The sequence below is a fragment of the Suncus etruscus genome, chromosome 11 (assembly GCF_024139225.1).
Source record: "Suncus etruscus isolate mSunEtr1 chromosome 11, mSunEtr1.pri.cur, whole genome shotgun sequence".
NCBI classification, from domain to species: Eukaryota; Metazoa; Chordata; class Mammalia; order Eulipotyphla; family Soricidae; genus Suncus; species Suncus etruscus.
In genome coordinates, this window is record NC_064858.1 from 10,502,159 (window position 1) to 10,638,299 (window position 136,141).

Here is a 136,141-nt window from a genome sequence, read left to right on the forward strand (position 1 = left end):
CTAGAGATAATACTGATTACCAGGATGAGGACTAGTTACTAGGATGAGGACTAAGATGAGAAATGGTTACTAGGATGAAGACCTGGAACAGGGTTTGTTCTAGAGCCCTGAGAGTAAAGACTTTTGTCACACTTCATATGGGGCCTGACTTCGGGCAGAGTCCAGGTCTTGTGCTGTTCAGCCACAGCCCTTCCTCCTGGCCCTCAAGTGTTGTTACAACCCCCATCTTCTCTGTCTGATATTCATGCCTCCCAGCATCCTCCCCCTTGAGAATGTGTGTATGCATGGAAGGCAGAGAGTTTAAGGAGGAAGGTGGATCTGCACGAAAATGAGGAATGGAGGGTTGGACCAGCCAGGAAAGACACCTGATTTTCTTCCCACAGAGATCCAGGCACCTTCATTGGCCCTATCAGGCTTTCCCAAATGCTGCAAGTGCGATTTCTATCACTCATCATACCCGCTTCATGATGGCAGTTTTTTTTGGGGTATCACTGCACCTTTACTACCCTCTGCAGGAAATCACAGCTCAGAGGTGCTTGTCCAGGTTCCCTGCATTTGACACTTATCAGGAGATGTGTTCATAGAGATCAAAAGGGAGATCATGAGAGTGGAGGAATGTCTCCAGACAGAGGAAAGGGGGCAGGCACCTTTGGGCAGCGAGAGGGCTGTAGGATACTACACAAGACCCCATGGAGCTCCACTCTTTTCAGGATTTTATGGATTGTGCCCGAGGGAGTTGAGAGAGGGGAGGATGAGGAGCCAGGGCAGTGGGGGCCTGCCATGACAGGCATAAACTTAAGGGGAACTCAGCCCAGCCCACCAGATGTATCCCCGATTTCCCTAGTGTGGAGAACTGAAATAACCTCCACAGGGTTCCTCAAAAGGCCCGTTGAGGATGCTTTTTCCCCTGCGTGAATAGTTGAGGAATTCCCGAAGAGATAAATCCATGCTTGGTATTATATTTTCCGTCACTTTGTAAAATCTGAGGTAAAAATATGGCCTCCATCAAATTCTTTTCAGAAATCCCAGCATCAAAGATTACTAAGAGATGGGCCCTGAGAGATAGCACAGTGATGTTTGCCTTGCAAGCAGCCGATTCAGGACCAAAGGTGGTTGGTTCGAATCTCGGTGTCCCATATGGTCCCCCGTGCCTGCCAGGAGCTATTTCTGAGCAGACAGCCAGGAGTAACCCCTGAGCACCGCCGGGTGTGGCCCCAAAACCAAAGATTACTAAGAGAAACTCTTTTCTGTATCATATTTAGCACCAAAATCAAAGAATCTTTTTTCTCTTTTTCAAATAGTTTTCGCAGCCTCAGTGTCTGATAATCAAGGGCATCACCTGTATACAGATCCGGGGCTAGGGGCTATAGACACTTCTCAGGAAAGGTCACTTTCCTAGATGTTTTCTACTTCTTAAAAATCCATTATTTTGCATTTGAAGTTAGTTGTTAAAAACTGCCCTGTGTTGGGGCCAGCGAGGTGGGGCTAGAGGTAAGGTGTCTGCCTTGCAAGTGCTAGCCAAGGAAGGATGGTGGTTCTATCTCCCCCGCCCTCCCATATGGTCCCCCCAAGCCAGGGACGATTTCTGAGCGCTTAGCCAGGAGTAACCCCTGAGCATCAAATGGGTGGTGGCTCAAATAACGAAAACCAAAAAAAAACAAAACAAAACAAAAAACTGCCCTGAGTTATGACCTTCTCCTTTGTAACTCAGAAGTCTCACAGCTCACGCCCATAGCTTACTGTTGTCTACTGTTAAACTTCGCTTTGTGATTGTAAACATTCTTCCTATACCTATGACTGACTTTGCCCCTTATAAGACCCCTGCTTAAAGATTAAACTTATCACACTCCTGCCAGAAGATGTGTTGACCCCACATACTTGTGTGTGATTTCATTATTTCATATTTCATATTTTGCCACCCGTGCAACCCACTCTTCCTGAAGTGGATTCATTGAAATCCCACGAGTGCTGTAGGACATAAGCCGCCTACAGCAGGGACCCATCTCCTCAATTTGGTGGGCATAATCTGGAAAGGTGAGAGAAGATGAGATAACTGTGTCCACAAGTATCCAGAGACCAAGAATTGAGCACGAGTTCGGGAACCCCGTTCTCTGAATTTCTAGCGTCCCCTGATTCCAGAGTCTGTGCCTATTCTGACCTTTTCTGGACATCTGGAGCCATGACCCGTCCAGATTGCTGTGCTGGGGTCTAAGTCTTGTCCATTGTCGCACAGGCCCCCGGCTCTTTTCCCTTCCCCTCTCCTGCTCGCTAATTGTGCCAACCTGGGATTTGCATATGTGCGAGGTGGTGTCAGCTGGTACAGGTACACTGCAGTCCAGAGGCTATTCACATTTCAGTCTTGGCTCAAACACACCTGGTTTGGCAGGCCAGCAATAACACATTCCTGGAGCTTCCAAATAGCAGAGCTGCCAGAGCTCAGCCAGGGCTCAGCCTCGTGACCTCTCACTTGTAAGCAGGAGTTTTATGCCCTGAGCCAACCCCAGACCTGTCCCTGAGCTTGTTAAATCTACAAGTTTATGTGTTTCAGTTCTAAGGAGACTCATCTCACTTCTCTGACCTCTGTTTTCTCCTACTCTTTCAGATGAACACAGGGGGAGGGTTCTGGAGACCCTGGGGGTGCAGGGGTAAGAAGCTTGGAGAGGGGGGCTTGGGAATCTGGGTGACCTTGGAAACAGGCAGAGTTCTGGGGACCCAGTTATAGATGGGGACTTTGGGGTACAGGGCAGAGTTCTGAGGGAACCTGGGGACACAGGTTGAGTTCTGAGGGGCCCTTGGGCACAGGGGGAGAATTTTGGGGTAACCTTGGGGCACAGGGGAGAGTTCTAGGGCCCTTTGGGACACAAGGGTCCCCAAATAGGGTATAGAGTAGCTCTGCTCCCCTTGGCCAAAAGCTAGGGGCATGAAACATGACCATGGGCGAGGGTTTTCCTTGCCACTGAGGCACAGACCTTGGAGGGACTGGGCAGTCTACATTGGGTCCCAGTTCTCTGCTGGACACAGTCCCTCCGTGGCCTCTAAGTACCGCAAGGTCGCTAGGCCACCGGATGGCGAACAGACTGAGTTCCATTAGTCCCAGGGGTGCCTAATTCGGTTTAGGAGATTCCAAGAACCTCCAATTCTTGGAACCAGAATGAAGAGGCAGCCATCGCTTGAGGGCGCCCCGGGCACGCCTGGGGGTGGTGGTGGGGCGTGGGCAGCTGTCTCTCTGTCTGCCCCATCCCGGGGCCCTTTAATGCGTGCACGAGCCCTGCCTGCGCACGGTTTTCCGAGGCGCTTCCAAGGCCTTCCCCGTGCATGGGGTCCCGGGGTCGAGGGCCGGGAAGCCGGGAGGGCGTGACCGGGCGCCAAAGAGGGCGTGGCTCGGTTGTGGGCGTGGTCAAGAGAGCGTGGTCTGGGTGTGTGGGCGTGGCTTGGATCGGAATGAGGGCGTGGCCAGGCGTGGTCTGATGGTGGGCGTGGCGTGGAAGGGTGTGATGTTGTTGAGTGGGCGTGGTCTTGTTGGCGATGGGCGGGTCTATCTCAGAAAATAGGCGTGGTCTGTCAGCCCAGGGGCGGGGCGATCCGCCTCCTTTTCTCTGCGCTCCGGGCGCTCGGTGTGGCCAGTGCCAAGCAGCCGGGCTCGGGGGCGGGCCCTGCAGCCTTTGTTGCCCGCGGAGCCCGAGCGGTGTCCGGTCCGGAGTGCCCACCGGGGCCAGTCGCATCCTGAGCCGGACCTAGGCGGGCCGAGATCGGAGCACCGACGGGCAGAAGGAGCGGCGTGCACCCTCGGGGTCGCCGCCCGCCACTGCCATGCCGCTGCTCCTCCCGCTGCTAGCCTGTGCCCTGGCGATCGGCGCCCTCGGATCCACTCCAGGTGTGTGGCCCCCGGCTCACGGCTCCTCAAGACCCCGGGGGAGGGAGAACCAGGACCCTCCTGCATTCTGCAGCGGCTGGCCAGGCACCTCGCTCCCGGGACCGGGGTGGGGCGCGGGACCCTCCGCGCGGGGCGATCGAGGGGAGAGCGGAGAGCCAAGGTCCCCCCCCCGACACCCACTTCCTCCTGGCTCCCTTCCCCTCCCCCGATCGGAGGCGCCGGGAGCGGAGCACGGAGCCGGAGTGTCTCCGCCCGCCCGCCCCGGGTCGAGCTCGGCCTCGGATGAGCCGCTGGCCGACGTCCAGGTTCCCAGCGGAGCTCCCGGCGCATCCGGAGCGGCGGTGGGAATCTGGGCAAAGGGTGTGGGCGCTCTTGTCCCGTCCGAAGGGTGTGGTGGGCGCCTTGTCTTGTCTCAAGGGCAGGGCCGGGCCTGAGCGATGGATGATGGATGGATCGGACTGAATGGAGGGAGGGGTGCAGGAGTGCTCCCCCTTGTCCCATTGGGACAGATTCTGGAGGTTAGGCTGTGATGTCCCAAGTTCCATCTCCTGAGAGCTAGGAGGTTGAGGAAGGCAGAGTATACTGGGTTCCTTTACCCTAGTGGTGACAGTTATGGACCAGCCAGCAGGATAGAGGGGATGCACCTAGGTGGGCCTGTGCTCACTACCCAGAGCCTGCCTAAAGGGGAGACAGACTGGGGGTACTGGGGATGCTGGAGGAAGAGCCAAGCCACCACCCTGGCTCTAGTCTGCCCTGGTTGGATGGGGGTATTGTGGTTTGCCTGCCAGGGTTTCCACAGGGTGAGTGAATGAGGGGTTGGTGGTGGGTGCAGCCCAGGAGTGTCTTCCCAAACTGTCAATCTTTTTTGGGGGGAGGCTACACCCTATGACGCTCAGAGGTTACGTCTGGCTCTGTGCTCAGAAATTGCTCCTGCTTTGGGGACCATATGGGACGCCTGGGGGTCTAACCGCGGTCAGTTCTAGGTTAGTGTGTGGAAGGCAAATGCACTACCGCTTGCACCAAGGCTCCAGCCCCTCAAGCTGTCAATCTTGGCCTACCAGGCGGCCCTGGGAATATCAGGGAATCCTGGAGCCTCTACACCAAGGGTCTCAAACTCAATTTACCTGGGGGCTGCAGGAGGCAAAGTCGGGTTGAGGCAGGGCCGCATAAGGGATTTCGCTTACCGAATATTCGCAATAAAAAATCTCATTAAACATTTGCATACCCCTAACGGAACTGCTCGGGGTATGCGAATGTTTAATGCGATTTTTTTTCTTACTAATGCGATTTTTATTGCGATTATTCGGTAAGTGAATAATTGTGAATACTGCGATATTTGAAGGCCGGCCGCAGGCCACAAAATGTTGTACGGAGGGCCACAAACGGCCTTTGAGACCCCTGCTCTACACTGACCTGGAGTTTGGGATAGACACAGGCATGCCACTTCCTGCAATCTGGGCCCCTTCTGGGTGTCTCCTAACCCCGTGGGCAGGGGTTCACTGATGCTGGGCCACTGAGCTCATTTGTGCAGGGAGGGGGAGTGCCCAGGCAGTTGAGGCAAGAATCAGATCTGGGATTCTTTTTTTTTTTTTTTTTTTTTGGTTTTTGGGCCACACCCGTTTGACGCTCAGGGGTTACTCCTGGCTATGTGCTCAGAAATCGCCCCTGGCTTGGGGGGACCATATGGGACGCCGGGGGATCGAACCGAGGTCCATTCCTTGGCTAGCGCTTGTAAAGCAGACACCTTACCTCTAGCGCCACCTTCCCGGCCCAGATCTGGGATTCTTGCATGCACAGCCCTGGAGCCGTCACTGGGCCCTGAGATGGTGTTTAAATCAACAGCGATGGGAAGTTTAGATCCTCAGCCTCACCATTTGCTGTGCACAGCCCTCCTGCGTTCAGGTTCCCTCGAAGAGCAGGTGCACCTGTCAGAGGGAGATGCTGAGCCTGGAGGCTCACCTGTCTCCCAGCCACAGGTGGGTCCCAGCCCAGCCCTGTGATCTCCCCCTGCAGCCTTTCTACAGAGACTCAGACTGTACAGGCTCCTGCTTAATGGTGCACCATGACTATCTTTCCTGCTATATGGTTCCCAGAGCCGGTGACAGCACCATGGGGATGGGTGTTGGTTCTATCTGACAGGGTGGTAGGAGCTGCAGGTGCATTTGGGGGCACTTTCTGTTTTTTGTTAGGTCCAAGAAGATGGGTTTCCAGGGGTGCTCTGAAGGGTGTTTTATCTATAAGAGGGTCCGGAGGCCTGTACATTTGAAAATGGAGACGCTCCACATTTGGAGATGGAGACTCCACATGGGTGTCTCCCTCAGGGGAGACATAGCTGGGCACAAGATTAGCACCTATTTACCTTGCAAAGCCCCGGGGTGGGACCCCTGACAGCTGCAGAAAACAGACTATGCTGGAAACTGCTTCTCCATCTCCATGGGGTCCCTTTTCCCACTTCCTATCCTGTATTCTCTGAGAAGATTGAAACCTCAGGCTCAGGAAGATAAAGGGCCACTGAGGCAGGTCTGTGCAGTCTCGATGCTGGTAGCTGTGTTCCAAGCATCTGCTCTCCTAGGGGTATTCTCTTTCTCCAGAGCACATGCTAGGGGAAGCTTTTCCCCTGCCTCTAGGGTCCTTCCATGGCTTTCCCATGCCCTATTCCCTCCACTGTTTGCACTGACATTGTCCTCTTGGCACGGCTCTCAATTTCGTGCACAAATTTCAGTTGTTGGCCAAGCGAGTAAGACAGTGGCAGGGCATCAGGAAGTGGCTCTGAAGGGCAGCTGCCTCTTAGCTCCCTTTTGTACAGAATCATGGAATTTGCCTATGCTGACATCTGATCTGTGAGTCCCCCAGTGACATCTTGAGTGTCACCAAAATGAGAATGGAGTGAGTGTAGTCCATGACCTCAGGCCAATAGAGAAGGCAGGGTTCGATAAAGACATCGATGGGCTAGGAAGGAAATGAGTACTGCCAGGATGGCATTGCAGGCACCAGGTGTGTGTGTGTGTGGGTGGGTGAACCGAGGTTGAAGAGGGAGCAGCGTGGGGTGCGGAGAGTGACATGCTGTCTGGTCTCCTTGCAGGGCACCCAGATGACTGGAGGCAGCTGGACATCGTGCACCCTGTGCGGGTGGACGCAAGCGGCTCCTTCCTGTCCTTCGAGCTGTGGCCACGGGTGCTGAACAGGCGAGAGATGTCTGCACGACCCCGTGCCGCACCCACATTCTACGAGCTGCAGTTCCAAGGGCGTGCAGTGCGCTTCAACCTTTCTGCCAACACGCAGCTGCTGGCGCCTAGCTTCGTGGTGGAGACTCGCAGGCGCGGTGGCCTGGGCCAAGTGGCGATCCGGGCAGGCGCATGGGCACCCGCCTGCCACCTGCTGGGTCACGTGCAGGACTCAGGGGCTCAGGGTCCCCAGGACCTGCCCGGACACGCAGCCATCAGTGCCTGTGATGGGCTGGTGAGTGTGGGTGGAAAGGGTGAACATTGGGGGTGCATGTGGAGTACATGGGTCTGAGGGCTGGAGGGCTCTGAGGGGAGACCTGAGAATATATGTGAGGCATGTTGGGGTACTAGGTTGGGTGTGTACCTAGGGTTCATAGAAGGTACCATATTTGCTGGCGTATAAGACGACTGGACGTATAAGACGACCTCCTACTTTTGCAGTTAAAACATAGGTTTAGGTCTATATTCGCTGTATCAGACAGAACATTCCTGTGCTGCAACTGTATGGACCACAGTGAGCCAATCACAACAAGCAAAGTTCAAAGGTTATACTGTCATAGACTTCCTCTCTGACTCTGGCCAATCTCTGAGCAGGCTTTTGACAGTGTAGATTCGGGTCCAGAACACTGTATAATTTGCATGCATCAAAAGCCTGCTTGGATTGGCTGAGTTAGAGAGGCAGTCCGAGCAGCCTGACAGTGATTGGTTCAGAACATTGTCTCATTTGCATGCATCAAAAGCCTGCTTGGATTGGCTGAGTCAGAGAGGCGGTCCGAGCAGCCTGGCAGTGATTGGTGCAGGATCAAGTTGGAAAATTTGTTTTGTGGCAATATTCAGACAATTTTCATTTAGCGGCATATTGAAACATTTTTTTGGGGGATATACTCGGCGTATAAGACGACCCCTGATTTTCGGTTGACTTTTTTTTGTTTCAAAAGTCGTCTTTTACGCCGGAAAATACGGTACCTGAGGGTGCATGTGCGTGTGTATAGGGGTACATGAGGGTATAGAGGTTCATGTGGGTCACCTGGGGTATGTGTGTGAGTAGGGATATGGAGGAAAATAGGACTATCTTGGGGCACTGAGTGGATCTGGGGGTACCTGGGTGTGTGTAGGGGATGCATGTATGGATACTTGCAGTTGTACATGTGGGTACCTGCCTCCCAAGTGGCAGTGCTCAGGGGACAGCAGAGTGCTGGATCTCAACAGGGTCTCACATACTAGATGTGTGATGCACCCCTTTTGCCTTTTCACCACCCGTTGGAGGAGATGCTGTTCATAGCATTTGCCTGCATGAAGTTTTCACTCAGACTGGGGCTCCCCCTGGAACTGTTAGGCCCATTGACATGCAGACCTTGTAGCCCCAGGGACAAGCTTGTGTCCACAAGGGGTTTAAAACCTTTCTGCTGGAAACCAGGGCATCCTCAGAAAGGGATGCCTCCAGTGCTGGCCCCTGAAGGTGACAGATGCCCCTGTCTACCTTCTTGTTTGGGGCCACAGGGCTAGAAACCAGTGTGTCTCAGTAGCCGTGACACGCTGGCTTGGATATTGGTTGAGCTGCTTTGGAACCCATCATTATTCCTTCTGCAGGATGAGGGCAGCCAGGAGGGATGGTGGTGTTGTGGGTGGTGCCAGGCTAAGGGACACAGCACAGCTTGGCCCACATGGAAGATGCCCTTTCATTTCTGGACGTATGGGTATAAGTGGTGGCTTCTGAAAACCTTGTTGGGAGGTGGCAGGAACAGCATCCTGGAGAAAGATCCTGATGGCCCCCACCCCAGGGTCATCAGCTTAGCCCTCCTTGCAACCCTGCTTCCATCCCTATAGAAAGGCATGTTCCAGCTGGCCAGCAAGGACTACTTCATCGAGCCCCTATCCGGTGTCCTGGCCCAGCCTGACCAAGCCCAGCCCCACGTACTGTACCAGCGTGAAGCCCCAGATGAACGAGGGAACTCTACCGCTGCAGCCACCTGCTGGGTTCAAGGTATCTCTGGGGCCTGGGGCCTGGACACAGGACTCGCTCCCAGGTGCACTCAGCATTCTCTGCCCAGTGTCTTGGACAAAGAGCACAGGAGAGCAACAGACTTCCAGTACCCAGTGCCCTCTAGACATGGGACATGAGAGGCCTCTCAGATCCACACCACTGTACTCTTCTCCCACCTTTCTCCACATAGCACCTGCTCCCTGCCACTCACTACCAGTTGGCCCAGCTTCAGAATGAGCAGTACGGGTGGTTCACCCACATCTCTGCCAAACCATCATAGAACCGCCAGCCCAGGGCCAACTGTGGGGCCACACTCCTGTCCCAGAGGCTCCACTCAGATCTGCTGGTTTTGGCATTTCAGCCACACCCAGAGGCACTCAGGACTGACTCTTGGCTCTGTGCTCAGGAGTGACAGTGCTCATAGGGACCATGTGTGGTGTGAGGGATTCAAGCAGGGTAGTAGCAATTGCCTGTGAGATCCAGCATCCTCCCTCCTGTGCTGTCTCAGCTCAGCTTACATCTGCTAGGCAGACACTCACAACAAGTGTTGTTTTTTTTGTGTGTGTTTTTTTTTTGTTTTGTTTTGTTTTTTGGGCCACACCCAATGTTGCTCAGGGGTTACTCCTGGCTGTCTGCTCAGAAATAGCTCCTGGCAGACACGGGGGACCATATGGGACACCGGGATTCGAACCGACCACCTTAGGTCCTGGATCGGCTGCTTGCAAGGCAAATGCCGCTGTGCTATCTCTCCGGGCCCACAACAAGTGTTTTGCTCTTGCTTTTCCCAGATTTTCTGCCCTTTCTTATCTGGGGTGGCTGGCCCAGTTCCCAGTTCCCAGCTTGTATTCCTGTTCTGGGAGAGATAGAGCCAACTCCTAGGAGCCCAGGAGCCCCCCCCCCCATAACCCATAACATGTGCTCTGCTCTGCTCTGCACACACACACACACACACACACACACACACACACACACACACACACACCTTCTTCTAGATCACATCTATTCCTTCCTGTCCATGTCAGAGACCATAGGACAGGAAAAGCAGGTACCCCCCACGGTCACCTTCACTTTCAGAGGTCAGCCTGCTGTCTGCATATCCCCAAGCAGCTCCAAGGCCCCAGTACAGGTTCACCGTGTTCTGACCTAGTTCCTGTGGCAGCCCACTCTCCCCCGTATGACTCCCCGACTTAGAGTCCCCTGACGTGGAGCCAAAGCGGGAGCGTTGGCAGTCTCGACATCGGCGACACCAGCCAAGGCGTCTGCACCTGGGCTCAGTCAGCAAAGAGAAGTGGGTGGAGACTCTGGTGGTCGCCGACGCCAAAATGGTGGAGTTCCACGGACACCCCCAGGTGGAGAGCTATGTGCTGACTGTCATGAACATGGTGAGAGCCACTGGAGCGTGTGGAGGAAAGGGTGTGTCCAGCTCGCACAGCTGAGTCCAGGGGTACCGAGAAGAGCCAGGGAGCCTTGGGGATCCTGCGTTTCTCTATGACCCTGTTGGGGCAGAGACCTACAGGCAGACTGTAGTGGCAGGCACCAGGCTCAGCTCCTTATCTGCAAGAAGCACATGTGCTTCCACAGAATCACTACAGGTCTTCAGTGCCCTTCACATAGTGCATTTATCATATGCAGGGGGAGGTCTTCCCCGGCAGTGCTCATGGTTGCTCGCAACAATAATCCGCAAGACTCAGTGCTTGGGCTTGAGGATGTGCTGCTTGGGGACCACACTTGAGGCTTCATGCCTGCCAGGCCTGCGCCCAACTTCTCTTCCAGGTTGGGCGTTTCAGTAGGAGCCACACTGGGGCTGCTGGGGTGATGGAACTCAGTCCTTGAGCACATTCCAGGTCCCTGAGCTACTTGATTTTAGGCTATTTAAGTTTTGTTTTTCACGAATCGTTAAGAGGCAGCTCACCCTGACCCTCACCCTCACTTGTACCTGTGAGGACAGTGACTGGCTCAGTGTGGAATGTCCCTTTCTCTACTGAACTCTAAAGACACAAGTCTGTTTCCTGTACATTTGAGTGGGGGTCACCCATTGCATCATGGGGGCCTCTGTCCATGAGCCCGTAGGCCTTGGCCCCACAGCTCTTGGCTCTGGAAAGAGAAGTCAGTCCCTTTCAGGGATGTTCACAGGCCTGCACCTGCCTCTCCATGCTGGCTTCCCCAGGTCTCCAATCCTGGGGTGCAGCTCAGCTGATGACACTTTGTCCGGATGAAGCTGCACCCACCTAGAGCAGAGTTCGCCCTGTTTGGAGACATAAGCTCGGTTTGGTCCATGGCTCAGGACCGGCCTGACCAGGATTAGGAGGTCCTGCTGCTGCAGGTGTGGGGTACAGCCGTGCATTTGGGCACACGTGGCTGTGAGACACCATGAGAGCCCAATGAGTCCTGTGTAGCCATATAGGTCTGCATCCCAGGGTTGGGGATGAGCAGGCCCTCCCTTGTCCTTTGTCTGGTCTGTGATGGATCCTATCTCTTGAGCAGGTAGCCGGCCTATACCATGACCCCAGCATTGGGAACCCCATTCATATCACCATTGTGCGCCTGATTCTTCTGGAAGAGGAGGAGGTGAGAGATGCCTGCCCCACACCCTGGGATGGGAGTTGGCTGCCCGAGGCCCCCTGCCTGGCATTCTGTGGAAGCTGTCTGAGGCCAGACCTGGGACTGTGGCCTGACTGCATGTCACCTGAACCCCCTGCCCATGTGAGGGCCCAGTCCTGAGTGCTGCATCCTCACCACCAGGAAAACCTGAAGATCACGCACCACGCAGACAACACCCTGTGGAGCTTCTGCAAGTGGCAGAAGATGATCAACCCTAAGGGTGACTCTCATCCGCAGCACCATGACATGGCCATCCTGCTCACAAGGTGCTCCTGCATGTGTCTAGCTGTCCAGCTGACTTCCCCAAGGGTTCTTGGGGCACCACAGCCCCAAGTTCTCATGGTAGCTAGGCCAGGTGGGCAGGGCACCAAAGAGAGTGGTGTGGCCTAGGCCCGTCTTGATGGCTGCTGTTGTGTGTGGCAGGAAGGATCTGTGTGCAGCTAGGAACCAGCCCTGTGAGACGCTGGGCATGTCGCATGTGGCGGGCATGTGCCAGCCTCATCGCAGTTGCAGCATCTGTGAAGACACAGGCCTGCCCTTGGCCTTCACTGTGGCTCACGAACTCGGACACAGGTATCTGCCCTTACCTCCTGTCCACGCTGACACTGTTCCCCTCCCAACCAGGATGATGCCTTGTGCAAATGAGGGGAGCTCTTGGTTGCCCTGAATGCGATTTTCTGTTTGTTTTGGGGCCACACCTGGCAATGCTCTGGGGACCATATACAATGCCCAAGATCTAACCTGGGTTGGCATTATGCAAGGCAAACACCCTACCTATTGTACTATTAGGGCCTGGGATGCATGTTTTTGACTGTGAGTTCCATCAAAAGCCTAATTCTGAGTGGACCCCAAGCCAGTGCCCTCCTATCTCTAGGCCCATGTGAATTCAGAAGGTGAGGGGGGGGGTGTCTCTTTCCCGCTGATGATGTGACTGGTGCTATGTTGATGTGTAGTCTAGAAATGGACCTGGGTGTCTCTGACATCTCAGGTCCAGGACAGGCATGGGGCAGTCAGGTTGGGGACTTCAGCAGCACTTCTTGCAGTCTCTGAGGGTGGCCCCTTTGCCCCTTGTTTTTTGTGGTCACCAGGTAAAGTCTGGGGCAGGACCACTTTGGTTTCCTGATCCCTCTGTGGCAAAATCCATGCCAGGTAGCTACCCACATTTTAGGTAGAGAAGCGGGCTCAAGGGGCCTTGCTGGCAGACTGGGAGGCTCAGAAAGGGGGTGACTGGCAGGCTCTTTGTCCACCACCCTTAATCTGTACTCATTCCCTAGGTCTCTTCCCACCACTCCAGGTTATTTGCTCATTGGCCCCTGGGGTCTCCACTCACCACTCGTGTCTATTTCTCCACAGCTTTGGTGTCCAACACGATGGCCTTGGAAACCAGTGCTTGTCTCAAGGGAAAAGTTCTTTCATAATGTCTCCACAGCTCCTGTATAGCACGACACCCCTCACCTGGTCCCCCTGCAGCCGCCAGTACATTACCAGGTTCCTCGAGTAAGGCCCAATGTGGTGGAAAGCAATGGAGGGGGGCACCACAAAAAAGCAGGGAGGGCCTGGCAGTGTATCAGGAGTCAGTTTACTGCATCCAGCTGGGGGCATAGCGGGAGAAGGAGCATGAGCTGGATACGTGGATCCCATGTCAAGTGACCTCTGAGTCTCTGGGCTGTTCCTACAGATCCACATTCAGCATTGCTGTGTTATGAAAATGTACAGAACTGAGACACATGATGAACTTTTCTTGCCTATTTTAAAACTCAGGTTTCTTTTGTGGCACATTAGAATTGAACTCAGGGCCTCACACAGACAAGGCATGTGTCCCAGCCTTCATGCCATTAATAGACCCAACATTTTTGCATTAGGGGTGGTATAGCCATATCCATCATAGTATCCACCATATTCACCACCATATCTACCATCATGTCCACTGGAGGCTCAGTGCTTACTCCTGGTGTTATGATCAGAGATCACTCATGGCACTTTTTGAGGGACCGTATCTGTTCCCTGGAGATTGAACTGGGGTCAGCCACATTTCACTGAGCCAGAGACTTCAGTCCACCCATATGGGTGCAGAATTTCACCTCCTCTTCCTGAGGGGTGCACCACTGTGTCTGAGCAGCGTCTCGATCCATCATCTGTGATGGGCACTTGGGGGCTTTCCAGGCCCTGGCCATTGTGAAGTGCTGCAGTCAGCATTGGGGGTGGTGGTGGTGGTGTGTGCAGCTGTCTGAATTCTCTCTGTGTTTTCCCATTCTCCGGGAAAATTCCCGGAAATGTGGGTTCTATGGAATTTCTATTTTTAACTTTTCAGGCCTCTGAATGGCCTTCCTCAGGGGCTCCCCTGGTTCCTTCCAAGCCACGCACTCACACACATCTTTCCGTCCATCCGTCCTGCCTCAGCACATGCTGGTTTTTCCCAAGTGGATAAGGGCCTCATTTTGTTTTTGATCTGCATTTCCCTGGCTGTAAGTGATAAACTTCCTCTTGGGGCCTGTGGCCATCTATGTCCTGCTTTGGAGACATGATGCTCATATTCTTGATGGTGTTGTCCTGGGTGTTGGGGGGCTTTGAGTGGCAACTTCTTTCAGGCAGCATCTCTGTTCTGCTGCTGAGTCTTTCCAGGACTTTTTAGGGTGACCCTCCCCCTTGCTTATGTTTCTTGGGCTTCCCTTGTGGTTGGAGTTCCATAACTTATGAACCATCATTTCTTCATCTGTCTTATTTGTGATGACTTCTTTTTTAGCTGAACCCTATTTCCTGAACCGGGAGCTCCCTTTCCTGTGATGGTTTCGGCCTATGTGGATCTCAGTCTTTTCTGGCTTCCCCAGTGGTGCTCATCCCCTCCCCACCCCCAGATCCCTATCAAACTTTCCTCCTGGGAATGTAGTTCTCAGACAACTTGGATGGAGGCACAAGGGTGGCAACTGCAAGGTCTGGGTGGGTCAAGCCTTGGCTCCTCCCTTTTCTTCTGTGCCCTGCTTTGTGCCATCGGCTCTGGTGCTCACCCATGTTTGTGCTCCTCCAGCTGTGATGCATACTCACAAGGGGAGGGGAGTGCTTACTTAGCTGAAGTCCTGAGGGTGGTTCCCCTTTTCTGTGGAGCTCTTCCATGCCCGGCTGTGAAAGAGCCAAGTGTGTTGAGCATGGGGCCTCCCCTCTAGTTCTGGAGTCAGTAGCCTATTGTCCATCTTCTTTAGCTCTGGGCCTGGTTCATTCTCACAGAGACAATCTACTCAGGCCCTCATACTGGAGATCGGGGCCCACTCCTGGCCAGGGCTCTTGTCTTCTGTCCCTCACTGCATGCCCTCTCAGATTCTGCTGTGCCGCATCTTCCTGCATGACTTGGCAGCTGTAGCCCCTTCCAGGACATGGCTTCCCCCCACATCTGCCTTTCCAGCCCTGCTGCTTGTGTGGGCTGGAAGGAGGGAGCAAACAGGAGCCTCTGCTCATGTGGGTTTGGTTGTCTGGAAGCTCTTCACAGAGGGGTTTCAGAAAAGCTGGGCCTCGTCTTTTGGGCTGTGAGAACCAGTTCTGGGCTCATTGGGCTGGCAACATGGGGAAGAAAACTGCAAGTGGCTGGGGCTGGCCAGTGCCTGCTATACTTTGCAGGCGAACAAGCTACAGAGCCGCAGGCCAGCACCCAGCAGTGCTGAGGCTGTGAGAGTCCTCAGCCCTGGGCCTCTGTGGCCCTGACCCTGTGAGTCCCACTCCTGCACAGAAACATACCCACAAAGGGTCAAGTCACACCCCTATCTTTAGCCAGGCCGGTACTGGTGAGCAGTGAGGCTGACAGTGGGTGGAACACTTGCAAGGCTTCAGCCTGGCACTGTAACCCTGGTTTCAGCCTTCAGATCACTGCACACTGTGATTGTGGTGACTTCAATTCTGAACCCCCTCCTGGCTCCCACAGAGTGCTTTGGGGACCAGGGCCTACCCTGTGGGTGGGAAGGAATACAGTGGGTGGGCGGGGTGAGGGGGAGAGGCAAGAGGGATGTCATGAGCCTGGCCTATCAGGAGATGTTTCCTGCAAGCTCAGAACCTGGTGTTCCTCCTCCAGCTTGCCAAAGCCCCGCTCAGACAGCCCCTTGTCCCCTGTTCCCCCACCCTCTCTGTCCCCACTCTTTAGCCGGGGCTGGGGTGTGTGCCTGGATGACCTACCAGCAAAGGATGCCATCGACTTTCCCTCCGTGCCACCTGGAATCCTCTATGATGTGGGTCACCAGTGTCGCCTGCAGTATGGGGGCTCCTCTGTCTTTTGCCAGGACATGGACGTGAGTGTGGGTGCTGGTCTGGTGGGGGTCTGGATTTGAGTGTGGTTTGGGCTGAGCATGGGTACAGGGTGGGTTCCCCTCAGCAGCCAGCTGAGCCCTGAGTCCTATGGGAGAGGCTTTGATTTGTGCTGCAGATCCAGATCTGAATCTAGATCAGAAGTTCCCAGCTCCCTCTTTGCTGAGTGGCCAGTATAGGAGAAGACTGGACATCAGGGCCTGGGTCCAGTCCCGATGGGTGTGTTACAGAGATCTTGCAACATTTTTTGTTTTGTTTTGGGGTCACACCTGACATGGTGCTTAGGGCTTACCCCTGGCTCTGCATTTATGGATCATTCCTGGCAGGTTCAGGGGATCCCATAGGATACCAGGAATGAAATCCCAGGTCAACTGCACTCAAGACAAATGCTTTGCCCTCCATCCCTTTACTCTGGCCCCACCTTGTGACTTCTGAGGGACTTCTCCAGTCGGGCAATGATGGAGGTGGGGGGAGACTGCACTGAGCAGCACCTGCTACCCCCAGATCTGAGAGGAAAGGATTGCCTCTCACACCCCAGGTACCTGCCTTGAGGAGGCGCCTGGAGCTGGGAGGAACATGGGAAGTGAGTGACTTGGCCTTGCCTCTCTCTGCAGAATGTCTGCCACACGCTGTGGTGCTCAGTGGGGACAACCTGCCACTCCAAGCTAGACGCCGCAGTGGATGGCACCCGATGTGGGGAGAACAAGGTGGGCAGGTGCAGGGAGGCGGGCCTGGCCCTGGACCACCTGCCCCCTCTCTATTCCCCTGGTCTCACCTGGGAATGCCCTTTGCCCTGCCAGTGGTGTCTGAATGGGGACTGCGTATCTGTGGGCTTCCGACCCAAGGCTGTGGATGGGCAGTGGTCAGCGTGGAGCTCCTGGTCAGAATGCACGCGGAGCTGCGGTGTGGGCGTGCAGAGCATTGAGAGGCAGTGCACCCAGCCTGCGTGAGTGAACTGGCCGATCGACGGGGACCACACACGTGACTCATGCAGGGCCTCAGAGTCTCATTTGTGTCCTTTGCCCCCAGACCTAGGTTCAAGGGCAAGTACTGCGTGGGTGAGAGGAAGCGCTACAAGCTCTGCAATCTCCAAGCCTGCCCCCGAGGCCAGCCTTCCTTCCGTGAGGTGCAGTGCAGCAAATTCGACTCGGTGTTGTTGGACAAAAAGCTATACACATGGGTGCCCGTGGCCAATGACGGTGAGCACCTGCACCCAGGCCCGGCTTCCCTTTCAGCCTGCTCACCCCCACTCATGTTTCCCCTGTTTGGGCCCCAGCGAACCCCTGTGAGCTGCACTGTCGGCCCATCAATGAGCATTTTGTGGAGAAACTGCTGGATGCCGTGGCTGACGGCACCCCCTGCTACCAGGGCCGGCCCAGCCGGGACCTGTGCATCAATGGGATCTGCAAGGTAACCTGGGATGAGACAGTGCTGCTTATCTGTCCTTTCCCTTGCCCAGCTTAGCACCAGCATCTTCCCTTGTCCCCACCCGTCTAACCTCCCGATGGCCAAGTGAACCCAAGTGGCCACAGAAGAGACGGGAGCGGTGTGTGTGGGGGGAGAGGTTTCCACATGCCCTGGCCCTGACAGGTCCATGCAGGACGGGACCCTCCCTGCAGGGAGCTCTCCTTGGACCTCAAGTCCATTTCCAGAAGCCTCTGTCCATGCTGGCCAGGGGCTGCAGTGCCAGACACTATCCCCTTAAATGAGCTGAGCCCCCATATCTGGTCAGGGCCGCGGTGCCAGCTCCCCCCATCTATAAGTAAGCTCTGCAAGTTAGAGACAGTCCCTGGGAGTGGGTTGTTTAGTGGACAGGCCCGAGCACTGGGCCCCCATGGTCCATATGTGCAGAATGTGGGCTGTGACTTCATCATCAACTCAGAGGCCATGGAGGATCGCTGCGGAGTGTGCCAGGGAAATGGCTCCACCTGTCGCACCATGAACATCACCTTTGATGAGTCTGAGGGCTCAGGTGTGTGTGGTGAGACTGTGGAGGGGTGTGGCTGGGAAGACACTTCAGGGAGCTTTCGGCGAGGGTTCAGAGATGGGACACTGTGGGGGCAAACTGTGAGAAAAGGGTTTCGATGTGAGGGGCTGCCCTAACCTGAGGACCTGAGGTCCTTGCCTAGGCAGGCATTTCGTGCCCAGTTACTTTCTTTTTTTTTTTTTTTTTTTTTGGTTTTTGGGGTCACACCGGCAGTGCTCAGGGGTTACTCCTGGCTGTCTGCTCAGAAATAGCTCCTGGCAGGCACGGGGGACCATATGGGACACTGGGATTCGAACCAACCACCTTAGGTTCTGGATCGGCTGCTTGCAAGGCAAACACCGCTGTGCTATCTCTCCGGGCCCGCCCAGTTACTTTCTACCCAGGATTCTGACTAGGCCCCTCAGACTGAAGCTCACACTTCGCAGGAGTCTCAGACTACTCATGTGGGCAGATGCCAGGTTGGTGGGTGTGGACTGGAGTGGGCTACTGAGGCAGGAGCACTCCCTTCTAGGCTATGTGGACATGTTGCTGATCCCAGCTGGTGCCCGTGAGATCCACATTAAGGAGATGGCCTCCTCCACCAACTTCCTGGCCCTGCGGGGTGAAGACCCAGATAGATACTTCCTCAATGGGAACTGGACCATCCAGTGGAATGGGAACTACCAGGTGGCCGGAACCATCTTCACCTACACACGCGATGGGGACCAGGAGAACCTCACATCCCCAGGACCTCTCCAGGAGCCCGTCTGGATCCAGGTGTTGCTCTCAGTTCTCGGGGGACATGAGTGGAGCCTCATCCCTAGGTGGCTCCTGAGAAAGGTGGTGCCCTAGACAGATGCCAAGATCCTCTGTACTCCCCCACAGCTCCTGTTCCAGACGAGCAACCCAGGAGTGCACATCCAGTACACCATCTCGCAGACAGTGGCAGCTGGTGGCCAGGGACAGCTGCCTAAGTTCTCCTGGAGCTTTGGGCCCTGGACCCAGTGCTCGGTGACCTGTGGCTCAGGTAAGGCAAGAGCGGCCCCTGCAGATACTAAGACGTAAAATCACCCTATGCGCCGTATTTCCAACCCCGGGTGAATGAGTCTGAATCACGATAGTGCATGAAATAATCTATATGACGGTGAAATATGTATAGTCTGGCCGTCTTCTTCATATGGAGATCAAGCTGCCTGTCATAACTGTTGTTTTTATTGAGTACAGACCCAGGTGGGGAGTAAGGTTACCAGAATAAGGGCAAATAGCTCAAGCTATCCTGATCCTGTCCTTTCTAGGTTTACATAGAAGACAATCTTTGTTTTGGGTGAAACCAAATTGTAATAAATAAAAAGAATCCAGGGATGGTCTTTATTTTGGGTAAAACAAGGTATAACCTGAGCCCGGAGAGATAGCACAGCGGTGCTTGCCTTGCAAGCAGCCGATCCAGAACCTAAGGTGGTTGGTTCAAATCCCGGTGTCCCATATGGCCCCCTGTGCCTGCCAGGAGCTATTTTGAGCAGACAGCCAGGAGTAACCCCTGAGCACCGTCGGGTGTGACCCAAAAACCAAAAAAAAAAAAAAAAAACAAAACAAAACAAAAAAAACAAACAAGGTATAATCTAACAACTGCCCTTTTTGTTCAAAAAATTATTGAAAGATGGGGCCAGAGCGGTGGCTCAGCGTAGGGTGTTTGCCTTACAAGCAGTTGACCTAAGATGGACCACGGTTTGATCCCCCGGTGTCCCAAATGGTCCCCCAAGCCAGGAGCGATTTCTGAGCGCATAGTCAGGAATAACACCTGAGTGTCAATGGGGGTGGCCAAAAAAACAAAACAAAACAAAATTATTGAGAGGGGGTACTTAAGCCATGTTCTATTGTTCCCTGCAAGAGGCAGGAACCCCAGATCAGAACTTATAAAAGTGGTTATTTTGCATAGGCACAGTAAAAGTTGATTGTAATAGCATCAACGTTTAAATTGTATATATTGTTCTCAAAACAATCAACTTTTTCCATATCTTATACATATCATAAAATTTTATAGACTCCTCTGAAAATAAACATTAGAAACTTTCTGCAGATACACTTAATTTGAAAATTCTGAAATATTCTTACACTTAAGAGCACTGCAATACAAGTTTAGAACATCCGAGTTCCTTTTTATAAACTTCTCTAAACAAAATCATAAGATCATTTCTGCATACATATATATATATATATATATAGTTTGAAAATAAGTTTGCTAAACATTCTTTTAATGAGCACTATAATGAGTCTGCAGTATTCCAAGTTCATTTTCCATCTACTTCTGTGGACAAAGACCAAACATTTTTGCAGATATAATTTGAGAATAAGTTGCTACATATTATACACAATCAAACATCATAGCTATTGGAAAACATTCACTAGGATAGCTGAGAACTTTTTTTGTTTTTGTTTTTGGGTCACACCCAGCAGTGCTCAGGGGTTACTCCTGGCTCTATGCTCAGAAGTCGCCCCTGGCAGGCTCAGGGGACCATATGGGATGCCGGGATTCGAACCCCTGTCCTTCTGCATGAAAGGCAAACACCTTACTTCCATGCTATCTCTCCGGCCCCAGATACAAAATTTTCTGTTTGCAGTGGGGCATAGAACAAAATAGTAGCTATTAAGATCCACACAGATAAAACACAGTTTAACCATCAATATAAAGACCGATGCAAATAGGGTCAAGAGATTAACCTAGAAGAAAGTTAATTTTTTGGAGGTAACCCAGGTGCAGGAGGTTCTGAAAGCAGCTTCTCCTAGGTTGGGCTTCGGTTGGGCTTGGATTCTCCATCTCCACCTTCTGTGGTGGCTGCTGGGGTCTCTTCAGTAAGCTGCTGCAGGTTGGGGGTTCAAGGTCCTTGCAAAAGGCACCTCTGGTAGAAGAAAGATGGTAGACGTCGGCATCTGACAGATGCCCAGAGTCTTCAGCTCACTCCCCTTCACTGCCTGCTTCTGTCCCACCTGAGGGGGTCTTCGCCACATAGGTGGGGAGGGGATGAATCGACAGAACCTATGTCGATTAGAAGCAGATCTGCTACCTTTCACTGGCATGCCATTAGATTTGGATACATTAGCAGTTTTTGGACCCATCTCTCCTTTCATGACATCAACCTCCACAGTCTCCCCATCTCCAACACTACAGAAAATTCTGGGGATTGTTTCTGTTAATAGCTGCCCAATGAACAAAGACATCTTCTTGGTGTCATTTCTGTTGAGCAATCCATAACCATTCTAGGCATTGGACCACTTGACAGTGTCCAGGAATTGGATTGCCAGCACTAGCTTGTCCACCGGACTCAGTGCTTGGGATGAGGGGCTATCTTGAGTTGAGTCATTTTCAGACTGAGTCTGCAGACATGGTAGTCAGCTCATCATCCTTGGGAGATGGGGTCTCTCTGGTTTAGTGCCAGTAGTCAAGGATAAATTATCAGACCAGGGAAGGCCTTAGGTTGAGAAATCATTATCAGCCTTCCCCTCTTGGGGCATGTGTGCAGGAGAATCTCTAGGGAGTCAGACACGTACAGTCTAGAGTGAGAAATGCAGGTAGATGACCAGAGCAACATGAAGCCATTCAGAAAGTGGAAGGGGGGGGGACTATGTGCACCAATGTGAAAGGCAAGGTACATTCAGTCCAGCTCAAGAGGGCTCTCATGGTGATTATCCACCAGAGGGTCAAGTCACTCACCATTTTAGGGACCTTCTAGGTTTCTTGATTTGCTGTTTGAACACCAATTGTAAAATCACCCCATGTGCTGTATTTTTTCAATTCCAGGAGAATGAGTCTGAATCGGGGTCATGCATGAACTTATCCAAACTAGGCTGAGGGTTGTTAGGTCATACCTTACTTATTTTATCTAAAACAAAGATCATCCCTATTTCTTTGTATCTGTTTGTTTTTACCACTTGGTTTCACCCAAACAAAGATTCTCTTCTATGTAAATCTGGGCAGGACAGGCTCAGAATAGCCTGAGCTATGTACCCTTACTTATGTACTCTTATGTACCCTTACTACCCAACCTGGGGTTGGTCTCTGTACTCAATAAAAAACAGTTCTGGGGCCGGAGAGATAGCATGGAGGTAAGGCGTTTGCCTTTCATACAGAAGGTCATTGGTTTGAATCCCAGCATCCCATATGGTCACCCGAGCCTGCCAGAAGCAATTTCTGAGCACAGAGCCAGGAGTAACCCCCTGAGCACTGCCAAGTGTGACATCCCCCCCCAAAAAAAAAAAACCCAGATACAAAGAATGCAAGGATGATCTTTGTTTTGGGTAAAACCAAGTATAATCTAACATTCAAATACCCTGCAGATACCCCTACCTGCTTAATATTTGGTTGCTGGGCCATGAGCTGACTTGAGTCTCAGCTTCTCCCTCTGGAAGGGGCTCATAAGGCCCATCTCCAAGCAGTGGGAGACCCTCCTTCATGGAGGGAGGTTGGCAGGCCCATGAGCCTGAGGCCTTGGTGGTCAATGGTTCTTGCTACTTTTGCTGAATGTTTCTTCTCACCACCCCCACCTTGCTCTTCTCCCCATGCCTTAACCCCCATTTTCCTGAGTCTGGTCTGGGCAAACATGGAACATTCCCCCAGATAGAAGGTTGGAGGATGCTCACAGGCTGGGTGTGGGTGACCCTCCCTGGGCTGGGTCACCCACAGGTTTCCAGAAGCAGAATGTGTATTGCACCGAGCTGCACACGGGGCTGGTGGATGAGCGGCACTGTGACCCTAAGGAGCGGCCTGAAGACCACCAGAGACCCTGTAGGGAGGATCCCTGTCCAGCCCGGTGAGACCCTCTCTTTCCCAGAATCCCCCACTCCACCCTTGTGACCAGGCATCCTTCTCAAAGAGTCACTTGCCCTTGCAACCACCCAATCTGGTGAGGCCCTGCCCAGACCCCCATCATTTTGTGAGGCCAGGCCCCAACCTTCTCTCTCAACCTGCTTTGGGGAGATCCACCCTGCAGACACAGCCCCATCTGGTGAAACTCCACTCTCATCTGATGAGGCCAAGCCTCAGCTCCCACCCACATAGCCAGGCCATGCCCCAGGCTCCACTCCCAACCTGCCCAGTGAAACTCCTCTATCAGACCTTGTTCCTACAAGGTGAGGTCCATGGATATCTGCTCCCTGGGGCTCTGGGTTTTCAGGATGGACTCAGATCCTGGCTAGACCATTGTGTCCTCTGCAGGTGGTGGACTGGAGAGTGGCATCCCTGTTCACACTCCTGTGGGCCTAGTGGCCTGGCCCTGCGCTCGGTGCTCTGCATCCGCAGCTTGCGGCTAGACGAACAGATCGCCCTGGAGCCATCTGCCTGCCAGCACCTGATCCAGCCGGCCTCTGAGATCCCTTGCAACCAGCATGTGCCCTGTCCGCCCACCTGGGCTGTGGGGAACTGGTCCCAGGTGTGTCCATCAGGAGGGGTGTCTGGGGTTCGGGTGCTGGGAAGCAAGAACAGCTTGCTTGTGGGACCCTCTGGGCACTGTGTGGAGAAAGGGACATGATTTTCCTGGGCCCTTCTGGTCTGGTTGGGGTTGGGAGTTGGGTGCCATGAATACTTGCCCCTGCCTGAGGCCCTGTCCTCCTCAGTGCTCTGTGACGTGTGGGACAGGCATCCAGCACCGGTTGGTTGAGTGCACACACAGCCCTGCCTGTGATGAGGCCCAGCGGCCAGCCAGTGAAGTTCCTTGCTCCCGGCCGCCCTGTGAGGGCCCCGACAGCTCAGGCAGTGGCTCCTCTAGCCATGAGGACTTCAACGAAGTGGATGTGGTGCCTGGTGGCAGGGTCCCCAGGCCCCCGACCTCCATGCCTGCCATCGTGAGCAATGCCATCGAGGACCCCATTGAAAGACTGGAGCCAGTGATCGTGGACGACTTCTACTATGACTACAACTTTATCAACTTCCACGAGAACCTGGACTCCTGGCCCTTGGCCGAGCAGGGCTCTGATCAGGGGGACCTCTGGGGCTGGACGTCCCCAATAGAAACCCCCACGCCGGCTGCAGAGTCTCTTCCAGACTGGACTCCTCCTCCCACCCCTGGCCAGGCTGGCCACATCCCCTCACTCCCCCCTGAGCAGACCCTGGAGTACCCCTGGGCCAGAATTTCAACTGAGGCTCCAGATCTCAGGCTTCCCCACTGGGACTGGCCACTGCCTCCGGGGGACAGTGTGGAGTCACCCCCTGCCCCTGGGAGTGAGGACGGATCACACTGGAGTCCCCCAGGTTGGGAAAGGAACGAGGAGTTTGCAGGCCACAGTGAGTCACCCCTGCTGCCCAGTGCCAGCACGCGGCGGCTGTGGACTGATAGTCCTGTCGGCCCTGAACTGTGGCCTGCCCCCACAGACACCCCACTGGTAACCTGGGACAGGGAAGGACCCGGGGGCTTGGAGCCGCCCACCCTCTCCCCTGCTGGGCCAACCCTAGTGGGGGTGAGGAGCTTCCTCCTGACAGCCCCCAGCCCCCACCCTCCCCCAAGGGCCCCGCAGCACAGACCTGCCAACAGTAGCGGAACCCCTGAGGCCCACCCGGATGCCAGCCTGGATCGGGAGGGGCTCCCCAGCCTTGTGCCACCTGCCAGGAATGCCAGCTGGGAAGTGGGGGACTGGAGTGAGGCAAGTATGGGTCGGGGGACTGCTCGGTTGATTCCTTTTCCAAGCAGACAAGCTGGGGGCAGCCTGGAAGCTTATCTCACCTGCAGGGCTTGGGCAGGGCAGGGTTCACCCCCACTTTGGGCCTCTGTGGCCCTCGACTTGGCAGAATGGTGCTGCTCATTTCCAAGCACTGGGGGAAAGGTGCTGGTAGGGGATGGGCCATGTAGGCGCTGGGAGACCCACTGGCCAGCGATGGGGTGGGTCTGTGCTTGGCCCTCACACCCATGTCTCCTCAGTGCTCCACCACCTGTGGCCTTGGTGCTGTGTGGAGGCCCGTGTTCTGCAGCTCTGGCCGGGATGAGGACTGTGCCCCTTCTGCCCGACCCCAGCCCGCCCGCCACTGCCACCTGCGGCCCTGCGCCATGTGGCATGCCAGCAACTGGAGCAAAGTGTGTGAGAAATCCCCGCTGAGTAACATTGTCGGGTCCCCCAGACCAGTGCACCCTTTGCCCCAACTCCTCACCTGCATCCATCTTACCCCGCCTCTCCCTGCCCTGTGCCCCATGCTTGCACTGGAGGCATCCACACATATCGCTTGGCCCCTAGTGCTCCCGCAGCTGCGGCGGCGGCGGGTTCTCTGTGCGGGAAGTGCAGTGTGTGGACCCCTGGGACTTCCGGCCTCTTCGGCCTTTCCACTGCCAGCTGGGGCCAGCACAGCCACCCACCCGGCAGCCCTGTGGGGCCCGGCCCTGCCTCAACTGGTCCACGTCATCCTGGAGGGAGGTGAGCTTGGGATCTAGGCAGGGGACAGGGCTGCAAGTCCTAACCCTGGCATGCCCTGAGTCTTCCTTGCCCGCTGACAGTGCTCAGAGGCCTGTGGCGGGGGCGAGCAGCAGCGCCTAGTGACCTGCCCCGAGCCTGGCCTCTGTGATGAGGAGCAGAGACCTGACAGCTCACAGCTTTGCAACACGCAGCCCTGCACCCAGTGGGTGGTGGGGCCTTGGGGCCAGGTGAGGGGTCTACACCGAGAGTGGGGGCTGGGCGAGGGCCCCCAGCTCTGCATCAGGGCTCACTGGATGCTCCCTCCCCCCAGTGCTCAGCTTACTGTGGTGGTGGAGTCCAGCGGCGCTTGGTCAGCTGTGTCAACATGCAGACTGGGCTGCCCGAGGACAGTGATAAGTGCAGCCACAAACCCTGGCCCGAGAGCTCGCAGCCATGTGGCAACCAGGACTGTGTACCCCTTAAGCCACTCAGTGAGTACCCATCTAGGCTGGAGCAGAGGGACTCAGTCCCCCACGAACCCGCTTAAGCCGCTGTCCCTTGACCTCGGGGGTCACTTCATCTAGGCCAGTTCTGGCCCCGCCCTGGCCCACCCACCTCTAGGCTAGGGGTTCAGTGGGAGTCGTTCCTGCAGAACTTCTGATCCCCTCCCCATGCACACTCTTACTAGCTTCCTAACTGGGCTGGGGAGAGTATGAGGAAGGAGGCTGGGAGAGGCTGGTGGTTCTCTTCTGTCCCATCTCCCCCTAACTGGGGCCAGCTGCCCTGGCTGATTTGAGGCCTCGGGCAGTCACTGGTTCCTGGGCTGTAGCCACAGCCCAACCCTGCCCACTAGGCTCTGTCTGGCTTTGGAACCAGAGCGTCCTTGTGGGTCTGGCCAGAACCAGGAGGTGTTGAGCCCGGGATGCCTAGGGAGGGGCTGCAATGGACTTACTGATGGCGACACGAGCTGTGGGTGTGGGAGGTGAAAAAGGCAGTTGGCGGCCTCAGGCCCTGGATGCTCCGGATGTTTGCACGGCTTGTGGCAAGACATCTGGAAACTCCAGGGTGTGTGGTCACAGGGAGGCCATGATGTAGTGAGGCCATGACCCTGTGCCCCGGTGTTGGCATGGGACAGGGGCCACAGCAAGGGGACCACTAGAGGGTGCTTGCTCCTGGGGTGGGGCAGGCAGCCCTGACTGTGACTGAGGCGTGGACAGCAGGCAGCCAAACCACATCCCAAAACAGTCCAGTCACAGGACAGGCCCCTCCTGCCAGCACAGCCCTTTGCCACAGTAGCCCTCAGCACCTCCTGTAACACCTAAAATCCCAGTGCTGGGTCTCCAGGGGCAGGTGGCCCTTTAGATGGGGCTATTTGGGAGAACTGCTCTCCAGGGCCCTGATCTGCCCATCCCCACGCAGGCTGTGAGCGGGATCGCCTGGCCTTCAGTGCTTGTGAAACCCTGCGCCTGCTTGGACGCTGCCAGCTGCCCACTGTGATCACCCAGTGCTGCCGTACCTGCCACCTGGACGACCTCAGGGACTCAGCCCATGGCCATCATCGGGCTGCCCGCCGCTAACTGCCACTGGACTCTAGACCAGCCAGACCTCAGCCCCCTCCCCTCCTGTGGGGGCCCTCGCCTGATGGTGCTGACCGGCCCCTCCCCAAGAAAAGGTATTTTATTTTTTAGCGTGCACATTCTCATCCATAAAGGCCTCTGCCTCTCGGGAGACACAGCTCCACTTCCTGGGTGTGGGCACTCCAGCACCCAAGGACATGCCAAACCAACTCCTGTCCCTACTGGTTCATCTCTGGGAGGACATTTGTTCTGTTTCTATGCTGTTCCAATGGGAGAGAAGGGCAGTGACCTACTGGTGGTTGGTCTGCTCCAGACAAACCATGAGCCCCTACCCCAGACATGCCCCCAGAGACCCTCCCCAGCCATAAGTCCATTTTCAGCCATAAGGTTACACAAATTAGCTTATTTGTCTTTTACTATGACAACTCTGACTTTAGCTCGAAGGCAGCTTACATAGAACATACAATGACAGGGATATGGTCCCGAATCACATGTGGGGTCAGGGTCTGAGCTCCAAGTTGGGGTAGTGTCCCTTTGGGCCAGCACTGGGTACAGCCCCCAGGGAAGAGCTGCCACACTGCACTGCAGCACAGCGGGGAAGGGTCTGAAGGCATACACTGTGCAGACAGCACCCTAGGGCATTAGCCACCACGAGCACGTCAATGTAGGTAAACCTGGGTGTAAAAAAAGCCTATAAAAATAGAAACTGTAGTGAAAATGTACAAAACATAGGCACGCTGTGCCAATCGCCTGCCCTTCCCCCGCCCCCAACTTCTGGAGCTTGGCTGGGCTGCAGGGGTCCTTGAGTGGGTTGATCTGGAGGAGCCAGCTCCGTCCTGTCCCCACTGCCCTCACACTCCCAGAGAGGAGCCCCCCCAGAATATCCTCCCCACTTCCACCTGTTCATGAATCACGGCTGTTGCTCAGAGCAACGACAGCTGTCCCAGCTCCTCTGAGGCAGTGTCCCAGCGCCTTGAGAAGTTTGTGCCATCTGGCAGAGACTCTGGCTGAAGACCTCCCCATCTACATGGGAAATCCCGTGTGGGACCCCAGGAGCTGGGTCCAGCAGTGCTTTGGACCTACCTGCTCCGAACTGACATCCTCAGATTAACATTGAGTTCTTGACACCCCTGGTGGGGCCTGCATGACCATCAGCCCTTCTTGGGGGCTGCCTCTATAGGACCCATGGGAGCTGCTGACCCCAGGCCCTCACCAGGACCAGCTGGGGGGCTGCTGCTGGGCGCCCCACATGTAGGGAACACACCATGGCATGCAACATGGGGACAATGCTTTTGAATCCAGCAGCCATTTTGAAGAGGATAGTTGGCCTTCCTGAGGGGGCCTGCCCTCTGCCCTGGAAGCCACGTGCTGAGTAGTGCTGGGGTGCAGGGTACCCGCTACCGGCAAGCCCCCTGGTCTAAATGCACAGTACTCCGCCTGGATGCCTGTGGACAGGCTGTGGCAGCTGTGACCAGATCAGAGTCTTGCAACATGGGCTGTGCTAGTTTCTGTGGCAGCGAGGCAGGCTCAGGTGTCTTCCTCGTCACTGACCAGCTCCCCCTTGTTGGGGCTGGCGTCCCGCTCCCGCACGAAGTCTTCTCGGATGGCTTCCAGCTCCGTCAGCTCCAGCCGTACCTTCTCCAGGTGGTAGGCACGTCGGTTTCGGATCTGTCGCAGTGGGAAGGGGTTCAGATCCCCAAAGGAGATGCTGATCAGCTTCCTGTGGGGGGAAATGGGCTTCAGCACAGCTCCTGCACACACCACCGCCACTTGTCACCTGCGAGTGGCCCAGGGAGGATGCCCATTCACACCAGTGTCAGCTGTGCTGACCCCGACCACGTTCACACGAGGGCAGACGCATGCCCTCAGGACTGTTGTTTGGCCGGTTGGTGGATACAGAAGAGCAACTGACTCTGTCTACCAGGTGATGCTGAGGATGGAACTGAGGGAGCCTGAGGACACGGCACTATCCCTCCTTGGGCTGCCTGCAGGAATCTTTCCTCTGGACCTTAGGAGATGGGGGTGGAGGCGGCTCCCACAGATTCACCATTTGGACCCAGAGGCTCAGGCTGCACCAACACATCTTGACTCTGGCCAACGTGGAAGTAGTGACCAGAGCTGCCCACCAGGTGGCACTGCAGGGCACGTGGGCCTGAGCAGGGGGTCTGAGCCCTGATAACTGCACAGGATGGGTAGGTGGAGGTGTCCCACACACCACCAGGAGCAGCCCCAAAGCAAAATACAAATAAAAAGTGCACTTTTTTTTTTCCTTTTTTTTTGGGGGGGGGGGGAGTTTATACCCAGCGGTGCTTAGGAGTTAATCCTGGCAGGCATAGAGGACCATATGGGATGCCGGGATTCGAATCACTGCCTGTCCTATCGCTGTGTCCAATCTCTCCGGCCCCTGCACTCTCCTTTAAAAAGGGCAAAATACGGGCCCGGAGAGATAGCACAGCGGCGTTTGCCTCGCAAGCAGCCGATCCAGGACCAAAGGTGGTTGGTTCGAATCCCGGTGTCCCATATGGTCCCTCATGCCTGCCAGGAGCTATTTCTGAGCAGACAGCCAGGAGTAACCCCTGAGCACCGCCGGGTGTGGCCCAAAAACCAAAAAAAAAAAAAAAAGGGCAAAATACTGCTCACATTTCAATAGATGCCCTCAACCACACACAATCTGGAAATGAGTCTGAGCTGTTCTGGACACATGGGCCCCGAAAGATAGGACAGCAGGGAGGGCGCTTGTCTTACCCACAGTCAACTCAGGTTTGATGCTTGGCATACCATATGGTCTTCCAAGCTCCACTACCAAGTGTGGCCCCAAAATTGGAGGAAATAAATTCCGAAGTGCACTGGTCACAGGACAGAGGGTCACCAAGGGTCCCATGCTCACTGCCCAGGTTGAGTGCCCCCTCCCTTGTGGGCACTTCTCTTGTGGATACTCTATCCTGGGGTCAGTCCTGCTCGAAGGGGACAATATCACCCCACACTGTCAGAGCAGGCCCCTGTCTGTCCACCTCCTCCCTGCAAGTCCCTAATGCTGCCCCCAGCCTCCTGGACTGTCTCCTGGACTCTGACAAGCAACCCCAATAGCTGGCCTGTCATGTGGCCCCAAACATCAAATCCCCAGACTGTGTGCCTCCCCTCATCATCACCTTAAGCTTTTCACACTCAGCTGAGAATAGCCATCATCTGTAGTGTCCCTCTCTTGAGCTGGGGGGTCCCAAGCATGTTCCTCACTGCCAGAAACCCAAGTGCACTGGCACACAGGGAAGGCCTAGGACTCACCGGGCGTCCAGGATGGTGCGTGTGAAGTAACGGAGGTACTTAAAGATGGCCATGGGCTCCTGCAGCCTCAGCACCTCCTCCTCCTTGTACTTGAAGAGTGCCAGGGCGAAGCGGAAGATCACCTGTAGGTGGGGAGGGCCTGATATGAACCTGGCAGGTGGGCAGCCCCCAGGGTTGAGACCCTTTCTGCAGTCAACCCCATGGGACCCTCCAGCTCCACCAGCTGTGCTACTCAAAGGTAAGGAGAACCCAAAGATTTGGAGAAAGTTTGAAAATTTGATTGGAAGATGGAAGCTCTGAGCAGTGTGCCCAGACCCCGAAGCAAATTCTGCAGTAGACCCAGCTCTGGCAGAGGGCCGTGGCTCAGCCTCCTCACTCCTAAACAGGGTCCAGAGCAGCAGCAAATCCTGAGGGCCTGGTGATGACCAAGTGGGTCAGGAATGAGCCAGACGGGCCCAGGTCCAACACAGGAGAGGCTACAGCATATTGGGAAAGTGGGTGCTCCCTGGACCTGGGGGCCATTGGACACCAGCATAGGCTCCCCACCCAAGAGGGCTTTTCAGGTAGATGCTACAGGGGGTTCGAAGGGTGCAACCATGCTTTGCACATGGGGTACCCAGGTTTGACCTCCAAGATTACAAGTCCTTCTAGCAACAAAAGGAGGTGGTACAGAGGCTCTGCTGATCACAGGCTGGGGGTGTTTTGGCATCTGCATGATGGGATGTGTCTTTTGTGGTCTTCTAGGAAGTGTTCAGGAGGCCTGGGGCCTCTTCCTAGTGGTCTGGGCCAAGTAGGATGCAAGGATGCAGTGACGCTCAGTGTCAGTCATGGCCCACAGTGCTGGGGGCCACACACGGTACAGGGGGTGGAGTTCGAAGTCTGGCATATAATGACCAACTGTGTTCCAGGCAGAGTCCCAGCCTCCAAATGCTCAGGAGATATGAGCCTGAGCCCCTAGCCTGCTCACAGGAAGCTGGCCACGTGCCCAATCATACACCACCCCGTGAGCCACCAACCTTGGGCCCCTCATAGAGGAACGAGTCCCAGATCTTGAAGAGCACATCACTGACAACGCTGTCCACGAACACCACCAGGAACCAGTTGAAGGTGATGAGCGTGTAGTCGACCTTGTGCTGCTCGAGGTGGGCATGGAGGCGGGGCAGCTTCTCGCTCATGAGGTCCCTGAACACCCGCTGGTCCACCTGCAGTCAGCACTGGCTCAGAGTGGATCAGGCGTATGTGTACACAGGGCACACACATGCCATACACACGGAACATGCATGGGATATACGTAGGACATGCGCCAGGCACACACAGCTACTGGCTTGTCCCACTCTGACAAGTTCCCTGCAGGGTCTCCCAGGCCTTCCACCCCAAAGAGAAAGAGTGTAGCCCCAAAGAGAAAACACACACTTACAAACATGCTTAGAAACACACAGATGGGGCAGCTGACCCAGGACGGACCTGGGTTCGATTCCTGGCGCTCCATATTGTTCCCCAAAGCCAGGAGCAATTGATTTCTGAGCACATAGCCAGGAGTAATCCCTGAGCGTCACCGGGTGTGGCCCAAAAACAAAATCACAAAAAACAAAAAGAGGGAATGGAGAGATAGCACAGAGGTAGGGTGTTTGCCTTGCACGCAGCCAACCCAGGATGAACAGTGGTTTGAAGCCCGGCATTCCATATGGTCCCCCGAGCCAGGAGTGATTTCTGAGTTCAGAGCCAGGAGGAACCCCTGAGCGCCGCTGGGTGTGATCCAAAAACAAAAACAAAACAAAAAGTATTTAAAAAAAACACAGATATACAAGACACATTGACACATGCGGAAAAACACACAAAGATAAGATAGACACACACACAGAGACACAGAGACTGATGGCGCTACACACACACAGACACACACATGTATACCCTCTGGTGAAACCTCCCAGCCCACACTGTGGCTTGGCTGGGCCTCGGGTCTTTGATCATACCTGCGACCCTAAGAGTGTCTTTGTGTAGTAGTCTCGGGGCATGAACACCTCCACAATGGTGACCAGGCACCAGAAAGCATCTTCCTGTTCCAGGTAAAGGAGAGCCACTGCCACCAATCTGTAGGCAGGACAGGCGCAGGGTGAGCAAAGTGCATGCCATCCCCCAGGACACCACAGGAGGGAGCAGACTAAGGAAAAGACAGGAACCTGCCTAGACCTGCCGCCAGGGCCCCGTATATCACTCCTTCCCTCAGCCCTTCTCAGAATGTGCTGATTCTTTTTCCCTCCTGAAATCTAGTGAACTTATCTCAAAAACAGAAGAAAAAAAAAGAAAAAGCCTAGGGTTGGTGCAAGTGGAATGCGGAACAGAAAGAGGGAGAAATCAAAGGACAGTGAGAGGCAGGCAGAGACCAGTCCCTGGAGCGGAATCAGTCTGAGGACACAAGACACAGGTGGAGCCACCTGCCCGAGGCCCTGGACCTCGCCTGCTTGCAAGAGAAAAAAGGGTCAAATCCAGCTTAAGGGTTGAGCCCGTGAGCCCGAGCCCAGGTCTGTGGGAACAAAGCAAGATCAGATCCCAACTGCAGGGCTCAGTGTTGGCAGTGGCCCACACGCAAAAGGCATGAAGGAGTTGATGGACCACTAAGAGGACCCCACCTCAGGCCTGCAGACCAGGGGCCGCTCCATCCTCTAGGGCAGGGGTCTCAAACTCAATTTACCTGGGGGCCGCAAGAGGCAAAGTCGGGGTGATCCTTGAGTGCAAAGTCAGTAGTAAGCCTTGAACATTGGGGGGTGTGACCCAAACAACTAAAACAAAACAAAACAATAAAAGATTCCTCTAGGGCAGATCATTTGCGGCCCTCAGGAGTTTGAGACCCCTGTTCTAGGGGGTGTGGGACTGGCATGTGAGGAGACTGTCTGAGTCAGTGAGGAGACTCTGGTGAGGGAGAGAGTCTGGTTTGGTGCTCAGAGCCTGAGCCCCACTCACCAGCTGAGGAATGAGCAGATGTGAGACCCGCCAGTCCATGTGAGGAGATGCAAGGTGAGGGCAGAGGAACTGGATTCTGGCATGCAGGACCCTACACCTCCCCTCTCTGTGTCCCCTCTGGATATATGGGACTTTGCTGTGTACCCCTCACAACCTGGCAGCAGGACCAGCTGAGCACATGCAAGCCCGTACACTGCGGCCAGGGTAGGGGTTGGGGAGGCAATAGTGGCTAGGGTTGGGGTGCGCACCGGTTGAGGCCCTGGCAGTAGCCGATGTCCGGGTTGCGCCAGGAGAAAGCCAGCAGGACGTTGCGCAGCTTCTGGATGCCGTCGGAGGTGGGGCCAGCGTAGTGCTTGTTGTTAGGCAGCGTGCGCAGCAGGTCCAGCTCAATCTGCTTGGAAGCTGGGTTCTGCCGCGCCAACGCCTTCTCCAGCAGCGACTGAAAGTAGCCAGGCTCGGCACTGTCCTTGAACTTGCGGGTGTGCAGGTCCACACACCACTTCCACACCTTGGAGCGGTGCTCATGTGGGATGCCTGTGCGGATCAGGCCCTTGAGCTCGGGGCAGCAGGCCATCTCCCGGTTGACGGTGCTAGCCAGGAAGTTCTCCCACTTCACCCCTGTGGACACTTCCTGGGTCTCTGTCAGGTGCAGTGTCTTCAGGTCCAAGGCACGAACCCTGGCCACCAGCTTCTCCTCCTCGTCATCCTCAGGGACAGTCCGGAACCCGTAGATGTCGTATTCACTGTGGAGAGAAGTGATGGGCTCTGAGTAACCGACTCACAGAGTTAAGGACATGGGCCCTTCAGTGTGGGAGGAGCCAACAGCTTCCCCAGCAGACTCCAGGACCACCCCTCAGAAACAGCAGGGACCCTGCCTGGCATGCACACGTGCAGCTGTCACAGGGTGTGAGCACTTGCGAGGACAAGACTAGCATAGTGTCCCAAAACATGTGGGGGGGGGGGATGAGTGGAGACATGAAGCCTCATCCCTCCTTTCTTCCTAGGTAACTTGACCTTACCTGCAAGACCCGGCACATTCCTGGGAGGGGTCTTGGAAAAGGTAGATAAGGCCTTTGACCCAGGGGATTAGCTCGCCTTTTGCCTTTTGGTCTTTGGCCAGCATGGAGGTCAAAGGGAAGATGGCTGAAAGGAGTTAAGATGCAGGGCTAGCTAAGAATGACTGAATGCTTGAAAGGTTATGATATAGGCCACACACATGTGGTGAATAGGGCATGAATAAAGTTGATGCTTCCTGATGCCTGTCTCTGGATGAGTCTGATTCCGCCGTTCACCTAAACCTGGGACCCGCCAGCTGAATGGGGATCTCGGAGCCACGTGGCCTGGGATGGCAGAGAAAAATCCCTCCATCCAGATCCATCCTTCACCATCCAGCATCATCTTTAACTATTTAATGCTACAGAGACACATTTCCAATGGGGATGGGGTGGGGTGGGGTAGTGCTCTGCTGGCCCCAGCTCCTTCAAGAGCTGGTGCCAAGAGAAAGCTTCTATGCTTGAGGGCTGAGTACGTGAAAGTACGGCAGTCCCCAAACACTTACTGAGAGCTAAGAGGTGAGAGGACATGAAACCTGCTAAGAAATCTTTGCACAACACTGGGAAAGCTGCCCAGGTCCTTGCTAGGCCTAGTGCTTCAGGGCCGCTCACTGAACACTCACCTGACCAGGTGAGGCTTGAGGAGGGCTTGCTCTGGCTGCTCAGGCCCATCCACTTGCAGGGCGTCCTCCAGCAGCTGGGCGATGACCTCACGGGCGGGCCCGGGCGCCTCGGAGCAAACAGGCGTCTTCACTTCCTGGAGCAGGATGAGGTACTTGCTCTCTATCTGGCAGAGCTTGGCCTCCAGGCTGGAGTACTGTGAAGAGTTGGGGGGGGGGGGGGGTTAGCGATCAGCCCCAAGCTCCGGTCCCATGTGAGACAGGCAGCCTGTGCTGAGGTTTGGGCTGCCCTGACAAATGCCGGAGACCCACCATTACGTGGGAGATGCTGTGCTAGTTCACAGGGACAGGGCAGCTGAGAGCTGCAGACAAGCGCCGCTGTCTCAGGGGCCGTGAGCAGTCTGCAAAGCCCTGACAGCCACACTCATGTCACTGCCCCCAAACCACAGACACTTCCCCAGGGAGGCTGCAACGTGCTCAGAGGCTTCCTATGAATGACTCGGCTTGGGGCAGATGAGTGGGGCTGGTGTTTCTGAGCGGGACAAGCAGACAGACCCACCTTGGCCATCAGCTCCCTCTCTCTCCTTTCCGCATTTCTTCGCAGAGTTGAGAGCTCGAGAATTTCCTTATTCAGAAATTTGTTTTGCGTTTTATAACCCTGCAGACTGTCCTGGGGACAGGAAACAAAACGTACTGGTTGGCTGTGCTGGCCATAACACTGGGTAGCTCAGCAAGTCAGTTCTGCAGCTTCTGAGGGGCGTCTGGAAACCTAGGGGGCCAGGAGTATAAGTCCCCCCTCCCTGGTGCCATCTGGTAACTAGGTCTTTGGGTCATTCATGGAGAGAGACAAGCAGAATACACAGGTTCCTAGGTCCAGACACAGCCGAGTGCAGGTTCTAGTACCAGGCAAAGAGAAGGGGATGCCCAGGATGTCCGTGGGTACCATTGTTAAGGGCTGGCCTCCCCTGGGCTTCTAGCTGTCTCTGGGGACCTCTCACCTAGTCCCACCTGCTCGTCACTGTCTTCTGAGATCTGACAGTGGAGTCACCACCATAACCCTTCCCTGGGTGGGTGGGAGCAAGAGCTCTGCTTGGAAGGGTGGAGGAGGCAAGGTACAAGGCAGGCTAACAGAGGGGGTGGATAGTGCGAGGATGAAGTTAGCCCTGCAGGCAGTCACTTCTGTGCTTAGACAGGCCAGCCCAGGAACCCACTCAGACACCGGGTATGCTCATTGCTGGGAGGCTGGTCTGAGGGAGCAAGGGAATGTGCACACGAGGTGCAGCAGGTGCTATAGCAGGAACTGTGGGGAGCAGTGGGGATGTGGAGGCCAGGCTCCAGCTAACCTTCAGCCGGTCCAGCTCCAGCAGGTCCTTGCTGGGGCCCAAGGGTGAGCCAGGGCCCGAGCTGGAGGTGACGCTGTCCTCGCTGAGCTGCCGGGACAGCTTGATGATGACCTCGTCCTTGGCCTGGATGGTCTCCAGCAGCATCCCCAGTTGTTCACTGAGCTCGCCCACCTTTTGCTTCAGTGTGCGCACTTCCTGCTGCTGGCTCTCCTTCTCAGTGCCCAGCCGCTCCAACTGCCCAGCCAGGCCCAGGATCTGTGCGTCCTTCTGGTGCAGGAGCTCCAGAGAGCCCTGCGGGACCCCGTCACACAGCCGGCTGCTCGTGAAATACTTGTCGTACTGGGAGGACCGCAGCGTCTGCTGCAGCAACCGTACCAGCTCCTGGGGAGGGGGGAAACGACAGGAGGGGATGCAGTGGGGGAGGGGAGCGGAAACCAACTGTCCAGGCTCCACGGGAGGAAGCAGCAGGAATCCATGGAAATGCAGAGACCAGTCTGGAAAAGCTTGCACTCAACTTCCTCTTGGTGGGGAGAAGCGGGTGTGGGACTGCGCAGGGAACAGGAAGCTGGGTTGGTCGTGTCGAGGGCTCAGCGCTGGAGCACTTGCCCCATGATTGCATGCAGTCCCACTCTCCTCCCGGCACCAGGCAAGGAAAAGCAGAGACAGCTGGTCAGAGTAGCAATGGGCAGGCAGACTAAGAACGTTTGGGTGGCCAGTGGCAGGGCTGGGCCTGGAGGTACCTTCTGGCTGGAGAGCTCCTCCCTCAGCTGCACCAGCTCGTCCTGCTGGCTCTGCGCCTCCGACACCGCCACTGGCTGCGGCTGCTCGGCACTGCCTGTCAGCCCTTCACCCGCCGGGTAGCCACTGCTGCTACTCTGCCGGTTTCTGTACAGTCCGATCATGTCCTTCATGGGGCGCTTTGCTTTGTAGGGAAGACGCCCCAAATCAAAGGGGAAGCTAGTGACTCCTATGTGAAAACAGAACAAAACAGGCTCTTCCCTTTGCCCTGACCAACACCAGCATGCAAGGAGTTGTGCCACCCTAAAGCCGGAATGGGGGTGGGGTGGGGCAGGGTTGGCCCGGCGTCCCACTTGAGAATCCGAGGCCCTCTGCCTGCTCTGATCTCAGGCATGCAAGACAGGAGAGGATGAGCCAGGAGAGGGGCTGAGGCTCCACTGGTCACTCCCCAGTCCTCATAGGACATTCCTACAGCACAGGGACTCTGCTGGCCCCTTACTCTGTGGATCAGCCTGGGGACAGGACTAGGACCCCAGGGCTCAATCGTGAACCATGGGAATAGAAAGGATCGGAGAGGCTCGAATGCAGGCATTAAGACTCTTCTCTGCTGGGGCCAGAGAGATAGCATGGAGGTAAGGTGTTTGCCTTTCATGCAGAAGGTCATCGGTTCGAATCCCGGCGTCCCATATGGTCCCCCGAGCCTGCCAGGAGCAATTTCTGAGCATGAAGCCAGGAGTAACCCCTGAGTGCTGCCGGGTGTGACCCAAAAACAAAAAACAAACAAACAAAAAAAGACTCTTCTCTGCTAAGGGGACAGAGGGCAATATGGTCCATCTAGGGTTTCTCTGTCTTTGGGGTGACGAGGTTGTCTCCTCGAGTGAATAGAGAGGCAGGGACCCGCTAATTCTGGGAGGTTAACGAGACCCAGCAGCCCATATTAACTTTGCTTTCCTGCCCCTGCCAGCCCCGGTGCTGATCTCTGGGGGGACCATCTGGCGAAGTCACACCAGGGCCTCCTCAGGACTGACTCACCCATATATGGCACAGCACAGCACAGGCCACTGTATGGGACACCCCAGATATGGTACAGGTTTTAGGTATGATCGCACCGTGGGGATCAGCAAAGCCCAGAGTCCTGAAACTAGTCCCCTGCTTCCAGCATGGTTCACAGTTCTGAAAATAAGGAACACTGGCTTTTTGTTTGTTTTGGGGTCGCAATTGGCTGAGCTCAGGGCTAACTCCTGGCTCTGCTCAGAAATCACTCCTGACAGGCTCAGGAGACCTGAGCTAGGAATTGGATGCTAGGAATTGAACCTGGGTTGGATGCATGCAAGACACATGCCCTACCCGCTGTGCTATTGTTCCAGTCCCTGAGCACTGGCTATTATTATTATTATTATTATTATTATTATTTTGTTTGTTTGTTTTTGGGCTACACCCAATGGCACTCAGGGGTTACTCTGAGCTCTGTGCTTAGAAATTGCTCCTGGCAGACTCGGGGGACCATGTGGGATGCCAGGAATCAAACCTAGGTCCATCCAGGGTTGGCCATGTGCAAGGCAAATGCTCTATCATAGGCTATCTCTCTGTCCCCTGTGTACATTGTTTAAAAAAATCCAAGAGTTCGAGCTGCACAGTTTTTGCCTCCAACTGTCCAAGTTTCTTTTCTTTTCTTTTCTTTTTTTTTGGTTTTTGGGCCACACCTGGCGGTGCTCAGGGGTTACTCCTGGCTATCTGCTCAGAAATAGCTCCTGGCAGGCACGGGAGACCATATGGGACACCGGGATTCTAATCAACCACCAGGACCTTAGGTCCTGGATCGGCTGCTTGCAAGGCAAACGCCGCTGTGCTATCTCTCTGGGCCCCAACTGTCCAAGTTTCTATTTCAACTGCCACGAAGAGCACCCAGCCCCCAGCCAGAGCCTTTTGCTTCACAAGCCTCCTTTCCCCATGGGTGCTAATGGAGCTGGTTGGGCCCTCAGTGTTCCTACCTTTGTTCCCTTCAGGTCCCTGGCGTTTCCGCTCCTCCGGGACTACCAGGGACTCCTCCAGTTCCTTGGGGCTGGGATCCAGAATCTCCCACTCCTCATTGGTATAAAATACGCTCTTGCGCCCTTCACTGTGGCCTCTCCCAGGCCGGAGTGAAGACATGGAATTTCTGTGGGGGAAAAGGCGCCACATGTTGACACACGCTGTGCACACGTGGTGTCCATGTGAGCCATACAACCCATATGTGCTGCTTGTGGTATGTCTGTGGGAGCAATGACATTCATATGAGTCAGAGTGAAAAGAAAAGCCGGGTGGGGGTGCGTCTTGGGCACTTTTTGCTGAGGGATAGGCCAGGTACTGTGTGATGCCTTTTAGAAAAGCACCAAAAGAAAGAGAAACAGATTCATGGCTGGTGGGGAGAAGAGGGGAAGGTGTTTGCCTTGCACAGGACCAACCTAGATTCGAAACCCGATATCCCATAGGGTCCCCCAAGCCCACCAAGAATGATTCCTGAGTGCAGAGCCAGGTGTGCCACCCCCCAAAAGAAAAATAAAAAACCTGAAATGGGAGGCTTACTAATCACTATTGGGAGAATCTACTGGAGTAAGAATGCTCTACCAGTGGTCGGCAACCTTTTTTTTCAACTGAGCCAAATCTCACCAAAACCACAATTGAAATTTATTTTGAGAGCCACATAGGACATGCACTGACAGAGGCTAGGAGCAGAGTCCTGACTCCTGGAGCGGCCGCCCAGCACATAGAAGAGCCACATTAAAAGTGTAAAGAGCCGGGACCGTAGAGATAGCACAGCGGTGTTTGCCTTGCAAGCAGCCGACCCAGGACCTAAGGTGGTTGGTTAGAATCCCGGTGTTGCGGGCCTGGAGAGATAGCACAGCGGCGTTTGCCTTGCAAGCAGCCGATCCAGGACCAAAGGTGGTTGGTTCAAATCCCGGTGTCCCATATGGTCCCCCGTGCCTGCCAGGAGCTATTTCTGAGCAGACAGCCAGGAGTAACCCCTGAGCACCACCGGGTGTGGCCCAAAAACCAAAAACCAAAAAAAAAAAAAAAAAAAAGTGTAAAGAGCCACATGTGGCTCTCGAGCCGCAGGTTGCCGACCACTGCTCTAGACCACCATGGTCCCCTGCACACATGGCTGAGTATGTATTTCAACTGGCGCACAGCACAGCATAATTGATATATTGGCAGTGTGTTAAGGGGTGAAGCCGAGGGACCCTCCTTCCCAACAAGACAACAAGACACACTTCTGCGTCAAGGATGTGTACCAGGATGCTGAGCCCAAGTGCGGCAGCATCTCATGCTGTGCATCCCCAGGAGCTGACAAGCAGGAGAGCAGCCCGTGAGAGCAGGTCTGACTCTAGCCCCAGAAACAGCGTGGACTCAGCTTCAGCTCACCTGAGCTCCGTGCCCCACTGCCTCAGAGAGAAGTTGATGGAGCTGGGCTGAGCGGGGCCTGGCTGCCCAGTCACACACTCGCCCACCAGTTCTCTGGAGGCCTTTTCCACGGCTAAGACGGTCCTGGCTTTCTCTGCAGAAGCATCCAGAGGTGGGAAAACTAAATCTGAAGGAAAAGCAAGAGAATGAAAGTCACTGAAAGCCCTTACAGGGAACTTTGCCACCTGCAAAGACAGATGGGTTCACTGTATAAACCTAAACTAGGCATGGGCTGAAGCGATAGCACAACAGGGCGGGTGTTTGCCTTGCATACATCCAACCCAGGCTTGATCCCCAGCACCCCATATGATCCCCGAGTCTGCCAGGAGCGATTTCTGAGTGTAGAACCAGGAGTAACCCCTGAGCACTGCCGGGAAATGCCAGGTTTCGAACCACCATCTGTCCTGAATTGGCTGCATGAAAGGCAAATGCCCTACTGCTGTGCTATCTCTCTGGCCCCTCTGAAAATCATTAAAAAAAAAGGGGGGGGGGCTGGAGAGATAGCATGGAGGTAAGGCGTTTGCCTTGCATCTAGAAGATTGGTGGTTTGAAACCCCCTCAGGATCGATTTCTGAGTGCTGCCGGGTGTGACCCAAAAATCAAAAACAAACAAACAAAAACCCTTCCAGAGAGGGAGGTCTTGTCAGGAGGGCAGTCATGCTGCTCACTTTCTGCCAGGACACTCAGCTACAGCCTGTATCTCTCGGGCTCCACACTGCCAGGGAAGATCAGAGCTTTCATTGGATGTGGGACATTTGACCCATATGGTTTCTGCATTGTACCTGGCCAGGGCCATCATGATGAGGAAGTGGGTGATCCCAGGATACAGGGTCAGCATGAGTCCATGTTGTGGGCACTGAGTGTGCCTCCACTCCTCTCTGCAGTTTGTCTGCCCAGAGAACACTGCCTGGGGCTCACCTGTGGGCCAATGCCTCCTGCCCACCTACCACCATCCTGTCCCAAGGGGCCTGGCAAGAATGGGCCCTGGCTATTTGGGACACCTGGCTCCTTGGGCAGGCGCCATCCCCATTCTGAGTCTCCCACCAAGGGCAGTACTGTTTCCAGTTCACCTGTGTTGTCTCTGGCCACAAGGCCCGTGGACACTTCCCCAGGCGCTGGTGGGGCCCCAGGGTCCCCCTTGAGCATGTCCAGGTTGGTGCAATACTCCCATCGTCTCTGCTGCAGTTCCTGCAGCCAGTAAGCCATGAGCTGGTGGTTCGGAGCCTGGAAGAGGGGGAAAGGTCAGGTCTGGGGAGCACTCCCGGGAGATGAGCAGATCAAAAGACCTGTCAAGGACAGCAGCAGGACAAAGACTTCTTGGGGCGCAGGAGAAGACGGGGAGTTTGGATCTGGACGTGTGTGTGTGTGTGTGTGTGTGTGTGTGTGTGTGTGTGTGTGTGTGTGTGTGTGTTACTCAGGAGAACCAACACTTCTGCAGGGCACGCAGTATAGACCACAGTTTGATGCAGGGATGTACACACAGAGAAAAAGTCTGTGTTCATCCACCACCAGCACTGACCCAAAGGCCCATGTCTCTCTTCAATAATGCAACCCCAGCTAGTGCAGGACACACCCAGCAAATGAGTGGGAAATGCCACCTTTAAAGGTAGCAGACCTGGGTTTGATACCTCTCATTCCATATGGTCCCCTGAGTACCGCCAAGGGTAACTCTTGAGTGCCGAGTCAGGAGTGATCCCTGGGCATCCCCAGGTGTCACCCAAAAACCAAAAACAAGAAAAAAGAAAAGGGCCAGAGAGATAGCACAGCCGTAGGGCTTGTATGCAGATGACCTGGAAGGAAACTGGTTCGATTCCTGGCATCTCATTTGGTCCCCCAGCCTGCTAAGGGGCGATTTCTTTTCTTTTCTATTTTTTTTTTCCGGCCACACCCGTTTGATGGTTACTCCTGGCTAAGCGCTCAGAAATTGCCCCTGGCTTGGGGGGACCTGGGGAACCTCGGTCCTTCCTTGGCTAGCGCATGCAAGGCAGACACCTTACCTCTAGCACCACCTCACCGGCCCCGCTAGGGGCGATTTCTGAGTGTAGAGCCAGCAGTAACCCCTGAGCACTGCTGGGTATGGCCCAAAAGCCAATCAATTAATCTATCAATCAATCAATTTTTTTTTTTTTGGTTTTTGGGTCACACCTGGCAGCACTCAGGGGTTACTCCTGGCTCCACTCTCAGAAATCACTCCTGGCAGGCCCGGGGGACCATTTGGGAAGCTGGGATTCGAACCAATGACCTTCTACCTTACCTCTATGCTATCTCTCCGGCCCCTAATTTTTTTTTTTTTTTAAAGAAAACAAGAAGTTTCCTATTAGTGTCCAAGCATTGAAGTTCTACTCGGGAACAGTTCAACCAGTAAGTGCTTCATCATCTCATGTCACTCCTGAGGCATCCTTTTCGATCACATGCTTTCAACATCTGACATGTTATTTATGTTTACAGAAATCCAGTCAAAAGACTGGAGGGGAAAAACTCCCTGGAGACAATGATTAGTTGCTCGGTTCCTTCTGAAAATGTCCAGCTGGAGCTGGAGAGAGGACAGTGGGCAGGGCACTTGCCTTGTAGGTGACCTACATTCAATCATACATTTAGTGATTTGATACCATATTAAGTTTCCAAAGCACTGCCAGGAGTGATCCTGGAGTGTAGGGCCAGGAGTGAGCTCCAAGCACTACTGGATGCGGCCCCAAATCCATCTCATGCCCCAAATCTATATCAATCAATAAATACATTAAAATATATGGGCCCGGAGATATAGCACAGCGGCGTTTGCCTTGTAAGCAGCTGATCCAGAACCAAAGGTGGTTGGTTCGAATCCCGGTGTCCCATATGGTCCCCCGAGCCTGCCAGGAGCTATTTCTGAGCAGACAGCCAGGAGTAACCCCTGAGCACTGCCGGGTGTGGCCCAAAAACCAAAAAAAAAAAAAAAAAAAAAAATTAAATTAAAAAAATATAGAACTGCAGGGGTCGGAGAGATAGCACAGCGGCGTTTGCCTTGCAAGCAGCCAATCCAGGACCTAAGGTGGTTGGTTCAAATCCCGGTGTCCCATATGGTCCCTCGTGCCTGCCAGGAGCTATTTCTGAGCAGATAGCCAGGAGTAACCCCTACACACCGCCGGGTGTGGCCCAAAAACCAAAAAATATATATATATAGAACTGCTTGGAAGTTCTCAGATCCCAGAAACAGTGGGGGTCAGCTGCAGGAGCTCACAGAGGACTAAGACAGAGGCCCTGAAACTGCCTCGGTCCACCCTTCCCTCAGGGTCAGAGCCCTCTGGGTCATAAGACAGGGAGCAGGATGAGGGAGAGTGCAGACGTGGCAGAAATCTGGAGATTTCTGCACTTTCCATTTGCTGCAGAACTGAGATTTGGCTCCCAGTCTAATCACATGTAGGATCACAAATCAGACTCTCTGTGGCCTAATCTTGGTCCCACAGATCCAGGAGGGGCACGTTGGACCCATCTACTGTGGGTGCCCTAGGGACTGTGGAAAAGGAGATACCAACTATCCCAGCAGGCAGCTCATTTGGGGGAACAGTCCCCTGGTTTCCCATCACCCGAGCTTGTTCCCAAAACCGCACTCCTGAAGCTCACAGCATTCCTGAGAATCTGACGTCAGCCGGGAGTGGAAAAGGGAAATGCTGGCCAGCAGGGGATGAGGGCTCAACTGGGACTTCAGCCAAGGGGGGGGGGGGGGGGGCCGCGCTGAGACACTGAACCAAGCCCAACGCTTCCTGCACACTGATGGCCAGAAACCACGAGAAAGAAAAGAAGGCTGGGTTTGCAGTCCATGAGGGAGCACACACCCCGCCAGCGTGGGGCCCCAAGTTTCAGACCAGCATAAAAACAGATTCCGGAAACACCAGGGCTCCCCCCACCCCCACCACACACCAAGCAGCCCTGAGCATCACAGAAGCTTACACACACACATATCCAAAGAGGATTACTCAACATCTGCAGAAAAATTGATCGAGCCTGCCTCGAAGTGAACTTTTGAGCATTCTGAATGAGGCCAAGGTTCTGCACCACAATCAAAGCAACTGCAGAGGCCAAGGAGCAGGAAAGGCACTTGCCTTGCACACAACCAACACCGGTTCAATCCCTGGCATCCTCCGATAGTCCCCAAGCACCTCCAGGAGTGATCCCTGAGCCAAGCATAAGCACGGAGCACAGATGGGTGTGGCACTACCTGCCAGAGGATGAACCATCAGGCCAAGCAAAGACAAGGAGGAGAAGAGAAGCCAATCTATGAACTACAAACTGAAAAGAACTTAAAGCACCAAGAGTCAAGACCTGGGTACAGGGCCTGATTCAAGCCTCAAGCCTTGAATGCATATTAAAAGCCTACAAGTTGGGGCCGGAGAGATAGCATGGAGGTAAGGTGTTTGCCTTTCATGCAGGAGGTCATCGGTTGGAATCCCCGGTGTCCCATATGGTCCCCCTGCCTGCCAGGAGCAATTTCTGAGCCTGGAGCCAGGAATAACCTCTGAGCACTGCCAGGTATGACCCAAAAACCAAAAAAAAAAAAAAAAAAAAAGCCTACAAGTGAAAAAGCACACACACAGAGTTCACTTTCCATCTCTCCTGTGTACTCCCACCAAAGTGAAAGGTCTGCAAGGATCAAACCCACTCAGCACAGAGACAGCAAAGCCCCACAAAGGTTCGCAGAGCCTCTGGAGGCAGCATGGATGGAGATGGGCCTAGGAAAAGGCCACAGAGAGGATCAACCCAGCCCCGTGTGTGGGTACCTATGTGAGGAGTTTCCTGGGGCTCATCTGCAGGGACAACCTCAGATGCAGAGGAGGTAGAGAAGCGGGTGCCTGAGAGCTATGGTCTAGCAGCTCCTGGGAGGTTCATCGTGGCCCAACCGAGACAGATACCAGGTATCACAAGCAGGTCATAACCCAGGACTAGTCAACTAAGAGAGTTTGTGGCCCAAAGTCCCCCAAGGCTGCTCTGCTATGACAGTTTGTGGTCTAGAGTCCCCCAGGGCTGTTCAGCTGTGACAGTTTGTGGCCTAGAGTTCCTCAGGGCTGCTCAGCTGTGACAACCTGTGCCCCAGAGTCTCTCAATGATTCCTCATTACTCAATGCTTCACCCCCACCAATAAATCTCAGGTGAATGCCCGTGACTTTCTGAGATCAATCACGCTCACAAGAAATCACATGCACTCACCTGGGCTCACACACATACTCAAACCCATTCAATGTGCACATACACGCGTGCATTCATACATGCTCCCACACATTCGCACCATTTAGCATCTAGTGGCCATCTCCTCCCCAACCTCGACCTCTTTTCTGAGGGGGATCAGACCCCCAAGTACAGGAAAGCAAGGTCGACCAAAGAATTCGGGTTCCGGCTTCCCTCTACCCGAGGCGAGAACCCACATTCTGAAGGCCTAGGAGCCAGAGGGATGTCCGAGGGCAGCAGGAAAAGGCTTCATATATGTCAGGAGCACTGCTCCAAGTCCAGCTTTCCTCCTCTTTCCAGTCCTCGGGAGGAACAGTGTCTGTGACATTACCAGGACAGGTGTGATCCCAGACACCCTCACATCTCACTGCGTGTGACACAGGAAACTGCCCTCATCCTTCCCCAGGAAACAACCAATACTGCCAGCCATTCTGAGAGCTCTGAGGCCCAGAGCTCTGGGGTAACCTGGGTAGACCCTCAGACCTCACTGGACTGTTAAGGGGTGACACACAACCTGAGTCCTGGGGCTCCAAGACTCTGGGCCCACCTCAAACCCCCATGCACTGAGCAGGTTAAAAGGTTTAGGCCAGGGTAGGTGGTTTCCTCCGTTTCCTTTAGGGCTCCAAGGTCTCCCACATTGGTTCTTCCCTAGGAGGCTGGGCAGGTCAGGAAGAGCCAGTGTGGACTCCCCTGTCCAAGGCGACCTGCCCAGAGTGGCTCAGCCACTTCCAACCAGGGCCTGTGGCTGGAGGGCTCCAGCAGCGTGGGGTCCCCCGGGACAAACCAGCCATGGCAGGTAAAGTAATGGGCACCTGTCCAGAGCTAAGAACCCACTCCCACTAGGGCCTGGGCCAAGGTCAAGGGCAGGAGCTGATACAGTGGGGACAGTGCGGGCAGCAGCACTGAGAGGAGGTAGAAGGGAAAAAAAGATAGAAGGAGATTAAGAACTGGGGGGGGGGGGCTGAGAGATAGCACGGAGGTGGTAGGCGTTTGTCTTGCATGCAGAAGGACGGTGGCTCGAATCTTGGCATCCCATGTGGTCCCCTGAGCCTGCCAGGGACGATTTCTGAGTGCAGAGCTAGGAGTAACCCCCGAGCACTGTCGGGTGTGACCCAACCACCCCCCCCAAAAAAGAACAGGATGTGGGGGGTTTGGCCGCTTAGGTGTGGGACTGGGGTGCAGGTCAGAAACAGGGACCCAGGGGACTGGACACGTGAGGGTGTGGAATCCCGGGGGACCAAAACGCAGGGTCGGACTACCCGGGTGCGGGATCTGGGGGTGCAGGGTGGGGCCGCCTGGGTGAGGACCCCCAGGGGGTGCGGGATCGTGGGGGACCAAGACGCGGGGTCGGACTACCCGGGTGCGGGATCTGGGGGTGCAGGGTAGGACGGCCTGGGTGAGGACCCCCAGGGGGTACGGGATCGTGGGGGACCCAAACGCGGGGTCAGACCACCCGGGTGCGGGATCTGGAGGTGCAGGGTGGGGCCGCCTGGGTGAGGACCCCCAGGGGGTGCGGGATCGTGGGGGACCAAGACGCGGGGTCAGACTACCGGGGTGCGGGATCTGGGGGTGCAGGGTGGGGCCGCCTGGGTGAGGATCCCCAGGGGGTACGGGATCGTGGGGGACCCAAACGCGGGGTCAGACCACCCGGGTGCGGGATCTGGAGGTGCAGGGTGGGGCCGCCTGGGTGAGGACCCCCCTAGGGGCGCGGACCCGGACAGCCCGGGTGCACGATCGGGGGAGGCGCGGGGTGGGTGGGGCCGCCCGGGTGCGAGACGGCCGGCCGGTCGGCCTCACCTTGAGCACCGTGACGCCGTCCGCGCCGTGCACCTGGAAGTGCGCGGGCGGCTGGGCGCCGGGCTCGGCCGCGTCGTCGGGTCCCTCGTAGCTGAAGCAGGCGTCGGCGATGTCCAGGTGGCCGAGGGGCAGCGCGTCCTGCGGGCTTCGGAAGTAGTACAGGTAGCAGCGGCGCGCGTCGAACACGAACCAGCGGCTGCGGTAGCCGCGCAGCGGGCCCTTGCCCGACAGCTTCTGCAGAAACCCGCACAGTCGCGACGGGCCCGCGTCCCCGTCCGCCCGCGCCCCGGACCCCGGCATGGCCAGCCCGCCCGTCAGCCGGGCCGCCTCCCGCGCGTCCCCGCGCCGCAAGGGCCTCGGGGAGTTGTAGTTCCGGACCCCGTCCCAGCCCGCTCCCGCAAAGGCGCCTGGGAGTTGTAGTCCCAGCCTGGCTCCAACACGGCCTGCGAGCTTCCCGAATCGCAAAGGTATCTGGGAGTTGTAGTCCTCGAAGCCGCGCCCGCAAAGGCTTCTGGGAGTTGCGGTCCTGGCCCGGAGCCTGCGCGCGCGTCCCCGTCTGAACTCTTCCCGCCTCGCCCCACTTTCCCGCACCTCACGCAGCCGCGGCCTCCTGCTGGCCTGGACTTCCCCATAGCCCTTCATCCCCCCGACTTCACCCGCACTCCACCTCACCCTCACCCGCACCCTCACCTCAGCCTCCCGCACTAACCTCATACCCGCACCCGAGCTCCGCCCCTGCACACCTCAGACCCGCACCCCACTTCAGATCCTCCATACCCCGCACCCCACTTCAGACCCTCCGCACCCCGCACCCCACTTCAGACACTGCACTCCACATCACCCCACCACCCCACCCCACCACATCCCACCCATCCTCGCCCCCTGTGTGGCGGCTCGCCACGTGTCTGCGTGTGACTTGGGCCTGGACCCGCGCCCGGCTGAGGCGTGGCTGTTTATTCATGGGTTTTTACCACTCGAGCATTTCCCAGAACCCCAAAAAACGGTCCTAGTGCCAAGCAGGGCTGCCGCGAAGTTCCCTTTCGGGTCTGACTGGCCCTGGCGTCCCCTTGCACAGGCTTTCTGTGCCCAGCTGAGGGCGAGCCTGCCTCACAGCCCTGGTGACTCTGGTGTGTAGGTGCTGGGGAGCCCAAGGGAGACTGGAGGTGCATTGAGAAGGGGGGACACCTCCAGTCCCACTACGGCATACTGAGAGGAGCCCCTGGACACGGCCCACAGGACACACACACACACACACACACACACACACACACACACACACACACTGGCACGGACACACGCAAGTCTTGCTCTGAAGTCCTGGGCGGCGTCTGCCCTGTTCTTGCTTTAAACAGCCCTCACTTGATCTGGGCGTTTGTGGAGTGAGAAGAAACCAGCCACCAACCAACCATCTGCAGAAATGGCATCCTTTGGCTGTGGCGCCTGTGTGCTGGAAAGTTCCTCCTTGCTGGTCTTGATTCTTGGGCTTTGGAACCAGCCCATTTCCTAAGGCACCACAGGCCGGGGCTCCAGAATGTCAGGGACCAGACTCAGGCCTGCTATTGCTCAGGACATGATTGGGAGACTATGCAAAGTCCTGAGACCCTGAGTGAGCAGCAGAGTAGGGAGCTCTGCCCCTCCCATACTGGTGAACCCAGGGATCAGAAGGAAGTGGCCATCTGGAAGGAAGTCCTTGCATAGGGCAAAAGGACTCTTGTTTGGTGAAAGAGGAAACTGAGGCAGCACATTAGCTCCCATGAGGGCAGACTCCAGGAAACTCTGAGGATTCCTCACAGTGCTCCTCCAATGCTGTAGTACCTGGTCACCACCTTTATGCCCTAGGCTGCCTTACAGGTCCCATAGACATAGTTCTGAGGAGATCCAGATGAAAGGACTCCACTTGGTCTCTGAATCCTAATGCCCCCTCAGCTGGACACCAAGACCCAGCTTCCTTTGCCTCTAGGGCAAAGGGAGGAACAAGATGGCAGAGGACAGAGCTAGTTACACTGAGCAGGAACCCACCTCAGGGACCTCCACATCAAGGATTCCCAAATCAAGAGCCTTACCTCAGGGATCCTTCTATGGGACCCTCACCTCACATCAGAAACCCTCATCTCAAGAGAACCATCTCAGACATTTCCTTCAGACACCCAACTCAGGTAATCCCACACCAGACACCCATCTTAGGGACCCATCTCAGGGAACCCTACTCAGATAACCACTTCAGACATCTACCTCAGGTACCTCCACTTCAGAGACCCAACTCAGGGGACCCCTACCTCAGACACCCACCTCAGGGACTTCTCTCTGGGACCTCATTTTAGGGCAGAACTGTGAATAGTTCTGAGGAGTTCTGAGGAGTTCTGAGAGTTCTGAGGAGATGGGGTGGGCTGGGGTGCTGGGGTGGACTCCCAAACAAGAGAAGAGTTCGTGGCCTAGGAGAGGAACCCAGCCTCAGTCTCCCCATTTTCAGAGTGACTTCTGCCACATATGCACCTCCTAGAGCTGCTGGAGATTTGCGGGAGCTGGGGAATCCAGCGCTGTGCCATTCTCTATCAGTACTAAAATCCTCAGTCCTCAGTTGAGCTGGGTGCTCAGTCTTATTTCCCTACCAAATGTAGGCAAATTGCACACCTGTACTTGCTTTGGAGGTGGGCAGCTGCCCTTAGCCTAGGGCTCCCATCAGCAGAACCAGTGCCCTAGAGGCAAAGGAAGCTGGGTCTTGGTGTCCAGCTGAGGGGGCATTAGGATTCAGAGACCAAGTGGAGTCCTTTCATCTGGATCTCCTCAGAACTATATCTATGGGACATGTAAGGCAGCCTGTACATGGCATGCATATGACCTTAGATGGAAAACCATGATCCTGTAGTCAGCACACACATATTCATAGCAGAGGGCACATGCCCTGCACACAGCACACGTGTGTTCTTTGAGGGCACAGATGGCTTCACTCTAAAGTGCTAACATTGACTCATCTGTTTATCCACAGGCACTGCACAAGGGAACAGTGAATATGCAGCTGGGTTGGTTTTTTTTTTGGGGGGGGGACACACCCAGTGACGCTTGGGTTACTCCTGGCCATGCGCTCAGAAATCGTTCCTGGCTAGGGGGACCATATGGGATGCTGAGGGATCGAACCGTGGCTCGTCCTAGGTCAGTAAGTGCAAGGCAGATGCCCTACCTCTTGTGCCACCACTTAAGCCCCATGTGCAGCTGTTTTCTGATAAGCCAGAACTTCAGTAACTGTGAGAGAGCTGGGGCAGCTTCCAACATAGACTCTCAGGAGACACCCCTGCCCTGTCTTTTCTCGAGGAACCTCCTCCAGGGGTTGCAGGGGCCAGGGCACTCCTGGTAATACTGCTTTGCCCAACAAGGCCAGGTTTTGAATTTGTGAAGCCTTTGTTTGCCTTGAGCTACCCACCTGCTCCTTGTGTGTACTGGCTTGTGGTAGGGGTTTTGAGATTCTCTCTAAGGCACTGCCCAGGTTCCCAAGTCCTCAGGCTCACATGTGAATGGGCAGTGGCATAAGAGCAGGGCTGGAAACAGGGGCCTCCCCACCTCATCAGTGTTTCCCTGTGTGTAAATGTAGGCCCTATATTTGCCTGACTTCGGAATCTTTTCTCTGGCCTTGATGCACCAGATGCTGCCTGGGACACAAAACCTTTGTCTTCTCATGCAAATGACCAGGTTATGCCCATAAACATATTAGGCTTTAAAAGGAATTGGAGAGAGAAAACCTCATGGAAAATTCTAGAACCATTTTCCTTCGTATTTGAATACCGTACTCGCTTTAACAACCTCACACTCTAGATCAGACTCTGTTTCCGAGCCTCTTTTGGGCTTAGACTCTTTTCTCCCTGGCATCCTGGGAGCCCCAAAGGTAGAATGTGCTTCATGAGATGATGCTCAAACCTCTGGCCTGCAGCTGCTGGAGGGTCCTCTACCAGTCAAGTTTCACTGCTGTGTTGAGATGGGGAAGCAAAACTGGAGTCCTGGCCAGGCTTTGGGGCTCCCCTACCTGTCAGTATGATCCTCCCCCCACATCTCCCATCAGCCACCATACTTCCCCCTCCTCCCAAAGTAGAGCGTCAGGGGCTCAGGGCCACCTGCCCACGGTGACAATGACTTCTATGTGCATGGCAGTTGGGGGCGTGGAGATAGGCAAATTAGCACTGCACACAGATAAAGTGGCGTGCACTCCCGGCTCCCACTTGCTATCATGGAAAGCAGCCAGAGTCCACTCAACCCAGAGAGGAGACTGTTGGGTTCTGCAGAAAGCCAGGACATGTCTGACCTGCAGAACCTTGCTCTGCGCTGGTTCATGGAGACGCAGGCTCCCCTCATTCTGGAGAATGGAGTCCTGCCCCCCTGGTTCCACGGATTCATCACACGCAAGTAAGGCTGCCCCCTCCCCAAGACTCTACACTGATGCCTGAGCATGCTTAGTTGAACCCACAAAGGCTGAGGGGTCCCTGTGTAGGATGGGGTCTGCCACTGGGCATGCTGGGCTTTGTGCAGGCTGCTCCTGGCCACTGTAAGGCCAATTTTTATGATGGCATGTCCTCTGCCCAGGGAGACGGAAAAGCTGCTCAGGGACAAGGCCCTTGGTTCCTTCCTCATCCGATTCAGCGATCGGGCCACTGGATACATCCTGTCCTATAGGTAAGAGCCTAGCTTCTTTCTCTGGATCTGGTCCCACAAACAACATGGTACCTGTGCTTACTCCACCACTACCTGTCCTGTGCCCACCAGGCCTCGGAAGCACCTGCCTCCGTCAAGTGAGGCCAGGAGACATCTGTGGCAGAGAAGAGGATGGGAACCTGTCCAGAACAGGGGTGTGGCCAGGCCCAATTAGAGGGAGAAGGAAGGGATGGCCTGATCAGCGAGGACCCAAGGTCCAAGTTGCTCTATCTACCCACTTCAGTGCTGGCCTGAAGCACGCATTCTTGTGTCTTTCTGTGTGCCTTTGTTTACTTACTTGTCATTGGGCTCAGGGCAGGATCCACCACCCAAGAACTGTCCCAATTTTCTCTCTGTGGGCTGGTGTTGGTAAATGTTTTTGGTGGCAGGAAGAATGACTCATTTTGAACCAAGAGATGGGATGCCTGGTGATCTCAGCTGTATTGGTCTTTCCAGGAAAGGCATGTAGTCTTAGGTGCAGAGCAGACCTCAAAGGGTGAGGTGAGGGGCCAGAATGATAGCACAGTGGTAGGTAGTAGAGTGTTTGCCTTGCATGAGGCTGACCAGGATGGGTCTAGGTTAGGTTCCTGGTATCCCATATGGCCCCTTGACCCTGCTGGGAACGATTTCTGAGCATAGAACTTTGACCAAATGCAGGAGCAGCTGGTTGTTCAGATGGGAAAAGGTTTTTCTCCTCCCATGTACCACATACCACAGAAACCTCATCACACAGAGAGCTCATTCTGAGTGGTCACAACTTGAACAGAAAGCAGGACAGCCCCTTTATAGAATAAAACTTGGAGGGGAAAGTCAGGCCTCAGACACTCCAAAGCATGAACAGAGGGGACCGTGTTAGTCTTGAATGGGCTTCCCTGTAAGCCGGGAGTCTTATCCCTCATGACCTGCCTAGAGGACAAGCTTCTTCCCAGATGTGCCCACAGCATTCTGTAGAAGATTCATGTCTCGAGTTGATGACAAACACTGAAGGTGGTCCATTGGGGCCAGAGCAGTGGCACGGAGCTGTAAGGCGTCTGCCTTGCTGGTGATAGCCTAGGACGGACTGTGGTTTGATCCCCTGGCATCCCATATGATCCCCCAAGCCAGGAGCAATTTCCGAGCGTAGAGCCAGGAATAAACCCTGAGCATCACTGGGTGTGGCCCCCACCCAATAAAAAGGTGTTCCATTACAGGAAGAGTTCAAAGACCTTAGGGCATAAGGTCATATGAAAATCACATTTATACTAAGAGGGCAAGATCAGGGTCAAGGGCCAGGTGCTTCTCTCTGGCCCAAAGCCCTCCCCAGCCTGGCCCATAGCCCCCTGCTACAAGTGCTTGTGTTTTAGGGGCAGTGACCGCTGCCGCCATTTCGTCATCAACCAGCTCCCCAACCGGCGCTACCTCATCTCAGGAGACATCCAGAGCTATGGTACTCTGGCTGAGTTGGTGTGTCACTACCAGCACGTGGAGCTGGAGCCCTTCGGGGAGACCCTGGCTGTGGCCTGCCCCCGGGTAGGTAATCCTGTGCCCAGGGATCAGGGGAGGGTTCCCAGAGCACCTACTTATATGCACCCTTTCGTGTGGCTCCCCTGTGGGTACTTCCAAGCACTTGGTGCAGGGTCAGGCCCTCACTTAAAGAGGGGAGGCTGAGAAATGGGACCTTGTCCTCATCTGCAGTCTCAAGAGCACTGAGAACCAGCCAGAGTGTGAGGAATACCCCGTGCCCTTGTTCCCAGGTGGAAGACAGTGAACTGTATGATGCCATCTCTCTGGGGCTCCACAAGCCCAGCCCATCTGCCACGGTGTCTCTCCCAGTGGTCCCCAACAAGGCCTCTAGCCCTGGGACCTCTCCAAAGCCACAGGATTCCTTCCTGCATGCAAAGAAGAGTGCAGAGAGACAGGGGACTGTCTCCAAGGAGGAAGATGTGAAGGTAAGGATCCAGGGCCCTGGTTCAGGCTACAGGTCTGGGAAGGTGAGTCCTGACCTAATCAGGTCCACACCAGGGAAGCATCGTGGGACCATCCTGAGGTTCTTGTGAGCCAGTGCTCCAGTTCAGGGAAATGTTCCTTAAGAACACTGGTAGGAGGGGCCGGAGAGAAAGCACAACGGTAAGGCATTTGCTTTGCATGCAGAAGGATGGTAGTTCAAATCCCAGCATCCCATATGGTCCCCAGAGCCTGCTGAGGGGTGATTTTAAGTGTAGAACCAGGAGTAACCCCTGAGCACTGCTGAGTGTGACCCAAAAAACAAAAACTAAAAAAAAAAAAATACTCACTGGTAGGAGGGGCCAGAGCAGTGGCGTAGGGCGTAAGGCATCTGCCTTGTGCGTGCCAGACTCCGATGGACCACAGTTCAATCCCCCGGCATCCCATATGGTCCCCCAAGCCAGGAGCAATTTCTGAGCACATAGCCAGGAGTAACCCCTGAGCATCACTGAGTGTGGCCCAAAAACCAAAAGAAAAAAAAGAGAACACTGGTAGGAGCCACAACACCAAGTGAGTGCAGAGACCACAGAGCAGAACCCCATGGTCACCTGTGATCAGTCTGCACCCTGGGTTGAGGATATAGCTGGTGCTACCTGGAGGTGCTGAGACACGGAGCTGAGCTCAACCTGCCTCATTGCTCCATGCCAAGGGCTTCTCACAAACAGCTGTCCCTGAGCTCCAGGACCTGTGTTTGTCTACGTTCCTCCTCATACATTTAGTTTCAGTGGCTCTGTGGTGTGCAGAGAGTGCAGAGGGTGGGTGAAGTACATCCCATACCACATCCCACATCCCAGACCATATTCCACATCTCACACCATATCCCAGACCAACTCCCACACCACACATCACTCCCACACCACAAAGCATGCCACGTCCCCAACCCACACCACATACCATTGCCTATACCACTTCCCAGACTATGCCCCATACCACAATCATGTCCCATGGTGTCAGACCCACTATAGTGCCCTTGAGTTGTGTGATTGTACATGGTTGCTGGCACCCTTGGTGCTTGAAGCCTCCTGGTTTAGTGCAGGCTAAACCAGCTAATGCCACCTGAGAGAGCATGGGCAAAATGGACAAGGAGAGGTGGATAAAGATGTACCACAGACCTGAGTGGGAGATGGGAGTTGAACAACAAGCAGCAATGACCGTGGGTGGAAATTGCATAAACTAAGGCTAGGATGGGGCTCTACTTGTCTTGAGATCTTAGTTTCACTGAAGACCTGAGGAGGTAGCCTCAGGGGGTCTCCTCTCTCTTTGCAGGACCCCACCAGGGTGCCACCCCTCCCAGAACGCAGTGCCTCACTTCTGGACAAGTCCCCAGGAGGCCCCAATGAAATTATCTATGCAGACATGAGGAAAATAAAGCAGATGAAAGGGTGCCTGGGCACTGAGGCATCTGGTGGGCTCAAGCCGGTTCCAAGCCAGGAAGCCCCACAGAGTCTCTTAGATTCAAGCCAGAACCATCCTGGTTCTGGTTCAGGATCCCCTTCAGCCTGGGGCACACTCCTGCTCCCCAGTTCTGGGGTCCCAGGCTCTCCCTCCCTACCCTGGAGTCAGGGGTCTCAGCCCAGCTCATCAGACAGCACAACCGACACCTATGAAGTCATTGGCTCTGACATACTTGCTGACAAGACCAGGCCCAAGCAGAAGGAGGAAAGCCCCTACCAAAAGATCCAGGTCTGTTGGGGGACCCAGACACAGAGCCCCCTGAAGAAAGGCTCGGAGTTCACGGACTATAGCAATGAGAAGATCTCAGAGGGCCCTTGGCTCCCCGAACTTGATCCTGGGAACACCTATGAGCAGATCCCAATAGCCAGGAAGAAGGACCCTGGACGGGCCCAGAAGGTAAGCATGTGGAGTGTGGGATGTGGGGTGTGGAGGGCATGTAGTGATATGGAATGAGAAGTTGTATGTAGTGTGTAGTGTGTGGTATGGCATGGCATGATGTGGAGTGTGTGATATATATCGTGTGGTGTGAGGTGGGATTGGGATGTGAAATATGTAATATGTGGAGAGGCATGAGGCAGAGTGTGAAGCTGAGTATATGATGGGGTGAGGTGGAGTGTATAGTGTGTGGTGTGGTTTAGAGTTAGCTGTGGGGTTGGTGAAGTGGGGTGTTCAGTGCTGTGTGAAGTGGGGTATGTGGTGGGTGGCTGTGAGGTAAGGTGTGTGGAGAGTATGAGGTGGGTTGTGAGGTATGGTTTGAGTCAGGTGTGTGAGGTAAGGTGTTGAGTTAAGAAGTCTGTCTGTAGAATGTGTGAGAAGTATAGTTTGAGTTGGGGTGTGTGTGGTGATTTAGGGTTTCCCCAGTGAAGCACAACACAGAGAGTTAGGGCTCTTGAGAAGCAGAGGCCTAAGTACCCGTACCAACAGCGAGCTGCTAGAACCCACAGGGAGCAGCATTTTCTGGTCTCTTAGGGGTCAGGGAGAGACAAATCCTGCTCCCTATTGTTCCCAAGGGCACAGTACCTTCCCCCACATCTGCAGGCAGGAGGGGCACAGGTGCCAGAGTGCCATTGGCATGTGGAGCCTCAGCTGCAATGCTCCAGCCCAGGTTCCAGAACTTTCTCCCCCTTTGCAGCCCGAGAAGCTCCGAAATCTCTTCTTTGCTGACAAGAAGCCCAGAGCCTGAGGAGGGCCCAGCCACCATTCCTGGGAGATCCTACTAGGTTCATGGTGGGCATCAGGGAGGGAACCTCTGGTCCAAACAGGCCACAGTGGAGCCAGTACGCACAGTGACCACTACTTTCCATACACCCAGGTGTCCTGACCAAGACTTGGAAGGTGGGAATAGGGTGGGGCAGGGTTCACACCCTATTTCCAAGATGAAAAGTGGGATTGAGGCTGATGGTACCTCCTGAGTGGTGACCAGCCCCTGGCTGACCAGTGGACACTAGACATTGCTCCTTGCTCCTGGGCCACCCCCAGTCTTGTCCCGGAGTGCCTCAGTATGAAACACCCTGGGACTACAGGGTGAAGTTAATTGCCCAATCCTGTCCTCCTGCTCCCAAGGGGTGCAGCACTCACCCACCCCTCCAGACTCCACCTAAGGTTTGGGCCCCAATGTGACCCCAAGACACAGCTTTGAAATAAAACCTGTGCTGATGCGGCGCTTGACCTTAGGAGCCTGTCGGACTGGGACATGTAGATAGACAGAATAGGAGAAAAACGGCTTTACTAAGGAACTGGGGTCTGTACAGGACGGCCGCGATGGGCAGGGGCAGCCTGTCCCCTGGCTCAGGGGTTGGAGGCAGGTGGGTCTGACGGAAGCTTCACCATGTTCCCAAACACATCTGGTGGCTCTTTGCCCTGGGCCCAGCTGCTGGACAGGTCAGAACTTGTCCCCTTTCACAGTAATGGGGCATAAGTCAGGGCTGAGGGAAGTTCTGGGCCTAGACCGTGGTTCTGGGAAGAGACATGCCCCACCTCTTTCCCTGGTTAAGGACTTTTTTCCTCAAAGGGCTAGTAAATGTCCTTGGGTGCACCCAATGCCAAAGGCTCATCCTGGGGACCAGCTGAGCCTGGCTGAGCTGGAAGCTGGGCTTCTGGACCAAGTCCTCAGATTCGAATGTGGAAGGTGCTGGAAAGGGAGAAAAGGGAGATGAAGAGGCAGCAGGTATGTGGCCAGCAGTGCCCAAGCCTCACAGCACCCCACAGCAATGAGGGTGGCATCCAAATACAAGCAAGGGACTACCCCAGGGGAAGGGGATACGGGGTCCCACCTGAGGAAGTCAGGGGCCTTGGCGATCATGTCCTCAAAGTCAGCAAAACCCAGCTTGCCGTCCCCATCCAGGTCAGCCTCCTCAATGACCTTTTCACACACCAGCACCACCTCGTCCTCCTCCAGTTCCGACTTGGTGAGCCGGGCCAGTGTCATCTCCAGGTCCTCCTTGCAGATGAAGTTATCGGTGTTGAAGTCTAGGGACATGTAGGATGCTTAGCCAGGAGCTCCTCCATGACCTGGCACAGAGAGCCCCCATCAAATTACACACACACACACACACACACACACACACACACACACACACACACACTAACAGAGTCAGTCCTGTCATTTACTCACACATGCACAATCAGCCCCCACCATTACACATGGTCACACACACACACAAGCATGCATTCAGTTCCTGTCATTGATTCACACATGCACGCCAATCAGCCCCCGTCACCGCACACATGTACACATGGGCACAGCCAACCACCACCACCACACACACACACATATGCACAATCTGTCACCACATGCACAGACATGTACAGCCCCCAGACATGCCCCTGCCCTAGCCCATGCTGAGGCTTTCTGCTCCACCGTGCCCCACCCAGTTACCGTAGATCTTGAAGGCGTAGCTGGCCTTGAGGTCTCTGGGCGCTGACTCGCAGAGCACAGAGAACATGTCCACAAAGTCGTTGAAGGTGAGGTTGCCATCCCCTTCCTCGGAGAATGCCTCCACGATCCGCTCCTTAAAAGGGTTCTCCTAGGGGACCGTGAGCAGGTGAGGGGGTGCCCAAGCTGTGCATTTGTGTCCACCAGGGTATACATGGAGGGAGAGGAGCTGCTGTAGGCTAGAGCCTGTCTAGGTGCTGGGCTGAGACCACCATGCTCACTGCTGTCCTTCAGTGCAGAGGTCACAGTGAGGTCTCCTGGGTAATGGGCAAATGTGGCTGACCTGTTGGGCTGACCACTCCACCAAGATGTGAGTGAAGGCTGGGATAGCCACTGCCCCCAGCGGTTCTGACTAGAGTGGCAGCTTGCTGGAGAGTCTTGAATTTGGTCTGAGTGTGGGTCTGAGGGCAGGGTGCCCAGAACACCCAGAGATGGGGCTGCAAACCTCAGGGGCTGTGGTCCAGCCAATGGCCCAGGGCAGAGGACCAGTCACTGAGTAGGGAGCAGGCAACATTGTCTGCTCCTCACTGTACAGGCTCAAAAATTCATGTAGATGAGAACAGTGGACTGGGTCATACCCCTTAGGACATCAGGCTCTGAGCTGCCCCGACTCCCACCTCTCCTGGCCTGCTGCCTAGCACCCCCCACCCCATTACACCCCATACCCGCAGCTCTGGCATCTGGATGATGAGGCTCATGGGAACGTGTACAATTGGGCTCTTCCTGTAGTCCATAGGCACAAGGTTGGGAGCCAGTTCATAGAAGCGGGCATGCAGCCTGGGGGGACAAAGGGACCCACCCCATCAGTCTCCCAGGCCTGACTGGCTACAGAGACCCCAGCTCTGTGCGCAGGGTTCCACCTACCCACCCATCCTCTCTCCCACTTCCTCTTCTCTGTGTTCCTAAAGGGCCCTTTGCCCCCACACCTGGGTTCCCCATCATGTTCAGCAGATGCAGTCTAAAGAGTACAATGGGCCAGAAACTTCTTAAGGAAAATTCCAGGAGAATTTGAAAAGCCCAATTGCTGGTGGAAGAAAAATCCAAAGAATAATCAACTCTGAGGCTGGAGCAGTGGCACAAGTGTTAGGGCATTTGCCTTGCACATGCTAACCTAGGACAGACCGGTTTGATCTCTAGCGTCCATATGGTCCCCAAAACCAGGATTTCTGAGTGCATAGCCAGGAGTAAGCCCCAAGCATCACTAGGTGTGGCCCAAAAAACAAAACAAACCAAACGAAACCAAGCCAAAATTAAAAGAATAATAAACTCTATCCCTTTTAGTTTGAGCTTTCCACATTAGTCCTACCATTCGAGTTCAAGAGGGAGAAGACATGGGAAAGTAACAACTGGCTCGACCCTGGGTTCTCCTTGTGCCAAGGGCACCTCTGAGGACTCGGGCATGGGGGCTGCTGGGGCCAGAAGGACTATACCCTGGGTGGGTGTGCAGCTCTCTGGGGCTGGTTGGGAATGTGCCCTCCCTGACCTGTAAGGAGAAGCCACTGCTCAGGTTCCCTCTTTAGCGCCAGGGGGTGCCTGGCTCTGCTCCACCCTCTGCAGGCCCCAGGGTCCTGTGTGGACTGAACTTGGGCCCTCTGGAGGGTTTGTGGGCAGGGCTGCATCAGTGCTCTAGGCTGTGAGCTCAAGACTGCAGGCATCCATAGTCCCATGCGGCCTGACCCTCCAGTCTCCCACCTACTCAGGTTCTCATGAGCCCCTAGGAAGATGTGTGAGAACACTGGCTGGAATGAGATTGGCATAGTGGGCAGGGGGACACACAGCCTGACTGAGCAGTGACCAGGCAGGTTCATGCCAAGGTACAACGGGCTTTGAGAGTAGGCTGTGTTTTTTTTATTTGCTTTTGCCCACACCCCAAAACACTCAGGGGTTACTTCTGGCTTTGCACTCAGAAAATCTTCCTGGTAGGCTCAGAGGACCCTATGGGATGCCAGGGATCAAACTAGGGTCTGCTGTGTGCAAGGCAAACACCCTTCCCCTCACTTCTATCACTCCAGTCTGGAGGTTGTGTTTTGTCACCCGATAGACTCCACCCACCAACACCAACCTCACAGTCCCTCTGCGAACCCTATACCAGGGGCCCCACCCAGATATCACAGATTCTTCAAGGTTCTACAGAATTCACCAGCAAATGGAAATGGGCCCTAGTCTGTGGACACCTCTCCCACCACCTGCAGCTACAGCCAGCAGGGTCCCTGCCCAGGGATCACTAGACTGATAGGGACCGTGCCACTGAGCAGAATGTTGAGGCATCCCAGTGGCGGGATTGGGCCAGCTCCCCCGGGATGAGACCGGATACCACTTGGCTGCTGCCGCCACCTGATACCAGGTGGGATGGCTCAGCTGGGCAGGTTTCCTGGCGTCTAAGAGTCCTGCTCACCATCTGCTCCAGGGACTACAGCTCTTCCTCCAGAAAAAGGGGACTCTCATGACGTGCCACCCATGCCCAACACCCACGCCCCACAGCAGCCCCAATCTCATGCACCACTTACTTGAGAATGTCCTTCTTGTTGAAGAAGGTGCAGTCCTGTAGAGGGAACAGAGGGAAGTAGGGTGCTGTGTGGTTCCACTTGCTCCTATCCTCTGGTGTATGACTATACTCAGGGGGAGTTTAGTGAGGGGGCCGAGTCACATAACCCCCACCTAGCTGGCCCCAACCAGCCCTCTTGAATCACATGTCTATCCCAGCCAGGACATGGTGGAGGAGGTCGCATGTATTTCCCAGGAGCTTCCCAGGAAAGCAGATCTGGGCGCTGAGCCTACTGCAGGCCTGGGGCAGGGTTTGGCCCTCCAGTGCTGTCACCTACAGAGCAGGCCAGGCCTGCTTATCTTAGGCCTGGAGTCTCTAGACTTGAGCAGCCCTGGGACCACAGTATGCCTGAAACATGGGACCAATGGGAAGAGACAGGAGGCTATGGAGGCCAGTAAGCCTGGCTGTCCCACGGGGGAGAGGACAGGGCCACTGCTCATGCCCTTGGTCTGTGTCTCCCCTCCAGGCTCTTTGGGCCCGACAATTAGGAAATGCACTTCTTTGTCCACAGATTCCTTTTCTCCCTACAAAGAAAGCTGGTGGGAGGACAGGGCTCCATGCAGTCGTCAGGGCATCTGAAGAACAGTCAACCAGGACAGATGTTTCAAAGCTCAGGCCCAGCAGGGATACTGGGGGCCATGCAGACGCCAGTGTGGAACATGAGCCCCTGACTCCTGGCCTTATCCATATGCTCCTTTTAAAGGAAGGTCCAAGTGCTTCAGGAAGCTCATCTTCCTGAAATAGGAAATAGGCAGGACAGGGCAGGAAGTTGGAAGAAGAAGGTACAGAGGCCAGCATGGCAGGGTGGCTCCTGCCCAGCCCCTTGGCTCCTCTCTGCCTAGCAGATAAGAACCTAGCCCTGGGCTGGCTCCCAAGGAAACTTCATGCGGCCTTCTCAGCTTCCGCTCAGTGGTGATTCTGTCCTAGGAGGATACAACCCGCCTTGCCGTGGGCTCTTCAGGATCACTTTCTTGAACTGCATCAACCCTGACCCCCAGTCCAACAGAGATGTTTCTCCCTCACTCTGCTCCTAGCCATAACCTGCCCAAGCTGCTGTCCTGTCCGTGTACTGGAGGGCTGAGCCATTATTGGGGCCCCTACCTTCCAGGGATGCAGCTGGTACCTGCTGTGAGGAGACCTAAAGGGGACCCTTCTCGACTTCAGCTCCTTCAGCTCCGCTGAGCACAGCGCCACTTATATCCCACTGGAAATCAGGCCCTAGGAAGATGTTGCCCATGCAAAAAAACACAGAGCTTGGCCGAGGTCTCAGTTCTGGAAAAAAGGTCTAGGAGGTTCTAAGTGGTAGGATCTGCTAAGCAGAAACCGGGCAGCGTGTGGGGCACCCCAGGTGCAACGCCAAGGCTCTGCCCTAGAGTCGCAGAGTTTCAAGACCCCTGGTGGGAACAGTTCTCTGACAGCTGTGGGAAGGGAGCTCGAGGGACAGACCCGACCTGCCACCTGTCTCACCATTTTTTTTATTTGTTTTGATGTTTTGTTTTTGGACCACACCCGGTGGTGCTCAGGTGCCACTCCTGGCTCAGCGCTCAGAAGTTGCTCTGACAGGCTTAGGGGGACCATATGGGATGCCAGGATTCCAACTACCGTCTGTCCTGGATCGGCTGCATACAAGGCAAAAACCCAACCGCTGTGCTATCTCTCCGGCCCTCTCCCAACATTTCTATCTAGGGGCGTGAAAAAGACCCCCAGCTTATTAAGCAGGCACTTGGGGATCCATGCAACCAGTCCCTTTAGAACCCAAGCCCCTCTCTGCCCTCGGAAATTCTGCCAGCTTTAGTCCCAGCGCAAGGGGGAGCGGACCTGAGTCAACAGCAAGACTCCCCCTTTCCCCCCTTCTTGGTCCCTAGGAGAAACTGAGGCTGGGTAGCAGTCAGCGCCCAAGGTCAGAATTCGAATCCAGACATTGATACATCAAGGCGGGGCTACCTGGTAGTTGTCCAGCTGTTCCTCCGTAAAGATGGTTTGCTTGTTCCCCATGGCCTCCTCGCCGCGCCGCCTCCCATCAGCGGCCACCTGAGACCCGCAGGGCCCTGGCCAGGTTCAGCCCAGCGAGCAGCCAGCAGCGGCCAAAGACAGAGACAGCCAGTCCCGCAGCCCCACCTCTGTGTGGTCCCGCCCCGCTGTCGCCCCACCCAGGTAAAGGGCCCGTCCCTCCCCTCCTTTCAGATGCCGATCACATCCCTGTCCCAAATGCAGGCTCCGCCCTGCATCTTTCCCGCATCATCAGGACCAGGTACAGGCCCCGCCCACAGGACACGCCCACAACAAATGTCATTTTGGGTCCGCCCACAGTCGCCGCCACCTATTTGAAAAGTCCCGCCCAACATCGGGTGATGTCACCGTAGGCCCCACCCTCAGTCATCTGAACCCCAACGGCCCCCCACCTCCTGTCCCCCAAGCAGGCTCTGCCCCACACGGATCCTCTCAGCTGTTTTTGCTGTCCCAGGGGCAGCTCATCCTAAGAAAGGGGTCTGGAAGTCCGTGGGGGTGCTAGAGGTTTGGGACTGGTCACTGATGAGAAGAAAAAGGCCTGAGCGCCACAGGGCGGGGACTGAACTTTCAGACTTTCAGGCAAGTGGTGATGCCCAGCACCTGGCAGGTGGCAAGAAGAATGGGTGGGGCGCTGTCCAACAGTCTAGTGCTGGAGCCGTGTCTGCAGGTACACCAGGCTTTGGGCCAGGGTTCTGGGGAGATCCGAGTTGTTCGAACAAGGGGATGATGGATGCAATGTGGGAACCTTTCACCCCCTTGTCAAGGGCGAGGAGCAGAGGCGAACCCAGACCTAGAAACGAGGTCTAGTGGTGACCTTGGCTAGTCCATTTCCAGAGGTCTTCTCAAGGGAAAACAGGGGTCAGTGGTGCCAACCTTTGCAGGCTTCCTGTTGGCCAAAGCCTGTCTAGCCTTTGGCCTACTAAGGCAGGGCATCTCAGGCACACTGAGTCCCTCAAGGAGGAACATAAGATTTGCTGGATTTTCTGTCCTTGACACAAACACACAAGACTTCAGAGAATTGAAGAGACTTAGTGTGTCCAGAGAAGTAAGACAAAGGCCAGAAAATTTTCTGGGGCAAATGCCACCCAGTGTGTGTGGCAAACAGGGCCATGCGGCAGGCCTTAAACTGTGTTAGTTTCCAAACCCAGGGACTCGTTCCATTGTACAGATGAACTAGCTTGACAGACCAAAGCACAAGCCGCAAAAAGTAGTTTATTGTTGTGATCCTTGGGAGTGACAGATCTGTGTCAGCCTGCAGGAAGCCAGACAGAAAAGGAACAAGGTGGGCTGAAGAGATAGCACAACGGTAGGGCGTTTGCCTTGCATGCAGAAGGAGGGTGGTTTGAATCCCGGCATCCCATATGGTCCCCTGAGCCTGCAGTGGGCAATTCATGAGTGCTGCCGAGTGTGACCCAAAAAAGAAAAGAAAAGAAAAGGAACAGGGTGCCTTCCTAAGCTCAGTCTGGTGTGGGGCTCTATATTGGCAGGAGGGCACTGCACAGGTGCTGAGTGCTGTCTGTAGTGGCCTGTTACTAAGTGCTACAGTCACCACCATAGGGTTGGTAGCTGTGTTTAAAGAGGCCAGCCCTTTCTTTCACTGCCTTGTTGACACCATGGCAACAGCAAGACTACTGTTGCATTTCTCAGTAGTGGCATTTCTCAAGTTTCATGCCCACAGGTGTTTGTGAATCTGATCATCTAATCAGCCTCTCCTATTTGACTTGACCTAAGCTTGGGAACTGGCATGTATAGTCAGACTTCAACGCTTTTCCACTTTTTTTTGGTTGCTTTTCCATTTTTATGGTTTCGATGTAATGCTGACTTTCCAGAACTGCAACTGGTGTATAAATCAAGGGAAGAACAGGAATGAATTTGCTCAATGTAAGAGCAAAGACTACTCCATAGCCCTTGAGATTTGTTGCTGAATCGCTTTCCAAAAATGTTTAATTTGTTGAAAATGTCAGTAGCTACAATGTGAAGTATAGCCATTTTACCATAATCAGAGACAATGGGACTTTAGTATTTTAGCTTTTACTAATAAAAGGGGCAATGTGTTCCTTCGATTTCTACATGCATTGGTGTTTATAAAGCTGGACTTTGGAGCTGAGTTAGTACAGCAGGTAGGGTGTTTGCCTTGCATATTGTCCTCAGGGTTCCATACATCCTATATATTTGGCACATTGCCAAGAGTATTTCTGTGCACAGGGTCAGGAGTAAGCCACTGGAGGTGGCCCCAAATAAACAAACACACAAAAACCTGGATTTCCCCCAAGCAATGTTATTGCTTCTTTAGAGTGTGTGTGTGTGTGTGTGTGTGTGTGTGTGTCTTTTCTAAGTGTTATTTATTTATATTTTTTGGTTTTTGGGTCACACCTGGCAGCGCTCAGGGGTTACTCCTGGCTCTATGCTCAGAAATCGCTCCTGGCAGGCTCGGGGGACCATATGGGATGCCGGGATTTGAACCACCGTCCTTCTTCATGCAAGGCAAATGCCTTACCTCCATGCTATCTCTCCAGACCCTTCTTTTTTTCTTTTTTTTTTTTGGTTTTTGGGCCACACCCAGCGATGCTCAGGGGTTACTCCTGGCTGTCTGCTCAGAAATAGCTCCTGGCAGGCATGGGGGACCATATGGGACACCAGGATTCGAACCAACCACCTTTGGTCCTGGATAGGCTGCTTGCAAGGCAAACGCGGCTGTGCTATCTCTCCGGGCTCCAGACCCTTCTTTCTACATTTCTAAGTGTTATTTGAGCTTTGTACATGTGCGAACTGGCGCCAGTCTGCATACTGGAGAAGACCACAGCTCTAAGATTTATTTATTTACTAAAGTTCTAATAAAGTTCCATCTATATTAGGAAAGGAAGTAGAGAGTCATTTATTTTTTATGGAACTTTGGTTTAAAAAAAAACTAAAGTGATTATTGCGAATAATGATATTCTATCTTGCTTTAGCTCATTTCCTTCTGGAGAGTCCTTTGGATCAAAATGTTTTCTAAGCACGATACTATTTTGTTTCTATAGAAGCTATGTACGGTGTTGACTCAACACACTCATTTCCACAATATGTGCTCATCAGAATAATTAATATTCATCTTACATGGGGGCCGGAAAGATAGCATGGAGGTAGGGTGTTTGCCTTGCATGCAGAAGGACGGTGGTTCGAGCCCCGGCGTCTCATATGGTCCCCCGAGCCTGCCAGGAGTGATTTCTGAGTGTAGAGCCAGGAGTAACCCCTGAGCGCTGCCGAGTGTGACCCATAAACCAAAAAAAAAAAAAAAAACCCAACCAAACAAAAAAACCAAAAAACCCCCATAAAACAAACAAACAAAAAAACCCAAAAACCCAAAAATTCATCTTACATAAAATGTCCTTCACTATTTTCAGAAGCAAGAAAAAGCTGCCAATATTTTGTGCTGTTCAGACTTTCAGGCTTGATTTGTCCTGTTTATACGATGTCTATGGTGTTACTGGCATGTTAATTATTACAGCAAATGATAAAATGTGCAAAATGGCATTCCCTTCTTAATGACATAAATAAATGGAACAATTAATTTTACACAATAAAAACAAGCAATACAATAAAAAAAAAAACATGTTTCTAAGCATGGAGTCCCTGGCTGGAATAGCATGTACCCCAGAGACTGAGCAGCAGGACACGCCCTATGCATGCCCCACGCTCCTCCCAGCAGAAAAACGCGCGTGCCGGAGCGGAACCAAAAGTGCTCCGGGCACGCGCGCAGCGAAGGGTTGGGAGGGTGGGAGCAGGAAAGAAGGCGGAACTTCCGTCAGCGCAGCCGCCGGCTTCCGTCTTCGCGGCGCGCGCCTTTTTGCATCACAGTAAACGCGCGTAGCGATTGGAAGAGCGAACAGGGGGCGGTCCCGGGTGAGACCTTATGGGCGCACGTTGTTTGCGTCACAGCCGACGCGCTCCGCAATTGGAGGTGCTAACCGAGGGGGCGGGTCAGGGGCGGAGCCGATCCGGGGGCGTGGCTGGCGGGAGCGCGCGCGCCTGCGCAGTGCAGTTGCCCCCGGTGCCGCGGTCGCAGGGACGCGATGGCCGGGCCCGCGTGGATCTCCAAGGTGAGCGCCGACCCGGTGCAATGCATCGAGAGGCTGGGCGGCGGCCCCGAAGCGGCGAGGGCGGCGCGTGTGTTCTCCCCGGGCCCCGCACTTGGGTCTTGACCGCGCAGGCCGCGTGCATGGCAGCCCGACGGCCTCAAGGTCACGGTGGGGGGCGCGCGGGCCGGGCCCGGGGAGACCCTGCTAGCTGCGGCCTGCAAGCCCTGCGAAGCCAGCGCGTGGGCTGGAGCTCGCGGGAGCAGCAGGGGCCGCGTCTGCAGGGGCCGGGCCCGCATTCTCCTACAACCCCGCAGCTGGACTTCAGCCTCGTGGCCCCTCTGGGCCTCCCCCAAGCCTTGATTTAGTTCCTGCAGCCGCCCCTCCAGACCGAGGGCCCCTCCGTGCGGGGCCCTGCAGGTGCTTGCGGGGCCACCGGGCTTCCCCAGGTGAGGGAATCCCCAAGCTTTTCGCGCTGCCAGGTTTCCTCTTGGCAACCTGCCTGGCGTGCCAGCAGCTGCGGCCCCTCCAAAGGGCGCCTGTGCCACCATCCAGCTGCAATCTGAGCCCTTCAGAATGGGCCAAGGCCGTTCTGTTCCCTGTCCTGAATTTGGGGTCTGCAGCTCAAGATTAGCCAGCACCCCTAAGTAGGCGGCCTACCTAGTACGTGGGGAGGGCCCTGGGCTTTTCCAGCCTCATTCCCCTGTGCCCGTGTTGTATGTAGTCAAGGTCACGAGAATTGGGCATCAAGGCCTCTGGAGGGTTTTGAAGGAGTGTGTCCCCCAGGGAAATTGGAGGATCTATCACTCACTTCGCTGATATCTGTGGCCGGCTAGATACAGGGAGTACCTCAACAACCACTCTATAGAGGTTGCTGATTGTAACTCCACCCCACTTCAAAAGGGAGCTGACCCAGGAGTAGGCTCCAGTCCACAGTTTTCCTCTTGGGAGGGTGGGGGTCTCATCTGGGCTTTGCTTTAGAAAAAGGTTAAGCAGGGGCCGGCGAGGTGGCGCTAGAGGCAAGGTGTCTGCCTTGCAAGCGCTAGCCAAGGAAAGGACCACGGTTCGATCCCCCGGCGTCCCATATGGTCCCCCCAAGCCAGGGGCAATTTCTGAGCGCTTAGCCAGGAATAACCCCTGAGCATCAAACGGGTGTGGCCCGAAAAACCAAAAAAAAAAAAAAAAAGAAAAAGAAAAAGGTTAAGCAGCTTTAGAATGTGTTTTCTCTCTCTCTGGAAACATTTTAGAACCAGAAATAATAGTTTTCTCAAGTCTGCTCTGGTCACAAGATGCCTTACTTCAGCTGTCATTTCCTGTAAATCAGAATTTATCCTGTGGCTTACTACTGCCTTTAGTTATTTATTTTTTTGGTTGGTGTTTGTTTTTGGGGTTTTTTTTAGGGGGAAACCCAACGATACTAGGGTAATTCCTTGCTCTGCACTCAGTAATTAGTCCTTTCGGTGCGTGGGGGACCAGCCATCTAGTCTGTCAGGATTCTAACCCAGGTCACCTGTGAACAAGTCAAACTTTCCTCACTATACTATCCCTGTGTTCTATTCCCCCCCCCCTTTTTTTTTTGAGCCACACTTGACAGCACTCAGGTTACTCCTGGCTTTGAGCGCAGAAATCACTCTTGGCAGGCTTGGGGGACCATATGGGATGCCGGGAACTGAACCCTGGTCCATCCTGGCTTGGTCCATGCAAAGCAAATGCCCTACAGCTGTGCTATCTCTGTGGCCCCATGTGTTCTGTTTATAAGTGGGACTGTGAGGATGGGAATGAACTGTTGGCAGAAGTGGCTTGGGCCTGGCCTACACCCTAGGAGGGAACAGTTTGAAGCCAGTCCTGACTCCTCAGCACCTGGTACACGGAATTGATGATGGGTGAGACAGGTCTGGGAAGAAGAGCTGGTCAGCATCGAGGCTCTTGGCCTTGGGACCCATCTGCTAGGGGTTGTTGTCCAGGCCAGGTCTGTCTGAGACCCCAGGAGATGACACTGGGGGAATGACTCTGCTGGTGAGGGACAGGAACCAGGCTTGCTTTGTTTGTTGCATCTGGAGGGAGAGACCCTTGACCCAAAGCCCTTTGCCTTGGTCCTTCACTGTTTGTCCTGAGATGACCTCGGCTCAAGGCCCTCTTGGGGTTGACTCCAGAGTCTTGTTATCTGGCCTAAATTGGAGGGGCCTAAGTTCAACATGGCCCGGCCTGTGCAATCTTGGCACCATTGGTTTTAGCACCCGAAGACAGGCTTAGAGCGTGGGGGCTTCACAGAGAGGCTCTTTCTGCAGAGGGTGTTGGGCACTATGCCCAGAGTCCACGTCCACAGGGTTCCTGGTGACCTTGTTGCCTGTCCTCCTCTGGCCCAGAAAGGGTGACAGGGTGGAGCCAACTCCTGTGTTTTCTGTGGCATATAACAGGAAGTTACTTTAAAAACTTCTCAGACCTTTGTCTTCTGCACTCAGGAGATTGAGGGGTCATAGCTTGAGACTAAGGGCCACCCAGTAGAGGGGGCCATAGAAAGGATCGAGGTCCAAAGGGGCCAGGGTCCAAAAAGATTCAGAAAAATGGCTCTGCACAGTTTCCTTTCATCTACTGATAAGGCACTGTGTAGGCCGCCTGGCTTTAGAGGGCCCGAACCAGCCTTGAAAATATGGGTGCAGTCAGTGGGGAAAAGAACCAGCAATGGTGTCTATGTGCTGTCAGTCATAAGACAGCTGACAATCTTATATTTGTTTTGGTTACTTTGTCTCAGCAAATTAACAAGAAAAATAACCAACCTTCCTTCCTTCCTTCCTTCCTTCCTTCCTTCCTTCCTTCCTTCCTTCCTTCCTTCCTTCCTTCCTTCCTTCCTTCCTTCCTTCCTTCCTTCCTCTGTCTCTCTCTCTCTCTCCCCCCCTCCCTTCCTTCCTTTTCTTTCCCACCTCCATTTTATTATTCTTGGTTCTTTCCCTCGTGTACTTTGCTATTATTACTACGACCTTATCTTCCCTACTTACTTGAAGTACTTGAAGCATTATTTTCTTTTCTTTTCTTTTTTTTTTTGGGTCACACCCGGCTGTGCTCAGGGATTACTCCTGGCTGTCTGCTCAGAAATAGCTCCTGGTAGGCACGGGGGACCATATGGGACACCGGGATTCGAACCAACCACCTTTGGTCCTGGATCAGCTGCTTGCAAGGCAAACACAGCTGTGCTATCTCTCCGGGCCCGAAGCATTATTTTCGTTCTTATATTCTTTCTAGTTTATTTTGTTCTCTGCCATCATTATCTGTTCCTCATCCTTTCCCTCCCTTCCTTGTTCTCATTTCATTATTCCTTCCATCCTTCATTCCATTCATCTTTCTTTCTTTCCCCATTGCCTGTATTATTGGAAGAAAATAATTTGTTTAATTAAAATTTTTGTTTTGGGTATGGAGGTCCTGAAGAGGTAGTATAATGGATAAGGCATTGGCCTTGCATACAGGGAACTGGGCCAGGGATGATCCCTGAACACAGAGCAGAACAAATAAGCCTTGAGCACTACTGGGTGTGGCCCAAAAACAAATCCGAAGGAACTTGATAAGCCTTGTATTTAAACTTGAGGTGGTTTGTCATATTACACTAATGATAAGTACAGTATTCCCTGTTTTCTGATTGGAACCAATGTATACAGTGTCCCTCTGCCTGACTTTCTCTCTTGCTGTAATCAGGTCTCTCGCTTGCTGGGGGCGTTCGGCAGCCAAACACAGGTGACCAGAGGTTTTGCTGGTGGTGTGAGTATAATCCTGTCTTTATTTTTTTCCTTCTAGAAGTTTCTCAAGAAAGATGCTCTGACACATTTATTGTATAATATTGTGGTTTTTCTTTTAACTCTCATTTATTTAACATTAGGGAAAATTGGCCATATTTGTCCTGTATTTCAAAGTCACTGGCAAGTAGGCATACTAAGTCTCACTACGTGATGGCTGCACTTTTAGAAGCTGCCTCTCCACCCGTCACACAGACCTCTGAGGTGTTTTATTAAGAACCCAGAATACCATGAGCCTTACTCTCTTTCATAGTTCATTTGGAAAGGTTCTTTTTTCAAAATTGATACAAATGCTGATAACATTTTTGAGAAGCTTCACAACTCGCTTCTGTTTTTACTTTGTGCTTCATCCCTTGTGCATAGATGGCGGCACTGAGTGGCCACTTTCCCTGGAGCACTTTGGGGTGCAGTGCTCCACGGCATTTTCTTAGGAAACTGGCAGCAGTGAGAGTCTGCGCTTCCTAGCTGCACCTGCACTTAGTGCCTTTTGATTTTGCCCTCCTGCTGCCCTGTCCGTCCCGTCCCGTCTCATCCTATCCCTTTCTGTTCCCCATTGTTCCTGCCCTTGGGAGAGAAGCTGCTGGTGCCTTTGCTCCCACACTGGGAGGCAGCATAGATAGGGATGTGTGGGAGAGGCGGGTACGTCTATCTGCCTGTGCCCAGGCACGGAACGGCTTCTGGACAAGGCTGGCTGGGATCACATGCACTTGGGGACCTGTGGGAGACCAAGACTCTGCTGCCGCTTCACATCCAGCTTTGCAACCAGAGCATGCCGACCCAGCAGGAAGGGAATCAAGTTGAAAAGAAATGAGGTCACTAATTAAGCATAAAGCCTTTTGAGTCCCACAGAGGTTCACAATGATACATCAACCTGACCAAAGACAAAAGCGGGAGTGCCTGGTGTGTCATTTTTAACAGGTGCAGACCAGAGTTGGACCGGAGAAGACCAGGTCGTGTGGGCCAGCCTGCAACAGGCTCTGAACCATGGCGGGGCTGCTTTGCTTGTTAGCTTCTTGGCTCCATGATTTTATTTACTTTTTTTTGCATTTTATTTCTTGATTTTTGCGCCACCCTTGGAGCACCCATAGTGGTTGATGCTGGGAACCAGGTGATGCAGGGTTCAGATATGGATTCTTGTATGTGGAGCAGATGGGCCGTTTTTTCAGCCCTTTTCTCCTAGAGCCTCTATTGCCTTCTTCTCTCCACCACTGCTGCCCCTTGGAAGCACCATGTCTCTCGGGGCCAGCTCTGACCCTTTTCCTTACACGTTCTTCTCGTGGGTCCCAGATAGGCTCACTGAGTGGGTTCAGGTCGTGATTTTCACAGGAAGTGAGCTTCAGTGCAAGGCTAGCCTCAGAGGCTGGGAGAGACTAAGACAGGACCGGCTGTGTGGAAAACTGTGGCTTGCAGAGTCCTGAGGAGAAGGCGCCTCTACCTTCTCCCACCTTCATGAGTGTCTGCCTTGATTCTGTAGATGGAAGTTATGAACTCTGTTGGTTGGTCTGGGGAGAAAGGTCATTTGGCCAGTTGACTTGCTGGCTTGTTTTTGTTTTATCTAATTTAAAGCCTTGGCTCAAATGGAGAGGGTGGTTCGGGACTCTGTATGTCCTGGCCCCATGAGACTCAAGTCCTAGGGGTAGAACACTTTCCATCATGTCTTCTGGTGATGCCCCACATCAGTGGAATTTGAGGCACAGGCCCTTTCTGAACTCAGGAAATGTACCCTTATTAACCTCTTCGATGCTTTCTCCTCCTCAGGGTCAGACGGTGACTCTGATCCCAGGAGATGGAATCGGCCCTGAAATTTCAGCTGCCGTTATGAAGATTTTTGATGCTGCCAAAGTAAGTTGGCCTGAAAATAATGGATGTGTTGTGAAAGAGATTCCTGGGGCCAGAGAGGTGGGAGCGCACATGCCTCATGTGGGCAAGGTCCTGGGTTTGATAACTGGCACAACACACACTCTTGTACCCATAAATACATTCACAAATACACGCTACACGCATATATACTCCCACATACATGCACCTGTAAGCATATTCACATAGACACGCATATCTGCTCTCATACATATATAAACACACTCCCATGTTTCCTTAGACTGTTGAGTTTTTTAGATTTTTATTTTTGGGCCACACTCGGTAACCCTTGGGTTACTCCTGGCTCTGTGCTCAGAAAAAAAAAAACACAAAAACTCCTGGCTGAGTGGGGGATCAAATCTGGGTCAGCCATATGCAAGGCACTTACCCACTGTGCTATCATACACTGTGCTATCGCTCTGGCCCCACTATTGAAGTTTTTAACTTTTAGAATGAATCATACATGTTTGGACTTCATGTGGGCTCTTGGTAGCAGGTCTTCACTTGGGGAGTGGTTTGCTGCTGGATGGGGCTACAAGGACTAGGGGCTGGATTTTACAAGTTTCGTGTGTTCAGAGAAAAAGACACAGGCCCTGTGCTTGGGTCTTGCCCATGAGTGACTGCCCCGTGCCCCATTCACTCCAGGCGCCCATCCAGTGGGAGGAGCGGAATGTCACGGCCATCCAGGGCCCCGGCGGCAAGTGGATGATCCCTCCTGAAGCCAAGGAGTCGATGGACAAAAACAAGATGGGCCTGAAAGGTAGCGCCATGGGCCTAGCTACGTTTTGTCACAGATTCTGAGGTTGGGAAAGTTGCCCCGAGGGACTCAGTCAGATCTGTTGGAGCCAACGGTCAGGAACCAGGACCTGACTACTCATATACCACAGTTCTCTATTCGCACTTTCTTGAACGAAAGGTGTTCAAGTGATAACCTGTGTCAGAAGAAAATGTACATTTATCTTTGACTTTGACTAGTTTTTTTTTTGTTTGTTTTGTTTTTGGGTCACACCCGGCATCGCTCAGGAGTTACTCCTGGCTCTATGCTCAGAAATCACTCCTGACAGGCTCGGGGGACCATATGGGATGCCGGGATTCGAACCACCAACCTTCTGCATGGAAGGCAAATGCCTTACCTTCATGCTATCTCTCCATCTTTGACTAGGTTTATCTGTTGTATACATTTTGCATTTTTACTTTTTTTGGGCGAGAGGGCCACACCTGGCAGTGCTCAGGGCTTTCCTGGCTCTGTGCTCAGAGATTATAACTGGCAGGGCTTGAATATGGGGTACCTGGGGTCCAACCTGGATCAGCCATATGCCAGCAAAACACCCTACCTAATGTACTATCCTGCCCCCCAACACTTTTTTTTCTTTTTGGTTTTGTTTTGGGTCCACATCTAGTGGTGCTTAGGGTTTATTCCTAACTCTGCTCAGGGATCATTCCTAGTGGACCCTGTGGGGTGCCTGGGATCAGGCCAGGGAAGCACCTTCTGTTCCATCTGTCTGGCCCAAACATATTTAAGGTCATGATTCAGTGTGAATCCACTCAGGCATTAATCCAGGTGGACCCCACTCTGTCTGTGTTTGATGTCTTAGCAGGGCTTTCGAGAGCCTGTGTCCCTGTTCTTTTGTGTTACCCCTATTTTGGGAGGCCACACCCAGTGGGGCTCAGGGATTACTCTTGGTTCTGTGCTCAGAAATTACTCCTGGCAGATTCAGGACCGTATCAGATTAAACCTGAGTTGGTCGGTGCAAGGCAAAGGCTCCACTCACTCTGGCCCCTGCATTTCCTTTTTTGAACATTCCCCTAGCCCCACAAACTTGGGGTTTACAGGCCACATGCAGTCAAGTGGGACCCGGCCGGCCCCAGGCCTACTCTCGGTATGTTCCAACCCATCTTGTCCCCATTCTTATTGATGATGCAAAAGGAAATTATCCCGAGAAAACCCTCTCTACTTGGCTTTGAGGGGAAGCAGGGAAGGGGCAACCTTTTAGGAGGTGGCCCAAGTTTATGGGCTGATCTTTGACACAGGACCTCTGAAGACCCCCATAGCAGCTGGTCACCCCTCAATGAACTTACTGCTGAGGAAGACGTTTGACCTTTACGCCAACGTCCGACCCTGCGTCTCCATCGAAGGCTATAAGACACCGTACACCGACGTCAACATCGTGACCATCCGGGAGAACACGGAGGGCGAGTACAGCGGCATCGAGCATGTGGTGCGTCTCGGGGTGTGACCTCACTGAGCTGTGGGCCCAGAGGGACTTGGGGACAGCGTGTGTCCAGGGCACCCCCTCACGCCTCCCCCCTGGGCCCATGTACTGGCGCTGGCTCGAGGGCACCACCCTGTGGCTGCCCTTAACAACGCAGCCCTTCCCCTTTTTTCCTTCCAGATCGTGGATGGGGTCGTGCAGAGCATCAAGCTCATCACCGAGGAGGCCAGCAAGCGCATTGCCGAGTTTGCCTTCGAGTACGCACGCAACAACCACCGGAGCAACGTCACCGCTGTGCACAAGGCCAACATCATGTGAGTCCTCTGGGGGTGGGGTGAGGGGTTGCGGGGTCAGAGCATCCACCTGCGGGGCCGTGGCTCCCTCCTGCCCTTGGCCTCTGCTTGGTGCTCCTTCCTCAGCACCATGGTGTCCCTCCTGACCTGATGTCTCTGGGACACTTGGGAGTGTCCAGTCATCGTGTTAAAGGAGTACCCAGGGATAACAGGCAGGGAGGTGAGGTTCAGCAAACACCATACTGCGTGTGTTTGTGATTGTGCATATGTGTGTCTGCAACCTGCTTCCCTTCCTGGCCCATCTGAGTAGATATATCAGCTATATTCTTTGGTCTAAGACAAGCATCGAATATGTAGCATCTTTTCGTAGTTGAAATGACTGATAGGGGCCGGGTGGTGGCCCTGGAGGTAAGGTGCCTGCCTTACCTGCGCTAGCCTAGGAGACGGACCGCGGTTCGATCCCCCGGCGTCCCATATGGTCCCCCAAGCCAGGAGCGACTTCTGAGCATTACCGGGTGTGGCCCAAAAACCAAAAAAAAAAAGAAATGACTGATAAAGGTCTAGATGCCGCTATGCCCTAAAGGAAGAGCATGTCAGTTAACCTCTGTGTTACTTTGTGTTTTTCAGTTGTTTTGTTTGGGGGTGGGTGGGTGGGTGCTGGAGAGATAGCACAGCAGGGAGGATGCCTGCCTTGTATGTGGCCCACCCTGGCTTGATCCCTCGAGCACTGTCAGGGGTAATTCTTGAGCTTAGACCCAGGAGTGACCCCTGAGCATTGCTGGGTATGAACCAAAAATACAAAGAATCACTTTTGTTGTAGTCAGTTGTTACCTGGCCTTCTGGAGGGCCCTGCACTTTCTCTAACCTTTTCCTTCACGCAAGTTTTTGCTTTTCAGTAGTTGTTCTCTGATTACAGGCGAATGTCCGATGGGCTTTTTCTGCAGAAATGCAGGGAAGTTGCAGAAAACTGTAAAGACATCAAGTTTAACGAGATGTACCTAGACACAGTGTGCCTGAATGTGAGTAGGCGTCTCCCTGCTGCCCTCTGGTGGACGTGGGCTTCTCGAGCTCTCTGAGAGACGTGTCCCTGCTTTGCAGATGGTGCAGGACCCATCCCAGTTCGATGTGCTGGTGATGCCAAACCTCTATGGAGACATTCTCAGGTAGGCCTGTGGCAAGGACTGTCTAGCCACTCGTCTCTCATGGGCCCACAGGGCCTCGCTGCTTCTCTCTCGTCACTCTTCCTTCTCTCTCCCCTCTGCTGGGGGTGGGGTGGGGTGGAGAGGAGAGGGTTGCTCTCAGGATATTTGAGCGATTCTTTCCATAATTTCAGACTTAGAAGAAAGAGGCAAGAACCATTGGAAAGAGGCAAAAACCATTCTAAGACCCATGGGTTTGTTTTGTTTTGGGGTCACACCTGGCAGCACTCAGGGGTTACTCCTGGTTCTATGCTCAGAAATCGCCCCCAGCAGATTCGGGAGACCATAATGGATGCCGGGATTCAAACCACCATCCTTCTGCATGCAAGGCAAACGCCTAACCACTGTGCTCTCTGTCTAGCCCCCTAAGACACATGTTTTTGTGGTTCTTTATTTTTTGTTTGTTTAGTTTTGGTTTTGGTTTTTGGGCCACACCTGGCGGTGCTGAGGGGCTACTTCTGACTCTACACTCAGAAATTGTTCCTGTCAGGCTCTGGGGACCATATGGGATACTGGGGATCGAACCTGGGTTTGTCCTGGGTTAACTGTGTGCAAGGCAAATGCCCTACCCCTGTGCTATCTCTCAGGCCCCAGACCCATATCTTTGGTTCTGCATTGCCAAGAGATTGAGATTTTACCACATGTCTTTCTCTTCCCACCTCTGGGCTCCAGGCTCTGTACTGCACTGGCCAATGGGTATCATGTGGGTGACCCGGTAGGCGTGGCCTGGCAGAAGCTTGCTTGCCCAGTAGAGGCTCAGGCCTTTCTGTTTCCCAACTACCCCTGGAGCTGAAGCTGGGCTCCTCATAGTTTGGGGGGAGAATATTTGGAACTGCAGGTTGGGGCTAAGTGGCGTGTTCTCTTCACCCTAACAGTGACCTGTGTGCGGGGCTAATCGGCGGGCTGGGAGTGACACCCAGCGGGAACATTGGCGCCAATGGCGTGGCCATCTTCGAGTCGGTAATGTCTTTGGGTGTGCAGTGCCTCACCTCTACCGCGCCCTTATTCAGAGAAAATGTGTCTCTTATTCTAAGCTTGCTTAGTTCACCATCACTTAGCTAGTCACTATCTCTCATCTATTTTGAATCTTTAGTTATTGGATGTTCTTTCTCTCGCAGTATTTTTATTTATTTGAGGGACTTTTGGGGGGTGGGCCATGCCTAGCAATGCTTTGGGAGTACACCTGACTCTGCACTCAGGAATTTCTCCTAGTGGTTGGTGCTCAAGGTTCTGTGTGGGATACCAGGTATTGAACCCAGATCAGTTGAGTACAAGCCAAGCACTTCCCCACTGTACTCTTCAGCCCCTCTCTCACAGTATTATTCCAGGGATTGACTAGAAGCCCATTATTGTGCTTTTTGTTTCATGTTGGGGTCATATCCAGTTGTACTCAGTACCATTGTCTACGGTGCTGGGGATTGAATTTAGGTTGGCTGCATGCAGGGCAAATGTCGAGGTGCCTGTTTTTTTGTTGTTGTTAACCTGGTAACGCTCAGGGGTTGCTCCTGGCTATGTGCTCAGAAATCGCTTCTGGCTTGGGGGACCATATAGGATGTGGGGGGGGGGGGTTGAATTGCGGTTCATCCTAGGTCACCCTACTGCTGTGCCACCACTTTGGCCCTGTGCCTGTGTTTTTTGTTTGGTTTTTAGGGCCACACCCACCAGCCCTCAGGGGTTACTGTGGTTACTCTTGTCTTTGCCCTCAGGAATCGCTTCAGGCAGGGTCAGGGGACCATATCTGATAATTGAGGATTGAACCTAGGTCAGTCTTGTGCAAGGCTAATGCCTTATCCATTATACTATTGCTCGAGCCCCATTTGCTTTTTAAAGCTTTTAAATACTATTATTTTCTTTGGGGGGCCACTCTCGGTGCTCAGGGGCTCTCTTCCTCCTGTAATTCGGGGCTGAAACCAGGGTTTCATTCAACCCTCATCTTTGCACTATCTTTTTTTGTTTTGTTTTGTTTTTGGGCCACACCCGGCGTTGCTCAGGGCTTACTCCTGGCTGTCTGCTCAGAAATAGCTCCTGGAGGGGCCGGGCGGTGGCGCAAGAGGTAAGGTGCCTGCCTTGCCTGCGCTAGCCTTGGACGGACCACAGTTCGATCCCCCGGCGTCCCATATGGTCCCCCAAGCCAGGAGCAACTTCTGAGCGCATAGCCAGGAGTAACCCCTGAGCATTACCGGGTGTGGCCCAAAAAACAAAAAAAAAAAAAAAAAAAAAAAAGAAATAGCTCCTGGCAGGCATGGAGGACCATATGGGACACCGGGATTCGAACCAACCACCTTTGGTCCTGGATCGGCTCCTTGCAAGGCAAACGCCGCCGCTGTGCTATCTCTCCAGGCCCTGTTTTTTAATCTTTGCACTTTTTGAAAAACTCTTCCAACTCTTATCTCTCAGGCCATGTTGGTGCCTGTTTGTGTCATTGAGGGCAGAGGTCATCATGTCTGTCCCTCTGGTCCATCTCTACCTCCACAGGTCCACGGCACAGCCCCCGACATTGCAGGCAAGGACATGGCCAATCCCACGGCCCTCCTGCTCAGCGCTGTGATGATGCTGCGTCACATGGGCCTGTTCGACCATGCTGCCAAGATTGAGACTGCCTGCTTTGCTACCATCAAGGATGGGAAGGTAGGATGGCAGCCCTGCAGCCCTAGCCGTGAGCGACAGTCTGGTATTGCATGGGCCTCTCTGTTGTGGCTTCTCTGGGTTGTCCCAGGTGCATACGTGCAATATCTGCACTGCTGTACAGGGGCTGCGGTCTTTTTAAACTTAACAAATTCTCCCCAGGGGACATATGACCACACACACAGATCCATACCCCCATTGACGAAACATTTTCTGGGGGTCTAATATGGGGGGTGGGGGTATTTAAAAATCTTCCTCCAGTTAGTTGCCTGCTTGTCATAGCCTCCTGTTACTTCCTGGTCACTGTTATGCTGCCTGACTGGACTTCCCAGTATCTGGCGACCTGAGAACAAACCCCAGCCCACGCTTCACGTGCACGCAACCTCGCTCGTGATCTCAACTGTCACTTTTCCTTTCCTTAGAGCTTAACAAAAGATTTGGGAGGGAATGCCAAGTGCTCAGACTTCACCGAGGAAATCTGCCGCCGCGTGAGAGACCTGGACTGAGGCACCTGCACAGTCCCCAAACCTCACTCCCAGGCGCCACACTCCTGCTCTTTGTGCATCTGGTTTGCTTCTCGACAGAACCCCTGGTCAGATCTGGCCTGTCCTAACAAAAGCTCTGCGGAGGGCACAGGGACACCCCCGCCTGCTTTCAAAGGACTTTTTCCAAGTGCTTGTTTTATTTATTTATCTATCTGGTATACATTTTTTGGGTAAACTCCAAGTGGACTGTATCATTTGCCATTCTTAACCATTGTACACTTCAGTTAAAGCACTTTTTTTTTCCTCAGCTGTAAATATGATACAGAATTAATAAGAGCAAAAATTTAACTTTTTAAAAAACGTATTTTCCTTGGTTTATGAAAAAAAATGTAATAATTACAAGAGAATATTGACATAATAGCACAAGACAGAATCATTAAACAGGCACAGGAAGTTCCTGGGAAAGTGGGAATCACTGGGAAAGCGGTGATTGTGGCACTTTTCTTAGTGAGATATGAAAACCTTGACATGAATTATGTTCTTTACCTGAAATCTTGAGTGTGAATAAAGACTTCCAATCCGAGAGTACAAACAGAAGGCATCAGTTGTGTTTATCTGAAAGCTGCAGGTGACAGGCGGGACACAGACACCACGGTGCCGTCATCCCGTGTCCTGTGCTGCCTCCTGGCTGCATGTAAGTGCTTGTGCCTGCCCAGAGCTGGTGCTATGGCACGGTGATGCCCTGCTGTCTGGGAAATGCTGTGCTCCACTGAGGGTGCTCCCAGCCCACCCAGCTGGACTTGGGCCACTGAGAATTTAACAAGTAGCAATGCTGGCCCTTGACTTTGTAGTGACCTCCGACTCCTGCCCAAGCACCAGGCCCTGCCAGACCCCGAGGGTGCAGGGTCCAGAGTGGGCAGCCACTGCCCTAGACCCAACCTGGTTTTCTTTGATCTCTCAACACTCATCTCCATCCTCACACCACAGGTAGCTCACACTCCCCTGCCCTTGTGCAGAGAGGACCCAGGCTGTGGGGGATTTCTTAGTGTCTACCCGCTGAGTCATTTTGAGGCTTGTAACCAGACTTACAATCTTAATGTCTCGTATTGTTTAAATTGCTGCTTCCTGTTTTCTTTTTGTTTTGCTTTATTTTGTTTTTGGATGTGCTAATATGGCTCGTGGGTTCGTACTAATAAAGAATTCCAGCTTGGATTGAGGCATGTCTTCTCTGCTTGTCTCCTGTTTAGAGGCCCACCTGAGCATCGCATGGTCCCCTGGTAGAGCCAGGAGTCAGTAAGCTAAGCACTGCCAGGCATGGCCTCCAGAGAATTAAGCAGACAGGCCTCTGAGCGGATCCCACCCACTTGTTCAACCTGCAGTTCCAGAAAGAAGTTTAATGTTTAAATTACACACTAACTACAGGCAGGCAGGCGGCAGCAGTTTATTAAACAGCAATGATTGGGTGGAAGGTGTGTGGGTATTGTGAGGGAGCCTGTGGGCCTGGTAGGAATCCAGCTAAGTCAGTCTGAGTCACCCCAGAGACCTGACACACATCCAGCCCCGTCATTCCAGGACAAAGCTGTCTCTGCTGCCACCTGAACCAAAATCAACAAACGAAACTAGCCCACGTGAAGCTCTCGGATCGGCAGCTGCTGTGGGCACCAGCTCTGGCCGCTGCCAGACCCAGGATGGAGCCTCCTGCTGGCCACCGTGCACCAGCGCCACACATCACTACTCCTGGTAGAAAGAGTTGATGACATCCTTGTACTTCTCCAGGACGACGAGTCGCTTCAGTTTCATTGTGGGCCCTGGAGGAGCAAGTGGAACTAGCTAATGAGCCTGAAAGGAGCTGGTCTAGGGGACCTACATGACATGACATTCCCTTCAAGCTCTCTCCAAGGTGAGATCTCCAGCACTGCCACAGGTCTCCTGTCAACTCCCCAGATGGGCACAGGGAAACCTACCCAGTTCTTCCCCTGAAATGGAGAAGTCTCTGTGGAGAATGGCCCACTTCTGGACGTGGTAGGGTCGGGCTGCTGCCTTGGCATTCACCCGGCGGATCCCCTCTTCGATGGCCTGGTAGACAGCGCTGTCCTTCGTGCTCACGATCTCCGACACCGTGGTGGCCTGGCTGCCCACCTGCTGGCAGAACTCTATGGCCTGTTCTGTCAGCTTGTCCGTAGGCTCTGCCGTGTCTGGGTCCAGAGTGCACTAGGGAGGGGGTGAGAAACAGACCACAGCACACTTCAGGACACGCACCTTGTCTGCAAGGGGCACGTGCTGGTGGAAGGGGCTGCCTGACACCAGAGATTCCTTTACCCTGACTTTTTCTCAGTGCTGAGGCTGTGAAGTTGGAGCTGGGACCCATTATGAGCCCAACTGCATTGGGACTAGGCAATAAAGCAACTCTGCAGGGACCCATGTCGATAGCTAAACCCAGACCCCAGACCCACGACCCACCTTCAACGTGAGCAGCATGGACAAGAACTTGCGCTGGTCCCCGATGAGCATGGCGTTGCTGATGATGGGCACCTCGGTCTTCACAGCCTCTTCGATGGGAACAGGTGCCACATTCTCTCCTCCAGCTGTGATGATCAGCTCTGGGGACATGGCATAAAGTTAGGCTGGATAATACCAACCCTGTCAGTGAGTGTAGATCGCCTTTACGCCCTCAGCTATCCGAATCCCACGAGTTCCTCACCCCCATTTGCTAGCTATGTAAGAATTCGTGAAGGCAGGTATCTCTGTGTAAGAATTCCTGAAGGCGGGGCCGGGTGGTGGCGCTACAAGTAAGGTGCCTGCCTTGCCTGCACTAGCCTTGGACAGACCGTGGTTCGATCCCCCGACGTCCCATATGGTCCCCCAAGCCAGGAGCAACTTCTGAGCACATAGCCAGGAGTAACCCCTGAGCGTCACTGGGTGTGGCCCAAAAACAAAAACAAAAAAAAGAATTCGTGAAGGCAGGTATCTCTTCAGTAAGTGGGGTGTGAGCAGCTACCCACCAAGAAGGGATGGAGTAGGATAGGCCTAAGAGGCCATATCGCATCCAAATCCATCCTTTCATCCCTTCCACTGGTCCAGCGACCACTCCCTCCAGTTGCAGCCCAGCCCCTCTGCCATGGTTACTGGACTCTCGGCCCTGCCCAGAGGTATGGCCATCGCCCCACCCACAACACGGACATGTCCATCTCCATATGTCCACCTTGTGTCCCCAACCCTCAGCCAAGTCTCCTGGGCCATGTGTCCCCGCCTGCACAGGAGCCTCACCCCCACCCGGTCGCTGCTGACCTTTGAGCCGCCCGGTGATGTAGAGGAAGCCATCGTCATCCAGGCGGCCCATGTCCCCCGTGTGCAACCAGCCGTCGGCGTCGATGGCCTCACGTGTGCGCTCCTCCATGTGGAGGTAGCCCATGAAGATGGTGCGGCCCCACAGGCAGATCTCGCCCACGCCTGCTGAGTCCTGGTTGACTAGCTTCACCCGGCAGCCGGGCACCAGCTTTCCAGAACTGGGGGGTGAGGCAGGGCAGGTGGGCAGGGCGGGTCAGCGGGAGCCAAGGTCCAGAACCACAGGAGGACAGACCTCAGGAGGACATCTGAACCCCTGTGAGCTTGAGCACCTGCCAACCTGAGTCCCTGCAAGCCCTGAGCCCACCTGCTGCCCTCTTTCTCCCACAGGGCCCACCCCGACCTGGGCCCACCGCTGCCGGGCGCACCTATAGAGCCGGTAGTTGTAGGGGTTGGACATGAAGTGCGGGCCCGACGTCTCGCTGAGCCCATAACCCGAGTACAGGCGCATATTGAGACCCAGGAAGAAGTGCTGTGTCTCGGCCGTCATGGGCGCTGCCCCGTAGAAGCTCTTCTGGCACTTGCCAAAGCCCAGCATCTGGCGCACCTTGGCCAGCACCAGATAGTCGGCCAGCCTGGTGGCCAGGGGCTTCAGGTCACTGGTGGAGGGGACAGGGCCACAGAGGACAGGCCATCAGGAAACCATCAGGGTCTGGTCCCCTTCCTGCCTGCCTGCTGTCTTCCTGTTCCCATGGGTGCCCCAGACCCTGAAGGACCCGCTGGCCTGCCAGCCCTGGGTTGCCCTGTCCCAGGCTCTCTTCATCCCGGCCTCCGTACCTGCCTGGGCAGGTGAGGTTATGCTCCAGAGTCACAGCCATGGCCCATTGCAGCATCTTGCGCCGGATGAAGCCAGACTGAGCCGACACCTCTTGGATGCGCTCCATGATCTTCTCCCACACTCGGGGCACTCCCATGTGAGATGTGGGCTCCACTTCCCGCAGCGTGTTTACCAGGCTCCCCTGTTCCGAAGGCAAGGGTGGCAGGCCAGCTGACCCAAACATCCAAGTCCCCATGAGCTGTGCAGTTTGCCCCCAGACAACCCTGCCCTCCCTGTGCTGGTGTGGAAAGGGAAATTAGGTAGCACACAAATCCATGGCACGGAGGCTGATTAGATGGTGACCTATGGTGTAGTCAGGTGTGGTCACAGACAAGTCACTCTGGGACAGCCTGACACTGCCCTCAATCCCTCTGCACCAGCCCTACTTGTCTGCATGTGTGTCAGAATTTTGCTCGTGGGGCCGGCAAGGTGGCGCTAGAGGTAAGGTGTCTGCCTTGCAAGCGCTAGCCAAGGAAGGACCCTGTTTAATCCCCCGGCATCCCATATGGTCCCCCCAAGCCAGGGTCAATTTCTGAGTACTTAGCCAGGAGTAACCCCTGAGCATCAAATGGGTGTGGCCCGAAAAACAAAAACAAAAACAAGAATTCTGCTCGTGGGGCCAGAGCCATAGCACAGCAATAGGGCGTTTGCCTTACACGGCTGAACTGGGACAGACCTGGGTTTGAATCTCAACATCCAATATGGTCCCCCAAGCCTGCCAGGAGCTATTTCTGAGCAAAGAGCCAGGAGTAACCCCTGAGCACTGCCAGGTGTGGCCCAAAAACCAAACTTCCCTCCACCAAAAAAAGAATTATGCTTGAAGAGCTAGAGAGACAGCACAGTAGGGAGGGCGTTAGCCTAGCACACATCTCACCCTGGTTCAATTCTCAGCATCTCAGAGGGTCCCTTGAGCAACAACAGGAGAGATCCCTGAGAGCAGAGCCAGGAGTAGCCCCTGAGCACCACGAGATGTGACCCCACTCCTCAAAAAAGAACCTGGGACCCGGAGAGTTAGCACAGCGGTGGGGCGTTTGCCTTGCAAGTGGCCAACCCAGGACCAACAGTGGTTCAAATCCCGGCATCCCATATGGTCCCCCGTGCCTGCCAGGAGCGATTTCTGAACACAGAGCCAGCAGTAGCCCCTGTGTGCTGCCGGGTGTGACCCCCCCAAAAGAAACCTGGCCAGAAAGTACAGCATAGGACTTGTATGTGTCTGCACACGTGATAGTCTAGCGTATTCACAAGCACACATACAAGACATACAGAAACATGTACCTGGGGTATGAGTGTCTGCCAGGGATATGTTTACACATGTGTGATATGGATGTGTGTGGAACACACATATACACATGTGCATGAGACAAGTGCACACACGGGCTGTGAGTGCAGGCAGGGAAAATGGGTCCATGTGTCTGCACAGGGCACAGGGCAGAGACCCCAGGCAATCGTGGCCACACTGGGGACACAAGACACTGGGGACATGTGTGTGGCACATGGAACCTGAGCATAGCCCAGGACATGTCTGTCCAGACAGACGGGTGGACTGACCTTCAGGGCGTCAGGCTCAGCAAAGCAGACCTGGGCCCCCCACTGGATGCCAGTCCATAGGTCGTAGATCTGGGCTGCAATGTGGCTGAGAGGCAGGTAGCTGACCACCACTTCCTGCTGCACTTCCGCTGGCTGGATGTCTCCTGCCTGACTGCCATATTGTGCTGTCCATGTGATCTGGGGACACAGTGGCAGATGGCCTATTCTATCCTGGACTTTGGGCTGCCTCCAGGGGCCCTGGTGCTGCCCACTGGGGCTTCTCTGGAGCACCCCAGGAGAGCCCATCCTCACTTCCACCCTAACTCCCACTCTGGCTCCTACCCTCACTCCAAGTTACACCCCCAGACGCTGTATCTTACATTGTCTTGACTCAGCATCACACCCTTGGGGCTCCCGGTGGTGCCTGATGTGTAGACCAGAGCACAGCACTGGTCGGGCCGCTGGGCCTGGAGGATAGTGTCCAGCTCCACCTCGGGCACATCACTGCCCAGTTCCAGGAACTCCTCCATCTGCAGGGCAGATAGGGACTAGTTTTGGGAGGGACTGTCAAAGGGGGACAGTATAGAGACGACAGTGCAGGGGTCAGTGAAAGGTGAATAGTGTGTGGGAACATTGGGGGCAGTGCATGCTGAGTCCCCCTACCGTGTAGACTTTGGCCAGCTTCTGGGGCGGGGGCTCCCAGTAGGTCACAACAGCTTTCAGGTGGGGCAGGTTCTTCCAAATCTGTGGACAACAGGCTTTGCTAAAAGGCACCCCAGCATCCTACAGGAGTCATTCCTAGGCTCAGTGTGACCATGGAGATCCTGTGGGGACCCTTGACCTTACCCCTCTCAGCGTGCCTATTAGAGATTCAGAGAGTATGAAACATAGCTGCCTGCTCAGAGCACCGACATTTATGAAATGATGGCAGAGTTGAGTGCAGAGAAAGTTCTGGAAGTGCTTGCAGGGTTTTCTTGGGTGGCTTTGCTTCCTCCTGAGACTGAACCCAGCAAGCAGGTCTTCATTAGGAAAGCTAAGAGGAGTCAACAGGAGCTGCCTGGCTCAGGACCTGCCAATTGGGTCCCACTTTGGGTCCAAGTGTCTGTATCAGCTCTCTTGGGGGTGGTCAGGAAGGAGCTGCGGACAGACCTACTAAATCTTTTTCTATTTTGGGGGGAAGGGGGCACACCTGGTAGTACTTAGAGTTGGCACTGTACTCCTGACAGGGCCTGTAGGGACCCTAGGGGTGCTGGGGATGGAACCTGGGCTGGCCTCATGCCAGACCAGTGCTATTCCTGCTGTGCTCTGGCTCTGGTCAGACCTTTAGGATCTTCTCCAGCTGCTTCTGCGAGTCCACCACGATCACATTGGCATGGCTGTCCTGGGCGATGTACTGGCAGGCCTCAGGGGAGCTGGTGGTGTAGATGCCCGTGACAATGCCTCTGTAGAGAACAAGGCACTTTTCCAGCTTGACCAAATGATGCCCAGAACCCAAAGACAGAGATAAAGACTCCCCTGCCCTAGCCTGCCCTGTACTTACCCAGCAAACACGGTGCCCACCGCAGAGAAGAACCACTCCGGGGAGTTGAAGCCTAGGATGGCCACACTGTGGGCCTGCTCCAGTCCCAGCTGCAGGCCAGAGGGGTGGGTAGGTGTGCCAAGGGTGTTGGGACCCTGCAAGCCGGCTCAGGGCCACCCCTCAGGGACTGTCTATAACCCTGTAGTTCCATGCACCGGCCCCCAGGCTGCAGAGACCAGGGTCAGCATGGCCACCAGTGCCAGCTGCCCAGTGCTTCTTCTCTGAGGCTCAGACACAGGCTAGATGGGGGACACAGACTATAGAGGCGGAAGAAGCCAAGCAAGCCCTCACCTTGAGGAAGCCCCGGGCGGCCTTCCGGCATAGCAGGTAGTACTGCGAGTAGGAGATGTGATGCCACTGTCCCTGGCACTTGGTGCCCAGCGCCTTAAGGTCGCCATACTTGGCCAGCGTCTCGGAGAACATGGCATGCACCGTACGGGGTGGCTGCGGACAGCTTGCATCCACGCGCAGCTGCACCCGCCCATCGGCCCTCGACGTCCACAGTAATGACTCTGCGGATGACAGATAAGTGGCAAGTAGGTCATCAGAGTCCTGGTGGGGTGTCGACTTGGACTGGTGTTGGCGGTGCTGCTAATGTGTCCATTTTCCTGCCCAGGCAAGGCACATGGGATACGGGGGTGGGGGTGGGGTGGGGGACAAAGGAGCTGCAGCTGCTGCTGTCCGCCGCAGAGAGACAGCATATCTCACCTCTCTGCATTGACCGAGAGCTGCAAACCCACCGTGCCTTGGAGTTTCAAGGAAGAGGCACAATTCAATCTACTGAGCTCAGCTCTGCCGACCAGCCAGGCCACTCGTCAATTGGCCACTGTGCTGCGGCCAGGCCAAGACAAAGCATCCAAAGAGCCTGGAGAGGTCGAGGGGTAGCAGGGTCCTCGGGGACCGTGGGAGTAAAGGCTCAGGAACCCAATCTGGGGGTGGACAGTTCTCAGGCCTGGCCACCCAGTTCTGGATCCATGACTGCTGCCAGCCACTCTGGGCTCAGCCCCAAGGTCTCTTCCCACAGCACCCAGGACTGTTGAGTTCTTTGCCAAACCCTCAAGGAACACAGAAGAATCCATGAAAGTGTGACAGAGATAAGAACAGATCGGCCTGTTACGGCCTTGGCAGGCAGCACAGAATATATCAGCCAGAAGGCCTGGAGCTTTGTAGCTGGCCACATGCTGTGATGCGGGGATTGGTGTCCTTCTCACACCCACAGTGGACATGCATCTCACGGCTGTGTTCAGAACTCTACCCCACTTTGGGGAGCCTTGGGGGGTGGGATCTGTCAGGCCTGGGAGCCCCGGGTGGACTCGATGCTGCACTGTGGTATGGCCAGCACCCTCCTGCTTGCCCTCCCCATGTCCACCCCTAGTCCAGACACTCAGGCCAGGCACAGAGATTCACAGGGGCTGCAGCCTCATGTACAGGATCTAGCCCGGCACCTCGGTCTTGTTTGGGGTGCATACACAGAATGCATGCTGGGCCCAGGACATCAGCCAGTGTCCTGCTTCTGTGCTCTCTGTTCTGCCTCCACCTCCCTCCTGCTTGGCCTTCAGGCTGCTGTGGCGGTGGACAGGGGACCCCACCCCTACCAAGTTGTACCATGACTCTTGCCTGCAGCCCCTACCCCGGTTCCCCACAGAGCTTACCTGGGGGGTCCAGCCGGCCATCAGCTACCCATGCAGCAGCCTGGCTCAAGGACTCTTTGGAGAATGGCTGCTGATCAGTCTGGAGGCTGTGGAGGATCAGGATTAGGGCAGGCTGAGTCCCTTCCAGATCCAGCATGCCTTGGGGGAGGCCCCAGTTCTGTCTCCTCTCCCCAAAGGCCAGGCCAGGCTCTAGACTCCCTGTGTGTCCTGAGCAGGTACAAGCCACTGAGATGAAGGACATGGGGGATTTGGCGTGGGGGTCCCGAATGCTCCCAGGAGAATGCAGGCAATCAGGGCTGGGAATAGTCCTTTGGCCCAAGACTTTGGAGGCCCTCGAAGGACACAGAGGCACCCCAGACCCAGGATTGTAAGCTGTGTCGGGTGTGGGGGGATGTCCCTCGGACATACGGAGCTGCAGACATTCGAGGCACTGCCACCATCCTAGACACCGTCTGCTGAGCCCCCCAGGATTAGAACCTGGGAGTCGTGTGTCCACCGGGCAGCTGCCCACCCCTGCCACGCCCAGCAGCCGGTGGTTACCTGCTGCTCACATGTGCCCTGACTCCTCGCCGGCACTGCAGGCTCAAACTAAGTCTGCGAACACATGCAGGCCCGCCAGGCCACAGTCTGCTTGAGAACCTGAGGTTGGTTTCGAGGCAAAAGACAGCAGCAGGTTATGAGAAAGAGATGAGAGCAGAGGTGCAGAGGAGCACCGTCTTGTGCTCACACCATGCAGGGCTCAGAACCCCCTGGGCAGAGCCAAGGGCAGGTGGACACTCCCAAATTAACCAGGCCCACCTCCTAGGTTCTGATCTCTCACCACCGGAACCGCTTCCTCCAAACAAGGGTTTTAAAATCAGTCGCATCAAAGGTGAAAGCAGTTTTTCCACCTGATAAGGTGCCTATAAATTAGTTCTGGTTTGAAAACAAGTAAACATAGAGAGAAACCACAGCCCCTGGGAGGGCAGGTAGGCAAGCAGGTTCAGTAGGCCTGGCAGCAGCTACCCATGTGTGGAGGAGAAACTTGCCCTGACCCTCATCTTATCTCTGCCTAGAAGCCCAGGCCGGGTCATGAGATGAATCATGGCAACTACAATGGACCAACAGGTCCCTCGATGAAGCAATTCTAATTCCCTCCAGGGCAGGAAGTGTGGCTGCCACACCTCACAGGTGGGCATTGCCAGGCGAGGAGGAGGGCAGTGACTGCCTGCTGCCCCCGGGAGGAATGAGAGGATGGGATGGAGACAGGGTCTCAGTGGTGCCTTTCACCCCAACGCACCGTTGCAGCTGCCAGCTGCTGGGGATGCCTGTGAGCACAGCTGAACGAGGGGACCCTCTTGAAACTGTTATGCCTACCAGGCCCTGACTCTTCCTTGAGGGGTGATTCTCCCAGCCCATCCCCGATGACAACATGCAGGCTGCAGTGGCTAAAGTCTGAGTGCAATGACCTGTTCCCTGGTCCTGCTTGTTTCTCTGCCCTTTCCTGTCACCCTTGCAGCCAGGCCTCTTGCTCGGAGCCCCTAGGATTTCTTCTTTTCCAGTTTTTTTGCTCATGCCCAGCAGTACGCAGGGCTGACTCCTGGCTCCGCACTGTAATCAGAGATCGCACCTGGCGAGGTTCGGAGGCCCCTACAGGATGCCAGGGATTAAACATGGGTTGGCCTCATGCAAGGCGAGCATCCTCCCTTGCTGCTCTGTCTCTCTGGCTGAGGACTCTAGACTTTCCCCTCAACACCTGGGCTTCAAGGTAGGCTAAAGCGGTCCCCATGGTGTGATCGCTCATGCCTGCTCTGCCCAGAGCCCCAGTTCTGCAGGCTCAGATGAAACCTGGAAAGGCTGGTGAACAGGTGACGGGCGGTGCCCTGATTCTCCCCAGAGGCGTCCTGGGGGTGAAAGTGGGTGAGGATCCTTTTTCTTACACAGTCCTTAAGATGGAGCCAGCACCCCTGAGCAGGAGAGCCTCTAGCATGGCGCCTGTGCGGCGGCCGCACCCTGGGGGAGGAAACTACCAACTGAAGCAAGGAGTTGCGGCTGCCCCGGGCACCACACGCACAGGAGAGGCCCGGCTCCCCGCCGCCTGCAACAGAGACAAGGCGCGAGTCAGGCCGGCTGCCTGGGTTCCGGGTGTGGCCTCCCTCGAAGCTCCCAGTGGCACCCGACTAGCTCAGCCCAAAAGGCCGGATGCCTGGAGACTGTCTCCCACAGAGCTTGTCACAGTCACACTTTCTTCATCAGCAGAACTGGAGCTTCCCAGCCGCATCAAGCAGGGTTTGTTTTGTGCCAGCTTGCACTATCCTGGTCTCCTCTCCCAGCTCAGGGTTCCCCACAGGACTGTCTCAGGGAACACACTCTCCCTTCCTTCCTGCCACCAGCCTCCAGCATCTGTGTCTCCCTGTCCCCATGTCGGCCTGGGACTCCCTGGCCCTGGAGCTCACCTTCCTGCCGTGGCCAGCTCCTCCGTGCTCTGCCCCTGGGCTCGTGTGGGAACCAGAGCTCCCAGTACCCGCCCGGCCCAGGTGATGTGACTGTGGGGACCCGCCCCAGCCTGCCCTGGGGCTGCTCGTGAGGTGTGGCCCTAGGTACCTGTGACCCACCTGGCAGGGCCCCAGCTGCCCACCTCTGGGCTTACATAAGGGACCGGCCAGAGCCAGCTGCAAGAGCCACCGACAGCTGTGGCTGGCAAAGCCCTGCAATACCTCTGCCTGGGGCCAGGATTGAAGTTTGACTTTAGTGCTGGAACTTTTCTCCACTGAACCCTGCTGCAAGCCAGGTTGTCTCCAGCACACGCTACCTCGCCTTTCAGTAATCCTGAGTGAGGGTCTTTTGAGCCCCTGCCCCGTGCGGGAGGATAGCAGCATCTGCGTTCTCCCTCAGCCCCTGTCCACTCACCTTTTCCCGCCAGTGTTCCCCACCTCCTCCTTCCTACACCCCAGAAGCCTGCTGGCCCTTCCCCCACACCCATGGCCCACGCTGGGCTGAGGGGTGGGCAGGTGACAGCCAAACTTCTGGTGGTAGAGGGCATGGGGTGCGTGGGGGCTAGCAAGGCTTTGCACGCAGGGGCGCTGGGTTTGGCTCCGTGTGCTCCCTCTGAGCAGGGCACCCTGAGGTCCAGCCTCTTCTCCCAGTCAGTGTGCAAAGTGGCTGGTCCTTGGGCTGCCTCTCTACCTCCCCCAAGGCTGAACAGGCTGGCAGTGATTACACTAGACCTTGGGTGATGGAGGGGGCGGGCGGCAAAGTGGCCACACTTCAAAGGCTGCCAGGAACACAATGCCCTTCCTTGCTCAGCCCTGTACTGGCTCTCTTCATGCTGCTGGGGTAGGGGAAGGCAGGGCTGCAGCCTTTTTGCCCCATTCCTGAGCCTGTGCAGGTGGTCATTGCGCTCAGGGTCACTGCTCCCCCGCAGGAGACCTTGACCCTGACCTGCCACCGAACTCAGCTCCCAGCAGGCTCTGTGTTGTTCCCCACCCCCTTTCACTGTAGCCCTTGCACTCCCGCACCCCGCGCTGCCCATCCAGCAGTCCCCTCAGGCCATCCGGGCTCATCCAGCCTGGGAGCAGTGCCCGGCCTGGCTGCCTCCCTCCACATCTGTGGCATCTATCTGGGGCACCCGCAGCCTTCCAGACCCTGGAGGACCCTCGCCCTGACCCTACCCCTGCCCGTTGCCCTTGTCTGGGCTTTTTGTCCAGCTCAGAGATGCAGGATGGGGGCTTCCAGGGGGTCAGCAAGGCTGCCTTCCACCCTTGGGCACTGCTCAAACCCTCGCTCCTGCTGACCCCCCTCCCCCCAGCTTCCCTACTTTCCCAGAGAAGGCCCAGAGATGGGGGAGTGAGTGGTCCTGGCAGGGGGCTGCAGGGTGCCTATGAGTCTTCTTTGGCCATGGTGGGGACCCAGAGGTCTTGGCTGTTGCCCCTCTTAGAACAATGAGCGCAGTGTCACTCCCCATACCAACAATGCCCTACCCCCTCTTCCCATATCCTGCCTTGCCCTGGCCCTGCTGCAGCCCATGGCCTCAGCACCCCGCCTGTACCAGGGGTCCCTTCTCCCCTTGGCCTCTGTGCAGGTCCTGCAACTCTGCTGCTTCCCAGAGGGCCATGCAGGACAGGCTTCGGTGGAACTATTGGTCAGCACAATGAATGCAGCAGGGTTTGGCCCTAAACTCAGGAGGCAACCTGAGAGGGATTCCCAGGCCTTATGGTAAGGGCGTGACCCCAGACTTCAGCCCTGTCATTGACTCCACAGCCTGTCAGAAACCTCCTTCTGGCTGGTCCCTTACCCCTTTGTGCCTGCTGTGTGCCTGGGGTCACTCTCCTGAGCCCCACTAGGCACTGGGGTGCCCAGTGCTTGTCCCTTGGCAGGGACAAACCCTGCCCTTGGTTTCCCGGGAGGGGACCTGGGAGCACAGCTCAGTGCCGGAGGGAAACCAGGAGCATAGCTCAGAGAGGAACGTGGAACACGGCTCAGAGGTGACTGGGAGCACAACTCCGAACCAGGATGAGAATTGGGAGCACAACCCAGATCTGGGAGATAGCACAGTTCAGAGCCGAGAGGGGAACAGGGAGGACAGCTCAGAATTAGGAGGGAAACCGGAGTACTGCCCAGAACTAAGAGGGGAATGGGAGAGTACAGCTCAGAGGGGAATAGGGAACACCGTTCAGAGGTGGGGGGGGGATCAGGGAGCACCTCAGAGCCAAGAGTGGATTGGGGAGCACAGCTCAGAGCCAGGAGGGGAATGAGGAGCACCTCAGAATCAGGAGCAGAGTGGGGAGCACAGCTCAGAGACAGGAGGGGAATGAGGAGCAATGCAGAGCCGGCAGAGCCAGCACTTGCCCAGATGTGCTCCACAGCTTCAATCTGGGAGCAGAGACTGGCTGCCATTACCTGGTTGTGGTTGAGCCTCCCTGGGGGGCTCCGGTGCTGCCGGGGGACGGGTCCCCCCATGGGGCTTCTCTGCTGTCCGGCATAGCCTCCCTGACGGCTGTATCCTGCTGGGGCTGTGCAGCATCTGCCCCGAGAACTGGGCTCCCCCTGCAGGGTTGGCAGAGTGGGGCTTTGGGCTAGTGGCTGAGGGGCCCCACTTCCTCCCTATTCTCAGGGGCAAGTGGCTCTCTATTAAAACTTCCCTTGTCTGGTGTTTTGTTTGGGCCAATGAGGAGAATTTCAATGAAGCCAGTGTTCTTTCTGATGCAAATCTGCTTCTTCTCCCAGGAATCTCAGCCAGCAGGCTCCAGGCTCTCCTGAAGAGCCCCAGAATATCAACTCATGGGGTGTGGAAGACTGGGACAGGAGTCTCACCCGCAACTGCACATGATGCAACCCCCAGCCCACCTCCCGGAGCCCTGTGCTGGGGGTCAGGACAACCCTGACTTTAAGGAAAGAAAAAGAGTATTCCCCACACCCACACCGAGCACAGCTGTGTGTCCACAGAGCCATGAAAAGCTGAAGAAGGTCACGCTGCAAAGTCACCTAATGGTGGTCCAGCAGACTACACAGAGGGTCTAGAAACAAGCTCTTCTTCATGGTTCTTGGGGACCCAGCTCTGACCAGCATGTATGAGCATGTATATGCTGGAGTGAGCAGGTGTGAGTCGGTGTGGGCTATTGTGAACTGGTGTGGGCCTATTGTGAACAGGTATGAGCTAGTTTAAATAGGCATGAGCCGGTTCGTGCTGCTCCAGGCCAGTGTGAACAGACCTACATTCCCTCCAAGGGGACAGTGTAAGAATCTTTTCTCTCTTTTTATTTTTCTGTTATTTTTTTTATTTTTGGTCCACACCAGGTGACACTCAGGAATTACTCCTGGCTTGGGGGAACCATATAGGACATCAGGGAATCAAACTGCAGTCTGACATAGGCTAGTGTGGGCAAGGCAGATGATGCCTTACCCCTTGTAGCACCACTCCGGCCCCAAAAAGAATCCTCTCTGCCTTTGTGGTATTCACTGGCTGCTGGCAATCTGGCAGAATGTGGGTGAAAGGACAGCCTGTTTCTAAATCTCGTGACACCCCCTCACATCTGTGGTCGGCTTTCTCCTGCCTGTCGGTGTCTGTGGTGTGTGTCTATCTCTGTGGGTAGATGTAGGATGTGTGTCTGTGGTTGTGTCTTGTGTTTGTGTGTCTATCTCTGTGGGTAGATGTAGGATGTGTGTCTGTGGTTGTGTCTGTGTGTCTGTGTGTCTATTTGCCTGGTCATCTGTTCTCCTGGGTCCTCCCTTCTGAAGTCTGAGAATGGAGACCCGAGTGTTGGGGACCTGCAATGACTCACATTCAGGAATCACACAGTGTGTCTCGCTGCTGCCACTCAGTTGATGGGCCTAGTGCCCTGGGAAATCCTAGTCCCTGGGAAATCCCATGGAGTCTGCAGGGCCTTGAGGATGCTGCCTGCTTTCTCCTCATTCTTCCTCCTCACCTCTACCAGTACCTCCACATCCCGCAAGAGGAACCAGAAATTGCCCCAGAAAGTGCTAAAAGACTGAAAAGGCAACATGCTCTGGAGTCAGCTCCCCGGAAACAAGGTAGGGGGCTTGGGAAGGCAGAGAGGAGGCAGAGAATGTGTGTGGGGGTGTGTGTCCTCCAAGCCACAGGCCTGGGTATGGCCCTGCATGCTGTTTTCTTTTCTTTTTTTTTTTTTTTTTTTTTGTGGTTTTTGGGTCACACCCGGCAGTGCTCAGGGGTTATTCCTGGCTTCACGCTCAGAAATTGCTCCTGGCAGGCACGGGGGACCATATGGGACGCCGGGATTCGAACTGATGACCTCCTGCATGAAAGGCAAACACCTTACCTCCATGCTATCTCTCCGGCCCCGCATGCTGTTTTCTTATGGATGGGACAGACTGGTTGCCTCTGCTGACCACATTCAGGTAGGGACTGACTGAGTCCTACATCAGGCTTGTCCAGATTTCACACCCCCAATCAGAGAGAGGTGTGTGTGTGTGTGTGTGTGTGTGTGTGTGTGTGTGTGTGTGTGTGTGTGTGTGTGTGTGTGTGTCTGGCTCCCTCTTATGGAAAATCAGGGCATGACAATGCTGGCACTGGGCTGGGCGCTACATGGGCAGCATCTTCAGCTACTCTGGGGACACTTCAGCTTTGCCTGGGTCGTCGTACCCCAGCACAGGGGGGAACCAGAAGTAGCCCAGTCTTGGGGTCACTCGAGGGGCCCTCAGGGGCAGGTCAGCAAGGGGCTGAAGGTCCAGGGTGGATATGTTGCTACCCACACCTGTGGCTACGAGCCCAGGATCTGCAGCTGGGTATGGCCATTCAAGTTTCACTCCCCCGTGCCCTCTACCACTTTCCCTCATAGAGGGTAGCAGCTGGGAGAAGTGAAGCGCCAGGTCAGTTATCATTCTTGCATCTTATTAGCTTATTAGTTGGAACCATTTAGTCTTTAGGTGCAAGACTGTTGTTAGAATATCAAGGAAAAAAATGTGTTACAGGATTACATTTTTGGGGGTCACGCCTGGCAGCAGAAGGATCGAATCCTAATTGGCCGTGTGCAAATAAAAAAACACTTAACCCTAGCCTTGGACGGACCGCGGTTCGATCCCCCGGTGTCCCATATGGTCCCCCAAGCCAGGAGCAACTTCTGAGCGCATAGCCAGGAGTAACCCCTGAGCGTTACCGGGTGTGGCCCAAAAACCAAAAAAAAAAAAAAAAAAAAAAAAAAAAACACTTAACCCACTGTAATGCTTTGACCCAGACTGCACATTTTTATTTATTTTGATTTTTGGGTCACACCCGGTGGCGCTCAGGACTTACTCCTGGCTCTGCGCTCAGAAATCACCCCTGGCAGGCTCGGGGGACAATATGGGATGCCAGGAATTGAACCACCATCCTTTCTGGGTCATAGGCAAGGCGTATGCCCTACCACTGTGCTATCTCTCCGGCCCCCAGACTGTACATTTTTAAATAGCAATTTGCAGTAGAGATGAATTCATTAAAAAGAAATTAAGGAGCAAGGAGAGGTACCAGGACCTTCTGTCCAGTGGGGGCAGTGGAGAGCAGCCACATTCAAGGCTCATTTCGGGGGCACCCCAGCAGAAAGACTGGAAGGCTCACAGATGCCTGATGTGCCTGGCTTGGGTGCCCACTCTAGCAGAGCCCCACGCAGTCCCACAGAAGCCATCATCATTCTCAGCATCGTGTCTGAGCAGCTCCTGCCGCCCCCTTGCCTCTTGGGCTGAGAGTGGGGTCGGCTCTGGCTTCCCGAAAAAGGGACCAACGTAGGGGAGGTTGGTGGTGGCATCGAGCTTCAGGGGGCTGAGAAATCTAGGCAGCAGAGGGGTTGTAGGTGGAAGGATGTCAGCTGACCTGTGAGACCTGCTGTGACAGGCATGGAAGGTCTGGAGCAGGCACCACCCCTCAATGTGGCAGGTCCCAGTGAGAAGAGCTGAAGGAAGCTTCATGCCAGAGATAGGGCCGGCTGTTGGCTTTGACGCCAGGATGGGGTGCCAACAGGCACCTGACACCTGGAAGATCAACTCAGAACTCCCACACTCAGAGCCTCCAGGCGTGATGCAGCCTGGCTAGCATCTTGGGCTCAGACCCTGGAAATGCTTCAAATTTTCTGGCATTGAACCCTGAGACAAAATGTACTCCAAGAAACAGAGCATGTGTTACAAGGGTTGGTTGGGTAAGGCGTATGGCACGCTGGGGCCTGGGTGCTGTGTAGCCCCAACATCACCCAGTTCAGCCTAGTAGTTCCAACGAGTACACAAGTTTCCCCACACCCAGTCTTGCATCGAGAGATAGCGGCTACCCACGTCAGGGAAAATGGAACAGATGGAGCTAATGAGCCTGTCCAGCTCTGTGAGTTTCACTGAGGATGTGGGCAGCATGGCACGGCCTGCCCACTCCACAGATAGTCGCTGGGGTCTCTGGAAACCTGTCTGCATGACAAGTAGGCACCCCCATAACAGCGGGAGTGTGCTGGGAGAGTAAAGGAGCACTCCCAGCCCCGAGCTGTCTCCAATATAGGGGGACCCGGAGACCCAGGACACCCTTGAAGGAGCATGGCATGCAAGAGGGAGGGGATGGACAGTGGCATGGCTGGGGGTGTGTGTCACACTGCAGAGGGAGGAACTGACTGAGATGTAGCCACGCACATCGGGGAAACAGGCGCGAAAGGAAACACACACACACACACACACACAAACAAAAGAAAGGAAACACAACTACGATTCATGCTTCCTTTTCTAGAACCTTGGGAGAGCAAGAGAGTGTACGGGTCAGCCGACAGGATGGGGCACCCTGTCAAGAGAGAGGGGGAGCCCTGAGGGTCCTCGTCTCACAAGGGGCACACCTTGGACACTTATTTGTATGTCCTGACTGAGCGGTGCCCATTTCCTGCACAGTCAGGGTCCACTCGAAAAGTGACCCCAGCACAGATGGGGGTCCTGGGATACGGGTGCAGAGAAGAGGGGCCGCTGGTCACCCTCATGCTTCTTTTCTGCATCTGAAAACCTATAAAGACAAAAACTTGGGGCTGGAGTGATAGCACAGTGGTAGGGTGGGCGTTTGCCTTGCATGCAAATGACCTAGGACGAACCTGGATTTAATCCCCGGCATCCCACATGGTCCCCCATGCCTGCCAGGAGCGATTTCTGAGAGCAGAGCTAGAGCAGAGCACCTCTAAGTGCTGCCAGGTGTGGCCTCAAACCCAAAACCAAAAAAGAAAAAAAAAAAAGTTGTAGAAAAAACAAAATACAAAAAACAAAAAAGCAATTAAGGGCCCAAGGTGGCTAGAAGGAAGGGACCATAGGAACCTGGTTTGATCCTGGCACCTCAAGCCAGGATCAACCCTGAAGAAAAACAGACCCAAGAGTACTATCTTCCCACCAGGTGTTGCCCCCAAATCCCAAAATAAGTAAATAAAGCAATTAAAAAAAACTTACAAGCTGGTAGCAAGGGGCCAAGGGGATGGTACTAAGGGTGGGGCATGAACCTGGCCCCCGTGTGTCCCTCAACCTGGTGACCACGCAGAGTGGGGGGCGAGTGGCCAGGCCTAGGGAGGCGGATTTGGGGGAGCAGCGGGCAGAGGGCGAGGGCAGGGCCCGCCTGCAGCTCCCAGATAGGCCGGGGCGCCGCCGCCCACCCACGGGCGTTTCCTGCAGGTGCGGGCTTGGGCGGAGCGCGTCGCTGTCCCCACGCGTGTCCGCCTGCGCCCGGGCGCCCAGAGCAGCCGGCCGGGGTGGTTGTGCGTGGCGTGGCGGTGCGGGCGCTTCTGCAGGTGGGGGGCAGCGGGGGGCACCGCCCCGGGCCCTGCCCGCCCTCGGTCTTGGTGACCGCACAGAGGGGTGGGCGGGCGCGCTTGGTTGGGCGCAGTGGCCCGGGCAAGGCAAGGCAAGGCAAGGCAGGCCCCACGGACCGGCGCAGGAGCCGGGGCGCTCGGCCGCGGGTGCCCCCCAGAGCCCCGGCCATGGCTCGGGGCGGCGGCCAGAGCTGGACCTCGGCGGAGTCGGAGGCGGCGGCGGCGGCGGAGGCAGAGCAGCCTGCGGAGATGGCCGAGGAGACCGGGCCCAAGGAGCAGGGGTGAGGCGGGGAGGTTGCAGGGCTTGGAGGGGCGCGAGCCTGGGCCGGTGTGCGTGTGGATTCAGGTTGGTTGCGGGGTCTGGGTCGGTGCCGGCGTCTGAGAGGTTCTCCAGATGTCCAGGGTGATGAGGACGGGGGAGGTGGACTCGCGGAAAAGTGCTCGCGGGACGGTGCGCCTAGGGCGCACGGGTGCGTCTGGGGCGCCAGTTCGGGACTGGGGTTTCTGCAAGTCGGGAGTGCGGGGCCGGGGTGGGAGAAGGTGGATCTGGGGGTCCCCGTGACCCGGGAGAAGCCAGGCGTGGGTGCCGGGCCGGGGGTCTCGATTGGGGGCGTGGAAGGCGCGTCCGGGCGTGTCCGCGGGTCCCAGATGATTCGGGTTCGCGCCCGCGGTCGGCCGGCCGGTGGGCGGATCTCCGGAAGGTTCTGGGCGCCTGTGTCGTCACGTCTCGGGGGAGGGAACTTTGGGGCGCTCGGGTTGATAATAAAGCTCCTAGGGCTAGGCCCCGGGGGGTGTGCGGGGCGGGGGGGGCGCCCTGGGGCGCTGACCTGCCCGCCCGCCCGCTGCCCAGAGACAAGATGGTGAAGGAGACGCACTACTACGACATTCTGGGGGTGAAGCCCAGCGCCTCCCCCGAGGAGATCAAGAAGGCGTACCGCAGGCTAGCACTCAAGTTCCACCCGGACAAGAACCCAGATGAGGGCGACAAGGTACTGACTGACTGGGCCCTGATGGGAAGGGCTAAACCCGTAGGCATGGGTGGTGGGGCCTTCCCAGCAAAGAGGGAAACTGAGGCACAGTCCAGCAGGACTACTTTCTTCTGGGTCCCCAACAGACTCCATCACTGAAGTGACCCATTGGTTCTGTGCCCACCTGTGCCTGTACCCAGTGCCCACCTGACAAGTGTCCCTGGAAGAGATGCATGCCCATAAAGAAAGCTGGTCTTGGGGTGTTGACCCTAACATCCCCTTGGAGGGCCTGGAATGACTTTTGCATAGAAAACTCTGGCCATGATAGGGCCTGGGATGAGCTTTGCCCCCCCACCAACTGCCCAGAAGCACCCTCACCCAAAAGAGGGGCTCCAGATTGGGGGTGGCTACATCTGAAGTGTGTCAGAGACCCAACCAGCGGAGCCCCGGGAGACAGCAGCAAGACAGGGATGAGCCTTTATTTTTAGCCGCCTGTGCGTGTGGCCGTCATCGGTTTAAAATAAGTACTTTTTATGTCAGGCCACGGCACTCATGCCCTCCCCACTATCTATATTTAGGTGCTTATGGTAGCTTTTTAAATCCCGGGTGGTGCCGGGCTGCATTCCTCAAATTCTCTGCAGCTTGGTGGGCGTCTGGCGTCCTGTGGAAGCGTGTGTAAGTGAGGGTGGGTGCCGGCCTGTGGGCCCCCTGAGCTGTTCGGCTGTGCCTGGGTGCTGGAGAGAGCTTTGCTCAAAGACCAGCCTGGCCCACAGCTCACACATGCCACCCTCCAGGGCTGGTGTGAGCATCTGTTTCCCCGGTTCTTGGCTCTTGTTTACTTGTAACCAGGAGCCGAGTGGGTCTCATAAAGAGGCTTTGAGTGGGGCTGAAGTGGCTCTCTCCCCGGCCTTAGATCAGCTGGTTCTCAGCAGACAGGGCTGGACCCTGGCCCAGCCAGCTCTGCCTGTGAGGTCCACTTGGATCCAGTGTCCAAATTCTCGCGTGGATATCCGATGAGTGGTGTCACCGAGTGTATGAGTTGTACTTGGTTCAGAGTTTCCAGGATTAGAGGGAGCCAGCCAGAGGGAGCAGGCTCTTTGCAGAGTGCCTTTCTCTTCCCTCACCTCTTGTGCTGAGCCTGTTTGCCCGTGCCCTTTCTCTGGGCAGTCCTGGTTCCCTTCTCTGTCACAGGTGCAACGTCTTAATTTCCTCCTCCTGCGTTCGTCACTGCATTATTAATGTCTCTTCAAAAATAGATGAAGCTCGCTGCTCGTTGGCGGGTGAGACGGCAGCTGCCGTGGGCTGTGTTGTCCAGGTTGCTAAGCACCCGTGTCCTGCAGTCAGGTGCTCTGGCTGTTCTGACTTCATCTACAGGAGGTTCCCTGCTGGGCTGGGTTTGCAGGGGGCACTGGGAGCCACTCGGAGGGTCAGCAGGTGGATCCAACTGCCAATCAACTTTGTTTTAATGGTTTTTTTTTTTTTTAAATGTTTATAGTCTATGGACTACACCTGTGGATGGTCAGGGGTTAGTCCTACTTCTGCACTCAGGAATCACTCCTGGCACATTCAGGAGACCACATGAGATGCTGGGATTCAACTCATGACATGCAGGCACCCTATCCACTGTACTATCATTCTGGCCCCAGTTTATTTGTTTTCTTTTTTTTTAATTTTTTTATTTGTTTTCTTTTTTATAAAACTTTATTCATTGATTGATTGGTTTTTGAACCACACCTAGCGGTGCTCAGGAGTCACTCCTGGCTCTGCACCCAGAAATCGTTCCTGGCAGGCTCAGGGGACTGTATGGGGTGCTGGGGATCGAACCAGGTCTTTTCCAGTCGGCTGCATGCAAGGCAAACACCCTACCACTGCACTATCTCTCCAGCCCTCTCTTTGTTTTCATTGAGTTGCTGTGTATTACAGTGTTATTCATGATTGACTTTCAGGCTTACATGAGTTTCATGCTTATATGTAACACGTTATGGGGCTGGTGAGGTGGCGCTAGAGGTAAGGTGACTGCCTTGCAAGCACTAGCCAAGGAAGGACTGCGGTTCTATCTCCCCCGGCGTCCCATATGGTCCCCCCAAGCCAGGGTCAATTTCTGAGCACTTAGCCAGGAGTAACTCCTGAGCGTCAAACAGGTGTGGCCCAAAAAAAAAACCAAAAAAAAAAAAACAACAAACAAACAAAACAACCAAAATGTAACACGTTATTCATGATTGAGTTTCAGACATATAATGTTCTAAAACCAAGCCCTTCAACAGGACTTCTTCCTTCCACCCGTGGCCCCAGTTTTCCTCCTGCTCGCTCCCCTCTATAGCTGGCACTTATTAGCTCCTTTCAGCATTTTGAGGCCACTTCCTCCCCCAGTGTCATAGTGGACCCTTCCTGGAACTGTTCCAACCCCCAAACCCCTAGTGGAAACTCTGCTCACTCTATTCCGTTTGGGCATTTTATTCCTGTACTAAGCGTATGTATAACCCAGATATGAGAGGAATCATTCTGGGTCAGTTTCTCTCCCTCTATCTTCACTAAGTAGGATATTCTCCAGATATATTCTGCCATGCATATAACATCACATTTTTTTTTTTTTTTGTGGTTTTTGGGTCACACCCGGCAGTGCTCAGGGGTTATTTCTGGCTCCAGGCTCAGAAATTGCTCCTGGCAGGCACAGGGGACCATATGGGGCGCCGGGATTCGAACCGATGACCTCCTGCATGAAAGGTAAACGCCTTACCTCCATGCTACCTCTCCGGCCCCATAACATCACATTTTATGACTTCATCTTTTTTGTTTTTGTTTTTGTTTTTTTGGGTCACACCTGGCTGTGCTCAGGGGCTACTCCTGGCTCTCCGATCAGAAATCACTCCTGGCAGGTTCGGGAGACATATGGGATGCTGGGATTCGAATCACCATCCTTCTGCGTGCAAGGCAAACACCCTACCTCCATGCTATCTCTCTGGCCCCATGACTTCATCTCTTTTTTTTTTATACAGCCCAGTAGTCTTGTTTTGTAGATATACCATAGTTTCTTCATCCACTCATCTGTTCTCGGGCACTTGGGTTGTTTCCTTATTCTGGCTGTTGTGAATAGTGCTGCAATGAACATAGGAGAGCAGAGGGCTCTTCGGTGTTGTTTTTGGACCCTTGGGGAATATTGTAAGGACTTGAATTGTTGGCTCTTTTTTTTTTTGGCGGGGGGGGAGCATACCCAGTGACACTCAGGGTTTACTCCTGGCTTTGCGCTCAGAAATAGCTCTTGGCTTGGGAGTCCATATGGGACACTGGGGGAATCGAACTATGGTCTGTCCTAGGTTAGCATGTACAAGGCAAGTGCCCTACCATTTGTGCCACCGCTTTGGCCCTTATTATTGGCTTATTTTGAATCTCAATTCTAAGTTTTGTAGGGAATGTCCATCCATATTATTTTCCAGAAAGGCTGGACCAGTTGGCATTCCCCCAGCAATGAATGAGAGCCCCTTTCTCCCCAAATCTGTGCCAGCACTGGTTGTTCTTATTCTTTGTGACCTGTGCTCTCTTGACACCTTTGTTGCTTTTCAAGTTTAAGCTCATCTCGCAAGTATATGAAGTGCTCTCAGATCCAAAGAAAAGGGACATCTATGACCAGGGAGGCGAGCAGGCCATCAAGGAGGGGACCTCAGGCAGCCCTGGCTTTTCCTCCCCCATGGACATCTTCGACATGTTCTTCGGTGGTGGAGCACGGATGGCCCGGGACAGACGAGGTAAGTGCCCCAATGCACCCTGCAAGCAGGTCACTGGGATGCAGACAGGCACCAGTATCAGCTTCCACTTGTTGGCCACCATCTTGACTCCAGGCTTCCTGGACTTGACTCTTGGTCTGACCTTTCTGGGCTCCAGGCACCAGGTCCAGTGGGTAGGGCAGCTGGAGAAAGGCCCACCTCTCGCCAGCCTCTGCTCTGGGTGGAGATAATTCTTATTTTTTTGTTTTGGAACCACTCCTGACAGTGCTCAGGGCTCACTATGGTGGACTCAGGGAGGACCCCATGGGATGCTGGAGATTGAACTTGGCTCAGCTGCATGCAAGGTTAATGCTCTCCCTGTTGTCTTCTTGCTCTGGCCCTCTTGGGGTTTGCTGGGTTAAGAGGTAGCCAGCTTGTGCAGGACGACTGTGGATGCCTGTGCCCCAATCTTCCTTCCCATCAGAGATGTTCCCCAGAACTGGGTTAGCACCCCAAAATGTGTACCTGGTGGGGGTCTTAGCACACTTGCCATGGGGTCACATGGGCATTCCCTGTGCCCTTTTTTTTTTTTTTTTTGGGTTTTTGGGCCACACCGGCGGTGCTCAGGAGTTACTCCTGGCTGTCTGCTCAGAAATAGCTCCTGGCAGGCACAGGGGACCATATGGGACACCGGGATTTGAACCAACCACCTTTGGTCCTGGATCAGCTGCTTTAAGTGTGAGGAACTTTGTGCAAGAACCACACCCCCCAAATACAGCAGAGTCAGCAGTGACCTGTGACAGCACTGGGTTTGGCCCTCATAGATTGGTTTCTGCCCTTGATTTTGGTCCTGACCCCCTCCTTTCACTGTGCCTCTTTGCTGCTGCTGTCAAATTGGTAAGACTGAGCCCATTTAGTGCCAGGGCAATGGCACAGCAAGGAGGGCACTAGCCTTGCATGTAGCCCACCTAGGTTCCAATCCCAAACCCACAGTGATTCCTTAGTGCAGAACCAGGAGTAGCCCCTAAACTGGGTGTGGCCAAACAACAACTAACATAAAAGAACACAAAGTCCTGGGCCCCAACAAGGGGAAACTCTATTCAAGGAACAGTTTGGAGAGGACAAGGTGTGGCCTGGACAACTGAGGGACTGGAGGGGCCAAAGCTGGTGGCAACTTGGGTCCAAGTGGGCCCAAGGGTGGTTCTGGGTTTGCGTGGGATCTGGGAATGGTCCTGGGCATGTTGCAGATGTTTTTGACGCCCACTTCTCCCTTGACCAGGCAAGAATGTGGTGCACCAGTTGTCTGTGACTCTCGAAGATTTGTATAATGGAACCACAAAAAAGCTATCGCTTCAGAAAAACGTCATCTGTGAGAAATGTGAAGGTAAAGTTTGAGTGAGCCTCGAAGTTCTGTCCTTAGATCTGTCCCTCCAGGGAAGTGTCATCTGGGAGAAGTGAGAAGGTGGTTTTGCAGTTTTTGTGTCCTTTGATCTGAGAGGCAATTCTAATCATTTACAATTCTAAAGAAAGATGTTGACTGTGAAGGACAAGCAGAGAGGGCCAGCTGGGATTTGGGGCCTGATGTGTTTTAGCTGCCCTTGGTGCTTCTTTCCTTTGGCCGCACAGTTCAGATTGGACCCTGTAGGATGTTACGAGTATTGGCCCCTACTTTGCCTGCAAGGGCCCTGTGTTCTGTCTCTGGTACCCAAAGACTAGAAAGTATTCTCAGTCTAATGCAAATATCTCGGTGGCCTTGGGGCCCCTGAGGATACAAGATGCATGTAAACCCCCTTGGGTTCTGGGGTCATGCCAGCCTTGATATGAATGACATTAACTCTTTATAATCAATCAAATTTTCTAAAATCAAGGCCTCTAAAGTCAGGGGTTCAGTGTGCTGTGATATTCTTATCACACCACTGGGGTGATGTCTCAGTGGCAGGAGCACATGCTTTGATGTGGGAACCCCAGTTTAGCCTGTACCCAGGCTGTTGAGCAACCTTGGGTGTGACCCAAAACTAGGAGAAAGGAGAGGGTAGAAGAGAAAGTGAGAGAAAGTGATGGAGGGGGAGAATGAGAGAGAGAATTAGAGATCACAGGGAGAGGCAGAGAAGTCAGAAGAGAGGGAGAGAGAAATTCAGAGAATGAGGAGAGAGAGGGAGAGAGAAGAGAGAGGGAAGGAGAGAATCAGAGTCATATCTGGTGACTCAAGTTTCAGAAGTTGGCCAAGAGGACTCCCTACCCTTGGCTATGGGCTCCAGCTCAGGCCCCTCCTGGCCCTTCTGGAAGCTTCTGTGCTGGTGAGAGGAAACACAGCTCTGATAGTCAGACCGACACAGCTGTGAAGAGCTGGACTCTCCTGGCCGGTGGCTTCACAGTGGACACAACGCTGGCCCTGCCTCTCATGCGGCTGCCATGCACCATCTCTGCAGGCGTTGGTGGGAAGAAGGGGTCCGTGGAGAAGTGTCTGCTCTGCAAGGGGCGAGGCACGCAGGTGCACATCCAGCAGATCGGGCCAGGCATGGTGCAGCAGATCCAGACCGTGTGTGTCGAGTGCAAGGGCCAGGGCGAGTGCATCAGCCCCAAGGACCGCTGCGAGAGCTGCCAGGGCGCCAAAGTGGTGCACGAGAAGAAGGTCATTGAGGTGCATGTGGAGAAAGGTGAGGGTCCCGGGTTTGGGGTGGGTGCGGGGGATGGGCTGAGGGCCGTTCGGGGAAAGGCAGGTGACTGGACTGTGACATTGATGGATGCTGTTCTGCAGGTATGAAAGATGGGCAGAAAATTCTGTTCCATGGAGAAGGCGACCAGGAGCCAGATCTGGAGCCCGGGGACGTCATCATCGTGCTGGACCTGGAGGAGCACAGCGTCTTTCAGAGACGTGGCCATGACTTGCTCATGAAAATGATCATCTTGCTTTCCGAGGCCCTTTGTGGCTTCAAGAAGACGATTCAAACACTGGACAGGCGGATCCTTGTGATCACGTCCAAATCAGGTGATGCTGAGTCCCCTGCTCTGCAGGGCAGGTCCGGTTGGAGTGGGATATCCCTAGGAAACTGGGCCTACCCACAGGGCCACCTGGCCCCCTTGCTTCTCTCTTCCCCACCATACAGTAGCTCAACCCCAGTGTTGCTTTTGTTGAACTCCCCTGGTCCCTTTTCTTTTACCATTTGGAGGGAAGCTTTCCAGACTTGGGGAGGCCCTTCAGACTCCAGAGGCTTGAGGGAAACTGTGGGTCCAGGACCTGATTGTGCTGGGTGCCCTTAGTGTGTGTGGGATGTGTCTCAGCTTCTGGAAACCCTGGATGCCTCCCTTGGCTCGACTCTTCTTCCCAACCTGGTGGTGAGTCAGTTGCACATGAAGAGGCAGGTTGCCGTGACCCAGACTTGTGTCTGAGTCCTGCCGTTTCCAAACCCCCTTCCTGGAGACACAGGCTCTGGGGCAGCACCTCACGGATATCATCTGGAGCCTTGTGCCGCCTCAGACACATTCCTCACTTCCACTCTTGGTGACAGGGGAGGTGGTGAAGCACGGGGACCTAAAATGTGTGCGCGGTGAGGGCATGCCCATCTACAAGACGCCCCTGGAGAAAGGGACCCTTATCATCCAATTCCAGGTAAGTGGCAGATGTGCTCTGGGGACAGGTGGGTAGCACCCCCACACCCCAGAGAAAAGACACAGCCCCCTGCTTGCAGGTGGCCTTTCCTAAAAATCACTGGCTCGTGTTGGACAAGCTCCCGCAGCTGGAAGCTCTGCTGCCCCCACGGCAGAAGGTCCGAGTCTCTGAGGACATGGAGCAGGTGGACCTCCAGGAGTTCAGCCCCACTGAGCACAGCTGGCGGCAGCACCGTGAGGCCTACGAAGAGGACGAAGATGGGCCTCGTGCCGGCGTGCAGTGCCAGACAGCGTGACCAGCCAGTGACAGAACAGCTTTGCCCAGTGGCCTGGCGTCTGCGATGCCCCACCTGTGCCAGCACTCATTGCGGGGCATCTTTCTGGTTTTCTTTTGCTTGTGACTGAAGTTCTAGTTTAATTTATATTTAAAGGTCTTAAGTGTCAATCCCTTTGGTCTGCATATGGAACTTTTTATATTTTTTTTTGGTTTTTGGGCCACACCCGGTGACGCTCAGGGATTACTCCTGGCTATGTGCTTAGAAATCACTCCTGGCTTGGGGGACCATATGGGACACCAGAGGATCGAACTGTAGTCCATCCTAGGCTAGGGCATGCAAGGCAGATGCCTTACCACTTGCACCACTGCTCGGGCCCCATGCATTGGAACTTTTTCGGGTTCACCTTCAGGACCCCCCTTGGTGCTTCTGGTGGCTTGGCTTAGGTGACAAGACAGCACAGTCTTGGTGGGACTCAGCAACACGTGGCCTAGGTGCCCCACCCCCCTTCCAATGCTGAGGACTCAGGAAGACCGCCCTGGGCTGAGTCTAGAGTAGAAGCAAGGAGATGACACTGGCTACCAGCCCACTTAGTGCCACAGGGGTGGGGATGGAACTCTCCAGATCTCATGGAGGAGGAAATTCTAGGTCAGGCAGGGAAGGCGGCTTTGGAGACCATGTACCTCGCTTTCATGCCTTATCTGCGGTCCATGTTTGCTTCCTTGTAAAGGGGACCTGTTCATAGTATTTCAGAGACTGCTCTTCACTGACCAAGTGACTAGCAGAGCTGTCAGTATTCCAGAGCAGCTTGTCTGCAGGTGGTCCCCTAGCACATGGCAAAGGCAAAGGGCCTCCAGTGGAGGGACACAGTGGGGACAGGTTCTGCCATACTGGTCAGTATGGGTTACTCTCTGGGGTGGTGAGCAGAGGCTCAGAAGGCCACCCTGGTTTGCAGCCACCCTTGGGCCTTTCTGCAGAGCCTTGCCTGGCTGGTTCTCTCTCTCCTGCCCAAGTCAAGTAGACCAGGGCCCTCTGCAGGCAGGCGAGGCAGCTGGTTAAGGGGCTCCAACACCACTTTGTGGGCGGCTGTTGGTAAGCACCCTCCCAAGGCACCTGAGACACAGCCACCTGGATCCAACCCAGAGTTTCTGTCCTGTCTCACCAGGGGGTCAGGGGCACCATGGCACCTGGTTCCCCCATCTTCCCTGTAGTGTGTGTGAACTGGAGTGCTGTCAGGAATGTTTCCTCTGCACATGTCACTTTAAAATGAAAACTGAGTTGGTTCAGCTGACTCGGGGCCATGCTCCACTTCTCTCTTACCCAGGAGTGAGTTCTTCCCTAATGACCAGGCTGAATTCTGTGCAAACAAAAAATCAGCATTGGGCAGTAACACCTGCTGTGGAAACAGAGGGAGGGAAGAGAGCAGACATCTGAGTGACCACCTAAGTACAGGTCTGAGAAAGGAACATTCCAGCACTGCCTGAAGGTGAGCAGAAGGCAGGGCTCGGAAGGCTGGGTCCCAACCCAAAAGTGATGGGAGGGGTGAGAGATAATACCTTGTATATGACTGACTCAGGTTCAATCTCTGGCATCCCATAGGGTCCTCTGAGCACTGCCAGAATGACCTTGGAGATCAGAGCTAGGAGTAACCCCTGAGCAACACTGAGTGTGGCCCCCCAAAAAAACAAAAGTGGAGGGGAGGCTGGAGGAACACATGACCCGTGGTCACTGGCCAGCAACCAGCTTCATGGCGCTAGTTAGGAACACCTCAGCAAAGTACCTGGGGGACTGCCGGCCACGCACAAGAGGCAGTGGGAACACCAGATGCTATGCTGGACTTTGACAAGGTTCAGAGACAAACATCTGGCACTGGAGGCCCTTCAGGCAGGGTAGGATAAGAGTCTTGGCATGTTTCTTCTTTTTCTTGTTTTTGGGCCACACCCAGCAGTATCAGGGGTTACTTCTGGCTCTGTGCTCAGAAATTGCTCCTGGCAGGCTTGGGGGACCGTATGCGATGCCGAGAATTGAACCGGGGCCATCCTGGGTTGGTTGCATGCAAGGCAAATGCCTTACTGCTATGCTACCTCTCTGGCCTGTCTCAGCACATTTCTACCAGAGTAGGTTTTGTCTGTCCTAGCTCATTGGAGGGGGGAGCCCAGGAACCCACCAAGCACCTGGTATCTTGTAGGCTCTCCAGCAGGACCCACACACTGCTACTGGTCTTCTCACTGTCCACCAGTGACAAAAATGGCAAAAGATGCAGGTTCTGAGACATAGGTCTGAGACATAGGTGTTTGCATTAAGAACACTTTTATGTCCAAGTGTGAACAGTATTTCCAATAACACATAAAAAGCTGTTTAACTCCAAAAATTCAGTCTTTGCTATGTCCGACGTTCAACTGTCAATCTAGAAAGGTAAGGAATGTCGAGATCGATCTATTTACTTTCTCTGCAGTGTGAGCTTGAAGACTTAAGACATCTAAATTGGACAATCGTAGATGTGAATTTCCTGGTCATCTCCGACAGAAACGATTTTTGAGCCATTTCCGTTGTATTTTACTCCCCAGACCTGTAATGTAAGGGAAAATGGGGAGAAAGTTCTTATGCTTCTCTTCTTGAGAATGAGCGTCTTAATTCTCTTAAGGAGACCAGGGTGGCTGCTCTATTCTCTGGATCTGGGACTGGGCCTCTTGCTGCCTGTACCTCTGGAACTTCACATTCACAAAGCGGGTCTGCAAAATCCAGGGTGCCAGCACAGCCTCATGCCTTGGCAGCTTTTAAGAGGAGGTCCACAGCCATGAGGGCATGCCCTACAGGGACAGCTGCAAACTGCTCGTGTCCCTTCCTTTAATGACTGTCATGGCATCTGAGGCCCAGGAACTGGTCACCAATTTTAGCTGCTGCAGTGACCTCTACCCCTTCACAGAGGGAGCAACTAGCTAGGTCAGCTGCCACCCTGACTGAGCATTTAATCCCATTAGAATGGCCTGCCACCCAAACTTCCCTTTGCCTCAAACAAAGCCCCCCAGATAGTAGAGCCTCCTCTCCAGGGAAGGTGCTCAGATGAGCCTCGCTCAGTGGGGAGGCTTGTGCCTGCACGATGCCTGGGTGCAGCACACCCCCCTCAAAGGCAAGACAACCCTCTCACCTGTACTGGCAGCAACTTAAGAAAAGGGCAAGTGTACCCCTGCTCCACAGAAATGTTTGGCCTAGTGGGTTGCAAGGCTGGCTGGCGGCATGGGTAGGGGTGTGGGAGTGTACTTGCTGGAGAAGCACATGGAGGGCCCTGAACCAGAGACCCAGAGGCTCAAACCAGGGTGCAGTACCTGGTCCTGGTGATCGAAGAATGTGTGAATACAAGTCCTCGTTCCAACATCCCACACTTTGACGCTTTTGTCAGAAGAGCTGTGTAGGAAGGAGGAAATTTCCACTGATGCTGTTTTCGGGTCTTTTTTTTTTTTTAGTTTTCGGGCCACACCCATTTGATGCTCAGGGGTTACTCCTGGCTAAGCGCTCAGAAATCGTCCCTGGCTTGGGGGGACCATATGGGATGCCGGGGGATTGAACCACGGTCCTTCCTTGGCTAGCGCTTTCAAGGCAGACACTTTACCTCTAGTGCCACTTCGCTGGCCCCTCGGGTCATTTTTTAACTTAGAAGAAATCCTTTTATTTTTTTTTTTTCTGCTGTGGTGCTGGTGGTACTCAAGGAACCCTATGAGTGCTGGTGATCAAATTTGGGTCAGCTGTTTGCATGGCAAGTGCCTGCTATGCTATCACTTCAGCCCTTACAGTTGGAAGGAGCCATCTATAAACGGTGACACCCTTCCACCTGCATGTTCTGACATCCTTGGGAGCACTTTGACTCATGCTGGCTGCTCCCTCACCCCTGCATCTAACATTGACTGGTGAGTTCTGCTCATAAGGGGGACACAACTTGGCCCTCACGTGCAGAGTGAACCCATTAGATGTATGTCTGACTAGTTAATAGGGGAACTATCAGGTTCCCCAGAGAATTGCTAAGAAGCCTCTGAAACCCATGGGCAGTGCTAATGAGTGGCCCGTTTCACATTTTCAGATGCCTGGGCCATCTTGGGCCTCAGCAGGACTGTAGTTGTAAGTCACCACTTTACAGATAGCAATGGTTTCAGTGGTTTCTGGAATACAGATATTCCCCAGAGTACTAGACACAGAGAATTTATAGGAAAATGACAGTTGAGAATTTTTTCTTTTTTGGTTTTTGGGTCACATCCGGCAGCACTCAGGGGTTACTCCTGGCTCTATGCTCAGAAACCGCTCCTGGCAGGCTTGGGGGACCATATGGGATGCCGGGATTTGAACCACCGACCTTCTGCATGCAAGGCAAACGCCTTACTTCCATGCTATCTCTCCGGCCCTGACAGTTGAGAATTTTTAAGACTCTACCTTTGCCCTGGCCAAGGACCACTCCATGACTTAAGCATTTTAAAAGATGCTGCAGAAAACAAAGGCTGACCAAGTAAGAAAGGGCACAGCACCCTGGAGTGCTGAGGGAGTGAGGGGGTCTGCAGAAAGAACTGACTCGCCCTGCAGGCTCTGCTTGGGTCATGAGTACCTGGAGACAAAGTGTGTGTCGTCAGGACAGAAGGCCACGTTCAGCACCCAGGACGCATGACCACTCAGCGTGCCAGCCAGGTTGGCGTGTTGTCTGAAAAGAAAATGCCTCTAGTAAGACTGAGCTGTCCTGAGGACTCCTGAGAGCCATCGGTGGCCTGGAGGATACATATCAGCTGCCTGTTTAACTGGACTGGAAGGTCCCTCTAAAGCAGCAAGGCGAATGTACAAGTTCCCATAAGTGCTGATGCATAGGAGAATGGAAGCCAGTAAGCCCTCAGGAGATGGGAGTACCAACAAGGCCTGGCCTAAAGGTACCCTTTCACAGTCAGTGGGTGTGGAGGGGCAGGCCTACTGGACACCACTTGCGTTTGCCCAGGACAGAGAGCAGCAAATGTGGCCTCTCACAGATGGCCCCAAGTACCAGAGGTCACTCACACATCATAGATCTTGATGTAGCCGTCATCCGAAGCAGTAACAAGGAGCTGGGAATCCGGGGAAAAAGTCAAGGAGCGAATGGGCATGGCGTGGCCTGAAATGCAGACAAAGCGCTTTCTCACCCGGCGAAGCAGAGTCCCCAGGGGTCTTTCCACAGGCTCTCTCTAGCTTCAGTCCTTTCAGTGACCAGGAGCCAGTGAAGGCTCCTTCCTCTTAGTCTTCTCCTCCTCGCGTGGACCTTGGCACACATTGCTTAGAAAAGACCCCTCTGCTACAAACAAGGTGTCTCACAGGCAAGGGGAGGCCCTTTGCTGCAGCATAAAAGATAATGGAGGCAGTGAATCATTCACTTGGTATGGTGCAAAGTAGCGCTAGGCACCAGAGCAGAGGACAGACCCAGCCAAGTCTTTCTAACCATCAAGTACTTTAGAATCAACTAACTCACTGGAGCCAAGACATGCCAAGAGAGCATCTAACATAGGCACAAGAACCAAAAAAGGTCTAGGTCAGCGATGGCAAATCTGTGGCATGCGAAGGCCTTGCAAATGGTCTGCAATGAATAAATTTATAAAGAGTTTTTAGATACTAAAATCTTGTTATTAAGGTTTAATTGACGTGCTGGCACTTTGAGGAAATTCTTTGGTTTTGTGCAGCAGCTTGGGCACTCGAGCTCAAAAAGGTTAGCCATCACTGGTCTAGGTCATAACCCCAGAGACATCTGAGATTTCCAAGAGGTGTTTTTCAACTCTAATGCCTGCTAGCCATTTAGGAACATTTTAACTGCACATTTAATCCTTCCTTTGTTAACCCAGCTTGCACAAATTAAAGGAGGAGCCAAACCTTCCAGCGTATGCAGAAGTTTTCCAGTTGCAATGTCAAAAATATTGATGATTCCGTCTATGGCTCCACTGGCCAGATACTTCCCGTCGGGACTCTGCAGGCACAAAGAGCACTTGAGAGTTGGGACTCAACCATCTCCACCAAACACAAGCCCATCTGGGACAGGCTATGGGTAGGAGAGGGCCAAAATAGCAGCTGTCTGGCCAGAGGGGCAGCTATGCCCAGAGGCACAGAAGATGGGCCGGAGAATCAATGAACGTGTTTGCTTACGTATGCGATACTCAGAATGAATTTTCCTCTCGTGTCCAAAGAATATTCCTTTTTCCCACTTTCTACACCAAAAATGTTCACTTTCCCTATGTGAGTTCCTGTGGCCAAATACTGCGAATCAGGAGAAAAGGCCAACGTCCAGGCATCCACTGAACAGAAAAAAGGAGGAAAAAATACAATGAGATGAAAGTAAGACCTGAATTGAAAAGTATTACCCAACTTTTTTTTTGGGGGGGGGGGCCACACCTGGCGGTGCTCAGGGGTTACTCCTGGCTGTCTGCTCAGAAATAGCTCCTGGCAGGCACAGGGGACCATATGGGACACCGGGATTCGAACCAACCACCTTTGGTCCTGGATCAGCTGCTTGCAAGGCAAACGCCGCTCTATCTCTCCGGGCCATATTACCCAATTTTAACTGGAAAAACAGTTTCCTGATTCAAGAACGTCTAGGTTGTTAACAATGCTAAATCTTTAGCAATTTGGCTGAAGGGACTCTAGCACATAATAAAAATAGACAGCAAGTACCACACTGGGTATAAACCAGAACATGAAGAATTAAATCTGCTCGCTCCTGAACATGAAACTTGAAGCTACTTTAGACAACGCACCCTTCCTTCTGCCCTGGTAGCACACGATACCAAAATTACAAGGTGAAAAGCTGGTTTTTCATTAAACTCTGAGGAAGGAAATCAGATGTTCTAGCAGCCATTACTCTTGCACACTGCTACCTGTCACGGTGCTGTTACCATGTGAGAGGAAATAAATGCTGCTGCCACTTGGGGGGCAGAGGCAGACCAAAGACTGGAGACTAAGTACAGCAGCTTTCTAGGTATCAGTTAACTGAGCATTCTAGGTAGGGTATGTGGTGGGATAGACCCAGGGCCTCACATATAAACCCTACCACTGAGTCAAATCCCCAGTCCCTAACTTAGCACTGATGTTAAAGAAACATCTTGTGATTAATAATTACTTGTTAGAATTTCTAAAACTTATGGTTAACCAACTACTCCATTTTTGTTTGTTTTGTTTTGTTTTTGGCTCACACCTAGCTGTGCTCAGGACTGACTCCTGGCTTTGTGCTCAGGAATCATTCCTAGTGGTACTCAAAGGACCATATGGGATGCTGGGGACTGAACACAGGTTAGCAAACCCTCCCCACTGCCCCCCACTGTACTATTGCTCCAGCCCCAGCAGATACCCTTTCATAGAGGTTTTGAAAAGGGAATGTGAATCTCTAGCATCTTTCCTGAAAGTCTTACCAGGTCCTGCATCTATGGACTTTATTTGTTTGCCATTTTCCAAGTCCCATAGACGAATATGGGCATCCAGAGAGCTGGATGCTGCGATGGGCAGAGTGTGGCTGATGTCCACAGACACCACGCCCAGCTGATGTCCCTCCAGGCTCCATTGCAGTTCCAGTCTTTCATCACGCCTTCGGAAGGTAGGGGACAGACAAGGGCATTTGTTCACACACAGCACAATGCACATGGCACTTAAGACTGGGCCCCTGGGACTGTCCCCAACAGGCTGAGTGGTGCAGAAGCAGAGATGAAGATTCACAGCATGTACAGGAGGCCACCAGAGATTCATGACTTTGAGAGAGGCCAGAGAAAGATACAACAGGGAGAATGCTTGGTCATCTCCAGTAGCACATGGGAGTCCCCCCACGTTCAACAGGAGTTATCTCTGAGCATGCCAGGTATGGCCCCAAAACAGAAAAAACCCGACTTTGATATAGAACAAAAAAAATAAATAAACGAAGCAAACAGAGTTCCCCAACACACTGATACTTCTTTTTAGCCTAGACAGTTTATATTTCTCTCTCTATATATACTTCCCATCCAAGTTGGGAGCCCACTAAGCTATAGGCTAGACGTTGGGGAGGGCACTCACCATTTCCAGACCTTCACTAGGTCATCCAGAGATCCTGTGACCACCGTATCAGCATATTCTTTCTTGTTCGCCCCCCATGCCACTGACCAAATAGCATCCTCATGTGCTGGAACAAAATCAGGCAAGGGTGAGCTGAGCAGTAGGTGGGCCGAGCACACACTCTACCTCTGGATGCCTAAGTTCTAGACCCAACACTGCACGGTTCCCTGGGCACCAAATATATAGCCTGAGGATGGCTATATGACCTCATGCTTTGCCAGCATGAAGCCGAGTTCAATCCCCAAAAATGCCCCCTCTGAGCCTTCATGACTGAAGAGTGTGGATCCTTCACAAGTCCCACAGCCAAGAAGACATGGTCCTGGACATCGCAACAATAACAAAAATGGGAGGAAATGAATGAAGGTCTTCATGTGAGTTCTGAATTGCCTGAGATAAAACGAAGCAGAGGTTGTTCCAATGACTCAGCTTCACTGTTTACAAGGTGCCTTTCCAGTAGCTTTCAGAAGTAGCCAGTCATCCCCAACCACAGGGTAACAAATGAAGAAGCACCACAACTACCCAAAGACTGGCCCACTGTAGCGCTGACATGCTGTCCAGCACGGCCACTGTTTGACTGAAACAAGTGACACAAAGGAGGAGCACCCTCTTCCCTCCGCATTCACTCAGTAAAGATACACTCGTCTGGCTTTCCTCAACTTGCACAGCTCTGGTGAAGAGTTAGACACAGGTATGAAGTTCAGTGCCACTGGCGAGCTGTTTGCAGACCAGACACTGCCAGGTTCTGCTCCCAGCCTTCCACTGTCACTATCTGCCACACGGCCCTGGATCACGCTTTCTAGGAGTCAAGCTGAAACACCACTTTGACAGGTGAGTCTGCTAGCAGGCAAGCTGCTTACCTTGTTCTTGTTTGAAGAGAATGCTGTACTAAAAAGGGAATAGAAGTCATATTAGACCAGTGGTCAGATTTAGATGTGCCCCGCTTGCAAGCGAATCTAAAATCGCCCCCTGTTGACCCAACTCAGACCCAGTCCCCATAAGATAATCATCCTGTCACTGGCCCAACACCCAACAGTTCTGATTCTTGTTCCTGCAAGGTTGACGGTCACATCAGAAAAACATTGTGTGGAGGAAATGTGATCTCTCCTCCACTCTCCTCCAGGGGACACTAATATATTTCAGAGTCTAGTATGAAGAAATTCAGAGTCTAATATGAAGTTGCCTAATAGCAGTATTCAAAGGAACCTGTTAACTCTGTTTCTAATCTTAGATAAATGGCAGCTTCTTCTTTTCTCTTTCTTTTTTTACATTTTTGGTTTTTGGGTCACACCCGGCAGCGCTCAGGGGTTACTCCTGGATCTATGCTCAGAAATCTCTCCTGGCAGGCTCGGGGGACCTTATGGGATGCTGAGATTCGAACCGATGACCTTCTGCATGAAAGGCAAACGCCTTACCTCCATGCTATCTCTCCGGCCCCCAGCTTCTTCTTTTCTTATTTTTTATTTTGGGCTACCTTCAGCGATGCTCAGTGCTTATTCCTGGTTCTGGACTCAGGAATTACTCCTGGAGGTACCCAGGGAACTCTATGGGATGCTGGGGATTAAATCTGGGTGAGCCATGATAAATTTTTCTTTCTTTTCTTCTTCTTTATTCCCTTTTCTTCTTTTGGTGTAGAAAGAGTAAAGAACAGATCAGAGCAGAAAAGCAAATGGAGGGCCAGAGAGATAGCATAGTAGTAGGGTGTTTGCCTTGCATTTAGCTGATCCAGGATAGATGGTGGTTCGAATCCTGGCATCCCATATGGTCCACCAAGCCTGCCAGGAGCGATTTCTGAGTGAAGAGCCAGAAGTAACCACTGAGCGCCGGCAGGTATGACCCAAAGGAGGAGGAGGAGGAGGAGGAGGAGGAGGAGGAGGAGGAAGAGGAACAGGAGGAGGAGAAGGAACAGGAACAACAACAACAGGAGGAGGAACTACAGGAGGAGGAGGAAAAGAACAGGAACAACAACAGGAGGAGGAGGAGGAACAACAACAACAACAGGAGGAGGAACTACAGGAGGAGGAACAGGAGGAGGAGGAGGAGAACAGGAACAACAACAGAAGGAGGAGGAGGAACAGGAACAACAGGAGGAAGAGGAGGAACAACAACAACAGGAGGAGGAGAAACAACAGGAGGAGGAACAACAACAGGAGGAGGAACAACAGGAGGAAGAGAAGAGGAGGAGGAAGAGGAGGAGGGGGAGGGAGGAAGAAGGAGGAAGGAAGAGGAGGAGGAAGGAGGAGGAGGGAGAAGGAAGGAGAAAAGAGGAAGGTGGAGGAGGAAGAGGAAGAGGAGGAAGGAGGAGGAGGAAGGAGGAGGAGGAAGGGGGAAGGAGGAGGAAGGAGAAAGGAGGAAGGAGGAAGAGGAGAAAGGAGAAGGAGGAAGGAGAAAGGAGAAGGAGGAAGGGGGAAGGAGGAGGAAGGAGAAAGGAGGAGGAAGGAGGAAGAGGAGAAAGGAGAAGGAGGAAGGAGGAGGAAGGAAGAGGAGGAGGAGAAAGGAGGAGGAGAAAGGAGGAAGAAGAGGAAGGAGGAGGAGAAGGAGGAGGAAGGAGGAGAAGGAGGAGGAAGGAGGAGAAGGAGAAGAAGGAGGAGGAGGAAGAGGAGGAGGAGGAGGAGGAAGAGAAGGAGAATGAGGAGGAGGAAGAGGAGAAATAATAATAATAAGAAGAAGAACAACAACAACAACAACAAATGCTTGGATAACATCATGGTCTTCTACTGCCTTGAAATCCACTGACTAGGGGCTGGAGATATAGCACAGCGGTAGGGCGTTTGCCTTGCATACAGAAGGACGATGGTTCGAATCCCAGAATCCCATATGGTCCCCTGTGCCTACGACGATGGTTCGAATCCCAGAATCCCATATGGTCCCCTGTGCCTACCGGGGGCGATTCCTGAGCATAGAGCCAGGAGTAGCCCCTGAGCGCTGCTGGGTGTGACTCAAAAACAGAAAAAAAAAAAAAATCCACTGACTAGATAGAAACTTTCTTCTTGCTGCTCCCTTAATCCAGGTAAAACAAAGTCCCTCCTTATCAGACGGGTCCCAGCAGCATCCATATCCCACCTCACCACAGCCCCAAAGGGTCAGGACACATAAATCTACTCAAGAAATTACATACTGCTCACAGTTATCTCCTATTATTCTGGGAAGACAGGCAGAAGACAGAGCAGTCTCCAGCTTAATCCTGCATCTTCCTGAGATTCTAACTACAGAGATTTCCTCCAGCACAGAAAACCAATGGGGAAAACACATAGAAGACCACCAAGCTCAGTGAACAAAAACAGTATCACTGACTACATAACCACCAGTAAATCCTCAGACAGTGTCTTTAGTGACACTATGATGAGGATGTTTAAGGAGTTTTAAAAAATGACAGGTTTGGTAGTCAGCAAAGCATGAGAAAGTAGAGTCGAAATGAAAGAAACTTCAACAGTCAGAAATGACAGAAATGAAGAACATAGTAGGTGATATTAAAAGACTCCATAGAGGGGCTGGAGCGATAGCACAGCGGTAGAACATCTGCCTTGCACGCAGCTGACTCGGAACCGGGATGGACTGGGATTTGATCCCTGGCATCCCATATGGTCCCCCAAGCCTGACAGGAGCACTTCTGAGCACAGAGCCAGGAGTAACCTTTGAGTACCGCTGTGTATGGCCCCAAAACAAAACAAACAACAACAAAACCCTTTCCCCCAAAACTACATAGAGGGGCTGGAGTATAACACAGTGGGGAGGGCATCTGCCTTGCATTCGGCAGACCTGATTTCGATCCCTGGCATTCCATATGGTCCTCCCTGAGCACTACCGGGTCTGACCAAAAAAATGCTTAAGAAACTCAATACAGGGGCTGGGAAGATAGCACATCGGTAGGACATTTGCCTTGCGTGCAGCCGACCCAGGACAGACAGTGGTTCAAGCCCCAGCCAGGAGCGATTTCCGAGTGCAGAGCCTTGAGTAACCTCTGAGAACCCCTGGGTGTGACCTACTCCCCAAAAAGAAAGAAACCATAGAAACTCTTAACAGCAGAATCACAGGGGCTGAGCAAAAGATCGAGGTGCACCAAGAGAAGGAGAAAACTGCTAGAGAAAAGCAGAAAGTGGAAAAATAGCTCCAACAGGAATGAGCAGCACGTCAGAGAATGATGGGGCTGAATTCGAGAGGAACAAGAGAAGAAGAATGGTCGGAGTCTCTTAAGAACAGGAAAGCACAAAAGGTGATGAAGAAACAATTGTTCAAGAAATCATTGATAAGGTTCCAGAGCCAAGGACTGCAAACCCCAAGCGAGACCCCTAAGAACCGGTGCCAGTGAAAAGGGACCCAATTAGGCAAACTTCGAGAGAGACCATTTTATGCTGTCAGTGGGTCTGTGTCCAGCGCCACCCAGACCTTAAGGGACCATCCTATCTACCTCATGTCAGGACAATCTGGTGGCCCTGAAACCTGCGGGGACACCCGTTGATGCTCCCTGCCACCCCACCCACCCTGCTGCACAGGTCGATCTTACCTGGTTGGTCATTTCCTCAACCAAGGCGTGGGGCTTAAAGGCAGGTTGGCTCTGTCTGTGGAGACAACAGTAGGTTTTCAGTAACGCCACGGGGGGGGGGGAATGGCTGCCTTTGGGGGGGGGGAAGAAACAATGTTCTTTTTTTTGGGGGGGGGGTCACACCCGGCAGCACTCAAGGGTTACTCCTGGCTCTATGCTGAGAAATCATTCCTGGTAGGCTCGAGGGACCATATGGGATGCCAGAATTCGAACCACCGTCCTTCTGCATGCCAGGCAAACACCCTACCTCTATGCTATCTCTCCAGGGTGTCCTTTTACCCCTAAAGCATTCTGCCATATGACCAACTACAGGTTGCAGGCAGACTAAAATTTTCTAACCCCAAGGTCTTTCTTCAATGTCCCAGGAAAAGTTCTCCTCACGGTTGTCACAGACAAGCTTCAATAAATTAGAGATCTTGGTTTTGTTTTGTTTTGGTTTTTGGGTCCCATCCAGCAGTGCTCAGGAGGGGCTACTCCTGGCTCTCCGCTCAGAAATCGCTCCTGGCAGGCTCAGGGGACCTATGGGACGCCGGGATCCGATCCCCCGTCCTTCTGCATGCAAGGCAATCGTCCTACCTCCACGCTATCTCTCGGGCCCCAGGGAGCTCGGTGCAACGGCAGTCCGGCAGCAACCACCCAGCAGCACTACCCCACCCAGCCGGTGGGGGGCGCCACGCCCCCAGCGCCTTTCCCGTCAACGCGCTCCAGGGAGCTGCAGCGGCGGGGACGCGGAGTGGGCGACGCCACCTCGGGCCGCGCACCCCGCTCGCACCTCGGGGAGCCTCCTCCTAGGCGCCGCCCGCCCGCGTGAGCCAGTCCCCATGGCAGCCCCGCGCAGCGGATACTCCTTACCGTCTCCACTGCCGCAGCTGTCGGCGCCGCTCGCCGTCGCGCTGCTGATGACGTCGGACCGGCGCGCCGTGATGGCGTTGGACTCCGGCGGCGCGCGATGATGACGCGGTAGGCGTGGCCTATGCCCACTCAGGTTCCGGCTTCGTCGCTAGTCAATGCGCATGCGCCAGCCCTTGGCTGTGGACCTCTATGACAGCTGGGCTGTGAGGACAGCTAGGACCTTGGGGATGGCAGGGACTGTGGGGACAGTTTATTCCACCGTTTTGCACTGGGAGCGTCTTGCAAGGGGAGCTCTGCGGCCTTGGGAATCAAGGGATTCTTTTGGGGTGCAGTGTAGTCCCATGGCAGCACCCTTGGACCTTGCCCCTGACCAACTCTGCAGACTCTTATCTGGCCTGGTTCTTCCAGGCCCACCCGCGCTGCCCCCCAATCCTGTTCCGCTCTTGGGCTCCTTAAGGCCCTTTCTCCTACCCTTGTCACAGGCGCCCCAGAAGACACTTGCTACCCCTCCAGGCCCTTCCTCTCTTCAAAAGGGGCTCCCAGGAAGTGCAGCACTTTCTTAGCACCTTTTTAATTCCCAACCCGCAGTTCTCTCCGAAAATAAACATAAACTATAAACAAGGTGGAGGCAGAGCGTCCTTGGTGACGGATGTGAGAGTTGAAAGGTTAAGTGTGTGCAGCAGCTGGCACTGCTGTGCCACTACTTCAGGGAGCAGGGAGGGGTCTACTGCCTCTAGGAAGTCCTTCCCTCATTTTCTTCCTTTCCTCATTTCCTTCCTTCCTTCCCTCTCTTCCCTCCCTCCTTCCTTTCCCCCTCCTTTCTCCTTCCCTTCTTTCCACCCTCTCTCCTTCCTTTCTTCCTTCCCTCCTTCCCTTCCTCCTTCTTTTCTTCCTCCCTTCCTTTCCCTCTTCCCTTTCTTCCTTCCTTCCTCTCCTTCCTTCATCCCTCATTCCTCTTTTCCTTCTTTCCTACCTTCATCCCTCCAGACCTCCCTCCTACCCTTCTATCCTTCCATCCTCCCTTCCCCCTTTATTCCTTCTCTTTCCCCCTCCTTTCTCCCTCCCGCCTTCCCTCTTTTCTTTTCTTTTTTTCTTTTTTTGTTTTGTTTTGTTTTGTTTTATGGGCCACACCCGAACGGCACTCAGGGGTTACTCCTGGCTCTTCGTTCAGAAATTGCTTCTGAGGGGTCGGAGAGATAGCATGGAGGGTAAGGAGTTAGCCTTTCATGCAGAAGGTTATCGGTTCGAATCCCGGCGTCCCATATGGTCCCCCGAGCCTGCCAGGAGCGATTTCTGAGCATAGAGCCAGGAGTAACCCCTGAGCAGTGCCGGGTGTGACCCAAAAACCAAAAACCAAAAAAAAAAAAAAAAAGAAAAAAGAAAAAAAATTGCTCCTTGGGGGTGCCCAGAATGATAGCACAACGGTAGGGCTTTTGCCTTTCAGATTCCTGGCAAGCTTGGGGGACCATATAGGATGCCTGGAATCAAACCCAGGTCCGTCTCAAGTGCAAGGCAAACGCACTGCCGCTGTGCTATAGCTCCAGCCCCCTTCTTTCCTCTTTCTCCCCCTCCCTCCCTTATTCCTTCTTCCCTCCCTCCCCTTCCTTTCTTCCCTCTCTCTCTCCTTCCTTTCTCCTCCCCTCCCACCCTCCCTCTCTTTCCTCCTTTCCTCCCTCTCTCCTTCCCTTTCCTCTTCTCCTTCATCCCTCCCTATCTCCCCCTCCCTTTCTCTCTTCCTTCGTTCCTCTCTCTCCCTTCCTTTCTTCCCTCCTTCCTTTCCTCTCTTCTTCCTTTTTTCTTTCTTCCTTCCTCCCTTCCTCTCTTCCTTCCTTCCTCCCTCCTCTTCCTTCCTCCCTCCCTCCTTCCCTTCCTCCCTTTCTTCCTTCCTCCCTCTCTTCCTTCTTTCCTTCCTTCCTCCCTCCCTCTCTTCCTTCCTTCCTTCCTTCCTTCCTTCCTCCTTCCCTTCCTTCCTTCCTTCCTTTCTCCCTCTCTTCCTTTCTTCCTTCCTCCGTCCCTTCCTTCCCTTCCCTCCCTTCTTTCCTTCCTCTTTCCTTCCTTCTCCCTCCCTCCCTCTTTCCTTCCTTCATGCATTTCTCCATCCCTTCCTTCCATTCCCTTCTTCCTCCCTTCCTTTTTCCCTCCCTCCTCTTCCTTCCTCCCTCCCTTCTTTCCTTCCTTCCTCTCTTCCTTCCTTCTTCCCTTTTTCTTCCTTCCTCCCTCCCTCCCTCCCTTCCTCTCTTCCTTCCTTCATCCCTCCCTTCCCCCCTCCCTCCCTCCTTCTTTCCTTCCTTCCTCCGTCCCTCCCTCCCCCTCCGTCCCTTCCTTCCTCCTCCCTCCCCTCCCTCCCCTCCCTCCCTCCCCCTCCCTCCCTCCCTCCTCCCTCCCCTCCCTCCTTCCCCTCCTCTCCCTCCCCCTCCCTCCCTCCCTCCCTCCCTCCCTCCCTCCCTCCCTCCCTCCCTCCCTCCCTCCCTTCCTTCCTTCCTTCCTTCCTTCCTTCCTTCCTTCCTTCCCTCCTTCTCTTCCCTCCCTTCCCTCCCTTCCTCCCTCCCTCTCGTGGGCCCCTTCTTGAGTTTTTCCCACTACGGCCAGAGGGTGGCAATCATAGCCCGTTGAGGATGAGCCGAGGTGGCTTCTGCCTCTTGTCTCCAAACCAGGTAGTGTGAGCTGGCTGCAGCCTCCCTCTCTTCCTACAGCACTTAGCAAACACGGGATGCCTGGGAACCTGGCTGACAGGATAGTGTTCTCAAGTAGGAGTGAGAGGGCTCCCCAGAGTACCTGGCACAGTTCCCAGAGCACATTGGCTTTCTGGGCTTGAGTGGGCTGTGCCCAATCTGCTGTATTGATGAAGGCAGCTTTCCCCTCCCTGCTGTTAGGGTCACATGGGAGGAGCTGTGCCCCAAGTGAGGCAGAGGTGACCCCACAGTCTTTGGGGGCTCAGGAGTGGGAGTTAAAGGTTCATATCTGTTATTCCCAGGTGCTGTTGGAGAGGGCCCTAGGAGAATCTAGATGTTAGAGAAAGAGGGAAGCCCTGGGAGGCCATTGGGAGGGCCTTCCCTCTCCCCCAGATCCCAATGGGAGGGAGTAGGTCTTTCAGAGGCCAGGGACCTGGATCTCTGTGTACTCAGCCCCTGCTTATGTTTGGATTTTTTGTTTTGTTTTTGTTTATGAGCCTTATCTCACAGTGCTCCGGAGTCACTCCTGGTGGTGCTCAGGGACCATGTGGGATGCCAGAGATCAAATCTAGGTTAGCCACTTGCATGGCAGACACACTCCTCACTGTGCTATCTTTTTGGCCCTTCAGTTTAGTTTCATTTTCTGTGCCAGGTGCTGTCCTGGCTGCACAGAAAAAAAAAAAAAAAAACTGAAACTGGAGCACGTGCCACACAGGCTGGGAGGAGCAGCCACAGCAGTACTGCAGAGGTCTCCCTCAGCTGCATTCACTGATATTGTTCTCATGGCTGTCATTCAGCACTTTTAGCTGGAGAAGAAGCTGGACATTCCAGCTGTGCTCCCCATCTTCCACCTGCCTAAGACAGAGCCCTCACTCACTCCCTCATTCTGTCTGTTCAGGCCTCATTCCCTCATATCTTTGTCCAGGCCCTTGATTCTGGGATACCTTTTTTTTTTTCTCTTTAGTTTTGGAGCCACATCTGCCAGTGCTTAGGGCTGACTTCTGGCTCTGCATTCAGGAATCACTCAGCGGGCACACAGCACTATTTGGTACGCCAGGGATCGAACCCAGGTAGGCCATGTACAAGGCTAGCATTCCTCTTATTGCATTGTCACTCTAGCCCCTGGGACACCGTTGATGGAGGTGTCATGCTACGCGTGTGTGTTTTGACCATGAGCTGCTGTGTCCACAGTTAGACTGAACACTTGGGCACTTTTCAGCGTGGCAACACAGATGCCTCCCCTGACCCAGCTTCCAGCTAGCGCTTTTCAGGCCAGGCGACCCATCTCACCCTCTCTCCCTCTTCCCCACAGTTGTTATTCATTTCCTCAGAAGATGGCAGAGAGAACTATGGCCCGGGCCAGCCAAGACCAGGATGAGTGAGTGCCTTCTCCTGCTGTCCTGATGGCCATGCCATCAGCCCGGGGCAATGACGGCCTCTGGGTCAGGCCCAAGTCCTGCCTTTACTCGGCACTCTGACAGAAGCGACTTCCACTTTCTGTATCTGCTCTTTTCTCTCAGAGTTGGGGAAATCAAGAAGAGTAAATGCCCCTCTTAGTACAGTGCTTGGCTCCCCTTAGGGGCTCCTAATAGGAGCCCCCAGGCCCAAGATGTTGTGTGATGTCTTTCATTATGTTGAAAAGCAAACTGTTCTCTCTCTTTTTGGGGGTGGGGGTCACATCTGGTGGTGCTCAGTGGTTACTCCTCCTGGCCCTGTGCTCAGAAATCACTCCTGGCAGGCACTGGGGACCATATGGGATGCCAGGATTCGAACCACTGTTCGTCCTGTATCGGCTGCATAGAAGGCAAACGCCCTACCACTGTGTTATCTCTCCAGCCCCTGAAAAGGAAACAGTTCTGAGGAGAAAGCATGAAGGCCCAAATGAGAGCTGGAGTAGCCGAACCCCTCCTCCCTTAGCCTAGTTTGAACTCAGAGAAGGTCCTGCTCTGTCTGCCCAGGGAGACTTCTCCACTGTTGAGACAGGAAATGTAGATGGCCTCTTTCCACCCATGCTATGCTCAGCTTTGCCCTGGGCCCCGTTGCCTCAGTCACACACCCCTGAGCCCTGTACTGGTTCCATAGCTCAGGGAACCCTGGCAGAGACCCCCCCCTGTCCTGAAGAAGCAGGGCTCCTTGACCGGCTCCCGGGGTCAGGGCCTCTGCTCTGCGCTGCCTCAGCAGATGCCTGTTCATTAGCTTGGCAGCTCTGTGTCCGGGGGCAAGTGGTCCTTGAAAGGAGTAATGTGTCCCTGTCAGAAATGAGTTATGGGTTTTGCCTGGGGGCTGCAGTCATGGCCCCTGCCCCTCTCTCCCCCCAAGAAGCCGTGCTTTGTCATCTGGTTCTTCTGTTCGTGCCCATTGCCTGGCCACCCCTCTGGTCACCGTATGACCACAGGGGACTCCTTGGAGGCTCATTATGAGCTGCTGATTGTGAGGGATGACGAAGGGCAGCCGCATCTGCACACACATTGGGCCCTTTGTCTTCTGCTGAGAAGACAGAGATGAATGAAGCCTGCTGCACTCACACACACGCACAGGCACACACACAAGCATATGCATGCACACACATATACACACATACATGCACACGTGTGTGTGCAAGGCCTGGCGTCTGGGATGTCAGAGACCCGGCTGGACCTGGGTTGGTGGGAAGCAGTATTTGCTCACCCATCTGCAGGAGAGCCAGGCCCTCTAAGTGGGGTGCAGTGGTAATGCAGCTGGGGTGTCTATGCATTGTGTTGTCCAGTGTGACTGAGTCCTCAGACGAGCTGGGGAAACCGAGGCTGAGAACATCAAGCCATTGGGCCAAGGTTGCTGCACTCTCAGCAGCATTAAGTCCAGTTCAGGGGTGTAGGGACACATTGTGTGGAAACCCCTGCTCCATGCAGTGAAGGCACAGTGAACCTTTCAGCATGGCCACAAGGGAGGAGCAGGCCCTGTAAGTCCAGATGGAGTAGCAGAGGGGGAACAAGCATCAGGGTGCCCCTAAACCTGCTGGTAGCTCACCAACTCCTTCTGCCACTCCTCAGGGATTCAGGGCACAGTCCGGCCTCCTGGCTTGGCTCTAGGCTCTTCCTGTCATCTAAAGAAGATAGGGGAACACTGCCTGCCAGAGCCACCTGCTGCTTCTGCTGTCCAGTGCCACTGTCCAGGCCAATCACAGTCATGGTGTCCTTGAGCTGTGGAGAAGCGATGGCTGCAGCACTGCTGGGTTTGGTTCTAAGAGCAGCTAGAAAGATCCTCACTGTGCTCGAAGGAGAGACTGAGAGAGGGAGGGACAGAGCACTGCCCATGAATCTTGGGAGCACTCAGGCATATTCGCCAAGAGTCCTAACATGCCCCTTGGGTCACTACTAGGCTGCAGCCCTCTCCTATGAAGTTTATGTTACTTTCTTTCTCTGTTACCTGGTCATCTCCTGTTTCCTCCTTATTGCTGTTGTGGTGATGTGGCCTCATCCCCTCATTCTTCCCAGGTAACTCGATCTTACCTGCAAGACCCCGCCCATTCCTGGGAGGAGTCTTGGAGAGGATTAAGGGCTTTTTGGTCTTTGGCCAGGATGGAGGTTGGAGGTAACATGGATGAAAGAAGTAAGATACAGGGCTAGCTAAGGATGGCATGCGTAAATGGTTAGCAACCACATCTGTTGGCTAGGGCTGAATAAAGATGTTATCTCTCTGGAAGCCTGCCTGTGAGTGAGTTCAATACCCGTCGCTTTCCTCGACCCAGACCCGCCTGTTAATGGGGGATGGAGCCACGTGGCCGGGGCCTAAGAACAAAGGCCTCCATCCACCATCCAAGGCCATCCTAAGGGTTAATGCAACATGGTGACACTGGGGGCTTGTGTCTGTGGTACTCACACCCCTGACAGCCACATAGTGGGGAATCCCTATGGTCATAGGAGCTGCAGATGGCATTGCTGTCAGGGTACTAAATGCATGTGGATCCCCGGCACTCATGAGCACCAGCACTCTAAACCACTGTCCTTCTTCCATGCCTCTGGGTTAATTTCTCTCCTTATTTTCTGTTTATTTTGGGGTAACACCTGGCAGTGCTCAAGGGTTCCTCCTGGCTTTGAACTTAGGTATCAATCTTGGCAGGGCATGGGGATCCTGTAGGATGCAGGGAATTGAATTTGGGTCAGCTGCATGCAAGGCAAACGCTCTCCGACTGTGCTATTGGTCTGGCTGCTGGGTTAAAGAAATACTCCCCCCAAAAGGAAGGGACAAGCTTTCATGAAGGGAACTGAGCTGCCTAGAGTCAAAGTCTAGAGGGGATCCCCATCTCCTGCTCTGCTCCGGTGGGGAGAACTGGACGCTCGGCCTGTGGCCAGAGACTGAAAAGGGGTAGCCGGGTTCCCTCCACTGAGGGTCTGAGCACTACTGGCCCGTGTCCCAAATTCCAGCCCACCCTCCACCCCAGGCCTGTGTTGGGAGGTGGCCCAGGGCCACCTAGAATAATGCTGAGTCCCGCATCCTGGGCATTGGGCAGGGTGGGCTGCAGCTCAGGGGACAGGTGGGAGGGAGCAGGCGCTCAGCTGAAGGCACCGGAGGGCCCATGAATCATATTTACAAACACTCCAGTGAGCAGGAGAGGGTGAGGAATGCTGATTACACATTCAGCTCCATGCCCGTAGAGTGATTGCAGCGGCAAGAGGCTGCTGCTGGAATGCCGCACCTCCCTCGACGATGAGATGATGGATTTCGGAGTCGTCATCGCCGGTGCAATCACTGTCCCCGAGCCGGGAAAAGCCTCTTCATCACTCAGCCCCAGCAGAGTGGGAGGACGCTTTCAGCTTGTCAGGGGGATGGGGAAGCTACACCCACCCCCAAACCCCGTGGAGCAGATCAGAGAGAGGCCATTTAGCTGACATCCCCACCAGGGGCAACCAGAGGCCCCAGGTGCTGGTGTGGGGTCCCAGAATTCCTCCAGCTGCTCATGGGGGGGGGTGTGGAGAGCCAATCCCTGGCCACCTGGGAAGCCTTGGCAGCTGTCCTGCCAAGCCCAGGGCCTTCTGCTGCCCCCCATGTGTCCGTCTGGGCTGATAGGCCGCAGGGAGTGGGGGGTCTCTCGGCCCAGCACAGCTTTGTCCCGGAGTAGCCCTGGCTGCGGCCAGCCCAGTGCCCCCCGCGAGAGGCCATTCATCCTGACAATGCGGTCGCCTGCATGACCCGGCTTTGTGTTTTGGCCGCAGGCCCACGTGATCGATCAGGCCCACGGCGCCTTTCCTTTATGCACTTTCTGAGCACCATTTGGCACCCTAAGCCGGGGGATCGATGAGAGGCAGCTGACAGCCCTGTGGCCATCTCCGGGCAGCAGGTGGATGCCGTGCGTGTTGGGAGGTGCTGGGCACTGCCCGCCGGCAAAGGCCTCCCAGTGCACGGCTGTTGGCCATTAATCCCTTCTTCCTTTTGTGCTGAAAGCTTCATGCTTCCTGATAAATCAGCACCACTTCTGCCTGGCAGCCCAGATAAATCAGATCTCGATGCTTGGTGTTCCTTTCCAGCGCATGCTGAGCCGGTCATGGTGGAGGGGGTCTCTGCCTGCAAGGGATGTCTTGGCAGACACACACAGGCATGGTGAAGTGGCAGAGGCAGCTCTGATGGGCTTTTGCCTTGGAACAAGCACCTGTGCTGTGCTTGGGCCTCCAAGCTTAAGTCCCTCCTCCCGGAAAGCAGGCTGGGCCCTGGCTTCCCAGGGCAGCTGTAGAGACTGGGTTGCCTAAGAGCAGGACACCTGCTTTTGTTCCCACCACTGGCGCTGTGAAGTCCCACCCCACATAGAGAGCTAAGGCTTTGGGGGAGTCCTGGGGGGGCCATGGGGAGCGCAGGCTGTGGTATGAAAGGTCGAGGAAAAGCTGCAGGTGTGGTGGAGGATGTTGGCCATAGCCTGTGACAGACCAGGACTGTCACTGGGGTGACACTCTCTGGATTGAGAGAGATTCAGCCGGAACAGGAGAGGAGGAGAAAGGGCAGCTGTGTCCACTAGTGGGGCCTGCATGTCAAGGAGTCATGGCAGAGAGGGAGGAGCAGACAGGGCAGCACAGAAGGCAGAACCCTGCAGACACAACATGCACACACAGACTTACAAACATGCACTCTCACACACACTTGCACACATGAAGATATAGCACACACATGCACTCTTACGTGCACATACAGACACCAAACACATGAACTCATTTACACACATACTCTCAGCATTTACAGACATGCCACACATACATGGACTTTCACACACATGCAATGCATGCACTCTCTCACACATGCAGATACCACATACATGCATTGTCTTTCTCAGACACATCAACACATGCAAATGCACCACACATGCATGCATTCTCACACGTAATTATACGTCAACACCTGTGTCCCACCACATCTGGTATACCCCATGGACCTCTGTGGAGGATCCCAGGCTATCCCAAGGTACCCACAAATCTCAGAATCAGAGCTGCTCCCCAGAGCCTTGGGCTGAACAGGGGATGGCCAGGATGAGTCCCTGGGCAATGAAGGCTGCGTTGCTGACCCACACATGGGGGTTCTGAATCCCACCTGTGACTCATCCCCAGCTCTCCTGACCCGGATTCTTCCTCCACATCGCTGGTGGTGCTTCCCAACAGCACCACCCCATCATGGGCTGACACAGAACCCACCCAGTCCTGGCATCTCCAGCAATAGTGGCCCTTGCCCCAGGACCCACGATGTCAGCTTCCCCTAAATTCCAGACTAGGCACAAAACCGCTGCAGACATACAGACAGAAACTCCTGAGCCAAGGGAGGGGCACACTTGCACCAGCCCTGGACCCTTCCCATCGGAGTCTTGACCCTGCTCCTGTCCTTTCTCCATCCTCCAGTCTCTGCTGAGCAGCATTGGACACATGAACCAAGTCCACATTTTGCTGCCACCTCCCCAATGAACCGCAGCAAATCTTGTCTCTTGGTTGTTGTTTTATATATATATTTTTTTTTTTGGTTTTTGGGCCACACCCGGTAACGCTCAGGGGTTACTCCTGGCTATGTGCTCAGAAGTTGCTCCTGGCTTGGGGGACCATATGGGACACCGGGGGATCGAACCGCGGTCCGTCCAAGGTTAGCGCAGGCAAGGCAGGCACTTTACCTTTAGCGCCACCGCCCGGCCCCTGTTTTATATTTTTTAAAATTAATTTATGTATTTTTGGGAAGGCCACAGCACAGCAGGCAGTGCTCAGAGCTCTATACTCAAGGATCACGCCTGGTGGTGCTGGGGAGTGGGGAGCCTCTATGGGATGCCGGGGTGTACTATTGCTCTGGCCACACGATTTTCTTCCTCCTCCTCCTCCTCCTCCTCCTCCTTCTTCTTCTTCTTCTTTCTCCTTCTCCTTCTTCTTTTTTTGGTTTTTGGTTTTTGGGTCACACCTGGCAGTGCTCAGGGATTACTCATGGCAAGCCCGGGGGACTATATAGAATGCTGGGATTTGAACCACCATTCTTCTGCACGCAAGACAAACGCCCTACCTCCATGCTATCTCTCCAGCCCAAGATTTGCTTCTTAAAAGGAAATTCTACTTTCTCTGCTGCCAATTCTGTTATTTCTATTCCAGATATAACCCGTGGCCCTCAGGCCCCAGTTCCGGTGAGTTTGCTGTCACAGTTGCCTGAGAAGCCTGCATACTCCAGGGGTCACTGGCAGCCTTGCCTCCTTGCACCTCTGCAGAGCATCGGGTTCTGTCCCAGGGACACTGCTGGCTCTCCCCCACCCCACCTACTTTGACTTGACCCTTTTCCTCACCACCCACTAATTCCTGTGCCCAAAGCAGATTCTTTCTTTTTTAGTTTTTGAATTTTGGGCCACACCTGGCGGTGCTCAGGGGTTACTCCTGGCTCTGTGCTCAGAATTCGCTCCGGGCAGGCTTAGGGGACCATATGGGATGCAGAGGACTGAACCCAGGTTGGCCATGTGCAAGGCAAACACTCTACCCGCTGTACTATCCCATTGGCCCTCCCAAAGCAGATTCTTGTCTTTCAATTCAAACCCTTCTTTGGAAGACTCTGGAAGGAAGAATCATGCTTGAGCAAAAGAAGAAGAAAATGAGGAGCTTGTGTGTTCAGAACAAAAGCAATCCAGATTTGGTTAGGAGACATCCGATTTGATTCTGTGAAAGAGAGGGGGCTTAGACAGACATTTGGGTGACACCATACGAGTGGAAAGAGATGCAGGGGCTTCGGGGTTGCTGGTGGGGCTGCTTTATGTGCCCAGTTATGGCACTGCACGCTGGGGTGTGTGTTTGGGGGTGGGCTGTGAATGTGTAACAGGGTCCCAGAGTCTTGCAGAGGAAGAGGGAAGAACTGGGACTGTGCCCCGTCTAAGGGTCCTCTTTAGCCTTCAGGCACCCTAAAACAAGCAGAAGTGGGCTGGTTGCATCTTCCTGCGCCCCAGCCCTCCTGGCTGTCTTGTTCCTTCAATAGCACCCCCCTCCACACCGCCCCTCACTTCAGGGGAGGATGGGGTAATAAGCCCTGCGCAGAGGCGACCCTCTGGTGCGGGAGCTGGGGGCGCAGGAGGCGTGGCCTGGGGAGGTAGGAGGCGCGGTGGGCAGGGCCACCTAACCCGGGGTTGGGGGCACGCTGCACGCAGAGCAGAACTCGGGTGTCCTCAGAGCCGCTTGGAGGGTGCCGGGTACCCACCGACCAGCCGCCGCCACGATGCCCAACTTCGCCGGCACCTGGAAGATGCGCAGCAGCGAGAATTTCGACGAGTTGCTCAAGGCGCTGGGTAAGCGGTCGTTGCGCCCAGCAGGGAGGTGTCCAGGGCCCTGGTGGAAGGTGGAGTTGGGGGACTGCACTCCGAGGTTGACCGGAGTCCCGGGGAGCTGCGCCTCCAGCCTGGCTTTAAGGAACCTGGAGGGTCTCCGGAGAACCAGGTGCCGCCGACTCACTTTGCTTCTGGGGAAAAAGCCTCTCCTATATTTTTTTCTGTTTCTTTTTGTTTGGGGGCCACACCCGGCGGTGCCCAGGGGTTACCCCTGGCTCTGTGCCCAGGGATCACTCACGACGGTGCTTGAGATGCCAGGGATGGGGATCGAACCCGGGGCCACTGAGTGCAAGAGAAGCCAGCGCCTTCCCCACTGTCTTATTGCTCCAGCCCTAAGAGCCTCTTATTTGGTCCCTTCTGAGCTGCAGTTTCTTCTCATCTTGGAAAACAGGGTGCAGGGTCGGGGTCGGGGTCCTTCCAGGCAGGCGGGTAGTGGAGTTGGGGCAGGCCCTTTGGCTTACAGGTGCTCGGAGACACCGACCCCAGCCCGGATCCTCCAACCCCGCTTTCAGGTGTCAATGCCATGCTGAGAAAAGTGGCTGTGGCCGCAGCGTCCAAACCCCACGTGGAGATCCGTCAGGATGGGGACCAGTTCTACATCAAGACGTCCACCACGGTGCGCACCACCGAGATCAACTTCAAGGTCGGGGAAGGCTTCGAGGAGGAGACAGTGGATGGACGCAAGTGCAGGGTGAGGCTGTGACCCGCTGTCCCCATCCTGGCCCCCACCCCGAACTCACCTTTCCAAATCTCCGTGTGGGTAACGCTTGAGCTGCCCACGCTGGTGGCTGTGTTCTGGGGCATCCCATGTCCTTTCCCCCACGAGCTCCTCTGCAAGTGCGATGGCCCTACCTGCCTGGCTCTGGGTCCCCTGCAGAGGCAGGTTCCTGTCACAGGTGCAGCTTGGCAGCCCGAGTCCTCCTCCCCCACCCACCGCACCCAGGGCCCCTGGGAATGCTTTGGATCTAGTTTCAGCTGAGCCTTAAAGGAATGGCACATCAAGGTTCTGGCACTGGGGAACGGCTGGCTTCCCAGGGCCAACGCACGGTTGCCTTTGGCGGCTCTGGGAGGAGAAGGAAGAGTTGGCTACTTCAGATTCCCTAGGCAGGTGGAGAAGGACACACTGCTGTCAGTGCTTACTGAAGTGACCAGCCCTCTCTCCCTTTCTCTAGTGTGGAAATCAGGGAGAGTGGCTACATCCCAGAGCGTAGGATCCTTTCCACCTGTCCTGAGTGGCTTGTAGGTCTCTGTCTTGGCAGACAGAGCCTCATTTACACACCACTGTTTGATCCCCAGAAAATGCTCTCCAGGCTCTGACCGGCCAGATCTGAGCCCCTATTCACAGAGCCATTTGTCAAAAGCAAGAGCAGGGTCCAGGGAGAAGACTCAGTGGAATGAGCACATATTTTGCACGCAGGGGACCCCAGTTTTATTCCTGCACTACATAGATCCCTGAGCACTGAGCTGGAGGTAACCCCCAAAGTGGTTTCCAACAGAACAAAGTAAACTGAGACAAAAACCAAGAGCAAGAGAACTTAGAAAGAAGAAAGCATGGCTACAGGGAGGATCATGGGCGCACACTACAGTGGCCCTGCCAGACTAGATTCTCATTTAAAAAAAAAAAAAAGAAAGCCACTGGTTTGTACAGTGTGACTTGGGATTGCTTCATATCTTGTGGGGGACAGACAGGCGGGGCATCCCTCTTCTTTTTGTTTTGTTCTGTCTTGGAGTTACACCCAGTGATCTCAGGAGTTACTTCTGGCTTTGCACATAGGGACCATATGGGATACTGGGGATCAAATCCGGGTAGCTATGTGGCAAGGCAAATGCCTACCCATTGTCCTATTTCTCTAGCCACCACCCCAAAGAGTTTTTTTTTTGTTGTTGTTGTTTTTGGGCCACACCTGGCAGTGCTCAGGGGTTACTCCTGGCTGTCTGCTCAGAAATAGCTCCCAGGGGCCGGGCGGTGGCGCTAGATGTAAGGTGCCTGCCTTGCCTGCGCTAGCCTTAGACGGACCACGGTTCGATCCCCCAGTGTCCCATATGGTCCCCCAAGCCAGGAGCAACTTCTGAGCACATAGCCAGGAGTAACCCCTGAGCATTACTGGGTGTGGCCCAAAAACCAAAAAAAGAAAAAAAAAAAAAGAAATAGCTCCTGGCAGGCACGGGGACCATATGGGACACTGGGATTCGAACCAACCACCGTTGGTTCTGGATCGACTGCTTGCAAGGCAAACACCGCTGTGCTATCTCTCCGGGCCCCACCCCAAAGAGTTTTAAAAATTAAAATAAAAAATGAAATCCGGGGCTGGAGAGATAGCACAGCCTTAGGCACAGGACGGTGGTTCAAATCCCGGCATCCCATATGGTCCCCTGAGCCTGCCAGGAACGATTTCTGAGCATAGAGGCAGGAGTAACCCCTGAGCGCTGCCAGGTGTGACCCAAAAAGAAAAAAAAAAAAAGAAATCCAAGCAAACTGCTTGAAGGTAAAATATATTTTAGAGGGGCCCGGAGAGATAGCACAGCGGTGTTTGCCTTGCAAGCAGCTGATCCAGGACCAAAGGTGGTTGGTTCAAATTCCGGTGTCCCATATGGTCCCCCGTGCCTGCCAGGAGTTATTTCTGAGCAGACAGCCAGGAGTAACCCCTGAGCACTGCCGGGTGTGACCCAAAAACTAAAATATATATATATATATTTTAGAATAAATTAACCCTTCTAGCTCCTTTTATTTATTTTTTTTGCGGGAATAAATCCAGTGGTACTCAGGGGTCACTCTTGGTGTGCTGGGGGATTGTGTGGTGTGGGAGATCAAATCTGGGCCTCCTGCATGCAAGCTTGTTCTCTATTAATTAGACCATCTCTTCTGCCCCATGCTTCTTTTTTGGTTGTATGGGGAGCAGTAATGAGGTTGCTATGAAGATATGTGTTTTGCCCTTGATTTCTAGTCCTGTCTTTTGGTTCCAAATTTATAAGCACTTGTAGAGTCTGCAGCAGGTTTTGCTGCTTTAGGGATTATGTGTTTGTGTGTAGGAGAAGATAGTTCTGTCCCAGGGCCCTGAATCTGCACAGCAGAAGGCCAGAGTCCATTGACAGGGGCCATGTGTTGCTCCTCTGACAGCGATTGTTCTGGAGGTTCATTGTTGTCTCTGCTTCTGCTGTCGGGGATGTTATTAATGTCACAAATGGTTTTCCTGCCTGCAGAGTTTGCCCACTTGGGAAAAGGAAAACAAGATTCACTGCACGCAGACGCTCCTGGAAGGGAAGGGCCCCAAGACCTACTGGACCCGGGAGCTGGCCAATGACGAGCTCATTCTGGTGAGGCCCCTAAACTGGGCATTTCTGAGGGTCCATGGGCCTCTCCCACTGCTCACAGCATTCCTTCCTCTCTCATTCTTAGCACCCCTCAGTATCCCAATCTGGGAGAGTCCACCTTGTGGTGCTTGCACACGCAATCTCTTCCCTCTGTCCCCAACAGGGAGAAACACTCTGGTGGGCAGTTTAGTTTATTTGGTTTTTGGATCACAGCCAGACATGCTTGGGATTTACTCCTGGCTCTTTACTCAGGAATCACTCCTGATGGTGCTTAGGGGACCTTATGGGATGCCAGATCTGAGCCCCTGTTTGCTGTGTGCAAGGCCAATGCCCTCCCTACTGTGCTACCTCTCTGGCCCCTTAATGAAGCATTTTAATGTCTCTGACCAAACAGAATGGACCTTTGGGGCTAAGTTGGAAGCCCATTAGTGTGACTATACCCATAGCTCCCCCTTTATCAGTTTGGGGTGAGGAAGACAGGACAATCTGGCCTCTCCTGCATGGGACACATGTCCCTGAGGCTGCAGGGAAGAGCTTTGTGAGCCCTTTCCTCTCAGGTACCATGTAGTCTCTGCCCTCAGTAATGCCCCCCCCCTACTTGTCAGTGTCACCCTAAAATGAAGGATGAGAAGGGTGAAACTCCTGCCCCCTACCCTCCTCTAGCCTGGAGACTTGGAGGTCTGAGATGAAAGCTGGTTCCTGCACTTGCTCTTGGCCCTGAGCAACGGGCTGTCCTTAGCTAAACTGTCCATGGCC

The 136,141-nt window shown here is 54.2% G+C and overlaps 9 protein-coding genes across 11 annotated transcripts in view; 5 read left to right on the top strand and 4 right to left on the bottom strand.

Annotated features, from left to right (window-relative positions):
- Positions 1-3,757: 3,757 nt before the first annotated feature.
- On the top strand, positions 3,758-27,282 carry ADAMTS7 (ADAM metallopeptidase with thrombospondin type 1 motif 7). Its single transcript, XM_049782869.1, has 24 exons — positions 3,758-3,874; positions 6,957-7,333; positions 8,926-9,082; positions 10,274-10,464; positions 11,567-11,650; positions 11,825-11,949; positions 12,107-12,256; positions 13,037-13,180; positions 15,810-15,954; positions 16,585-16,677; positions 16,771-16,916; positions 17,000-17,169; positions 17,247-17,380; positions 17,822-17,942; positions 18,469-18,713; positions 18,822-18,963; positions 22,615-22,741; positions 23,146-23,359; positions 23,544-24,715; positions 24,796-24,994; positions 25,152-25,328; positions 25,409-25,555; positions 25,639-25,798; positions 26,727-27,282. The coding sequence occupies exons 1-24, from the start codon at positions 3,811-3,813 to the stop codon at positions 26,882-26,884; spliced, it is 4,842 nt and encodes a 1,613-aa protein (XP_049638826.1). The 5' UTR covers positions 3,758-3,810; the 3' UTR covers positions 26,885-27,282.
- TBC1D2B (TBC1 domain family member 2B) lies at positions 27,282-47,625 on the bottom strand. Its single transcript, XM_049783665.1, has 13 exons — positions 47,318-47,625; positions 41,392-41,545; positions 40,283-40,448; positions 38,872-39,038; positions 36,883-37,109; positions 36,143-36,523; positions 35,359-35,469; positions 34,803-34,996; positions 33,376-33,870; positions 32,140-32,257; positions 31,183-31,368; positions 30,167-30,288; positions 27,282-28,604 (listed from the first exon to the last, which is right to left on the bottom strand). Exons 1-13 carry the CDS (start codon positions 47,615-47,617, stop codon positions 28,412-28,414), a joined length of 2,814 nt encoding a protein of 937 aa, XP_049639622.1. The 5' UTR covers positions 47,618-47,625; the 3' UTR covers positions 27,282-28,411.
- Positions 47,626-51,533: 3,908 nt separating this feature from the next.
- Positions 51,534-56,615, top strand: SH2D7 (SH2 domain containing 7). Its single transcript, XM_049782870.1, has 6 exons — positions 51,534-51,709; positions 51,887-51,976; positions 53,338-53,503; positions 53,728-53,922; positions 55,244-55,828; positions 56,565-56,615. The coding sequence occupies exons 1-6, from the start codon at positions 51,534-51,536 to the stop codon at positions 56,613-56,615; spliced, it is 1,263 nt and encodes a 420-aa protein (XP_049638827.1).
- Positions 56,616-57,130: 515 nt separating this feature from the next.
- CIB2 (calcium and integrin binding family member 2) lies at positions 57,131-63,012 on the bottom strand. The gene is made up of 6 exons (XM_049783738.1): positions 62,857-63,012; positions 60,875-60,909; positions 59,033-59,144; positions 58,311-58,458; positions 57,706-57,901; positions 57,131-57,563 (listed from the first exon to the last, which is right to left on the bottom strand). The coding sequence occupies exons 1-6, from the start codon at positions 62,905-62,907 to the stop codon at positions 57,542-57,544; spliced, it is 564 nt and encodes a 187-aa protein (XP_049639695.1). The 5' UTR covers positions 62,908-63,012; the 3' UTR covers positions 57,131-57,541.
- Positions 63,013-66,927: 3,915 nt separating this feature from the next.
- On the top strand, positions 66,928-80,031 carry IDH3A (isocitrate dehydrogenase (NAD(+)) 3 catalytic subunit alpha). 2 transcript variants are annotated; one of them, XM_049783748.1, is made up of 11 exons: positions 66,928-67,001; positions 70,665-70,727; positions 72,521-72,604; positions 73,265-73,379; positions 74,651-74,838; positions 75,013-75,146; positions 76,042-76,144; positions 76,224-76,288; positions 77,200-77,284; positions 78,800-78,952; positions 79,372-80,031. In XM_049783748.1, the coding sequence occupies exons 1-11, from the start codon at positions 66,975-66,977 to the stop codon at positions 79,453-79,455; spliced, it is 1,101 nt and encodes a 366-aa protein (XP_049639705.1). In that variant the 5' UTR covers positions 66,928-66,974; the 3' UTR covers positions 79,456-80,031. The 2 variants fall into 2 exon arrangements, with proteins under 2 accessions (XP_049639705.1, XP_049639706.1); XM_049783749.1 differs by having other exon boundaries at positions 66,960-67,001; positions 70,665-70,703.
- A 337-nt stretch (positions 80,032-80,368) lies between these two features.
- Positions 80,369-93,348, bottom strand: ACSBG1 (acyl-CoA synthetase bubblegum family member 1). The gene is made up of 15 exons (XM_049783750.1): positions 93,233-93,348; positions 88,895-88,993; positions 88,355-88,440; positions 86,994-87,214; positions 86,664-86,752; positions 86,445-86,565; positions 85,787-85,867; positions 85,504-85,653; positions 85,145-85,321; positions 83,557-83,738; positions 83,148-83,378; positions 82,723-82,940; positions 81,895-82,034; positions 81,399-81,645; positions 80,369-81,242 (listed from the first exon to the last, which is right to left on the bottom strand). Exons 1-15 carry the CDS (start codon positions 93,313-93,315, stop codon positions 81,166-81,168), a joined length of 2,202 nt encoding a protein of 733 aa, XP_049639707.1. The 5' UTR covers positions 93,316-93,348; the 3' UTR covers positions 80,369-81,165.
- Positions 93,349-98,697: 5,349 nt separating this feature from the next.
- DNAJA4 (DnaJ heat shock protein family (Hsp40) member A4) lies at positions 98,698-107,320 on the top strand. Its single transcript, XM_049783969.1, has 8 exons — positions 98,698-98,876; positions 99,446-99,584; positions 103,126-103,306; positions 104,544-104,648; positions 105,694-105,921; positions 106,023-106,253; positions 106,774-106,874; positions 106,954-107,320. Exons 1-8 carry the CDS (start codon positions 98,764-98,766, stop codon positions 107,167-107,169), a joined length of 1,314 nt encoding a protein of 437 aa, XP_049639926.1. The 5' UTR covers positions 98,698-98,763; the 3' UTR covers positions 107,170-107,320.
- A 2,121-nt stretch (positions 107,321-109,441) lies between these two features.
- On the bottom strand, positions 109,442-120,641 carry SKIC8 (SKI8 subunit of superkiller complex). 2 transcript variants are annotated; one of them, XM_049783755.1, is made up of 11 exons: positions 120,611-120,641; positions 119,720-119,774; positions 116,076-116,103; positions 115,180-115,285; positions 114,546-114,718; positions 113,287-113,435; positions 113,017-113,110; positions 112,177-112,270; positions 111,740-111,832; positions 110,475-110,553; positions 109,442-109,717 (listed from the first exon to the last, which is right to left on the bottom strand). In XM_049783755.1, exons 2-11 carry the CDS (start codon positions 119,729-119,731, stop codon positions 109,628-109,630), a joined length of 918 nt encoding a protein of 305 aa, XP_049639712.1. In that variant the 5' UTR covers positions 119,732-119,774; positions 120,611-120,641; the 3' UTR covers positions 109,442-109,627. The 2 variants fall into 2 exon arrangements, with proteins under 2 accessions (XP_049639712.1, XP_049639713.1); XM_049783756.1 differs by lacking the exon at positions 120,611-120,641 and adding an exon at positions 120,531-120,567.
- An 11,218-nt stretch (positions 120,642-131,859) lies between these two features.
- CRABP1 (cellular retinoic acid binding protein 1) overlaps positions 131,860-136,141 on the top strand; it is a 5,041-nt gene continuing 759 nt past the window's right edge. The window contains exons 1-3 of the mRNA XM_049783757.1: positions 131,860-132,034; positions 132,586-132,764; positions 135,275-135,388. Coding sequence (XP_049639714.1) covers positions 131,965-132,034; positions 132,586-132,764; positions 135,275-135,388 — 363 coding nt within the window. The 5' untranslated portion in view covers positions 131,860-131,964. The remainder of the gene's footprint in view (positions 132,035-132,585; positions 132,765-135,274; positions 135,389-136,141) is intronic.

What these genes read in the sequence shown, in the direction of transcription:
- CIB2 (XM_049783738.1), bottom strand. Translation starts at nt 62,907, where the DNA reads ATGGGGAACAAGCAAACCATCTTTACGGAGGAACAGCTGGACAACTAC. An exon ending in AACAAGAAGGACATTCTCAA is followed by an intron (nt 59,145 to 60,874) that starts GTAAGTGGTGCA and finishes TTGTCCCCCCAG; the next exon opens with GCTGCATGCCCGCTTCTATG. An exon ending in CTACGCCTTCAAGATCTACG is followed by an intron (nt 57,902 to 58,310) that starts GTAACTGGGTGG and finishes ACATGTCCCTAG; the next exon opens with ACTTCAACACCGATAACTTC.
- TBC1D2B (XM_049783665.1), bottom strand. Translation starts at nt 47,617, where the DNA reads ATGCCGGGGTCCGGGGCGCGGGCGGACGGGGACGCGGGCCCGTCGCGA. An exon ending in ACGGCGTCACGGTGCTCAAG is followed by an intron (nt 41,546 to 47,317) that starts GTGAGGCCGACC and finishes CCCCTCTTCCAG; the next exon opens with GCTCCGAACCACCAGCTCAT. An exon ending in CTCAAGCCTCACCTGGTCAG is followed by an intron (nt 33,871 to 34,802) that starts GTGAGTGTTCAG and finishes TTCTCTCCACAG; the next exon opens with TGAATACGACATCTACGGGT.
- DNAJA4 (XM_049783969.1), top strand. Translation starts at nt 98,764, where the DNA reads ATGGCTCGGGGCGGCGGCCAGAGCTGGACCTCGGCGGAGTCGGAGGCG. An exon ending in ACCCAGATGAGGGCGACAAG is followed by an intron (nt 99,585 to 103,125) that starts GTACTGACTGAC and finishes TTGCTTTTCAAG; the next exon opens with TTTAAGCTCATCTCGCAAGT. An exon ending in CCCTTATCATCCAATTCCAG is followed by an intron (nt 106,875 to 106,953) that starts GTAAGTGGCAGA and finishes CCCTGCTTGCAG; the next exon opens with GTGGCCTTTCCTAAAAATCA.
- SKIC8 (XM_049783755.1), bottom strand. An exon ending in TCATTCTGAGTATCGCATAC is followed by an intron (nt 113,111 to 113,286) that starts GTAAGCAAACAC and finishes TTGTGCCTGCAG; the next exon opens with AGTCCCGACGGGAAGTATCT. An exon ending in TACATCAAGATCTATGATGT is followed by an intron (nt 111,833 to 112,176) that starts GTGAGTGACCTC and finishes TTTTCTTTTCAG; the next exon opens with ACAACACGCCAACCTGGCTG.
- ACSBG1 (XM_049783750.1), bottom strand. Translation starts at nt 93,315, where the DNA reads ATGCCGGACAGCAGAGAAGCCCCATGGGGGGACCCGTCCCCCGGCAGC. An exon ending in GGAGGCTCAACCACAACCAG is followed by an intron (nt 88,994 to 93,232) that starts GTAATGGCAGCC and finishes AACCAACCTCAG; the next exon opens with GTTCTCAAGCAGACTGTGGC. An exon ending in CATTTCAGGGGAAGAACTGG is followed by an intron (nt 81,243 to 81,398) that starts GTAGGTTTCCCT and finishes TTGCTCCTCCAG; the next exon opens with GGCCCACAATGAAACTGAAG.
- IDH3A (XM_049783748.1), top strand. Translation starts at nt 66,975, where the DNA reads ATGGCCGGGCCCGCGTGGATCTCCAAG. An exon ending in CCAGAGGTTTTGCTGGTGGT is followed by an intron (nt 70,728 to 72,520) that starts GTGAGTATAATC and finishes TCTCCTCCTCAG; the next exon opens with GGTCAGACGGTGACTCTGAT. An exon ending in TAGACACAGTGTGCCTGAAT is followed by an intron (nt 76,145 to 76,223) that starts GTGAGTAGGCGT and finishes CCTGCTTTGCAG; the next exon opens with ATGGTGCAGGACCCATCCCA.
- ADAMTS7 (XM_049782869.1), top strand. Translation starts at nt 3,811, where the DNA reads ATGCCGCTGCTCCTCCCGCTGCTAGCCTGTGCCCTGGCGATCGGCGCC. An exon ending in TGGTGGGGCCTTGGGGCCAG is followed by an intron (nt 25,556 to 25,638) that starts GTGAGGGGTCTA and finishes CCCTCCCCCCAG; the next exon opens with TGCTCAGCTTACTGTGGTGG. An exon ending in TGTACCCCTTAAGCCACTCA is followed by an intron (nt 25,799 to 26,726) that starts GTGAGTACCCAT and finishes ATCCCCACGCAG; the next exon opens with GCTGTGAGCGGGATCGCCTG.
- SH2D7 (XM_049782870.1), top strand. Translation starts at nt 51,534, where the DNA reads ATGGAAAGCAGCCAGAGTCCACTCAACCCAGAGAGGAGACTGTTGGGT. An exon ending in GGATACATCCTGTCCTATAG is followed by an intron (nt 51,977 to 53,337) that starts GTAAGAGCCTAG and finishes CTTGTGTTTTAG; the next exon opens with GGGCAGTGACCGCTGCCGCC. An exon ending in ACCCTGGACGGGCCCAGAAG is followed by an intron (nt 55,829 to 56,564) that starts GTAAGCATGTGG and finishes CCCCCTTTGCAG; the next exon opens with CCCGAGAAGCTCCGAAATCT.